Here is a 144179-nt window from a genome sequence, read left to right on the forward strand (position 1 = left end):
TTATCTTTATAAAAAGTAATGGAGTCCCATATGAAATATGACCAGGGATCTTATTATTAATTTTAATATCATCACTTAACCAACAAATTAGGAATTTCCAGTTACGTCGCATTCGTTATCTTATTTAGAAATCAGAAGTCAGCACCATGGAAACAAACAAACAAACCCGACCAGCTCTTGAGTAGAGTGAAAAAATGGAGAACTTAATAAAAGAAATTTTAAAAAAAAACCAAAAAAATTCTTCCCAAAACCAAACCCCGTTACGATTAACTAAACGACACCGTAGTTCAGCAGTTCTCGCTTAAATAACCAGAAAACGACACGCCGTTTCTGTCTTCACCTTCACTTTCACTCTCCGCAACTGAACATTGATAAAACCGTTTGTTCCTCCCATTCCCACTCCCAAGCCAAACGAACTAAAATCACCGGCGATGTTGCCGGGGATTCCACCGGCTCCACCACCGCAACAGTAACCGATCCTTCGCCGGAACCATCACATTAACCACAATGTCGTCGACACCGCAGAGCTTAAAGCAGAGAGTCTTCAGATGCCTAACCAAACTCTCCGACCGCGACACGCAGTCTCTCGCCGCTGCGGAGCTCGAGTCAATCGCTCGAAACCTCGACGGAGCCACCTTGCCGATGTTCCTCTCGTGCATGTACTCCACCGACGACTCCGACAAGCCACCGGTGCGCAAGCAATGCGTTCAGCTCCTAGGGTTCCTCGCGGAGACGCACGGCAACATGCTCGCGCCGTACCTGCCAAAGATCCTCGGCAGCGTCGTGCGAAGGCTCCGCGATGCGGACTCGTCGGTCCGATCGGCGTGCGTGAATTCCATTGCGGCATTGTCACGCCACGTCAGCAAGCCGCCGCTGAATGCGTTTCTGAAGCCGTTGGCGGAGGCGCTTTTCACAGAGCAGGACCAGAACGCGCAGGCCAGCGCGGCGATGTGCCTCGCCGCCGCGATCGACGGAGCTCCGGATCCGGACCCGGCTAGGCTGGCGAAGCTCCTGCCGAGGTTCGAGAAGCTTCTAAAGCGCGACGGTTTCAAGGCGAAGCCCGCGCTGTTGACGCTTGTCGGAAGCGTCGTCGCCGCCGGCGGCGCTTCCGGCCACGTGCCGCTGAATAGTTTGGTTCCGTGCTTGGTGGAAGCGTTGAGCAGCGATGACTGGGCGACGCGTAAGGCCGCGGCGGAGACGCTCGTGGTGGTTGCCGACGTGGAGAGGGATTTCTTATCGGAGTTCAAGGCTGAGTGTGTTAGAGTTTTCGAGAATCGACGGTTTGATAAGGTTTGTGTAAATTCTTAAGATATTTGTTTTTTTTAATTTTTTGCGGTGATGTTTATTTATGGTAATTCAAAAGTGAATTGAGAGTGCGTGATGTTTTGTTTAGGTGAAATTAGTTCGGGACGTTATGAATCAGATGTTGGAAGCGTGGAAGCAGATTCCTGATGTTTCGGATGAAGTTTCGCCACCTCCTAAATCGCAATCTTCTTCCAAAGGTATTTATTTGATTTTGCCAGTTTTTGTGGTTTAGTTTTTTATCAGAGAATGTGGGTAAGTGTCAGATTTCTTTACAGTAATGGAATACTGATCGTGTTATCTTCACTGTCGTGGCTTAAAATAGAAAGCATGATTAAGTAAAGCAAGGGTAAGGGAAAATAGGTGATGTTCAATCTGCTGTTGATCGAATATCGATTTTAGATGAATTCAGAATTTTTGTCAGCTATAATTTAGTGCGTATTTTACTAGTTGTTGATAAATAAGAAATCACATCTCAGATGTGAAAGCTGCTATGACTATTGGCTTCTCGACAGTGAAAAATCACATTTGGGATGTGGAACCAAACATGCAATTATTTGGGTAGTCATTTGGCAATTTGCCAATGTCACATTTGGGATGTGGAACCAAACATGATTAATTTGTTATGTTGAATTGTCTTTGATTGTTTTTCATAACTGTTTTCTTTCTGGATTTGTGTTTTTGGCTTCAGAGAATGCAAGTGATGGGCGCTATCCCCAAGTCTCTCACAATTCATGTAGTCCTCGTTCAATGATGGCCAATTTGCGGAGGAAATCTACTCCTTTCAGCAGATTCAGTCCAGCAGATAGTTCTTCTGCTAGCAATGCTAAGAATTCGAGTGCTTCAAGTAGTAACAAGAGAAGATTGTTTGTTTCACGGAAATTAAACCATATGAATTGGGATGCTCCAATTGCTATGGCTGATCAGGGAGATCTTCAGGAGAGGGATGGAATTGTTTTGGATAGGAGCAAAATGGATAAAAGCAGAGTTTCAAAGTCAGAAATGAAACGGGTACTGCTAACTAAAAGTTCTGAGGATAAAATGCAAAAGTATGGTGGGTCCAAAGCTGGATCTCGTGTGGTTCCATATCATGAAGATGAGAGTCAAGACTCAGTTCCTGTCAGTATTGTCTCTAAAGATCTCCAAAGGAATGACAAAGAGAGTGAAGATTTATCGCTGATCCGTGATCAGTTACATCAGATTGAGAAGCAGCAGTCAAGTCTACTCGATCTTCTACAGGTTTGTTCCTAATGCTTAACTTAACACTAAGTTCCCTCAATCGATTCTTTTATCTGTGCCGCTTAATTCTGCTAGTTGCTGGAAGGAAGGTTGGTTAATACTGTTAGTGTTCAAACTTAATCATTTTCCTCTCTTTTTATGTCAAAGTAGCATTTGTGCCAATTCTTTAATGACAAACATCTCCAACATGCTTCTCCATATTATGACAGAAATTCATGGGAAGCTCACAAAATGGAATGCGTTCTTTAGAGACTCGTGTGCATGGCCTTGAGTTGGCATTGGATGAGATCTCTTATGATTTGGCTATATCAAGTGGAAGGATGACTAAATCTGATGCTCAGGGTAACGCATGTTGCATGCTACCTGGAGCAGAATTTTTGAGCTCCAAATTCCGGAGGAAAACACATGGCCGGGATTCAATCGTGCGATTCTCTAGATCAGGTGGCACCCCATCACTTGCTGCCATGAACTACCCACCCAATAGGAATGCTGAAACTAAGTTGACAAACCACAGATTTAGGCCTGACGGAGGCTTCATCACTAATCCGCTTGCAGAGATTCATACGAATTCGAGGAATTTTGCGACATTGGAGATAGCTTAAATCTTAAAAGCAGGTTAACTTTCTAAATGCCTCTAGATAAGGCATGCAATTTTAGATTAATGATACCAATTGATGCCACTCTAACTTTCTAATTCCCGTATTTCTTAATTTTTAGCAGATGTGCTGCACAATCTAGAATGCAAATTTGATCTTTTGATTCTCAATCAGCTTTGGTGGAAGGACCCCCCTTGATGGGGATTACGATTCAATCAGAATATATAAATTTGTTGTGCCACTCGAAAACATTTCTATTTAGTCATGTTCCAAGTGAAAAAGGCATGAAGCGAGCTAGACCATACATTTCTACGTCGCAGTGCAGAACTTCATTGGAATATTCATTGATAAATCTTGGGCAAGAACAGCACATTGGAGTGAGTTCGCGACTAAATACCACACTATTTTAAAATAAGGGTGAATTTGTATATGAACAGTGGAGTGACAGGCTGCTTATTTTTTTATTTTATGATTAAGTATTGCGTTGTATAATGTATTCGAGTTATGGTTAAAGGTTCTACAGTGGCATGATGCACTATCGGCATTTCATCATTGGATAACAATGCTTTTGGTCTATTATTCTTCCCGTGCTCTCTGTTGTGCATTTTGTTTAGCTTCTTTTCCGCTAAGTCAAGATTAGGCCTCTAAAATATTTCGAAGGGAAAGGATCCAATAGCTTCTGGTCATGTGCGAACCCCCATACGGCGCTTTCTAGGTTGTCGCTTCCATTGTTGGACTACTACATTATTCTACTTATTTAAAGATTAAACTTTGGCAAAAAGAATACTTTCACTTTACTAATTAATAATTTGACACTTTTAAGTATTTTTAAAATATTACTATCTTTTAAAATAATAGAAATATTACTAATTGGCAAATATTTCTACATGTTATGCTAAAAATGCTGTAAAGGTGTATAGTCTCGTGAACTTTTTAAAACAAAATTAGCATGGATTTAAACTTTAAGTTGAATAAGACTTAACTTGAAAAGGTAATTTCATAAATGTATTTGCTATTTATCTCAAAAATATTTAAATAGAAAACACATATATTAACTTTTATAAATAGGAAAAGTAATTTTTCCCCCTTTTCATTCATGAGTCATGAAACAACCATACTAAGGGGCGTTGGGCTAGGAGATAACAACCAATCCATACCCTATCATGATTAAACAAACGTGCTTACAAATTTCAAGCTTCTGCGAGAAAAATAAAAAATAAAAAAGAAAGAGAAATCAATCTGAATCCAAACTCCAAGCAAATGTGCGTGTGTATCGTCTTATACAACGAGATGAACATCAACTCTTCTATTAGAAGATGATGAGGATGGTGCTTCCATGATGGATTCAATGGAATTGAATATCAAGGCAGGAACAAGTGATACGATGCAAATGTTGAAGGTTGTTTCTTCTACTCTACCTGATGAAGATGATCCTTGCTCCAGCGGCAGGAACAAGATAATATTTCTAACCATCCCGACGACATGACCCTTTCCACACTTCTTACATAGTTTTAGTTACTCCCTGGTTGCGCCTCTTAGCTTGAATATTTCCAATTGTTCTACAGCTAAAAAATATTTGGGCTAGAAAGAAACAACTACTTTTCAAAAGATGATGGGGTGATTATGCAGAAACTTAGTAAAGTCTCAATCTTGTAATCCCAGTCTTAACTGCTCTAATATTTTAGTAAACTGTTATAATTTCACACTTTATCCTATGATGTGCTCCCAGAAACATAATTGACTATATATTGCATTTTTTATGATTTTGACATTTAAATAGGTGACACATATTGCTTAAATTTTTAAACTTAAAAAGAAAAATAGAATAAATATGCTTAAATATCAAAATGAAAAGAAAAAAAGAAAAAAAAAATCGAGAGTTCACGCCATACAAATTTTGTTTAAGTAATTCTGGTATAAAATAATTTAATTATTATATTTTTGGAGATTTTAAAAAAGCCAAAAGTTATGTTGTTTACAATAAGAAATAATCATTTTATTTTAAAGTAATTAAATTTATGAGAAGCTATAACAAGCACATAAAAAATGATTATTTTTAAAAAGAAGTGATTATTTAATTAAAAAAACTTATATAAGTCATAACAGATTTTTACAACCCGTATGTTTGACAAAATGCATAAACAAATATTTGAAATTTAAATGCTGCCACGAAAAACTATTACAGCCCGAATAGATAAACGGTGATTATAGTCAATCCCAGAAACGGCTCATAATACAAATTAAACTTACAAGGAGAAAAAAGTTTGGACAAAACTTAAATCAAGTTCCTTGTATCCATACTATCAAATCCTCCATTCAAATAATGACATATAGATTTTTTTTCAATAATAAATAACTTACACTCAATATACGTAACAATTTTGAACAAAAAATGTGTCTTCATACAATCATTAAAGTTGATGGTAAAAATGTAAAAAACTTGACGTAAATTTTGTCCAAAAAATTTAACTCAACAAGTCCATGAGAGAAAAATCACAAGAGCTTAACAAGAAAGACAACTTTTTTTTTTCATCTCCAATAAACTAGACTGCAAAATAGCCGTTCAACATTCTTAATACTAGTGTGTTGAGTTTTAATTAAGCTTTGTTAAATAAGCTTTATCGTATAAATATCTATGGATAAAGTTGTTTCTATAATTGAAAAAGAATTTACGTTAAACTAGTTTTATATAAGCTGTAAATTTTATTTACCCTTATCTTGGATAACTTGTTAAAATAAGCTAAAAACAGCTTACGGATATATCATAAGCTATTTTGTTAAACTCTCCTAAACACTTTCACAAGTGTTAGTCATAACCTCTTCAAAACACACCCTTAATAAATCAAGCGAGACACTTATTCAAGCTTGACTGGTAAAAGAAATACTCAAATTCGACTCAATTATTTAACTGAACCAAATTAAAGTTTAAATAATTTAGCTAAAAATTTCAAAACTTGAAAAATTGAATTTGACTCAAACTTCAAGTTAGCTCTCTACTGATTTTTTCAGTAAATAAAATTTTGTTTATTGATTTAGTATTTGACAAATATCTTCATGCTAAAATGTAAAGTAAAATTGCAATAAAACATAATTTTGTATTCATTAAAATAGCTTAAGATTTGAAATGAAATCTTTCATAGTGAAAATAGAAAATTTCTTAGAAGAAAATTTGAAATTATCCATTTAGAATACAACTCTTAGAAACTAAGATATACCTTAGATGATTATAAAAACTAAATATAATTTTTAAGTAAATACAATGAATAAAAATACAACTTCAAAAACCCAATTAAAAGCTGCAGTTTATTTGTTCATAATGAGGTATTAATGAGCTAAACTCAAATAATTCACCAATAACTAAGGTGATTGACACCCCCTACTCAATATAACTCCATTGTCTACCATCGTATGCTATATGACCAGAAGTAGATTCCATGAAGTACAAATTATAACACGTAAACAAATAATAATGTATAAGTACAATGTATCAAAAACCACTATCTACTTATGTTAATTAAGTAAGTTATTACTCATGATTTGCCATTCAATTATTGGCCAATCAAGTGAAAAATTGTAGGAAAGAAACTCACATTATATTTCTACACAACATGATTTGTTTAAGATGGTGGGCTTACGAGATCAAGTCATGGTGCTTGCTCATCAGTATCCTGTTTGTCGAATTTCTGCACAAAAGCACCAAAGTGACCAAACATTAGGTGAAGTCGTAAAGATATCTCTGCTCAAGTACATTTAACAGTAAGATCAAGGCATCATAACAAAATCCATAATATGATAATATAAATACAACACAATGCATTATGCTACACTTAGCCAATGCCAACAAAAAGACATCATAACAAAATCAATAATATCAATCCAACACAGACATTATTCTGCAGTTTGCCAATGCCAATATTTGAAAATAACACATCCAAACCAAGCAAAATAGCGCAGACTTCACACGATATTCAAGGTTTCTACCAAAACAATCATTACACAATGCATTGCAGAGACAAATGTAAAAAATATGGATTAACGATTAATTTGAATATATAACAACATTGTACAATACGAAGCAACAGATAATTTATGCGCCACCATATTCTCAAAAGGCTACAAAATGCGTTTTAGAAGTTGAATAAACAGGAATTGCATAAAACAGCGAACACAACGCGATGCTAGTTCGAGAATTGACTTTGAGTTCAAAATTGACTTTACATAAATTTTTAGTCTACAATTGATTCCGAGCTGAAACAAACAACTTTAGGTAACTATTGCGTTGGATAAAAAAATATACCGAGGGTGGCGATGAATGCCTTGAAAGCATAATCCCCAACCCTACCTGCTATTCCCATACTCACCCAACTCCACTACCACTAGGGTTTCCGCACTTCCCCCTCTATTCTATTTTCTGCTTATTTCTATACCCTAAAATATTTTTTGAAAAAATATAATAATACAAATTCATCTCAGACAGATCACGACGTTTAACAATACTCAAATATAATTTGATTCTTCTATTTTTCTTAATTTACAATTTTAATTAGTTTTTTATTTTAAAATAAATATATTTAATTATCATATTTTTAAAAATTCATAATTTTTCGTTTAATTCTTAATATTACTTACGTTTTATTTATTTTTTAGTCCAATTAAAGAATATATCTAACATATCATAAAAAAATTAATTAACTAAAATATATGACAAGAGAAATAAATATAGGAAAATGGATGATTAAACTAAAATTTGTTAATTTTTTAAAATAAGAAAATTAAATATCTTTATGTGAAATAGAGACACTAAAGTTATATTCAAACCTTAATAAAAATAGGTAAATGTTAATGAGTGATTTAGAGATATTGATTAAGAAATTAAAATAATATATTTTTTATATTGAAATGTATCAAAATGCATCTTTTTGTGATTTTAAATATGTTTTAATATGATTATCAATAAAATATTTCCTCTTTTGATTCCTTAATATTGTGTTTAGATTATATTCAATAAGTTATTTTAGTTAATTTTTAATTTTTTTATTAGTTGAAAACTTGTTTAACTATTCAGTAAATAAATTTTTTTAAATAGATTTGAGCGTTTTAAAAATATTACTTTCCTAGCTTTTAACTTTTAGTTTTTAATATTTTTCTTTTTTTCATTAAAATATTTATTTAATTTCTTTTTTATCTTTTTAAATTTTTATTTTTTATTTTTCAACTACTTTAATAATTAATTTTATCAAATACTTTTGATTTTAATAAGTTAAATTAAAAATTTTTAATTTTTAATTAATTTTGTCGAATATAACTTGGTATACATAAATGAGAAGGAATAAAAGTATGATGAATGAAAAAAACATAAGAGAGTAGAAAATGAAGTTCTTTGATATAGATGAAAAAGAAAAAATAAAATATTTGAATTAAAATGATTAGATTGGTAATAAAAGAAGAAAAAAACAAAAGTTAAGCATTTATATAGTTGAAAATTAAAACAGAAAAGAAAAACTGCAGACAAAACCGCTCCACCACAAACAACTGCACAAGTGATCAAGTGTTTAACAGCATTTTCTTTTTATGTTTAGTTTACTAACGAATCTTCTATCCATAAACTGATAAAAGTCATCCCAAATCGTTGCAAGAGATTAGCAGCTAACTTAAAAACGAAGTAAGCCGAAAGGGAGTACAACTACAATGATCAAAGTCCCACAGAGATTTTAGATTTGCTAGTCATGGGTTCCATGGGCTTATTTTAATGAGGCCCCTTTTTCTTTACACTTCGGACACTTTGTTTAAATAGAATTAAGATGAAAAGAAATAGTATAAAAATAACAGGTTATGCACTGGTATAAAAAGTTTTTAAAAAATGTTATACTATCAATATAAAAGTTTTACAAAATTTTTCAATCACAACTCACAATATATAATAAATTGATTATTAATTTTTAAAATAATTATCTTAAAAAAATTCAAACCATAATTTATGATTAAATGACGGTATAAAATTGATTTACACCATCAATTTTATATTATCAATGCATAAACATTAAACTCTAACTTTTTTATTTGTTTACGTCTCAGAGGAAAAGAAAATGGGAAATTTACCATAAGACCTAGAAGGAAATAGGTTCCTTCCTTTTTTTTATTTACGGGAAAATAGTTTCCTTTCTAAATGTTAAGTAGTAAAAACACCTATAATACCTGTTATTATTCTTTATATTCTCTTCTTGTCACGTTAAATCACTTACATTTCTTTTCTTCCTATCTCTTACTATGTTTGGTTAGCAATCTTTTTCTTATTTCACTGAAATTCAAATGTTTTTATTTTTGTTTGAAGTTAAATGTTTTTATATCATAATAATAATAATAAATAAATGGATAATTTTATATTAAGAAAAAGAATGTAGTGAAAAAATATTTTGTATAGTTTTTTTCACTCATTCAAATATTTTTTTTTCATTTCTTTTCTTACTTTATCCATCCAAGTCATAAATCCTATCTGTACCCCCTTAAACACGGTTGTCTGAGTTTTTTTGGATAAAGTATTCTACAGAAAGTTACATTTGTGTGTTTTTTTTTACCTCTATTCCTTTACACTTAACTATTTTCTATTCCTTTTCTGTTTTTTCTTATGGAATTCCCAATTCACATTTTCCTGTTTTTTTATACAATTGTTATGTTCTTCTTTTTATTAATTTTGCCATCATTTTTCATTTTGACTTCATATCATGTTGTTATTGTTCCTAGATTGGTGTTGATTGTGTGTGTAAACTTATGATGTTAATATTTAAAACAATAGTCATCCCACTATAGAATTTCCAGAGTTAGTAGTTACATTTCGCTATCCAAGATGCAACTATGATTCAAATAACACATTTTTTCTATTCTATTTCTCTTATTTCTACTTTTTTTTTTCCTATTTCTTTCTTTCATATTTCACTCCTAATCCATACAAAGCATTATAAAATAAAATGAATAAATTGGAATCAAGGGAAAGTAGTATAAATTGTTCAAATAATACACTAGGTTGGTCTTTATGACTATGAGTACTGATTAATTTAATTTTCTAATTACAAATGTATTATTTAAAATTAACATCATCGTAGCTATTGATGTTTCATACCTAAATTACAAAAATAAAGATTAAAATGATCAACATTTAATAACTTTAGAAAATAAAATGACTTTTTTTTGTGGTAATTTTAAAGATTAAATTGTCTGGTAATCACAAGATCAAAAGCTAACTCGATGTATTTCAAAAGCTTGAACTTTACGTGCAAGAGTCTACAATTTTACAGGAGATACTGGATTCTTTTCTATTTTTACTCACGGGTGTCATTATCACAATCCTTTCATAAAAAATAAAAACAGAAAATGAACAGGATTCAAACCTGCTGAAACCTCACCCTACTCGAGTAAATATTTCAGACCCCGTTCTCTGCCTTGTTATTGATTCGCTGGTTATAAGCAACGGTCAGCAAAACACAGCCTCATTGTACAGTACTACTTATAAAGCAAAATAGCCAAACAAAGAAAAAAGGAAAATGAAAGGGCACCTACTCTTGTAAGGCAAAATAATTAGAAAGCAAGCAATAATATAAAATACTATCATCAGCAAAATTTGTATTGCAAACAAGACCCCCAGAAAAAGGGTAGCAATAGTATATATAATATAATGCTGGAAATTTATAAGCTAAGGATGAAAGAAAAGTTGATATATATTATAGTTATAGTGATAATTTACTATTAACACATTCCTTCCACAGTTCTATCAACGTAAAGCATCCTTGAAAAACTCCACCTCCGGAAACAATAGCGCATTGGGCTGTGCTTTGAGTCTCTTACCAACTCATCACAGTAATAGATGGATCTACTGCCACCATTTCTTCTCAGACAAAGATATGAGCTGCCAATCAAATTGAAGAAATGTGTTAGCTTCATCCCTATAGTTTTTTAGATGGCAAACATCTTTCTAGTACTAGCAAGCAAAGCTTGTTTTGTGATACCATTTAGTGCATGTTTGGATGGGCATTAATAAAATTAATTTTGGTTGAAATTGATTTTAAAGTGATGTTTGGGTGTTTTATTATAAACTCAAGTTAAGAGTAAAACTTAGTATAATTTTTTTTACCCAACGCAAAAACTACTCAAAGTTGTTTCAACTCAAAATCAATTTTGGGTCCAAAATCAATTATGAAATCTAGTCAAATGTGAAACCAAACATGTAGTGTGTGTTTGGTTTTCATTTGAAGACTCATGTATATCCACGTCCAACCTGAAGCTACATAGAGAAGCTTCTGAATTTCACATAATTAATGCAAGTTTAAAGTGAAAACACGGAACCAACCATGCAGGTAAAAATTTATCTAAAGTCAATTATGGACTTGAAAACAATTCTCTAATGTGAAACCAAACACACACTATAGCTCAAAACAAGTGCATTTCCAATATATAAAAATACACAGTTCAAATATGTTTATGTTTGTTATTCCGTTTATTTACCAATTCACACTTTAGTAGTTAGATGAACTTAATTCAAAGTCAATAAGAAGCTTGCTTCCACAAAATACGGGACCCATCATAAAAATCACAACAATCAGATGTCAGAACCAGAGGAAAGTATTTGATATTTGATATGGAAGTTTGCTACCAGAATGATTAACACAAACAATAACAATCTCCAGCCTGATAGCAGGGTTTCTATTTTAATTGCAATTATATGGGAATATAATGTAGAACCAAGTGCCAAAGGTCATTTTGGGGAAGAAAATGCAAAAATACGTAAAGTGGAAATTTCACTGCTACTATGGAGAATCTACGACTACTTTAACTATAAAGGTTAGTGCATTTGGAGGTCCATACTTCACACAAAAGTAATAATAAAAAATGAAGAGATTGCTAGAAACATAGAATGAACCCAAATCATTGCTAGCATTAAACAATTCTAGGAATTTAAAGCAAAATGGTGTACAGATTATTTTTGTAATATACAAAAAGGAGAGATACAAATGCTAGAGGATAAGAAGTCCTTAAAAACTAAACAAAGAATGAAACGGGGGAAACACAAAGTGATTAAGAACACGATATACATGTAAGTATGAAACACAGCATGCCTATCTCTGTAAATCTACCAAAGATACCTCCTGAAAAGTTCACTAGCAGAACAACACAAAGAGGCTAAGTGAACTACTCGGTTCAAAAATGAACTTGAGCGGCAATACCATAGAGAACTACTCTAGAATTTCTTTCCAACCATATACACAAAACAACTGTAAATAGAGAATAAAGCTAAAGCCATTTAGTGTCTCTATTGGTATCAAAACCTATAAAATTAACACAAGAACTAGAAACCCATGGGGAAAACCTGATCTTCACTAACAAATAATGAAGAGCAAGATACCAAGGTCAGCTTAAGAACATAATACATTATAGAGTAAATTGTACGGGCCTCCCTTGAGGTTTACACTTATTACACCTGATACCCTTCCATTTTTGAACCATAAAGAAAACCCCTTAATTTTTTAGCATTCGTTACACCGACCTCCCCTTAAACATAAATGGCATTAGGAACATTAGTAGAGATGTGTCACCTGAGTTGCACATGATTTTTAATGAAAATTTTTGTCCAAAATGCCATCATCTTCCTCAACTAAACCCCTTGTATCCCCACCCCATTCTCTTCAAGTTACTACTGAAACCAAGCACCAGATTCTCCTAAACCAGAATTCATGTCAAAAGAAAACATTCTGAACCAAAAAATCTACCAAATCAGAAGAAATGAACAACAAAATCATACCGAATCAAAATAATTGAAGCACAAAATCATACCAACACTTTCAACAACAACAACAAAGACTAAAACTTCAGAACCACAAAATCATACCAACACTTTCAACAACAACAAAGACTACAACTTCATCAAAATCAATCTCAAAACAGCAGCAGCAACAACATGGGTCTCACTCTGCGTGATGAAATTGATCAATTACTCCAAGCCCATGTACTAAATTTTCCTCCGTTCAGATTTCAGTTTAATAAAATAAAGAAAGAGTGAAACAAAAAAGGGGGTTTTATTTTAATTTTTTCATTAGAAGTTTTAGTTATTTTAGGAGTGAAAGGAATGATGACAATTGTGTGAGAATATCAGGGAGAGCAACTGGGAAAGGACTTGAGGAATAACTGGAGAGAATTCAACAGTAGTTCAAAAAGAACTTGAATAAAGTTACAATCATCAATCATCAGTTCAAGAATTTTCTTCACCAAACATAGGAGTATGATAAGAGTCTTACAAAATTACCACTTATAGAAACTATGTGTACATTTCTAATTAGGTATTCCAAAAATTTACTAAACATCAGTCAAGACTCAAGGTAGTCAATCACCCTTGTCAGCAACTAACAACATAAACTTCTACAAAGCTATGCCCACATTTGAAAAAGAGAAGTAGTTTATTTAACACTGAGACACAATCACAGTTTGTACATGCATGGATAGGCAAAGAGAAACATGCATAATTGCATACTCAAAACAGTGAAAGATCGAAACAATCATTTGCAAATCACCAACCTGACGAGCAACTTGTGCTAGCCGCCGGCTGTCCCTAGATGATTCAGTCATTGTGCAAGATTTCTGAGGCTCCACATGACCATCTTGCTTCTCCCCACACTTTTTCTTTGAACTGGTATTATCTTGAGAGCAATCTACATCATCACAGCTAACAGCCTCCTTCTTACGCTTTCTACAGAATGTGTACTTAAACTTATCACCTGTAGATCGATTAGAAACCTTCTCATCTAAATTGGATACTTTTGGATCCATTTTATCCAGTGACCCATTAGATGCCTCAACATCTTTACAAGCCGGAACCTCCACACTTTCAGCAGACAAACTCTCTTGTCTTGTTAAATCTGATTTATCCAACGGTTCGTTGTCATCTTTAGTTATGTTCCAAATACTGCAAGCTTTAAGAAAGACTTCCCCATTTTCAGTATTGCTATGAGGTCCTGATTGCTCATTCGTTGCAGTTGTGTCCGTCGGTACATCAGCAAAAGGAGACATTAGATCCTTCTGAGCTTCATTTTCACATGTCATAGAAGAACTTACCCTTGAGGGGTCATCATTATCCAATACAAGTGAAGAATCTTTGGCACCAGACAGATGTGATTCTTTATTTGTTTCCTTAACCTGGTTAGAATGTAATCTAGATTTAATAGCGTTCCTTTTCCCAAATTTTATCTTTTTTCTTTGAACTGGAACTTTGACAAGGTCAGCATCTGCTTTCACCACTTTAAGTTCATCTGGTTTCTCCTTTTCAGAAATAGTATCAGCTTTGGCATTAGTTGATACAGTCATTGCTTTACCTTCTTCATGTACACTGACTACCATTTCATTCTGTACATTATCTAAGTTTCCTGAAACAGACATATTTCCATCAAAAAGGCTCCTTTCAAATGCATGTATTCTCTGAGTGCATCCATTTCTGTAGAGCTTGGGCTCTTTCCTCCTAATGACTATGGATGCAAAATCTGGATTATGAATGTAGCAGTTGTTTGTATGATCATGTGACCCACAGAACTTACTGCTATCATTTGATCCATTTACAACTGGATTCCTATTGTCAGAAATAGAGACAGATTCAAACTGTAAACCAGGTGCAGTATATACAGATCCATCATAAGGATCAAGTCTGTTCTCTTGCAGAAAAATTTCCTGAGCTTCAATTTCAGCCCCTGTGTTTTGTTCAACTGGGGGATGCATTTGGTGTTTTGTGACATTCTCCAGCTCAGCCTGGGTTTCTCTCAACTCTGCCCTTAGATCTCTAACTATTTCCTCAGCTTCCTGGAGCTGAGCTTCAAGCTCCTCAATCTTCTTCTGCTGATTCAATGACGTCAGCTCTGCTTCACTGACCTGTAAGATTGCCATTAATCAGACATAGTAGGAGATAAGAGACAAGACAAATGATTTAACTTAGAGCACTCCATTGCTTGGGTGGCATATTAATAACTGTCATGTGAGCATGTGACATGTGCCATAACGGTAGTAATCTCCCAAGGTGCTGATCAAAAAATAAATAAATAAATCTCCCAAGGTTGAAAAGCAATTGCAATATTGCATTTGCTATAAAAGAGTTGAATTTTGGCTAAAAAACTGAAACAATAATACAATGTATATCTCTTTACATGATTCTGCAGCTATGAAACAAGTTTAGCATGCAAAAATATGCAAACATGAAAAGTATCCAGCAATAACTTTTGCCTACAGTCACAAACAACTCAGCTTCATTCTCAAACCAGATGTACGTGTAAATTGGAGAGTTAGGAAATTGCAGAAGTGCCAGTTGATCCCTCTGACACCAAGTCACAAATATATCACATACTTTCTCAAATGTATATTGATTGCATTCCTTTAATGGTCACAACAAATGTCACATAAAAAATATAGTCAATCCTTTTAATTTTTAGCAAGAATTAAACAACCCTTTGTTTCGAAGATGAAAAACACAGTAAGAATCAACAATTGAAAACTTTAAAAGACAACAACGTGACAATTCTGAAGAACTCTTTGGCCAGCGATGTTTAAAATGCCTAACACTGACGATATCAATGGAATCACAGGCTAAACATGAATAATACTTTCATTCAAGCATAACCATTACAAAGGCAACCCACATTTAAGCAATTGTAAGGCATTTCAAGTACTCCACAAAGAAATAAATCCATCTCCATTATCTGAAAAATTCTTTTTTTTCCCTCACACCCATTTGCAAAGAATTTTACATTGAACTCCACATAATGATGCAAGCAATTAGCCAGCAATCTGAACCAACCCAGTGAAACGGGAATCTCAAAACATTCTTAATTGGGTAAGAAAGAACACACACGAAACCAACGTCACAAAGCACAAGTAGGGTAATAAACTATGAATCAAACACACAACAACTCCAAGAAAAAGCAAAAACGAAGCGAAAAGGGGCAAAAAGATATAAGTTTTTTTAAAAAAAAAAACCTCTTTTGGAGACAGTGATTGTCAAACCTTAGAATCGAACTTTTGTTTGAGTCTGAGAAGCATCCGAAGCGCCTCTTCCTTAGTGGAAACAAGTTCCTGCTGAAAGCGCGTGGCTTTCCGCTCCGACACCATGATACGCGCCGCCGCCTCCTTCGCCGTGTTCAGGATGATATCGGCGTAGGCCTTCTTCAACGCCGTCAATTTCTGATCAAAACCGCAAAAGCACAGAATGAAAACCCAAAACACCAAACGCGCCACAAATCAGAAACAGCCCATCTCCATTCCCCCAGAGAAAAAGAAACCGGACCGATGATGTACCCCGTACAAAACAAAAACAACAACAACAGAAAAAGAAAAAGAAAAAGAAAAAGAAAAAACCGCGGTTGGCGGCGGGAGAAGCAGTTGAAAAGGAACGGAACAGAAGAGTTAACCTCGGAGTCCTCCATTGTTGTCTAACGCATCCGATAGTGGGTGTTGTATGGTTCGGTTTTAAGACAAAAAAGAAGAACACGGAAAGAAGTGAAAGAAATGATGGGGTGGGAGTTTGAGTTTGTTTCTGTTTTTTTTTTCTTTCTTTCTTCCTTGTCTGCTAACAGTGGGAGGGAGCTGTGTGTGTCTGTTAGGAAGTGAGGGCTGGAATGACCAGATTGCCCTCCGCGTAATAACATTAGAATTTAACCACGTCGCAATCAGAAACCGTAACACGGGAGAGGGGCCCGCTGTTCGCTTCGCTTCTCTTCTCCCGTTTTATTATTTTCCACAGTGGGCCCCTGTCCTCTGCTCTGCTCCACCACCTCCATCTCAGATTGCTAAGGTAGACCCATCCATCAAACTAGGGGACTTAAACGCCCACGTTTTTGGTTTTAGGCACCCGCTTCAATGCAAAATCCATGTTTTCTTCTTATCGAATACGTTTTTAATTTCAACTATAAAATAGTAATTATTTTACCAACTTACTATTTATTGGAATTTGGTGAAGCTAACCATTCAATTAAATGGAAGAATTTTAGGTATAATAAGATAAAATTATTTAAAATTTTCTTATACTTAAACAACAAGAAAATATTTTTTTCTTATATTTGAGAATAAAAAAATAAGTCTAAACACTACATTTCATGTGGTTATCTGACTAACTCAACTTAAATTTCACCTCTAGTCTCAAAGCTGCTCACTTATTATTATTTGTTTTCATATTTATATTAGACGGTTATAAAAAAGAAAAAAAAAGGTATATTTTAGTTTTAAGAAAGTCACATTTCCTTATTCAACAAACTTTTTTTATTCTCGTGAAGAAAGAATAAGAAAGTTAGATTCTCATGTAATGGGATAAGTTTTATTGTAAAAACTGTAATATATCCTCACCATGTAGTATCTAGTATCATTGTCATGTATAATTCTTAGAAAATATTTAAAAATTCCCAATGATTTTTAGTTATTAATCATAAATGTTTTCTTAAAATATTTCAAAACATCATTCCCATCATTATATTTTTAGCATGTAATATGAAATCATGCAACAAATGCCTCTTTAGATTATCAATGTAGTTAATTTGATTGGAATTCGACTCTATTTTTTTCAAGTAATATTAGTTTGAGCCTTAAGCAAAACTAATAAATACATTGTATTCTATTAATCTCATAGTGACAAAAATTGTTCCCTTATACTGCAATGAGCGAATTATTCCATTATGAAAGTTATTAATTAGCGTATATTTTAAATATTGTGTGGGTTAATTAATAAATATTTTTAAAAAATAATATAAAAAGAAAATTATGTATTGATTTGCACCTTGACATAGGAAAATATTTAATCATTACATGCAACAAATGAAAATTATTGAAAATAAAAAAAAATATAAGTTTCACTTATTATTTAATGAGTCTCACACATAATTTTATATTTTAATAAATTTTGATTAACAATGAAAATCTATTGTTAACCCTCTTTATCTTAAAATTAGGAAAGTGAATATTCTCTTATAGTATTACCAAAACATGATATTATACCCTTTAATAAATCTTATTAATGTCATATGTTTCTATTATAAACTAAAAGTTTAAAAGAATAAAAAGTGTACCCTAAAAAAAATAAGTAAAATTATTACACTTGATCATTTTTTTTCACCGGAGATGATCTTTTCCTTTTTATTGTTGGATAAAAAACACCTTTTATTTTTAAATCAAGTTGGACCAACTTTCAAATTTCTCCTTTACATGATTTCTCTCACTTAAGATGGTGACTTCCTATTTAGGTTAAGTTTTTCATCCTAACATCTATATATAAACCTAATATCATAATCTTAACAGAAAAAATTAAGGGTAAATGAATGTGTAATTCATTCACTGACAAATGCATCCCTCAAAATGAAAATACAAAATTTAGTCACCGAAAATGTAAAACATACGACTAATATATATGGCATTAATAAAATACTCTACCTGACATAGAGAGACGAATTTCTCACTAAAATGATGTTTAATGTGGTCGTCTCTAATTGACAGCATAAGGACATATTTGTCATATAATATTTTTTTACTTTTCATCTTACACTTCATCGACAAATACGTCCCTAAAAGATAAAAATACAAAATTTAATCTCCGAAAGTGTAAAAAATGCGACAAATATTAATAGTAAATTTTAACTCATTATTATAATTTTGAAAAATTTATAATGATTGTGACAAAATATTATCAATGGAAGTGAACTTTTATTACTTTGGCAAATTCTTCTTACTCTTCTTCAATTACAAAAAAAAAAATCAATCATTTAGTTGTTAACTCTCAAATAAATGCTATCAAAACAAAAAAAATACTTTAAAATGATAGGAAAATCTCTGTTTTTGTTTAATCAAACACTATTTATTTATTTGTTTGTTATAATTTTTTCATAATAAAATATGAATGTCTACTAGTATATGCAATGACATCAAATTACAAATTATAATAAAAATTTGTTGATTTTTAAATTATTATTTTTATATCATACACAATTATTTTTTATTAACTGATCATTTTAAAAATCATAACCTAAAAAAATCATTTCAAGGAGGAGAATATTTTTTACAAATTAAAAGTGTCATTCTAATTGTAATTTTTCCTAAAAATTATCCATGGATCTAATTTAACTATAATGCTTTTACAATAAACATTTTTTTTTATACTTAAACCTTTCATCAAGCATGAGAGTATAAAAAAGTTATTTACGAGTTTATAAAACTAATATTCTTTTTTCTTTTAGACTCAATTTAATTTATGAGTTTGTTAAAAAAAATTGTCGCAATATAAAATTTTTTCAAATTATAATAATTAGTCACAATCTATTATTAATGTCCAAATATATTTGTCACACTTTTTACACTTTCGGGAACTAAATTTTATATTTTCATATTTCAGAGATGCATTTGTCAGGGGAATGGGAAAATGAAAAGTAAAAAAAAAATAGTATATAATAAATATGCCCCTATGCTGACAATTCGATATGATAACGTTGATAATAATTTCAGTGACAAATTCGTCCTTCTGTGTCACGTAGACTATTTTATTAACGATGACTGAAACAACCAAATATATTTATCGTATTTTTTACACTTTTGGAGACTAAATTTTATATTTTCATCATCAAAGACACACTTATAAGAGAATTACACATCCAATACAAAAATGACTATTTATTGTAAAACTTATCATTACAACGATATTATATTATTCTTAAACTTATTATTACAACGATAATCTATTATTTTTAAAAACAATTTAATATTCATTGGGAAAGTTAAGTGGTGCCTTGGGAAATGTAATTGATAGTTGGACAGTGGTATTTCGGAGGCCACGGTGGGTGACCTCTCTTTGTGTTTGAAAAATTATTTTCATTTCAACCTAGAAAAGTGTGGTCCATTGCTACAAACAACGTCTTAGCATGAAGAAGCAAAGTGAATGTTCTTCCGTGGACCACTATTTATAGCCTTCAAATGAATCTATATGCATAATTTTATTATACACTTTCCCTCATCGAAACTTTCCCTTCCTTTCTTCCTTCTTCTATATCATCTTCCTCCCCATAGTCTTCGACAACACCTCCGTCACTTTCCTACATACGCTATCGTCATCGGTTATTTCTCCGACAACGATGACCCAATTATTCCACAACATAACACAAATAAACAACATCATAATTAGACTCATCGATCAACACAAAATGCATACAAGTTTTTCTAATTAATCTCACTCTTCAAATTCTAAGCGTGATAAAAATCAAGAAGCTATAACAATGAAGGTTGTGTTCGTAAGACCCAAACTACGAGATTAGATCAAATCAAAAGCAGTTGAGATACAAGTCTTAATTGTAGATCACAGATCGAGAAAATAGAATTTAAAAAAAAAAACAAATCTTAAACACGGATCTGAAAATTGTTGGCAACGAACGACTGAGAGAAAGTGTGTGGAAGGTTGGGAAAGGTATGTGATGTGTGAGGTGTAGAATAAAATTTTACATCTTAAATCAATCTAAACGTTGTAAATAATGGTCCAGACTAGATCACTTAATTGGCTTCTCCACTCTAAATGTCCTCATTGCTACAAGCCTACAATGCAATACCATCTTCATTCTTTAGTTCACTATTTCAACCTCTTTTATCATTTCGGGTATTTTTTGAAAAAATTATTAAATGAAAATACTTTTTGAATTAATTTTTATTTAAAGATAAATAGTAAAAGTAGTTGTGATTTTGTAAATAGAAATGATCAATCTTTATAATTTCGTGTAGAAGTGATATAATATTTACCATTTACAAAGTCTTAATTACTTTTATGACTTATTCTTAAATAATAATTAATTAAAAAAAAGCGTTCTCATTTGATAATTTTTAAAAAATACCCCGAGGTAAAAAATTTCTATTCAACTCATATAAAAAATATTTACATGACCAAGAGGTGTGTTTAGATTAAAATTAAAACTATGTGAATGAAAAAATTAGGCGTTTCTAAAATTTTTAAAGTAATTATGTTATAATTTTCATCTAAAAGTTAGTTGGTGTTGGATTCAATTGTTTTTTCAAAACACACATTAAATCAGAAACAACATGATTAGACTAACATTCCAAATCACAGTGCCTAATAAATTGCTATATATGTGCATTTAGCATTTATTTATCCTAAATGAATTGAGAAGTGTTAATGACATTCTCTTTGACATTTTTGTTTATTTTTTTTTATTTGTAGGAGATGAATACATGGAAATTTATAATACTCACTTTATTCAATCAACTCATATCTTATTGGTCTTTTTTATCTTTTCTTTATAATTAACTAAAATTTATTTAAAAATATTAATTTTAACAGGTCTTCTCATCTAATAATCTTCTGTGAAATATGTTAAAATTAGTGATCTTCAATAAATTTTAGTCAATTATATAAATAATGTTATTATCACAAGAGTATAATTTTACACTAAAATGTATGTGAAGATAATATTATTCATAGATAAATTAAGTAAAACTTTCATAACTACTACTCTAAAAACACAAGTGATTTTTAATATACAATTAAATAAACTTTTTCGTTTCAATTAATTATACAATTAAATAAACTCGACAATAGCTTCAATTATTTTAAGTAATGTTTTTTTAAGTATAATAATATATATAAAATCGCCATTCAAATAATGCATGCAAAGCACAAAAGTCTTGTGACGTTGTTGTGTGCTTATGTGATAATAGTGTGATTTGTTCATGACAGGTTTAGAAACCTATTAAAAGGGTTTTTTTTTTTCATTTATAATTATTTAAATGTTTATTTTTTAATAAGTAATGGTTTTTTAAGAAATATTTACAATTTCTATACACAAAATTGAAATTAAATTTTATTTTAAATGATAATAATCTTAATCATTATCATAAAAACAACAAAAACAATTAGTTTACACAATTTTATTTCAATTATCACCTTAATAATCACCATAACAACAACCAACGCAACTAATTTTTCAGTAACTAAGCTTAATCATTATAACAATGACAGAGATAATTAATTTGACATTAATTAACATAAAAGTGTTTATCTATGTACATGAGAATTGCCAAGGGAGCAAGACCGACCTAAAGGTAAAGAAACTAAAACACAAACTTTAGGTTCACCAACAAAAATATATTTTCTCTTAATTTTATAAAGAAAAAAATATCACATTTATTAAAAAAAAATTATATATTAAAGACAGAAATACCTAATATATAATTTTCTCATTTATGTTATGTTTAACAAGATATTTTTTTTCTTGCTAGGTAAAAAACTTATTTAACTATTCTTTAAACAAGTTTTTTTTAAGTAGATTTTAGCCTTTTTTTTTAAGTAGTATTTTTTTATACTAATTTCTATCTTCTATTTTTTAAAATATATTTTATTTAATTTTTATCTTTAATATATTCATCAAATTTTCTGATTATCTTTTTTTAAATAATTTTTTTGTTATTTTATAGTTTTCAATTACTTCAAGAGATAGTTTTGTTAAACACTTGTATATTAATAAATTAATTTTTTAGCTTTTAACTAACTTTTAAATTTTTAGTTAATTTTATCAATCATAACCTTAAAGTAAAAAAATACTTCTCTTCAAATTTAGTTTAGGTATCACTCATCAGTAGGTTGACCCCGCAAGGGGAGGGGCTCAAGCCCTTGCCTAACCCCATCTTCATCCGTCCATGTAAGGATTTGTTCTAATTATTGGACAAAATTCACACTTTCTATTACAGGATAATGTTTCCATTCCCAATGCCTAACATGCTGAGAAAGCTGTTTGCATCCTATATTTTTGGTAAATATTCAATCTAGTGTTTTTAAATTTACTCAAGTCCTCGCTTACAAATATCTTGTTGAATCTTTTGAAAAATTTATTTAAGCATGCTATTATGCTGTTTTCACTAATGTGTGCATTTTAAATACACTTATGTTTGACTCGAAAGATATATGGTTCATATTCTATAAATTTACTTTCAAGCTTATTCTCGAAATTTTGAATTATAATAATCCATTTGAAAGATGAAAATAGTGTTAAAATTTCCACATGAATATATGAACCAAAAAAATGGAATTGTGTGATTCAAGTTGTGAATATTAAAAATATATAATGTCCAATCACTGATGTTTAGTTTGACTTATAACTATTTTTATTTAATGATCAATCCAACCCAACAATGAATTTGACATTTGATGTCTTTCTTTAATAATTTTACATTATGTATTGTAATATTTAAGTTATGCTACAATTATCCCATGTGTATTTTTCATGAGGATATCAAATTTTTTTAAAGTTGTTTTTTTAGTACACATTTGTAAATAGATAAATCAAACACACATGAGAATAAATTGATAAAAATATTAAGAAATCATTGGTTCAAGTGGTACTGAATTTTATCATTTTAAATAAGATCTCAAATTTAAATTTTATAGATAAAAAAATTTGATTAAAAAAGGAGAACTCCATTAAAGAAAAACAAAAAATCAAAGCTTCAGTACATTTCTCCCGCTTGAAGGTCGTTTAAAAATCCGTTACCGCCAAATGCTCCGGATAACCAAACCCGGTTCAAAACGGGCCCTACTTCAACCCGAACCCGTTTTCAGTGGGCTCCACCGGCAAATTAGAATTGGGCTTGTTCAGGTGAAATAACCCGATTACATTACTTCCCCATGACCGTTATCCACAAAGAACACCACGTGTCCTTTCCTCCATTCTGTTACAGACTCCATCTTCTTCCACCACCTCCATTTCCCATTCATTCCACCACACTCTGCGTTCAACAACACCATGCCACTGCGTAACCATTTTTCTAACTAACTTCTCAAAACGACAGCGTCGCAGAAAATGACAATTACGCTTTCACCCTCTCTCTCTGTACCCCACCCTTCCCCTTTCTCCCTCACCCCAACCACCACCCTCCGCCAACTCTTCTTCACTAACTTCACACCGTCCCCGAGACGCAGGCTCCAACTCCAAGCACGTGCGGGAAAGCCCAATGTCCTCATCCCCATAAACCCCTCGGTGGCAGTTGAGAAAGGAAAGTACAGCTACGACGTCGAAACCCTAATCAACCGCATCACCGCGCTGCCGCCACGTGGCAGCATCGCTCGGTGCCTCGACCCCTTCAAGAACAAGCTCTCCCTTAACGACTTCGCCCTCGTCTTCAAGGAGTTCGCTCAGCGTGGCGATTGGCAGCGCTCCCTCCGCCTCTTCAAGTACATGCAGCGCCAGATATGGTGCAAGCCCAATGAGCACATATACACCATCATGATCACGCTATTGGGCCGAGAGGGCCTCCTCGACAAGTGCCGCGAGGTGTTCGACGAAATGCCATCGAACGGCGTCGCTCGCACTGTCTACGTCTACACCGCCGTCATCAACGCCTACGGCCGCAACGGCCAGTTCCACGCCTCGCTCGAACTCCTCAACGGAATGAAGCAGGAGAGGGTCTCGCCGAGTATTTTGACTTACAACACTGTGATTAATGCTTGTGCTAGGGGTGGGTTGGATTGGGAAGGCTTGTTAGGGTTGTTCGCTGAAATGAGGCATGAAGGGATTCAGCCTGATGTTATTACTTACAATACTTTGCTTGGTGCTTGTGCTCATAGGGGGTTAGGTGATGAGGCTGAAATGGTGTTTAGGACTATGAATGAGAGTGGGATTGTTCCTGATATTAATACTTATAGTTATCTTGTTCAGACGTTTGGGAAGTTGAATAGGCTTGAGAAGGTTTCGGAGCTTCTTAGGGAGATGGAGTCCGGGGGTAATTTGCCGGATATTACTTCTTATAATGTTTTGTTAGAGGCTTATGCTGAGTTGGGGTCTATCAAAGAGGCGATGGACGTGTTTAGGCAGATGCAGGCTGCGGGGTGTGTGGCGAACGCGGCCACGTATAGTGTTTTGTTGAATTTGTATGGGAAGCATGGGAGGTATGATGATGTTCGCGATATTTTTCTTGAGATGAAAGTGAGCAACACGGACCCTGATGCGGGGACTTATAACATTCTCATACAGGTATTTGGGGAGGGTGGCTACTTTAAGGAGGTGGTTACTTTGTTTCATGACATGGTGGAGGAGAATGTTGAGCCGAACATGGAGACTTATGAGGGCTTGATATTTGCTTGTGGGAAGGGAGGGCTCTATGAAGATGCCAAGAAAATTTTACTGCATATGAACGAGAAAGGAATAGTGCCGAGTTCCAAGGCTTATACTGGGGTGATTGAAGCGTTTGGGCAGGCTGCACTGTATGAAGAGGCTCTTGTTGTGTTTAACACTATGAATGAAGTTGGAAGCAACCCAACTGTTGAGACCTACAATTCATTCATTCATGCATTTGCAAGGGGGGGACTGTACAAAGAAGCAGAAGCAATTTTATCCAGGATGAATGAGTCTGGTTTAAAACGGGATGTGCATTCATTCAATGGTGTGATCAAAGCTTTTAGGCAAGGAGGTCAGTATGAAGAGGCTGTAAAATCTTATGTTGAAATGGAAAAAGCAAATTGTGAACCTAATGAGCTGACACTTGAAGTGGTGTTAAGCGTATACTGCTCCGCTGGTCTTGTTGATGAGAGTGAGGAGCAGTTCCAAGAAATCAAAGCTTCAGGAATACTGCCCAGTGTCATGTGCTACTGCCTGATGCTAGCTCTTTACGCCAAGAATGACAGGTCAGTGTTATTTTATTATATTGCAAATTTGCAATGCTTTCTCTGTTATTTTAAAATTATTGGTGTGCTACTTTCTGATCTGAGTGTAAAGTTATAATGATCTCATGCATTTTAAACTAATAGAATCGTGAAAATAACTGAATTCAATATTGGACCAAGTAACAGCTGAGTAATAATGACACCAACTCCAGTACATTATTCAGCAAAAAAGAAAACAAAAAACCCAACTCCAGTACATTGTGTTATTTGTTTGTGTGAGTCTGAGACTGAGATTGGACTAAAAAGAAACAAATTATCAGTGCAAGTGCAAGGATTTTTTTTGGCTCATTATTTGAAGCATGACTCTTTTCCCCTGTTTTTGATCATAGGAATATTGAATAAACTCATGTGACCAATACCAGATGCAATTAATATGAAATCACACGATTGGATCTATTAGCCTTTTTTATATTATGAATTTCAGATCTTGAAGTTCCATACAATTTTCTAGTATGGTTCATTTATACCACAATCTTTATAGATTTTTATTTAGCTACAATTTGCATCTCTTCTGATAGAAACTGCCAAACTGGAACAGAATTATAGGAAGAAAAGTTTCCATAATGATTCCTATAATCTGATTACAAGTGATTCCCTGGACTTTCGAGAGACCTGGACTCTCCCACAGTAATCTGAATTTTCTCTCAATTCACAAGATAAAATCTCCCTCTCAAGTCTCAACCCCTTTACTTATTTATAGACAACATTCCTTATTTCTCAAATTATCCCTGTCCCAATTACTATCTCCCTAACTAATTATTCTACTAACTCTGGGGATTACCTATGAATACTCTCCCCTAAAGTTTCACCTTGTCCTCAAGGTGAATAGACTTTGGAAGCTGAAACCATATGCCATTGGGGTCCCAACTGTTGGAAGCAAGCCAACCCCACCATTGCAGTCCCAAAATAGCTTTGATTCCTACTGGATCAAACACAATATGTAAGTGTGCTTACTCTACCACTGTAATCCCAAAATACCGAAAATAGCTCTGATTCCTCCTGGGTCAAACATAAATATGTAAATGCCCTTTTGACCTTGTAACAGTGCTTATGCCTCCCCCATTGCAAATTGTACGATTGTTAGTGTTGCCCTCCCCTTCCTTATGTTGGGTTAGAATTGTTAGATAAGAAAAATAATTTAGCCTTTACCAATTTCTCTTCTCATTGGGCCTATCTCATTAGTGGTGGGAGAGAACTTGCTACGGCCCAATAGCGAGTGGGATGATAGGTCCAACAACAATCGCTAGAATAGGCTCTGATGTCATATCAGAATTCAGGATTTGGGCCTAACTCAACTCTACAAAACCGGTTTGTAAGGTGAGGGTTGTCCTCCACTTATGTATGTTAATTTGGCAATATCACTAATCGAGGCAGGATCTCAAACAACTTTAATGGTCTTGGACTGATCAATTTTGTCAAAATATTGACAAGCCTTTTGTAATTCCTGCCCTTTCCCTTTCCTCACCCACAATGTTTCTAATTTGAAGATGCGGATCTTGGCCACCCTTTCCTTTCGCAGCTAGCCTGATCTACCTTTGTGTTGGGCCCAGTAGTTCTACCTCATCTCCACATCTTGATTTTTCTCTATGCTTGTTGCAGTTCTGGAATTAAGGTGCAATACCGATTTTCATTCTTGTCTCTAACTCCAACATAGCATCAGCCACTGTCCAAGCACCAAGGTATGGTGGTTTGGTCAGGGGAAGCTTAGATGCACAAGTTCCAGAATTTAGCCTTTGTTGATGACCCATCTCTCTCCATGGCAGAACCTGAATGTTGTGGCTCTATCAGTGATGATGGGTTGATCATTAAACCCCTAACCTCCGCTGCTTTCACTTGTTCTTCCCACCTCTGCTTGTTCATGCAGCCACCTGCTTGGATTGTTTTCCCTTGCATTCTTGTCTCCATCGATTAGCCCATTTGCCTCTTCCATTTCTTTTCTCTAGTTTGGTTCCTCCCCCTTCCTTCAAGATTTCATCTTCCCTTTGGTCTTCTTGCATCAAAGATCCTTCATCTATGAGTTGCACCAAGTCCATCACTGCTGATAGTGATCCATTAGAGGGCAGCTTCGGCCTTGTCCTCACCTCTTCCTTGGTCAAATCCAACAAGATTTCATCAAGGTTCTGGATCATGGATGGTTGAAACATCCTAATTTTAACAATCTTGAATGCTGCCCCATGTGGCCTTGGGGGTGTTGGAGTTCCACTGTTAAAACCAATTCAGAGTTTGCCCCTCTCTGTAGCTGCTTCCCCCCTTTTTGGTCTACTTCAATCTGAAAATATCTTTTCGTTCTGGTGGCCCACCCATAGGTATACTCACCTGAGAACAGAGGGATCTTCATTCTTGCTTTCATTATTGACCACACCATACTTCTCCCTCTGGATCAAGTGAGCTTTGATACTACCAGTTGATATAAACTGGATCAGAATCATAGAAAGAAAAGTTTCTATTAATAGAGAAGAGTACAAATGATTCCCAGGACTTTCAAGAGGCCTGGACTCTCCCACAACAACTTGAATTTCTTCTCAAATCACTAGATAAAATCTCCCTCTCAACCCCTTTTCTTATTTATAGGCAACATGCCTTATTTCTTCAATTGCCCTTGCAGCTAACTAACTAATTATTCTATTAACTATGGGGGTTACCTATCATCATAGTAACTTCCTCCTCCACATCCCAATACATTCTACCTCTACAATTAACTTTTTTGCTTTGTTATGTATAGCAAACTCAATAATGTTTCTGCAGTGATTTGTACATTATTATTCAGCATCTTTACATGGTAGGGGATTTTCATGCATTGTTCTATTAGTGTGGTGTTAATTGTATATGAATTTTACTTTGCTTAGTATAGATGGTGTGATTTACCAATTCGCAATTTTGAAATTAAATTGTGGCAGCTGGTCCCTGAAAATGACGGTACTGGAGAACTTCATGGAAAAATATGGTTTTGCATTCAAACATTCAATTGATACATGCTATGACATCATTTTCTAGTGTGCTTGTATCACTGAACTCATGTTAGGGCACATTTAGTTAAAAAAACTCAATTTAGCACTTATTTAATTAGCTTATTTTGATAGATTTCATGGTGATGCTTATTGAAATAAGCTAAAAAAAGCTTATAGGAGTGTTGTAAGTCATTTTTATAAGCTTAATAAAAAACCAATAAAGTGCTTATATGATAAGATAAGCTCCATAGGAACACTTCCAGTGTGCTCTTAGTTAGTAATGCTGTCCTAGTAATGTGAGTGTGCTAGAATTTGTTTTGACAGTCTAAAATTTAAAATTTCCTAACAGCCTTAGCTTAGTGGCATCAAGTCCATTTTGGGGACTACATGATCATGGGATGAATCCTAGCCAAGCCATTTACTTCACAATAACAGTTAGCCTATCATCTCTCTCTCCATACTAGGTCATACCTTAGTAACCAAAATAAATAAATAAGTAAATAAAATTAAGGTTTAATTATCCTTTTGGTCCCTAAAGTTGCAAACATGCAACAACTTTTCCTTTCAATCCCTATAATTTAAAACATTCCATTTCGGGGGGAAATCTTTTTTATTTATTTATTTTTTCTAATTGCTATCTCATTCTTGTGTCAAGTAAAGGCCAAACTCTGAACCTTTGATTTGACTTTATCACCTATTAATTGCATTTTACTTCTATTTGAGCTTACCTCCCTAATTTGCTGGTTTCAGGTTAAATGATGCCTATAATTTGATTGATGAGATGATCACGATGAGGGTGTCGGATATTCATCAAGGAATTGGACAAATGATCAAGGGAGATTTTGATGATGAGTCTAATTGGCAGATTGTGGAGTATGTCTTTGACAAACTCAATTCTGAAGGGTGTGGATTGGGAATGAGGTTCTACAATGCACTGTTAGAAGCTCTTTGGTGGATGTTCCAGAGAGAAAGGGCTGCTAGAGTGCTCAATGAAGCATCAAAGCGAGGGCTGTTCCCTGAACTTTTTCGTAAAAGTAAACTTGTGTGGTCTGTGGATGTACACAGGTATAGTGGCAATCAATTTTGTTTTAAACATTTATTATTTAATGAAGGAAAACATATACTAACCTCCCTCGGTGTTGAGGCAATTGACAAATAGAATCCTCAGCTTTCAATTCAGGGGATTCTGGAATTAGCCTTTTTAATTTCTCAGGAAACATATTCTGTTACAAATATTATTATGGGCCAATAGAGTTGTGCACTCTTAGGTCCATTATCCTTTATTTGTCTTTTAACAATAATAGATAAATATGGATAATAGTTTAGGGAGATTCTAGAATGAGTTTGTTATAATTCTGTTAGAGGAAATTATGAGTATCTTCCTATATATACTATGTAATCACCATGAAAGGATATCAATGAACAATCAGAAATATTATCTTTATCCCCTTTACCTATCAATTGGTCTGACCTGCCTCCAACCTGCTCTGCCCACAGTCACCATGCCGGAGCATACTACCCGCCACACCATTGATCGCCTAGAGGAAGTGGTGAACCGCCTCACCCAGGGCTTTACCACCTTATCCCAGAACTACACCATATTTTCCCAGGCCCAAAGCATTTTGAATAGCAAGCTTGACTCCATCCTCGATTGCCTTGTTGTGCTCACTCCTGCACCCACTTCTCCTAAGTCACCACCACCAGACACACCCATGCCGACCCCGCTTCCCATGGCTGCTTCCCACCTCCTTCCATCGCAGTGGCAGCCACTTAGACCAGCATGCCGGCTCCGCCTCCCATGGCTGCTTCCCACCTCCCTCCCTTGCCGACAACCCTGTTTTTCCTCTCTCCGTCTCTCTCCCTCTTGCTCCTGTGATGGCTAGAGGAACGTTTGTGGTCACGGTCTCTCTCTCTGTCTTTGTCGCGATCCTTCTTGGACCTGCCATTCTCGTCATCGCCCCTCGACCTCTTGCTCTATCTGTCATTGGTGTCGACGTTCGCCGCCACACCCACCACCATATCCACCGCTACCGTGATTGTATCCACCGAAACCACCACCTCCACCACCACCATGGCTGGCGTGGGTCTGAGCTTCAATCACAGCTCTCATTGCCTGCTCTGTGGCGCAGGTCGCAAACCCAACCCTCTTGACTTTCACATTTGTTGATAACCCTTGAGGGTTATCATTGGCAGGGCCCAAACAAGCCCACCAACAAAGCAAATTCACTCACGTGTTTTTTTTCTAAACCCACCCCTATTTCATTTTTTTTCCTTTTAAACTCACCATTCACTCCATTTTGTTGTTTTGAACTCGTCACTGAGGCCAACAACCTTTTCCTTTTCGGCCACTTGAAGTCAAGATCTATGCCCATGCCCAACCTTGAGGACAAGGTTGATTTTCGATGGGGATAGTATTGTTACGAATATTATTATGGGCCAATAGAGTTGTGCACTCTTAGGTCCATTATCCTTTATTTGTCTTTTAACAATAATAGATAAATATGGATAATAGTTTAGGAAGATTCTAGAATGAGTTTGTTATAATTCTGTTAGAGGAGATTGTGAGTATCTCCCTATAGCTCTAGAATTTGGAGTAATGGTAGAATAGATATTTCCTTTACCTATCATATTCAAACCCCCCTCAGTGTTGAGAACTCTATTTTTCTTAGCCTCCAAAATTGAGGTTATATGCATTTTTTATCTTCAATGAATTATGTAAAATCTAAGACTTAATTGTCTTCCAGGATGTCGGAAGGTGGTGCATTAACAGCACTATCAGTTTGGCTGAACAATATGCATGAAATGTCCAGGACCGGCAATGATCTTCCTGAGCTTGCAACAGTTGTTGTGGTGTAAGTTGCTTTTGCCTCTAAAAACTTGATCTTATTTATTTTCTGCACCACACACACCTGAGTTTTTTAACCATTGGAGTTAGAAATAAGGTGGTAAAAATTGTGCATAATAGGTTCGCATCTGATCCATCTTAGTTATGAATATGGGTGGAAGGTGCATTGATCTGCATTTCTTTTTATCAGAAAAAAAGGGGGGGCTATATCCTGTACCTGAATTTAGATCACCTGCTAGTGCTTTCTTCTAACATTGATATGTTTTCCCATTTAAGCAGCCGGGGTCACATGGAGAAAAGCACAGAAGCCCAAGATTTCCCTATCGCAAAGGCTGCCATTTCATTCTTGCAGGATAATGTCCCATCATCCTTTACTTTTCCTGGATGGAACAAAGGTCGCATTGTTTGTCAGCAGTCACAGCTGAGACGAATTCTCTCGGGCACTGAATCATCTTCTAGTAGGAAAAAAATGGATAAATTAGTATCTTTAAGTAATACCCCATTGACTACTGCAGGAGTTATAACATCCAAATCTGATGTGCAAAGTGGTAAAGCTAATGATGTTGATTCTAGAACCGATAGTACAAGAACAGAGCTTCTAACGAGTGCAATTTAGATCAGATTAGAAAGTATAGAATTTACATTCATCACTTTCCCATGCCCTGTTTTGGTCTTTTTGAAATTAAGATTGGGGCTTATTTGTTACACTTCCACGAAATATTCCCAAGTGGGCGCTGGCTTTCAGATCGCCAAAATTTTGGTATATATATATATTATCAAGGTATCTGAACAGTTGTCTGTCGTCACCAATATTTTTCACCTGTGTATTTGATTTCCTGATTCTGGATAGCATAGTGGTCACTACGAAAAATACTATTTTTTTTTCCTTTTGGAGATGTTCATTTGCTCCTATAGATATCTTACAAACTTGCAACAAATTACTATTTTAACATTAAGAACGCATAAAAATACTTTACAAATTTCTTCACGACAAATTCTGATGAAATGAATTTTCACATTTTCGATATAGGAGGGGAGGGATCACTCCTGTTATGACTTTCTATTCAAACCAGCCCGAGTATTGCCAGAGATGTGAATTGCATGTACCAAAAAAAAAAATCACTCTTCACGATCAACAACTTGAGCTTGAAATTTTGTGGAGTTACTTTTGGCCACCATGATCAACGACGGTAATTAATTAAATAATCAATCTCTTTCACTGGGTGATTTTCGACTGAAGTAAGCTCTGGTTATGTATGCGATTTATCATTGTACTTTTTTTGGTAATAGATTTATCATTGTATATTTTTTTAAGAAAGATTTATCATTGTATATAAAAGGTTTCCGAGAACATGGACAAAACCCTCAGGAGAAATAAATTTATATCATACGTCGGATTGTAGGCAAATGTTAGGACAAATGTATTACTTTTTTCAATCTTCATTTGAACAACACGATATTTTTTTTTATGAAAATAGCAATGGATGGCCCACGGTAGACTTTTAACTTCGTCCATTGCTTGATTTCAAAGTAGATAATGTTCTTTTTAAACAAGTGTTTCACAATAGTCTTTGAGTGAAAGAAAGAAATCAAATAAAAAAGTAATATATATGATAAATAATATAACAAAATGAGAAAAAATAAAAAATAAAGTGTAACTATGATATATATATATATATATATATATATATATATATATATATAGAGGTAGATATTGTTACATTGTCTTAGATCACTTGTGTTTTGTGGTGGAGGCCAGGGTGTCAAAGGGTGACAACCATCAACCATGTGAACTAGCTATATAAGTTGTTCTTCGTTCATTGAAAAATGGGATTCGTTGAGCCGATAAAGGGCATTTCCACTTCCTTTGATTAAGAGTAAAATAAGAATAAAAAAACAAGAAAAATAAAAAAAAGAGGAATAATAGAAAAATATATTATTTGCATGGACAAAAATAAGTAGGAAAGAAATAGCGATTTTTCTATATTTATTTAGATGAATAGACAATATAGTAAAAAAAAATAAGAGTACTAATTAAAAAGTTTAACTTATAGATTTTGAAACCTTATATTATATCATTCTTACTTAATATAAAATTATTTATTATTTTTTTTATAAAAACTATTTTTTTCAAAAGACTTCCGTCCTACACTTTCTTTCCCTATTGACGGGAAGCTTCTCTTTTCGCTTTTGTGAGTCTTAAAAAAAATCTTATTTCTTATAATTTATTTTTGAGATAAATAAGTAAATAAAAATTAATAAGAAATAGAATAAAAATAACTAATGAGTATCACATCTTTTTATTTTTCTCCTCTATTATTTCTATTTAGCCAAACACAATTATCTTTTTCCAAATTAAGGTTTGTTTGATTTAGTAGAGTAAAACAAAGAAAAATAAAATAAAATTGAAATTGAAACAAAAGTAAAAAAATAAAGGAAAATTTTGAATTTTTATCTTTATAAAATATTTTTTTCCCTCCATTTATCTTCTACTTTTTTTGGGTAACTAAAAAGTATCTAGGACTTCTATAATCTTCCTACCTGATCAACCTATTATGAGATAAAATAGTATTTTGATTTCGACTTTTAGTTAAATAACTCAAGAACCGAATCACATTTACTTTCTTTCTAACCAAATAAATAAAACAGTAGTATATATTTTTCTTCCTTTTATTTTCTTGTTACCCAACCAAAAGTAACATTATTTGTTTGGCCGATAAGTTACTGCTGCAAAGTAAATTTGCCGTCATGATCGTGTAAGACGCTTTAAAAATAGTTGTTTAGAGAGTGAGGAACTGAGATCGTAGCTGCCATTGACCCGCTTTAGGCTTTATCTTTTCTTTTTAACTAGTTTCATTCAGGCAACTAAAAAGGGAAACAAAGTGATTAAGGCTACGTGATACCAACCATAGTACATTTTCTCTTTACTTTTTTGTTTAAACGTTAAACAAAAAGAATAATCTTTCTGCTCCTGGTGGACGAGTTCAGTGTTCACCACCAGCTGGTAGAATTACAAAATTTTCGTACAAAAAATGGCAAATCTCAAAGTAGTACTATTTTATTGGTTAACTTATACGTTAAACAAAATGAAAAAAATGACAGAATTCATGATATAATGAAAATGTTTTCATGAATAATGAAAATAGATAATAGTAAAAAGTTGTTCCTTTTAATTTTGGAGTTTGTTTTTAAGATACACATATACATAACAGATAATATAGATGGTCATCTATTAATTGTTATTCATTTACTTTCTTTATGACAGAAACATGTTATTTTATATATGGAGAAAATCGATAGTCACAAAATATAATTTAAAATATTTTTTAATATTAATTTCTCTTTGTATATATATTTAAGTTATGTATACATATGTAAGTATATATATTCAATCACCCAAAAAAATAACTAAGTATATATATTTAAAAAACTCATTTTTATAAGACACGTTTATGTAAATTTAAATGATATAAAACATTTGTAAATATATAATATTTAAATATACACTAATATTCATGATTGTTTATACACACTCAAATACATATATACTAACATATTTTTTTATAAAATTAAAAAAATAATGAAAAAATATATTAAAAATCCTAACTATAAGAAATTATGAATGATCATAAACTTAATTAATACCATCCCAAGAATAGACAAGTATTATAAAGGTTTGTACGTGTAGTTTTAATGTTCAAATAGTTGCCTAGAAAACTATAATGAAAATATTCTCAAGGTAATTATCATAAGAAGCTACTAATTAGGTATCGAACAAAAGTTAAATGTGATTTCTTATTAAGCACGTTGCAAGTTACAATGTTTTTGCTGTGCCTGTGCCCACAGACCCGCGTTCAATATGTAAAGGAGGTGATATATTATTAATTTGAAGTAGCTAGCTTTGAAAGTGCATACTACTATGGTCAAAATGTGGACGCAATAACTCATTTTCTTTGCAATTAAGAAACCACTTTTTGATTGACGTATACTACCGTGTAGATTCATCATTCATTTATAATCCATAGTATAAAAAAGAAGAACACATTTCATCCTAAAGTATGCGAAGCTGAAAAGGGTGGCAGCGCATGCTTTTGGTCCTAGGGTTGAATGGGACTTTGTGTGATTCAAAGTTAGATAAAATTATTATAAACAATAAAATTTTCTATCAAAATATATTTAGTGTTGCATGTCTAAAACTCTAACTTGAGACCATTAATTAATTAAGTTAAAATAATCCCATGCATCCACATATGAATGACAACAAAATTATAAAAATTACTATAGGAAAATATCTCCTAATTATTTGTTTTTTTTTTTACTTTTAAAAGACTTGTTTTGAAATTTATTTTCAAATCCTAATATAATTTGGATAAAAATTATTGGGTAATATAAAATTATTTTGAAAATTTTTTTTATAACAAAACATGAAAGGAATTCAAACATATTTACTATATGAGAAAGTTTTCTTAATTAAATTAACAATATCGACAATACGATAGAGTTAACATTTTCACTTTTTTTTTTCTTTCGACCACATTTTTTATATCAATTTGTCTAAACTATATCATTGTACAAAATTTTAGTCACATATATAAACTTCAACAATTTTTTTGTATCAAATCTGTACATTAAAGCAATGTACAAAATTTTATAGTCACATGACTAGCTTCAGTATAACTTACGATAAGTACTAACTAACTAGTGTTTTAAAGATGCTGATTAAAGAATTGAAAATGAAATAAATTATTTATTAAAAAATATTAATATGTTTTTCTTGTATTTTAATATTTAATAATTTTCCATGGCGATAAGAAATGGCTGAATTCGGCATGCGACGATTTTTTCAAGGTAAAATGTTGAAACACGGGAGAAATGTCAGATAGACGGTGGGAAATGCAAGACGTGGACTATTAATTTATAGAATGAGAAGATTATATTACTTTCTTACAAGTTGTAAAGAGAAATAAGAAGAAAAAAAAAGGTTTAATAAAACCTACGTAAAACTTTTTTCAATTTAAATGGAGAGGAAAGGAGAATTTATTAAGTTGCAAAGAGAATAAAGTTAAGAGCAAAAATAATACTAAACCTGGTGATTTTAATTCGCTTAAGTGAAGAAAAATCTAGAAAAGAAAAAAACATTTATCAAATGTTAAATTTAAGATTGAATGGTTGTAATAAATAAGTATTTTAACCATTAGATCGATCTCAAAAAAATGAATAATAAAAATAAGAAATAATTCTAAAATAGTTACTCTTTGAATAAATGAATATTTTTTCTAAGTTTAATTATTTATTCATCACCAAATAAAAATGTAAAAAAATATAAAATTATTTTTTTTATCACTTTTTTAATTATGAGTTTAATAATTATATACTGATAATATAAACTAATTTTATATGGTCATCCAATCATATTATTATTTGAATTATTTTAAAATTATTATTTTAACAAACTCTTTTATATATAATAAATTATGATTGAATGTTTGTATAAAATTTTTAAATTATAACTCTTTTTCTCTTCCATTATAACTTAAAAAAAAAGTATCATCTTAAAATTCGTCTTATGTCTAAAAATATGTTGGGTTGGTCCTAAGTTAGTAAAATATATTTTTTGGATCTTTAAGAAATTAATTTAATAATTTAAATTTTTAATACGAATAAATTTAGAGAATGAATTCGATAATTTACTAAAAATAATTATACACCACAGCTTGACAGCATGAGATGAGACTTGTTGGCTCGATCTAGTTCTTTTAAAAATAATTCGCATTGGTGAATGAAATATGAAACATATACTAATGCAAACATGATTTTATTTTATTTTAAAATGAAAATCATGTAATGAAGAATAACTTCAACGTCATGGTCGACAATTAACCTCACACTCATACTTTTCGGCCGAAAGAAAAACTAGCAATTAAAAAAAAAGTTTAAATCTTATAATTTTCTATTATTAATAGTCTTATTTTTTATATGATAAATATTAAATATAATTTATATTTTTAAAATATTAAATATATATTTTTATTATTTAATAAACCGTTTGTCATTATGACTTATCAGTCTTGAGATGAGGCACTTGGCTCTACCTCTTCTTTAATAATTACATATATAAATTGGTTTTGTCCAACCATAATAACAGAAAGAAAAGAAATAGTGTATTGCATATATTACCTGCATGTATTAATTTATATGTATGATATAAGTAAAAAAATTTAAATGTAAATTATCACAAAATTATATATGTTTCTTATCTCGGAGTTTTAAAATTAGAGTCTATTAATTCTCTGTTTTTTTTAAGATCATTGGTGTTCTTCATTCACATAGTTAAAAATTAATTTCACTAAAAAATGTGTAATTATCATTGTTTCAAAAAAATTGTATATAAAAAGAATGAAATATAAATTCTGATATCAAATAAATCATTCTACACACGAAACTTTATACTAATAAGAGAATCTTATGGATTCTATTAGTGCGCCGCTGCTTAAGTTTAATTTGCAACATATATCATGGATTCTATATATTTTTCTAAGCAACAGTACTATAGGGCCTTGATGGAGAAGCATGAAATTTAGAAGAATGGAATGCCCTGTAGAGAAGGGAATTGGATGTAACAGTAAATTATATAGAGAGAGTCAAGAATTGTGGCTGAATTTGTTAGATAGAGACTGGTGCCATGGACAAAATGCCATAGTGGAACCCCACAAACCCTTATCCTCCATTTCCAGTTGCACCCCACCACCAAAGCTGAACTACCATTGATTCAATCACCATATCATAATAATATCTTATATATAGGGAAAGAAAGAAAAAAATCAAAGGTGTAACCAAAAAAATCTTCCTTGATCCCCTTTATTTTACGCCAATAATATTGACGAATGTGTCAAAAAGCCACCGGTGCACGCAGCATCTTCCATCCCCTTTTCGCATAATTAAATAATGAATATAATTTTCATTATCATTATCATTACCATCACAACTATAAAAAAAATGCCCCCTCTTCCCCCAAATTCTATGATTAAACACCCAACATTGTGAAATATAAAACTAATTAGGGCAACTGTTATTGTATTATTAAGTGTAACTGCCAGTAGTACTAATCTAAAAAGAAATTATGGCGGTGATCAGGTGGGTTTAGTTTAATAATATCAAGTTAATGGGTATATACAGTGTTAAAATAATATATTTTAACGCCAAGTTGCGGGAGAATAGTGTAAGGTTGACCATTGATCTGATAGAAGAAGATTTGAGATTTAATTTGTTTGCATATATACATGCATGTGGCCCTGATCCTTTGTGCTTCAGTTTTTGATTAAAAGATAAGGGAGGAGCCCAGGTGTCGGAGTTGCATTAGTGGGGATTAGAAAAATCGTTGCTACTGTGTGGATTTGTTTGGTAGCTGCAGCTCAATTTGGATAATATATATATCCTAGTTCGTTCTTCACTCTTAGGATTCCTATATGGGGTTTTGGCCATCTTGGTCGTTGCATTGCATCTGGTTTCGTTATTAATGCAGTCTGAAATATAGTTTGATAGGAATTCTGTAAGGTATAGACACGTCGACTGGTAATTTAATAGGAATGTACGTAAATGTCGTTTTCTACGTCAAAAATATCTAGTGCTTACGTCCATTAATGTAAATGTGTATATACCTATATGGATATGTATATGGTGATATTGTTAGCTAGATTTTTTGAGTTTAGACATTTTATTCAATTGATGTACTTAGTTTTATAAAATAGGTTAAATAAATAATTTCATAGTTTCTTTTGAAAGTTTATATTATTGTGTGATTTATTGGGAACTTATGAATTATTGTGCATGTATGCTTGGATTTAAGTATAACTATAGTAAGCATGTTAGTTTATTGTGTAAGATTAAATAAACTAAAATTTATAATATTTTATAATTAAGAATGAGGATATATTAATTATAGTGTTTATAAATTTATAATGGTATAAAATCTATAAGATTAATTCCGATTAAGATCAATTTAATTAGTTTGATTTAGGTCATTGAGTTATGATACAAATAAATAAATGGTTGTTTTTTTCTCTACAGTATAAGTTTTTATCTCCTCTTAATTATCTATTTCATATAAATTTTGAAATTTCATATTAATGCAAGATAAAAATATTTCCTTTTAATGGTTAATTATTTAATATTTAGTTTTTTTATAGTTATCACTTTACTTATATATCTCATTAATTTCTTTACCCAAACAATGATAAAAAAATATAAACATAACCAAATTAAGATGCTCGATAAAATTAAGTAAGATTATAAGAATATCAAAATAAAAAATTACAAAGATAAAAGAAAAACATTAAGTACTTATATTAATATAAAAGTTATAAAAAAAATAATTGACCATGTTAACAAATTTTGGGGTGAAAAAAAATATAAATTCAAAAATTTAATCAATTATAATTGGTTTGATTCCCATTAAAAGTCAAAATAACCTATTTAAATTAATTTTATTGGTTAAATTGATAAACTTAATCCGAGCCGATAATATGAATATTTATCGTCAAGGATCCCATGAAAATAAGTTATCATGTAAGATAGTACGTATACAATCAGAAAGTATAGTTCAGTTTGTAAATTTAACTATATATCCCATGTGGACGTGTTTTACATATGGACATTAAAATATTATGAATGGAAATACATTGTGATTAAAATTATATCATCAATATCTAGATAAAAGTCACTTACACGGGTTTTCTAAAAGCACGTTTAGGGGGAGGGGAAAAGAGTATAGATGTTTTTAAATGTTTGTGACATTAACTATGTAAATATTGTTTAACTTCGGTTCTTTTAAACGGGAAAGTAAAGAGAAAAAGAAATGCTAACAACATTGATATAAGAATTCAATTCAACTTCATATCGTTCCTTTTGTTGCTAACCTTCACCCGTTTTGTTAATAAACTACGATTCACACCGACTCACACTTAAAGGTTTGATTTAGATTGACACAATTGTTTGTGCTTCAAGGACTTAGTTACTTCATATCGTTCAACGACTTAGTTGACGAATGGTTTTTTTATGGGGTCATGTTACGACCTTGTAATTTGTTTTACTATCTTCATATCCAATGATTTTACGACAAATGTACTTGAGAATCGAACCAACTATTTGCATTGTCCTCTCTTTTCATAGAATCGATGCCTAATAACAGGCCAGGATTGGCTGTAAAGTGTACTGTCACCTTTTATTTCTATCTTATTTGTACGACATCTTAGTTTTATATTTCATTATCAACACATAACACATAGTAGACCAAGTAATAACAATAATAATAATTTTTTCGATATATATTTAAATTTTAATATGACATATAATATTAGAATTAATTTTATTAACATTTAAAATAAATTAACAATAATAAAATAACAAAGGGCTACTTTATTTATCTTCGTCATATTTGATCAATTGTATAGTTGTATTATGTTTTTAGACATAATTAAATGATTATAAAATCTTATATTTTAATTTTACATTATACAATTCCTCGAGAAAATATTTCATGTACTGAAATTGTAAAAATATTTTGTATTATTATCCAATTATAAATTAGCATATATATAATTTTTTACAATGATTACTATAAAAGTTATATTGCACAAAAAAATTTAAAAGTTACATTTATCATAATTTTTAAGAATTGAATATGTAAATTTTTATACCGACAATATATAAAAATTAAATTCTAATTATTTTATTATTAAAAATAAATACTGCCAGCTTTTAATTAATTTTTGGATATTATTTAATTTGTTGTTTTTTCAATGCCGGATCCAAAAAAAATTGGTACATATATAGCTCAAAAAATTGAATTATTGTACTTTGCATGTATTAAAAAATTACAATTGTACTTATGGAGCTAAAAAAAATTATATCGTGAGTTTTAAAATTTAAATATTGTTCGTTATTTTGCAGCGCGGTAGTTGGTCCTTTATCTGGTTGTTAATTAAAATTAAATTTTTTGAAACTAATTCTAGATAAAATGAAACCATTTGATTCATGATCTCCATTCTCATCCATTTATATATATCGAGTTATATTATTGGCAAAATGTTAAATGTTATTTTTGATTCTTTATATTTTAGTGTTTTTTTGTTTTAATACATTAAACTTTAAAAGATTTATTTTAATATTTTCTTCTGTTTTTCGTCAAAATGTTAATATTTCATTAAGTTTTAAATTTTAAAATAATTGATTTATACTAATTAAAACTAAAAATCATTATTGTGTATCTTTTAAAACAAATTATGTAATTATTCAACACAATCAAGCATACATAATCACTCAATCTTAAGTGTAATATTATAAAAATACTAAATTGAAAATGCATTTGATATACAACTAAGAGAATATACCATCCTTAAGTCTCAAATGCAATAATATGAAGAGACTAAGTTAAGGATTTGATTAATATAAGACTGGGAGGATAAAATAACCAAACAATCCAAAATATAATTCAATTTTTTTCCCGTTTTTTTTCATTGGTCTTTTTTTTTTCCCACTTCCTTCTCTAGATTAAACATACCATTAAAGTCAATTATGTTAGTCTTGGAAAGGTAAATTGGATGACGACATCTTTGTACATTAACAAATAGAGTATATTTTTAAGAGTTAAATTTAAATATGTTATTACACAATAATTTATAAATCTAATTTAAATATACTTGGTAATACTTTATACTATTATTTGATTATATATCTTAATGTAATATAAGGTGATTAATTTTTATAATAATTATTTTAAAATTTACAAATAAAATAATTCTAATTAATTAGTATTTATACTAATGATGTATGATAATTAAATCCCTAATTTATAGATGAATAGTAGTGTAAAAAAAATAATTTATTTTAAAAATGTTACATGAACACCCATTATATTATTTAATATCTAAAGAAAAAAATAAAAAACTAATAAAGTTTATGATATAATAATAAAAAAAATACAGATGTTAAAAGAAAGTTTAAAATATAAGATGTTTGTGTATTATTATTTATTTAATTATATATTGTAATTAATTCTTATTTAGTATTATTATTTTTAGTTAAAAAATATGCTCCACATGGTTGCCACCTCATTGCCGTTCGAGGCTCTGTTATATTAAGCACCACGCACTCCTCTTCTACACTTCCTTGTCTCTCTGTCTCAACTTTCCTTCATTTTCTCTCTTCCTCTCACCGAGTCACGCACTCGGCTTGACTCGTACGAACTCCGATCCCCCCCCGAGTCACACTCAACCAGCACCACCGCCCGATCCGACGATGTCTCGCGCCTCCTCCGCCGCAGATTCCGCCGCCTCCGGTGAGATCATACTGTTCGGAGTCAGAGTCGTCGTCGATTCCATGAGGAAGAGCGTCAGCATGAGCAACCTCTCACAGTACGAGCATCCTCAAGACGGCAGCAACAACAAAGACGCTCTCGCCGCCGGTTACGCCTCCGCCGACGACGCCGCTCCTCAGAACTCCGGCCGCCTCCGGGAGCGCGAGCGAAAGCGAGGTTCGATCCGTCTCTCCGATCGATTATAATTTTTTTTTTATCTATTTTTAATAGTAAAGTAATTTCTATTGTTTAATCTCATAATTGTTGAATTAATCGAAACTGTGAAACGCGATTATTGATTTTGCATTGACTGAGTGATGGTTTTGGTGGATGATTAGGAGTTCCGTGGACGGAGGAAGAGCACAAGCTGTTTTTGGTTGGATTGCAGAAGGTAGGGAAAGGTGATTGGAGAGGAATCTCCAAAAACTACGTCAAAACGCGAACGCCAACGCAGGTTGCGAGCCATGCTCAGAAGTACTTTCTCCGACGAAGCAACCTCAATCGCCGTCGCCGTAGATCCAGCCTCTTTGACATCACCACCGACACGGTAATTCCACCTTCCTCTCACGCGCCTCCTTTGTTACTTTTTTAAAATATTCGCTTTACGTTAATTTTCTCAAACAGTTTCTATTATAGAAAATATTGAGATGCTTTTAGTGTTAATTCGTGTTCGATTAGTTATATTCCTAATCAATAGAGCGTTACGGTCTTATGAAATGACATGGATTTTCTCAGCTCTAGTCAATAGTCAAGCCTTGAATATCATTACTCTGTCTCTTACCATTTTAGAGATTTGAAAAATAAAAATAAAAGAAAAGGACATGAAGCTTCTGCTATCTTGTTATGAAATTCCTTTGGTTGTTGAAGTGTGTGTTTGAGTCAGCGATTGCAAAAAAATAGATATAAGGATTTTGTTCCCTTCAATTGGAAAAGTTGACTTGACAAGAGTTGTTAAAGCTTTTTAAAATTTGGATTGGAATTTGGAGTAACAGAGTTTTCATGATTTTATCAATTTTTGTGCCAGGTCTCTGCAATTCCAATGGAGGGAGAACAGGTCCAGAATCAAGACACGCTGTCTCATTCACAACAACAATCACCCTTGTTTCCTGCTGAAACTAGCAAAATCAATGGGTTTCCAATGATGCCAGTGTATCAGTTTGGGTTTGGTTCTTCTGGAGTGATTTCAGTCCAAGGTGGCAATGGAAACCCAATGGAAGAACTCACTCTGGGACAAGGAAACGTGGAAAAACATAATGTGCCAAACAAGGTCTCTACAGTGTCTGATATCATCACCCCGAGTTCTTCTAGTTCTGCCGTTGACCCACCGACACTGTCCCTGGGGCTATCCTTTTCATCTGACCAAAGACAGACATCATCAAGACATTCAGCTTTACATGCCATACAATGTTTCAGCAATGGAGAAAGCATCATTAGTGTTGCTTGAGATTATGGTCCTTGGATTCACATATTAATTACATATACTAATCTTTCTCTAGTTTCCTGTCTTTTTGGTGGGAGAAAGAGAAAGAGGTTGAAGGAAAGGGTGATGGATTAGAGAAGGCAAGAAGAAGTTTTAAGTGACTGAATTTGATCCTTCTGTTCCTTGTACAGACCCCGGAAAAGGTCCTGTCCTGTTTCTTCTTGTTTGCTTATGTTAATTAATGTCATGACTTTAGATTCTTGTTTATTTGGCCGTTTATGTTTGTAGTAGTTGATGTAACTGAAAATAACAAAGTACTCTCTGTTTTTATCTGCTGATAATGTATTGACGTTCGATATGGACTTCACAGATGAGTGGTCTTTGTGGCTCCTTTGGGGGGATATTATCAAGTTGGTAGTCTGTTTCATTCATGTTAGGTGTTAGTAGTTGGCCACGTTTTTCTTTTCTCATAAATACTGGTAGCTGCAGTAGTATCATAATTGTTTTCGAGCAAATGTAAATGTTGGTCGATTTACATGTGAAGTTATAAATTTGTTTAAACTTTATGTTTAAAAAAATATTTTTAATAAGCAGATAAGATTTGTTTATTAAATAAGCAAAAATGTTCTTTTAGCAGAAATGATTTTAAAAAACTTATTAAAAAATTAGAAAATTATTTATTTTATCAAAATAAACGCTTAGTTTAAATAAATTGGTGTATATTACTGTTTATTATTGGAAAATTAACCAAATTATCGATGAAGCTTACTTTTTTATAGTAAGATTTATTAAATAAGAATACATGCATGATACATCTAAAGAATTTATTGCACATAGACAAGCGAGTTTATGTTTTTTAAACAAATTAAAAATATACGATCTTAAAATATTTTATAAATTGAATACAGTGTAATAGTAATTATGTTATTATTATTATTATATTATTTGTATTTATTTAAATTGTTCAGTATATTGAATTTTAAAAACTTTTTAAATCGTTAAAAAAACTTTTTAAATAATTTGAAGTTTGACTATTTTAGCTAAATTAATTTTTAAAGTCTTGACCCTACTTAGTACTTATTTAACAAATAGGTCTAATTTGATTTGTGCATAATGTAGATTTGGTTATAGGTTCCGACGAGCGGCCAAATTTATTTCTTAATAATATATTCCTTAGCATATTCTTTTATGAATTTAATTAGAATTAGAATTTGTTGACAACGGTATTATTTTATCATAGATTTAGTATAGACTATGTTCTCTTGTAAAAAAAACCCAGCTATATTCGAACATAAAATTATTGATGAAGCAAGATAATCTCATACTAGACGATTTATGTCTTCTGTGATATTATTTAACCATAAATTATTATATACAATAAAAATAGTATCATTACATTAGTACAAGTAAAACTAAAATTTAATATTTTAAATAAGATTTTGAGTTTCAACTTTATGAATAGAAAAAATACAATTAAAAATGAATACCTTATTAAAAATGATTAATCGAATTATTTTGGTAGAAATCAGTTAATAATAAGATTAATAGAATTTTTGTACTTATTAACATATTAGTAGTAACTAAAAAATGATAAAAAATACTAATTTTTTTTGTAATAATTATATTAAAAGTGATATTTAGAATATTTTTGATTAGTTAACAATAAAAGTATTTTTTATATGTATAAAAGCAAATTCTTTTTTAATAATTTTATTATTAGGTGAGGTTAGTCCTAATTTTATTGAATAAAATATGTTTTACTAGTATTTAGTGAACAACACTATTTTTTATAGTGAGTTTTATTCGTCCTTGCTAGTGTTTCTCCATTAGTGAATAGTGATTGGTAGCTAATGCTGCCTTGCCGAATACGTCTTAAAGCCAAAAGTTCTGAAATTCCCGTGCTTATTTACTGCAGGGGATAGCATTGATCAACGAGAACCACGTTTTTAGAATAATATCCTTTCATATAATATACATATTTTATTACAAAGGGACCACCCTGATTAGCAACGGGATCTATTACTATTAGTTACATTAACAGTGTGAATTTTCTTTTCTCCAACACAATGTTCTAAAGGGGAGGGAGATTCGGATTAGATATTTCTGTGAACCACTCCAAACCAGTAATTTCAGGCCTATGGCTTGAGATAATTTCTATTTTACTCCATTAATTATTGCCTCCTCTTAGCAAAATTTTTGAGTGATTGAGAATCAGATAATTTACTATAATTACTCTTGTGACGTGTTTGGCAGGGGTACCGGAGGATAGAATTAGTTTTATGGAGAAAAAAAATCCATTTGATTCTAATTTTAAATTTAATCTGATTAATAAAAAATGAAATTCCAAATAAATTTATAAAATGTTGTCCAAAAAATTGTTGTAAGTGCATTTCTATTTTTAAAATTGTATTTCTTTATTATATAGTAATTGGAGATGAACGAACAGTTTTAAATAAGATTAGGTTCCTATCAATGATTAGTTTGAAGTTCGTAAAATATATTAAGTATCACTAAAAATATTAAGATGATACTAAATAAAAAAATAATTGAATAGTATATCGTCGTGTCTCATTAACGGATTGTGTATCTTTCTTATCTTGGTATCAAATTCATGAAGTCCACTCTTATATAACTTCTTCGTTCCTTAAAACTTGAGGTTGGAGAGTTTTATACCCTCCTATCTTAGTGGCCGACTAGGTCATTGACCAAAACCAACGTGGGGATTAGTTATTGAGGTTTAGTTCTTTGTCAACCTGCAAGGGCACGTTGTAGTTCTTTGTCAACAGTAACAACTTTGAAATATCAACCATCATGCCAATAGCCTTATCCACAACCATGAGAAAAAAAATCAGAGGATAACCTAACCCATTGTAGTGGAAAACCACTCTCAATTTTTTTGAACAGAATCATGGTTTCATACATATTCCTAAAGGCCATAAAGAACACATTACTCAATCGGAATGTTTTGGATATACAACCTCCGGTGCTAAGTGAGGAAACCTGTATTGGAACAAATTTAAAATGTTTTTTTAATTCCTTAAGTTAATTATTAAAATTTTCAAATTATCATAATTTTGTTTTAAATTTAAACAATAGATAGAGACCTTATACAACATGACAACCAACGTTTTCAAGTGAAAAATTATTTTTTGTTTTTATTGTGTTTTATTTTGTGACTTTGGTAAATATTTTTTTATCGATTACATTTTTTTCCATTGACAAAAATTGAGCTTGAGACCTAACTTAAGAAGATTAAATTCAACACCATTCAAAACAATAATGTTGATTAAAATCCTAATTCATTATGAAAGGGTTAGTTGAGTCAAATATAAACTCTAAATATTTCCTGATTATATGAAGAAAAAAATTATATGTTTTAGTTTTTAATTTTTCTGTTAAAGTTTTGTAATCACATTAAGTTAGAGTGATTCACGAACACCTTTAGTTTTTGAGATAATGAATAAAAAAATAAAGAAATACATTAAAATTAGGAACAAACAATAATTGATAAATACCACTCACCTTATTTTGTAGTATTATCTAAGTAAATTTCTTTATTTATTTGTTTTGATTATTTTATCATCTATGTATTTTGTTGGGCTATTTACGCTGACATTGATATCCTGACTCTGACTCGAACACCTCTCATTATGTTTTGAAAAACTCATTTGCAAAAATGTAAATTTATATTCTGAAAGGAACTTTTCAAAATAACCAGGAATGCAGATACAATAGCCATTTACGCTTCTGTTACCCTTTCCCAGCCCATTTTATCAAACTTTATTTCGTACCTGGGCACTTCTTCTAGGTTATCTAGAAGGACAATGTCCGATATTATCGGGTGAAAAGCTGCAGAAAAAAAAAGGAAGAAAAAATCGACTAAGTGAAGGGAAGTTGAGTAATTATTTATGGAGGCAGGGCGAATCTTTTGACTTCTTGTGCGGACCCGTAAAAGTGAGATTATGTTTTGTTCCCTGCCCGCAGTTTTCTGTTTCATTTTGGTTCCATTCTGTTGTCGGTGTAATTCAAATCACTAGACTAGTATTAATGGCTAAATTATTTGTACGGTCTTTTATCTTTATTTTATGATATAATTTAGTTATTTATTTTCTGAAAGTTATAAATGATCCTTTATTTATTAAAAATTATAAAATGATCTCTTAAATAAATTTTCTTATAACATTTTCATCCAAAAAATATACTGAAAAATACATTACTTCATGAATAAACATGCTATAAAAAAAATGACTCAAGGTTCTATTTTATAACTCTTAATAAATAAGAGACTATTTTATAACTTTTAAAAAATAAAGAATCAAATTACAACATATAATAAAGATTAGCATACACTGGAGCAATTTAACCTTCAATAATTGTCAATGAATTTTCTTCAAATTAACAATTTCATTTCGAAGAGTATAACTATTCGTGAAAAGAAAATTTAAAACATATTTTAATAACCCAACCTCTTTTTTCTTTAGGGTAATAACCTAACCTCTTGATTTATTATACCCGTTGATAAAGTTAAATGTTTAGTTAAACTCGCATGCGACTTAGTTGGGTTTGAACGAAGACATTACTCTTACTTCCTGAGCTTAGAACTATGTTTTGGATAAAAACTGGGCTTTAGCCTCTAAAGCCTCTAAAGCCCACTTTGAACATAGATAATTAATAAGATAATCTTTTTTCTTTTTAAGACAAACAAGAGAATCTTACTCTCACGCATCCTATTTGGATCTCTAATGATCTTCGCAGCGTGCTAATGGCATCTTGTTCAGTAGAATTAAGGGTGTTATGTTCTTCCTAACTTTTAATTTTCTATAGAAAGACAAAAACTAAGTTCATGGCGTGCAAACAATCTCAAATTAAGTATATTTGTTTTGTATTTATATTTGATATCCTTTTTATACATATTTTTGTGAACTTAATAGAAAAATTAAAAGGGTTTAATATTTAGTGAATGCAATGGTATATATAATTCTCAAACGAGGAGAAAAACACGTCACATGTGATTTTGTTTTAGATCTGGCTCTTTGAGAAATGAAGAATTTTTCTTCACCAAAATCAGGGAAGCTGATTTAGAGTGAGATTCACGTGGATCTGGCATAGACTTGTGAGCATGCTATCATATGTACTGTACTACAGAAGAATTAGCATTGCTCATAAAAATTCCAATTCTTTGCTAGGGTTTGAAATTCATATTAGTATTGTTAAATGAAGTAGGTCTGTAATGTGTTCCACTTTCTATATAATGAGTTCTTCATCTCATTTAGTAGGTGTTAGAAAGGGTTTTTGTTAGTATTTCTTTTGAAATGAGTAAACTTCTACTTTATTTATAAATTTGTAAGCATTTGTCACTAAATCTCAATTTTATAAATATTCTCATCTTAGTCCTTTAGTAAAATGTTACTCCCTCTATTCCTTTGATACTATATTTTCCACTAATGATTAAAGTGAATACCAATCTTAAACAAAAAGACTAAATCAAAGTTAGAAATTAAAGTGAGAATTTTATAAAATTAAAAAACTAAAAGAAAATGCTTAAAATTTCAAGACTAAAGTGGGAATTTACCCTTTTAAAACATACATCCTTTGAAATGAATGAAGCAGAAAATTGTTATTCCCTGATGGTGTGAATAAGTGAATTACCATGTGTCGTTGGATTTGAAATGTGCATGGAATATAAACAGTTGTCCTATGGATTCTTGTAAAAATGGGTGTGAAGAGTTGACACAATGGTTGACTTGTTTCCACCAATTTTCTCCAAAGAACAAAGAGAAAGAGTATATTAGCTTTCCTTTGCTTGCTAACAGAACAAAAAGAAGGTAGGATTAACACGCATTATGAAAGAAGAAAATCAATAAACGTGTAAATTGAAATGGAAGAATCAAACACTACCGATTGAGTCACATGTATATACTACAATTGTCGAGGCAATGACATAATCATCAACAATCATCACACGCTGATGTAATGTTTTGTTCACACTGGTGGTGAGGGATTGTGGAAGATTTGGTTCACTAGTGTAGAGCACCTGATAAATTAAATTTGGATTCCCATTTAGCTATAGCCATTCCCTTCAAAGGCATAAGTTCCTTGTGTTGTGCACAAGCTCCATGCCAAATGTTTAATTATTCAATGCTTTGAACTGAAGCTTGTCGCTTGCATCAACACAGAATTTGAATTCAAGACTTGTGCATGCTATGTGTTGCTCACAGTGTATTGCTTTTTATGGTTAAGGGAGAAGGAAAGGAGGAAAAGGTTGCAGATTCGATCTCTTCTGCTAACAAAACTAACATTTGCCGAAAAAAAAAGTGTATTGCTTGTCACAAGTCACAAGAAATGAAGAAAATATATATAGCTTGAGGTGAGATAATAATTCTAAACAAATTGAGGCATTGTGGGAGCATGACTCACGGGATTCTTAATGGGCAAGGTAAAGTAAAATTATTTTTAAAATATAATCAGAAAGTCAAAAGAAAAAAAAAAGATGCTGAAACCTATCGTGAGTGAAAAGCAATATGGTTGGCCGGTGAAGTATAAGGCAGATAAAGTTGACATCTCTTTGCTGGTATTTGAGTTATGCTCAGCAAGCTTTTATTGATGCATGTCGCCTTTGTTAACTTGAAAGCATTAAACCAGCTTATCGCATAAAGCATATTCATAAACTTGACTACGAGAATTGTTGAAGCAAGTTTAGTTAAGCTAAAGAATTTATGTGAAGGTATTTTTATACGCACAATAGAAGCTATTATAATCGCCTCCTAAACATATAATTTGTTGTTATATGAGTCCATGAAGCCCGCGCATGAATTACCAGTGACTTTTGCACCGCATAACAGTCTTAAGTTCTCTGTTTCACTATATATCTACATGGCCTATTTCAAGCTCGTAAATCTAGTTAATTATAAAAAGTCAGAAGCTTAACTGTGGGGGAACCTTCCATCAGGATGTTTAGCAACAATATTCTTGAATCACTTGTTCACGGTTTCTTGTACTTTATCTTTTTACCCGCACATGTATGTTGGACCACCACTATGACTGCAGCACTCAAATACTCGATATTATAAATTTGTTATTATATACTATCGACAGTTTATTCAATTTCACAATGAATAATATCTTTTGTCATGAGCCTAAACAGCAATTGAATAAAGATAAGATTTGGATAGAGCAAATTATCTAAATACAGAATGAAATAATTAATATAATTCATGCAAACTCATGCTGAAAAACATCACCTATGTAAACTAGTCTACATGTAATACTTGTCCATCCAGCAAGGAATATTAAAGAAAGCATCAGGGAAAAGTTGAGTTGGGTCTCATCAGAAACAGCCACATCATTTCTTTTAGCTAGAGATCCCAACAACTACTAAGTTTATTACAGCTGGTTAATGCAAACCAAAATGGCTGCTTATGTAAGTAGTACTATAATACATGGAACACATAAATCTATGAAGACAATAGTTTTACTAGGAGCACATAAGCCAAGACTTTTAATTTCAAGTCTCTTCTTATACACAAGAAATTATTATATGGTCCAAGACTATGTTGGTCTCAGTCAATCTCCATGTGACATATTATTTTCGTGAATTAAAATATGTAGTTACATGTCACGCAGAGAATGTCCAGGACCACATGGTCCTGAAACATGTAATGATTTCTCCTTATACACCACGCCCGAGCTTGTTACGTATCTTACTGATATAGTCAGAAGCCAATCCATCAACACACTGCTCTTTCTTTGGATTAACATCACCAGGGACTCTCTCTTGATAAATCAAATGTTCGGTTGATCCGATGCTACCAGCTGACTTGATCACATATGTGGGGTTGGCGCGGCTCTGTGGCTGTTGTGACCTTTTGCTTGCTGCTGGGAACTGATCAGGAACAGCAACCAGTGGTTCCTCATCAGGGTCCATATCAGACCCTGGACCAGCCTTTGTTGTACTGGTAGCTCCAAGAGTCTTCTGAGCAATAGAGAAAGAGGAAAACCTAATGACATTTACTACAACCTGCATCGATTTCTCGCAAAGAGACATCTCACTCTTGGACTTAATTCTATCCATGATTTTTGGCTTAACAAGTCCTTGGTGTCTCAAAATAGATGGTTAATACAACATAAAAGGCAAGCATGGTCTATTTATAAGAGCATAGGATGTAGATGGGTGAATTGGTCTTTTTGGCCTTTTTTCTGGTTTCGTGTAAACCCTCATCCAAATATATCCTAATCTAGCTAGCTTCTTTAGTGGGTGGATCCCTTGCTCGTTCAGTTAAATGAAGGTTCTTTTGGCAAAGAGTAGAGCCCACGTAAGACAGAATCTTGTTGCGTTTCTTGTCTGTATGATGAGTGAAAGCATGTAGTAGCACATACAACATCAATAATTGGTTTGGTGAGTTTGGTCCCTGGTTGCACCATTTGTAAAACCATTAAGATTCTGTGTTTTATAAAATTATCAACAGGCAAAAAGTAGATTTTAGTGATAGTGCATATGTGGCCAGAGATTGGGGAGATGTAATTAAGAATTTACCCTGTTCTTAAATCATTCACGTAGTTCACATGTTGCGGAGGCTTTATATTTTATTAATTAATATATTTGTGTTACTCATAGTCTAAAGTCGTGGAGGTATAAGATTCTTTGAGACTGCTTCTCTCATAGTTTGTTTCTTAATGTTTTGTCTTTACATTTTAAATAACGATTGCTCTCACCTTACTAGTGACGCTTTTGTGGAATCATTTCATCATGTTTATCTGACTCTACTTGTCAAACATGCAGTGATGGAAGAAGGAGACCCATCTTAAACAACCACAATAAGGCATGACCTTTTTTTATTAGACAGAAGTTTTTATAGATACTGTTATTTAGTGTGTTCCTACTTCTTACTTCCTACCCCCCAAAAAAAGTGCGCTTTTGCAGGGAAGTAAACACAACCGAAGACATTGCTGCCAACAACTATCTATTTTTCTAAATCTTATAAATAGAACATTTGATAGCTACGTGTTCAATAGCTCACACAATTACAAATACATAAGTAGGAACAATGATAAAATGCATCAACCTGTCAGTTGTGTTGCTGCAAAAAATAGGACACAATACAATTTGATGCGTGCAACTCTTCTAGATAAATAGTAGTAAGTCAAATATGCTATACCCCTTCAGCCTCTTTTGGGCCCTGGCTAGTCAAATATATTAATGTTGACCTGAATGGAAGGCAAAGAAATTCAAATCTTTTACCTTTTAAGACAAGAACTAAACCAAACTGCACAAACATGAAAGGCCACATCAGAGCCACTAAACATTCTCTATTCTGTGCAATGAGCATTACAATTTACATTTAAGAGTTAACTCTGAAAACGGATTGGAAGGCACCTTTGTGCGAGAAGATTTGGGTTACTTGTCTTATTCAGGTCATATCTTGATTCATTCATCCATGTACAAATTTCCTTCTTCAATCTAGTGATCTAGATGAAAGCCAAGGGTTAGGTGCTACATAAGTATAGCCCTGGAAATGGTCACCTGCTGTAGGTGTGGGTGCTGGCGAGTCATCAGCAGGCATTGCTGTCCAACATTGGTCAAAATTAGATGTACAATCTTTCGCAGACACATCTGGTTTGAACTTCGGTTCCAGTTCTCTTGCCTCCAATTTTTTCCAATTGATTGACCTAAACCATTTATGACTTTTGATATGGCCATCTCCATTTGGCCCATTGCCTAACCTTGTCGATGGATCCTTTTGTAGCAACTGTAACAAGTAAACAGAAATGTGCAGTTTTTAGCATTGGGCCCCTCTGTCTCTCTCCTTACGAAGGCTTTCTTTTTTCATTTTTAATCTCAAACACAAAAATATTTAGAGAACATCATGTCCCAGAGCAGGAACTTTGCCTGTATCCCTGCATTCTCCTATGTTCTTTTTCATATCCTTTGAATGTTCACGCTTTGTAGCAAAATAACATCTACAAGAATGTGGTCATCAATGTTTTTCTTTTTCTAGAACTTGAAATTATATAAGGAAAAGTGGTTAAACTCATTGTGCAAATGCTTTTACTACATTTAATTTTGTACTTAAAGAATTACTTTTCTAAGCAAGATGATCCCATCTTTGCAGGCTAACCTGGAAAAACATTAGAAAATTACCGATTCACAAACAGTTGCAGGGAAATCATGGTACATTTTTCCTACTAATTTTTATTAGAATATTAATATCATTTAAAATTTATGATTTATTTAAATAAATAAAAAAACAAATGCAAGTGAAATCCAAGTAGATTAACAATAGACATCAGGGTCCATTAACATACGCATGAAATAAAACAGATCTGCGTTTGAGTTTAAAAATGTTTTGATAAATACAATGTGTTTACAAATTATAGGATTTGTAATTTTGAAAAGGAGAATTTTGAATTAACATAGAATGGTTTTCAGAAAGATACAAATCGCAATATGCCTTTGAATATGGTATTTGGTTGACATATATTTAGTTTCATTTTGCAAAGCCACAATTCAATAAGTCAATATAGTATAAATGTTAAATTTAAAATTTTAATAAATATAACTATCCAAATAGAATGTAGATAGGATCACTTTTGGAGTAAAGTAAACCCTGACATGATTTCAGCAAAAAATCATGAAAAAATAGAACATTGGCATACAGAAAGGATACCAAAGAAATATTAAGGCAGTGAATTCAGAAATCTAAACTATAAAACCTTTATGCCATGTTTAGGAAACAAGCATTTTATACTTGTAAGTTGTAAGTATACTATAACAGGATAGGAGAGTGTAGAGAAACAAAAAGGACGAAAACCAGTAACTGTTGTCTACTTACTCCTTTGAGCAAAGAGTGAGCTTCACTGGTAAGGAATGGTGGAAGTTTTACTTTCTCTTTAATAATTTTCTCCTGAAGTTTCTTTCTGTTATTGTGTGTAAATGGTGCCTGCCAAATAAAACTCACAATCAAGAAAAACTGAAAGTACACACTTTGTAACATAGCAAAATCCCTTGGTATTGGTTAAGAGAGATTCTGCAAAGTGGTGCTAGGTTTCCTAAAGTAGGGAGCCTTCAAATGCTGATAGCTTCAACTTGTGCTCTTATATAGAAAAGAAATGAAATAGAAAAGGTTCCTAAACAGCAAATAAACAGATTCATTCACATACCAATTTTGGAAATAAAAAAAAGAAGATTGATTCCCAATAAGGTCCATGTTGATAAAATGCAGTTCACAACTGTTCATTACCCTATAATTTGAACTTAAATCAACAAGGTAAAATTTAGAGTTACATGCACCTGCTGACTCTACAATCTTTTCACCTTTTCCCTCATTGCATGGGCAACTAAGCCTGCCCAAGACTTACCTATCTTGACTCCTAATGTTCTCTATTCAAGACTTGATTGCCAGAGACATAATGGATTCTAATCATGCATATTGTTATTGTATACCCACATATAATTCCAAATATTCAACTTCGGTTACCTACAAACATGCACACTCACACGCACAACCAATTACAGATAAATGATGAAAGATATGGCATTACCTTCCCTGTTAGCATTTCATACAACAGAATACCAACACTCCACCAATCTGCATCCTTATTATGGCCTTTAGCCAGTAGGATTTCTGGAGCCATGTATTCTACAGTCCCACAAAAAGAGTTGGATCTCCCCAATTCATTAATCTCTTTTGACAGTCCAAAATCAGTTAGCATGACCTATACAGGCAGAGCAAATATTAAAGTTGAATAATACAACTCAGTCTTTCAAGATATTCTAACAGTGAACTTGACATATCAGGAAGAGAGGAGTGCTAACAATACATTTTCTAAGTCGCTCCTCCTAACACACTTTCTATTATTAGTTAAAATTTATTGAAAAATCACAAAATCATAGGTGAAACTTATTAAATAAGATGCAGGACCCACAAAAAATCGTGATTTCTAATAAATTTCAGCAACGGTAAAAAGTGTGTTGCTAACATTTCTTATCAAGAAGATAACCACACAGGTTCAAATACATATATAGAAAATTCAAAATGTTCCTGCAAGAAAACAAAGCATTTGGGGTACTGGCATTATTACATGCCCATCAGCATCCATAAGAATGTTTTCGGGCTTAAGATCTCGATGCACGATGCCGTTTTTGTGAAGGTGTGAAACAGCAGACACTATCTCAGCAGTGTAAAGCCTTGCCTGATCCTCACTACTCAACACATACACAAAACCAAAACCAAAGCCATAATTAAAATTAAAATTCTTTTAAATACGTAGGTTGCAATACTTAACAGTTAACATGATGAAGAAAAAGATACCTGAAGATACCCTGACGATACAATTGAAAGAAGAGATGCCCTCCATTTATGAAGTCCAACACCAAATACAACTTAGATTTGGTCTGCACATAAACACATAATAATAACAAATTCATTAAGTGTGTTTATTAGTGGTTGAAGCGAGAAGGGATGAGGGAGTGGGTTGTACTAACAAAAACTAACAATTAAAATTATTTGCGGATAAAAAAAAAATTATTTATTGTATGAATGGAATTGAATTGAATTAGGTTAGAGACCTGGAAAGAGTAACGGAGCTGAACGATGAAAGGGTGAAGGACTTTGGTGAGAATATCCCTCTCGGCTTTCATGTAATCGACGTGGTTTTTTTTAATGATGGTGTCTTTCCTCATCACCTTCATGGCGAACACGCCATCAGCGTCGTCGAAGCAATCACCTTTTTTTCTGACGAGAAAGACCTTCCCAAAGGCACCCTGTCCTACAACACGAAGAATATGGAAATCGGAAGGTCCAATTTTTGGGGGGTCGGGACCAAATGGTAATTCTTCTTCTTCTTCTTCTTCTTCTTCTTCTTCGAGGAAGAAGAGAGGGGTGGAGGAAGGGACAAAGCGAGGAGAGGGGCCCACGAAGGAGTGGGACCTACTGAAAATGACGTGTGGGCTTGATGGGGATGGATTTGGGGAAGAAGAAGATGAAGGGATGATGAGCTTGCTCAGGTTCTTCTTCTTCTCGAACGTCGACACCATTTTGTTTATTTTCAGTTAGTCGGTTTGGTTGGTTATGTGAGGGAGAGAAGAGAAGAGGACGATGCAGATTGGTTACATTGCACTTTGCAATGGCAGTGGAACTTGGAGTTGTTGGAAGGATGGGTCCACTCCTGAGATGATCGCATCAATAATTGATGTTTACTTCTGGTTCTCAGCCAATAGATGATTTTATAAACAAATCGAAATTAAAGTTAGCTTTTTCTTATCATAATTTTCTACACCAACCCATCCATAGTTACCCTAGCCATTTGCCCATCTCGACCTAACAACAGTTCTCTTTCTCTTTGTATCTAAAGACTAAAATCATAGCAATTATAAATCTAAACATGCCAAAGTTGGGGATTAAGACACACATGGAAAGGCAACCTTTGTATCCCAAGTAACAATTATTGGATGCTGCAAATTAACACAAAAATTAGAAAATTGTTGTTGTTTTTATCTTTTATTTATTTTTCTTAACAATGGTGGCAAAATTAAAACCTAAGACATTATACAATTAAACATTTTTTTCCCATAATTAGGTCAATCCTAACTGTTTCTTTATTCTTTTTTTTAGTGCTAGTGTATAGGAATGTTAAAATGAACTTTAGCATTTGTCCTTATAGTCTTACTACATTTTGGTTTTGGTGCTCTTCATCTTTTTCATGAGTGTTATTCGAGACAAAAGGCATTGTTATCGACAACACAATTATGATGACTCTAGAAGGAAAGATGATAATCTTGTATACCCTTGATTGAATATTTATGTAGTCCATTGTTCTCTATTGCCCATGCATGATGAACGCTTATACACTAATGTTGAGTTTGACAAGATGAAATGGAGTGAATGGACCCGAACAGATAAAAGACAATGTGTTTGGTAGAATAGATTAACAATAAATTTTTTAATGGATCCTACATAAATAGTTTCTTGTCACCTATGACGTGAGAGAATCCAGACTATTGATGCAATGACTTTTGTATCATTTTATCTTCAACAACCAAATAATCTAACATTCCATTTTATTTTTACTCTATTTTTCTTTTTTCAAATTATTTCTTTCATTTTTATTTATTTTATTTGGCTTCTCTCTACCAAACACAAGACATAAGGATCCATCTATCAAAAATACTCACAAGACCGTTATTCAAAATAGGGACATGTGAAAGGAGTTTAGGAATAAAACCAAAGATCAAGTGTATGGATTAGGATTTAGGAACCAAAATTGAACCTTTATTTTTTTTTTCATTTGCCTTATTTTAAGTAAAACATTTACTCATCCAGCCAAAAAAAAGTAAAACAATTACTTAGTCCTTGAAATTCATATCATCAGTGAATTCATTACTCAATATAATTAGACTTCATATATAACAAAAATCCTAAGCCTGTAGTAATCCAAGTTCACCCTTTTACTAGATCCCGTATAGCCAATTTTAAGGATCTGTTCAAACTCTTTTTCATGTGAAAAAAATAAAAATACTCAGATGGCTTCTCCATTCTAAAGTTAAAAGGCTAGAGAGCCCCCCACAAGAGATTAACATTGTACTTTCATGGATTGTTGCTACTCGCACCCAGCATATTTGCCCTTCCATAAGCCTCATAAACATGTGATTTTTGTGTTATTAACACGATATTTTAACCAATTGAACTAATAAATTAATTACGTTATAAAATAAATAATATCACTATATATAATATTAAAATTTCTAATATATATTTAATGTACATATAAATTTAGATAATAAATTTTGTAATAATTAATTTCGATCTAATAATTAATTTGTTTACACATAAATTTTAAATAAAAATCATAAAAATTCATATATGTAAACATATTAATTATTATATTAAAATTAATTATTATAAAATTTATTATTTAAATTTATATACTCATTAAGTATATATTATAAATTTTAGTGTTATATATAACAACATTAATTATTTTATAACATATTTAATCTTTTAGCTTAATTGGTTAAAGTGTCTTACAAAAGAACAAAATGAGAATTATACAAATTATGCTAAGTGTACCAACAATTATTATGCTAAGTACACCAACAATTTGCATGATGCCCGTAGAACAGTCACTTCCATGGCATCAATAACAAAAGTAAAAAATCAGATCCAAAATGAGTCCAATGTACCGCATATTTACATCTCAACATCCGCCTTCATTCATTTTAACAGATTAGTACGGCGAACTGAACACAATTGAGTCACAGATTCTAAAATCGATATTCATTCCCAACTTGAAAAATTGCAGCAACTTATCAATGTACTATATTTTCCCCCACTTTTCCTGTTCCATTAAATTACAATTGTATACCATGTAACCTCCGCCCCCCAAGAATGAAAACCGGGACAAACATCACTCACCAATCCCACATCTCAAGAATAAAAAGATACAACACCCCATTTAATTTCTTCCGGCCAACACAACAGAGCATGCAGGGGCAAACTCTCCTAAAAAATTGGAGAATGATAATGGATAAAAAAAATGAATATAAAAGATAGATAATACACAACCAACTAGCCTAACCAACAGACAGGACCTAAACAAAATGGTCCTCTCTATCACAGGCATTTACCAATCCTCTATGATACATTCACCATATTCAACTCAAGCGGTCTCAAAGCTTCTTGAACTATTTCCTGAACTGCCCGGTTACGTCGACAAACATCAGACAGCTCTTCAACAGGAACAGTAAGTCCATTAGTATCCCCTCTGGATGCTGCATCAGAAAGAGCTTTTAAGAATCTTGATCGCTCTACATCTGTAACAGCTGTTGATGGAATTAACAAAACACTTTTTTTTGCCCATTCCAGTGCTTGCATCCCATATGATCGAGTTAATGCCAAGAGTGTATAAGATACCTGTGGGAGGTGCAGATGCACACAAATTAAAGAGATAGTTGGACTTCATCCTGTCAAAAATGTGAATGAAAGAAAATCAACGTTGACTTGAGAAATTACCACATCCACTCGAGATTTAGGAAGTGCTCCCGTTAATGAAGCAACCAAAATTCTGGTGATGCTGGCACCTCGAGGAATAATTACACTATCTCTTATTGGTATAAATTGCTCCCCCACAGAGGAATTCGCAAGATCAAAAATGTCAGCCAAGAAATGCAATATGGAATTGGAAGCCTCCCTGCAGAGGAGGAAAATAGCAAAAAGGGTAAACAGCCACACTACATAGAGGAAGCCATGGAGCAGCATGAAAATTTGTTAAAAGATTTTTTGCCTCTACAATAAATAGTAAACAAAAGGATCAAGAATGCACGTAACACCCTGTCAAAAGAATGGATGATGCTTTCAAGTTTTTTCTTTTTGTTGAGTGTGAAAGAGAGATAGAGAGAGATTGTACCTATGCTGTACTGTGATCCCAATCATAGAGCAATCAACTAATGAAGGAAAAACAGACGAGGGAATAAACAGTTGAGGACAGTAGCGAATACACCTTGAGGCCAACAAAAAACAATCATCTGCTATATCAGGCCGGGCTGTGAATTCCTGCAGCAAGAAATAAAATCAAACATCCAAACACAATCATTAGATCTGAAAGGAAGGGCTACAGCAAAGTCACTTAAATCACACCTGAATATTTGTGAGAAGGCGTGTTGTGTGCTGGAAGAGCGCCTCAATCAAATTTTTCAGGTAGTCAGCACAAGATGGATCAGAACCAAATATCTGAAATGCAAGACACCAACCATAAAAGTAATGGGAACTAGTTCATTGATCACACCACAAAGGGGAAGGGGAAGGAATTTGTAGAACCTATAGCTGATGATAATTTTTTATACAGCAAGAAATTTTATTAGGAAAAATATTAGGGGAGTAAATTAGTTGAGGAAACAAAGTCCACAAAGAAGCAAGAATATACAAGGGGAAAGATGGAAATAGGTAAAGCTCGTTTTTATTGATATCTCAATCATAGAGAAAAAGCATACAAGTAGAATAAGAAACTGGGGGTAATGAGAAGTACATCTATCAAAACTCCTTTTTAATTTAAAATAAGAAATTTTATTAGGAAAAGAAACTGCAGGAGTAAATTAGTCAAGAATATGAAATCTTAAAAGAAGTAAGAACATACATGTAATAAAGAAAGGGAGAGAGAGAGATAAAATAAGTAAAGAACATTTCTCCTGATATCTATCTATCAAAGGGCTCTTCTCTCTTTACTGATAGAAATATAAAAGAAGTTCAAAGATTGCAGCACAAATCTACAATTCTCTGGATACTAACTAATAGAGTTTGGGAAACTCTAATTTCTCATTGATCAGAAAATGAAAAGGCTAGTTACAAAGAATATAGTCATCTCTATATATATAGAGAGAGAGAGAGACTTGAAGTCTAGCCATAGACTAGCCCTATTTGTTACAAACTAACTCTGGTTAGAGCTATAACAAACTATGAGTTAACTGACAGCTCACAGATAATAGAAAACAAAATATACAAAGTAAAAACACTTGACGGAATAAGTATACTCCAATACTCCCCCGCAAGCTCATGGTGGGTGATTCTGAGCAGAAGCAGAAGAATCACACACTGTGAGCTTGGTTCTGTACAAATCAAAGTGAGTAGGAGACAGAGCCTTGGTGAGAATATCAGCATATTAATCAAGGGCAGGAACATAGACCACTTTCAGCAACTTGCTAAGGACCAATTGACAAAAAACAGATCAAGTTCCATGTGTTTGGTTCTAGCATGCAGAACAGGCTTATGAGCAAGAGACACACTGCTCATGTTGTCACAATGAATCACAGGAACAATATGTTTGACAGCAAGCTCAGAAAGAAGAGATTGGAGCCAGGAAACTACAACAGTGACCAAAGCAAGACTTCTATATTCAACTTCAGTACTTGAGCACGCAACAACAGATTGCTTCTTAGACCACCAGGAGATGAGATTTGGGCCAAAGAAGACACAAGCGCCAGAGGTGGACCGTCTGTCATCTGGGTCAGAGGCCCAGTCAGCACCACAGAAGGCCGTGACAGAAAAAGGTGCAGAAGCAGGCTTTAGTCAGCATCTGAAGGTTCACAATGAAGTGATGAAGACAGTGTCCACGAATCACAGGCTACTTACAAAGAATATAGTCAACTCTATATATAGAGAGAGAGAGAGAGATTTGAAGTCTAACCGCCAACTAGCCCTATATGTTACAAACTAACTCTGGTTAGAGCTAAAACAAAATAGACAAAGTAAAAACAATTGACAGAGTAAGTATACTCTAATACTAACTAACCCATATTAAAATTTAAAATACATAAGAGCCAAGTGTAGGGATACATGGCTACTAGTGAGAACACATAAGAGCCAAAAACTTTCCTCTCCATGACATCATCTAGAAAGCTCGACTGCACATGACCAAAGGCCTTCTTAAAATCAACTCAGAATTTCTTTTTCCTCTTCTAAATACCACCTACCACTTAATTAGCACCGACAATAAGGGCCAAATCCAAAGTCTTCCCTGGAACAAAGTTCTGTGTGCTTCAGAAACAAATTTCCTACACATCTCGCTCAAACAGGCAAGATTTCACTCACAAACTTTTAAACACTACAAAATAAAAGCTGGTGGTCATTACCTCAGTCCCTAACCAAGATAAGCTGAACCTAGGCAATGAAAGTGATAAAGGAACCCCGTCCTTACCACTATAGTAAAACTCCTTAACATTTTCGAAAAATTATTACAAAACTATGCTTGTAAATGTAAGTGTATGAAATCATACACATCTTCAGTCCTTGTTTTTCCTATTTTTAAACTGAAATTTTGTATTGGATAAGAGATTTTGTTAAAGAGAAATGTGTATACAAAACAGAGACAACAGGTAGCTCATAAGTTCAACAACCGTATAACTCTCCAATTCTTTAGTGTATATAGCATGAACACAGATCCAACCACTTACCATGTGGTAGCACACTATGCTTGAGAGCACAATCACTGACCAAATCAAACAAGGCATAGAATTCCTTCCTTACCCATAAACTAAACAACATGATAAGTGCACGCTCAAGCATAGTTACCCTGTTGCTTTATGTGTTACTAAACCAGTTTTATAGATATTCTCAGTTTTCTCCCCCATTTTACATCAGAAATGCATAGGGTTTCAGATTTGAATCAACAATTAAAATCTTCCCCTTGTTGAGACAAAAAAGCACAAGGCACTTGTGTTTTTTTCTCTGACCAACTAGCAGATCTCCAGAGTCATTTTTGACCAACCCAGAAGATCTCCAGCACTGTTTCTGACCACCCCTTTGTTCATGCATCATAGCACAGCTGTTAGGACTTTGTTCTGTTCTTGTACAGTTGTCTGTTTTTATTGTGTTGTTATGCTCTTTCTGCACACTTCAGTCTATATTTCCTTAATTGGTCTGCATTTTTTCCCAACTCCTGTGGTCTTTGTTTACACATGTGATTGCGTTTATTTTTTCTTACATAATTCCATCTTTCTTTTACTTCATTGCTGCATTTTCATTTTTTCTTCACAGCATGGCATCATCCACTCAACTGTGACCACATTGCTTTTGTTGTAACCTTAGATTAGGGATGATAGTGTGTATGTGTGCTTAGAATTAAATTATGACTTTGGATTATTAATTATTAATGTCGTTAACTGTGGTATTTTTGGGTTTGGCCGTGTCATGCCACGGTCAGGGATTAATAACCATGAACTCATGTTCAACTAGGGTAAAAAAGATCTTCATTTAAAGTTGAAAGGTAGTTCTAAGACCACCTTTACATCCAGACTCATTCCTATAATAAAAGATATTTACTAACATGCACAATAAATTGAGCTAAAACCATATATAACTTTGGCAACAATTGGTCATTAGGAATGGCCAGTGGCGTAGCAAGATATTAATACCTTTATAACTTCACTGGAGAGATAAAGAAAGCATGGTTGGTGGTGCTGCCTATAAAGACTCTGAATCTCTTCCAGCATGGCACCAATTGTGAGCCCCATGAACCTTCCAGAAGTTCTCACCTAGAAACATGTGATAATATATTGCCACATAGCATTCAATAATACAAACTAATCTTTTCAACGTTGATAATGCATAGAACCAGAGTTGAGCTTGTACAGACTCTTTAAGAGGATGAAACCACCAGGGAACTGACATTAAATTTTAAATTTGTATCACAGACATGGCTGACAAACAGCCAACTGAAAAATGGCTTATATTACATGATGGAAAAAAACATATCATAAACATAGTGTGTTGCGACCTCATGAAAATTATGCGTAGCCATATGATAGGTTGAGACATAAATAATAAGCCTGGGTTGAAAGTTGAAACCACAAACAAAAATTGCAGTAATATGGAAATTTAAGATAAATGCCTAATCCAAATTGGATGACTCAATGCCAACTCATGTCTTGTCATTATTAATTATTTTCTTTACATTGTAAATGTGCAGATGGAGCAGAGTTAATGGTTTAGCTTACTGCATATTTACATGCTCGGCAGAGAGATTCCATTGTTCTCATGTCCCAAGCACGACTGGCATCAATATCATCATAAACATGTCTTAGACAAGCAAGCTTCAAAAAATAGAAGAAAACAAAAGAAGAAATGATAGACATTACATAAGCAATTAGAGACCACTTACATATCAAAAATAGCCTTAAAAATTGGCCATAGCCGTTGAATAGCATCTGCCACAACTTGAGGATGATTTACAAATCTAGAAGAAGATTCAGTCATGCGTTCAGGATTGTGAAAAAATTGAGTTAAAAGGAAAAAAAGGTAGTAGGGTGCATAGACATGACAATATTAATTATGGAACACACCTAAAGATGTAGGCAAATCGATCAATATGAACTGTTAACTGACGAGAAGGTCTTTTACTCAAGCTTTCTGGACCTTGATTGATAGCTTCCTGATGAAGCAAATTATAGAAAGCAAAAACATCAAAAGAAAATGTATAACTAAAAATATCTCTGCAGATTGGACACTAACCTGTAAAGGAGTTATGACTGGTATGCATAATGCCTCAAGAGCTCTCTTAGCATCATCTGGAGGAAGTTCAGTAACAACCATACTGCACAGAAATTAAAGATGTTTAAATCAATACCTACAATTCAAGATATAAACAATAGCAAACAATCCTAGATGCAAATATTTAAAGGAACCAAACTACCTCAAAGCTTCAACCAGATGCAAAGAGTCTTCAGCAGGAACTTTGAAACTATCTTCTCCATTAACGGTCTTGTTGTAGATGTGGAATAGACCTTCTAAGCATCCACAAAGCTTTTTCCGGCAGTCTGAAATCAGAACAAAATCATAGAGAAATGACTCACATATCAAATACTAAAAACTGCCCATCTCCAACTTGGCTACACAGCAATGATTGAATTCTTGACCGCATGGTCAAGAACCGACTATCTGCCAAAAGTTTAAGCTGTAGGGTGAAGGCTTACTAACGGCTTTATATCTAACAAAAATCATAAAATTTAAAGCAAAATTTAATAATTTGATCCATCAAATATTCTGTCTGAGTTAACAGGCCATAGCAAAAATAATGGAAATAAATTAAAACAACATATTCTCTGTTCTCCCCATCCAATATTCTCTTTTTTATTCATCTTCTGAAAAATTCCAATCATTACTGATTTTATTTGGTAAAAGCAGATATAAAAGTAAAATGAGAATGCTAGCAACACTCTCTACCGCACTCTTTTAAACACAACCTCTACCATTGGCAGAAATTTATTTGGTAATAGCAAATATAAAAAATTAGATTCCTGCAATACTTTCTTGAAAAACAATAAAAGCTTACTTAAAGAAGTTCATCTCATAAAACCACAAGTGTTTTTATCACTGTATGAAAATGACGAAAACAAATGCTCTATGTAACACTTCATAATCAAAACCACAAAGTTCAGAAATCAGAAGTTTATTTGTTATCATTTAAACTGGAGTCACTCATCTTCGCCATGTTTGCACTGAATACTGTTGTAACTCACCAAGCTTATTCATCAACATTCCAAGGGATAAAAAGAAAGTGCAAAAATGTACTCAAATAGAAGTTGACTATACCATCACAGATGTGTCTAAATGCCAAAGCAGCAGCAGCTGCACATTCTTCAGATGTACCCATGCCATTCATTAGGATATCTAAAACTGAGGGCAGTACAGACAGTCCACAAGATGCAGAATCTAGCCATTTTGAATAAGCTCCAATAGTTAAACACACTGAAAATACAGCAACAAGACATAAAAAGCATTTTATTAGTCAGGTACCATATAAATTGAAGTAGAAAATCTACAATTTGCGTTAGATATAAAATTACAAGATGGCAAGCGGGAACTAAAGAAGTTGATTGCGAAGAGAATAACATTATTTATTTATTTATTTTAAAAAAGGCAGTATAAACATTACCTGTTTGAAGTAATTGGGGTTGATGAGGAAGTTTCGGAAGCAAAGCCATGATCTGTATGAAGGCAAAAAAAAAAGAATGCAAATATAAAACAACTTATGAGCTTGCAAAAAGAATGTACTTGGATAGTGTCACTATACTAGCCACTGAAACAAGGGACACTTAATTATGCCATTTCAGATTGTACTAGACCCTGAACTAGGGGGCACTAAATTATGCAAAACAAACAACCGTATTGGTGGTAGCCACTAAAAAAGAGTACCAACCATATTGACATATTGAAGAGGTAAAAAAATTAGTATTGCAGCCACCTTCATAGTTATTTTCAAACACATAATTTCCTAATATTAACAGCCTCCAATCCATCAATGGATCCTTCCTATCCCATCAATGGATAAGTCATTTCAATCCATCAATGCATCCTTCCTAACCCACGAAGAATTCTCTACCTCTCATCAGTAGCTCCTTCTAAAAAATCGGCCTCGTCCCCAAGGCTGAAAGTGGGAAGAAGCTTCTTCCTTATTCTCTTCATCCACTCCCATAGCAATTACCTCTCCTTCATTTAGAGGTTCATTATCTCCCAAAAGGCCAAAATCACCAACCTTAACTATTTTTCCTTGCATTGAAACAAAGGATGGAATTTCTCAACACACAAAAACATAACCCTTTACTTTTTGCCTACATAAATTCTTGATAAGTTAAATGCCGCAGCCCTTACCTTTTCTCAACAGAATTCCATTGATCCCCTTCATTCTTCCTCCTTGTTGACGTTGAAAAGGAAAGAAGGTCTCTGTTTTTGAGGGAAAAAACTCTAAGCCACTAAACCAGAATTCATGTCATTTCTCATTCTAACTGCAACTTTGATGAAGATCAAGGAAAGCCTTTGGGAAAAAGCAAGAGCTTGGGAGAGAAAGAATCTAATTGGGCTAGGAGGCCCAACAATAAGGGAAAGAACTAAGAAAGAAAAGGAGATGTTGCTTAAAAAGGAGATCAACACCTACAAGTTCAAGCCAAAAGTGAGAAAGAAGAGCCCAAGATGCATTTAATCTAAGTGGAATAACAATGTGCCAACTATGTGCTTGCAATCTGATTTGTTTTTACATTTTATTTAAGTATTTTGAGTTGTTCTAATTGTAGTAAATGGGCTGCTCTGACACCACATGGTATCATCCCCGATAGGAATCATAATGTTTTTACGGATCGTCCTTAAGTGGATTCGCATTTAATGGAATTAAAGAGGAAAGAAAGATAAGAATTTGAAACAACTTCCTTAATCCTTATAACAATGGCATTCAATCAAAGAAAGCTTGAAGCTTTATGGAAATGACGCACATATAAACAAAGGAATAGAGGAAAGTTGTGCAAGAATGAAAACTACAAAATATTAAGCACGTGAAACTAAAAATAAACAATTAAAAACGAAAATGAAAAGATGGAAAAGAACAAAAGTGTAGGGGAAGATGCCACACCCTATAGAGAGTGATAAGTCCAAAGAAGGTTTGTCACAAAGGTATGGAAACCTTTGATAAGAACCAAGATAGGTTCAATCTAAGAACCCACAAGAGACACAACTCTTAAACTCACAAAAGGAGTGAAATTCTAATCTTATTCAATTCTACCCCAAAAGCAAGAGAGTACAAGGCTATTTATATGAAACAACTAGTGCCTCCCTCTTAATAAGGCTGATGGCTAAACCTAATTTTAATGTTGGAAATTGAGCTTTTTATTAGTATCAGAACAACCCATTTATTACAATTAGAACAACTCAAAATACTTAAATAAAATCTAAAAATAAATCAGATTGCAAGCACATAGTTATTCCACTTAGATCAAATGCATCTTGGGCTCTTCTTTCTCACTTTAGGCTTGAGCTTGCAGGTCTTGATCTCCTTTTCAAGCAACATCTCCCTTTCTTTCGTAGCTCTTTCACTTATTGTTGGGCCTCCTAAGCCAATTAGATTCTTCTTCTCCCAAGCTCTTGATTTTTCCCTAGAAGGATGTTCCGTAAAAACATTATGACTCCTATCGAGGATCATATCATGTGGTATCTAGAGCCCGGATCCTAGAGTTGATAGTGTTCTTCTGTTTTTCCTTATTTCACCATTCTGAATTGTCTTGATCATGTCATCAACTAATCATAATGGTGTCATTTATTGCCATTAATTATCATTTCATGCTGTTTTTTTTCTTCTGAATCTGTGCAATTATTTTGGCAATCATGCATTTATTGTCATTATAGCATCTCAATATGAAATCTAATAACTCCTATTTGTTGGCCATATTAATAATTTGTTACAAGGGCAAAACAAATAGGGGTAAAAGAAAAAAGACTGCCCCTAGCACTTAAAGAAGTTGTTGAATATCTTTTGGGTTTCTAAATTAGATTTGTATGTATCATTACTAAATATTTTTTCCTTGTTTTAGAAGTCAGCAGACATAGGCTAGGCTAAGCTGTCACATAGACTAGGCTGGGCTATCCTTTCCCCCTTTCTCTCTCTTATGCTTTGTACTCTATAAATTGTAAGCTGAAACATGCCCTGTGAGTGAAATTTCCTCACATATTTAAATTCAAGTTGGCATCAGAGCGGGTTCCGGCCACCATCGTCGCCGCTGTCACCGTCCGCCACCTCTAATCACCATTCGCCGCCTCTGGCCGTCGTCTGCCGCTGCCGCACTCCGACTGTCGGAATCCCGCCGGAATTGTCTCAAACGGCGCATTTTTGCTTTTGGGTCAAAAATGACTTCTTTCAGTCCTGTTTTTTCATTTTCTGAAACCCCAACCATTACAACTGCCAAGCTCAACTGGAAAAATTATTTGTCGTGGTCTGCTTCAGTTGAGTTGTGGTTTCTTGGTCAAGGGTAGCATGACCACCTAGAGAAAAGCGTCAATGCTGTTCCAAACGACAAGAAACCTGAACGGGAGAAGCTAGATTATCAACTATGTGTTGTTCTATGGCAATCAGTCGAGCCAGATGTTTTGGAGATTCTCAGATCTTTCAAAACATGTCACCTTTTCTAGAAGAAGGCCCAAGAGATCTTCGCCAACGATATTCAAAGCCTATTTGATGCGACTGTGAAAGTTACAGCTCTCAAGCAATCTAACCATGACATGATTGCACATATGGGTAAAGCTCGGGCAACAGTAGAAGAGCTGAGAAGGTTTCTTGTGCCTGATTCGTTGGAAGAGGTGAATAGGAAACTGGACAAGTTCTACATGGTCCTTATCTTGAGGAGTCTACACTCAGATTTTGATCATGTACGTGATCAGGTCCTGGCTAAAGATCAAGTCCCATCAATGGATTCTCTCATTACTAGGCTTCTCTGTGTAGCTCATGCGTTGAAGGATGAAAATCTCACTGAAGTTGTGGAAACATCAGCCATGGTGGCACCTCGTGGGAGAGGGGGAGGCCGTAACAGTAGAGGAGGCCGCAATGGAAGGAGTGGACGTCCTCAATGCACATATTGCAAGAGGATGGGCCATACTCAAGAAAATTGGTCTTACCAGTTCTGGAAAAAAAAATGAGTTGAGGAAGTACACCCCCGTCCCCTAGGACAGCTAATTTAATACACTTCTTCACAAGGGAGTTAGAGAAGATTAGGGTGGAGATTGACACAGTTTGAGGATGGAAGGAGAAGGATTCCCAACATGAGATCTCGCATAAGGATGGGGATTCCTATTATTTGGGTAGAGAAATCAGAGTTTGAGAGAGAAAAGAAGAAACCAAAGTTAGTTACTGCTCTAACAGAAATAACAGCTTCTAACAAACTAACAGAAATAACAAAACACAACTGTCCTAACTGAATCATAACAACTCTATTTTGCAGAAAATTGGGAGTGCTAACCCAAGGAAGAAGTGCAATAAAGATTCATTGAGCCTCATTCCTAAAGCCCCTTTACCTAGAAGGCCAACTTGGGAGAGGATAGGGCTTGAGCCCGGATATAAATCCTATAAGGATGACATGCAAGGTAAGTATGAGCTTCATGAAAAATCTAAAGAGACTAACCAAATTTCCTTTAATGTGGGTATTGGAGGATTAAATCCGAGGATGAATTTTCTCAAAGAAAGAGGGAATAATGGAGATCAAGGAAAGCCTTCAAGGGAAAAACGAAGAGCTTGGGAGAGGAAGAATCTAATTGGGCTAGGAAGCCCAACAATAAGGGAAAGAGCTAAGAAAGAAAAGGAGATGTTGCTTGAAAAGGAGATCAACACCACCAAGCTCAAGCCTAAAGTGAGAAAGAAGAGCCCAAGATGCATTTGATCTAAGTGGAATAACAATGTGTCAACTATGTGCTTGCAATCTTATTTATTTTTAGATTTTATTTAAGTATTTTGAATTGTTCTAAATGGGTTGTTCTGATACTAAAAAAAACCCCAATTTCCAACATTAAAATTAGGTTTAGCCATCAGCCTCATTAGGAGGGAGGCACTAGTTGTTTTCTATAAATAGCCTTGTACTCTCTTGCTTTTGGGGCAGAATTGATAAGATTAGAATTTCACTCCTTTTGTGAATTTAAGAGTTGTGCCTCTTGTTGGTTCTTAGATTGAACCTTTCTTGGTTCTTATCAAAGGTTTTCATACCTTTGTGGCGAATCTTTGCTGAACTTATCACTCTCTATAGAGTATGGCGTCTTCCCCTAAATTTCTATTATTTTTCATCTTTTCATTTTTGTTTTTAATTGTTTATTTTTAGTTTCATGTGCTTAATATTTTAGAGTTTTCATTCTTGCACAACTTTCCTCTATTCCTTTGTTTATATGCGCGTCATTACCATAAAGCTTCAAGCTTTCTTTGATTGAATGTGTCATTGTTATAAGGATTAATGAAGTTGTTTCAAATTCTTATCTTTCTCTTCTCCTTAATTCCATTAAACATGAATCCACTCAAGGACGATCCTTAAAAACATTATGACTCCTATCGAGGATCATATCAAACTTGGCTGGGTTGCAGCAGTTTAGAAATTTGCTCACAATTTTGCATTCCTGCTCCAAACAGCGTAACCAGTTGTGCTGCTTGAAGGTGGGAGATGCAGATGGTTGAAATTATGTGTTTGATATGCCTGTTAAACCTAAAGCACTAACTCTTATTTATGCTAATCATAATCCTAACTAATTACCTATTCTAACATTCTATAAGGGCCACTCTCAACTGACTAGGCCTAACCAACAAATCCCATCCTAACGCACATATGCTCGTAATATTAATTGCTTCCAATCCATCAACGATTCCTTCCCAACCCACTTGGATCTTGGTTCTCATCACATCTTAAAAAAAATATTTGTTGCTAGAGTATTATTTTACTGTAAAACAATTACTTTGTCACTTCTACGATCTCCTTCAAGGTGAGGTTGAAATGACAGGAATGTTTTCTCATATTTTTTGTTTAGTATTTTGATATAGATAAAATTTAATGAGAGAAAATAAACAATCAAAAAACATTTTTCTTTTTCTATAAAAAAATTCATTTACTTTTGGAGTTTCTTTAATATAAATAAAGCATAAAATAGAAAAGGGCTTAAATACAGATAGAAAAATCATCTGTGTAGACAAAAGTGTATAAAGGAAGGATTTTATAATGTTGTATTAAAAGCAAAAAACAAATTGTAATATTTCAAAGTCAGCAGGAGATTCTACTCATTTGGCTACACTGTAGAGAAGAACTATATAATTATTATTCTTACAAATTTAAAGGTGTAACCATACCTGAGGCATTACTTCTGCTTCAACAACCGACACATAATTTGATATAGCCCGAATACAAAATAAAGCAGCCTCCGCTGGACACCATTCCTTGTGTTCATTATTACCATGGCCAGATACAGCCTAAACAGGGAAGTCAGAAACAGTGAGAGGTTTAGGAAATAACATTCACATTATTTAAGAAAAAGCACATATAAGCAGCAAAAACATAGCCAACACCTACAATCTACTTTCTGATATTACGGTTAATGCAGAAGAATAAACTCTAGAGACCCACAAGTTCAGAATGAAACTTATGCACTACAATTTGAATAAACAGATAAGCAATATCCCACCATTAAAATAACCTTATATTAATAATAGGCGAAGCATATTTAATTTAAATGACTTCAAGATGTAATCCGCACCTCAAGCAGTTTCATGTATAGAATTTTAAGTGTGGCATCACCGCCAAGTACTGATGATGCATCTGTTAATACATCCGCAACAGCTGAAACAACAATTTGCAGTTAGCCTATTAGAAATATCATCTAATTCTGGTTGAAATAAAAACAGTCGATATATGGTTTGAGTAGTATTATATATAGTTTTGTTGATAAGTAAAAACAATCCTTATACGGATTGGATATCCATCCACACAAAAATAATAATGGATGAGCTGGGTTACTTTTTTTCTAAAATGAATCAGAATGCACTAATGTCTATGACTTATCCATTTCAATACTAATCAAAATGTATCCAAACTATCTATTTTACACCCATATATAACATTGAAGGACCAAATTGAAATCCATTTTACTATTTGTTTATATTGCATAAAAAAAATTACTTCAACATAATAAATTACAAAAAAAGAATATGGCATTATTTGTTATATTAATCATAGTAATGATTTTTAACATTTAAACCTTTTTGAAATATAGTTTAGGGTTAATGGTTTATGCAGAAGAATATGCAAGGGAGAAAAGAAAAAATGCAAGAGAAGTAGAAGAGAAGAGATTTTGGGATCAGCATATGAGAAGTGAGGTCACAGGTAAAAAAGATAAATGAGGTTGCTGCTTTGCAATAAATGCAACAGTCAGGGTAAATGAGTGAAAATGGAAATTTGACATTTGAGAGAGAATATAATATAAAAAATTGAATCAAATGATCAAGCTGAGAGATGGAGACCCAACAGCATTTTTAACCATGAACCGCTTTTTTGAGTTTTCATCTCAACTGTCAAACATACTAGCTTCTCTCCAAAACAGATCAAATGCGAAATCAATTATCAATCTAATGTACCCCTGAATAGAATCAATCTAATGCACAACAATACATGGAAAACAAGGAAATGAATCACCACACCACAAACCCATTACCATATTTAGTCTGCTTAAATTCCTTAAGATCCTCGTATGAAAGGTCTTGATAATCTTCAGGATACTGTACCCGAAAGATAACCTACAAAACATCCATGAAAAAAATAGCATAAAAATAATGACAGGTACAGAATCCAGTCGTGACTAAAAATAAGAAGTGTTATGAATGAGTAACACAGGCAATAAATCATATTTCATAATGCAACAAGAATGTTGAGAACAATCGTGTAAATAAGTAGAAAGCCATGCACATTTTTATGGGACAGAGATAATTACAAAACTGATTTTAAGGTAGCACACATGAGAGCTGGAAACCATGCACTGCAAGGGTGTTTGACAGTTTCAGAGGAAACGTTAGTTCCAACTTCAAGTTTCCAACCAGGAAGACTCACCAGCGATACAAGTGACTCATATGCAGGTCGAAAAACCTGCAGCCTTCTATTTCTCTCAGCTTCAATGCATGCTTCGTTGCCATATGAAATATAGGACTCCCTGTCAGATTATGTAATAATCATATTTCTGGTTAAAGCAATGCAAAGTAAAAACAGTACTTTCTAAAGTGAAGAAAATTCACCTTTTAGTCAAGTTTAACTGGAGACTATGCCAAAAGTTAAAAGTCATAGAAGCAATATCATATTCAGGATGTGAAGCAACTTCCAACAATGCATGCACTATTAACATTGATTCATCTGAACCTGGAAAATTGAGTCATGACGCACGCAGACCCAATAAGTTCAACACAACCAAGAACCATGAGAAACTAGCCATGGCAACAAAGTTTTTCACACATGAGAAAGCATCAATTCTTCTCAAATAGAAACCAACAAAGTGTATATCTAAGTACAAGTACCAGTTGCAATCAGTTCCACATATGAATCACCCATGTCTGCAAATAACCTAGCAATTGCCTTCACATCTTCCTCGTCCTAAAGGCAGATAAGAGGATCGTAAAAAGAAGACTTGTAAGTATAGCAGGCAACTGTCTGCAAACTAAGAATGCCAATATCATATTATAATGAACAAAACATTGCTATGATTGGAAGATAAACTAATCGTTTTCTATATCCATGGGCATTCACACAGTCATACAGTTTACAAACTGAAATCCTTAAAAAGAATTTTTAATTAAAAATCATTAACTTAATACAGATATGATATATTTTTTTCAGAAAATCTCGCAGATTATTCAATTTTTTGGTGACTGAAACACCTCAACAAATTATATAGACCAAGTATCGCACACAACAGCAGTAACAGGTACACATGCAAAGAAACAAACAATAATTTAGCAAAGTAATTTATATACCTATTTATCCATTAGCCAGAAAAACGGAGAAAAAAATGCATGTAAAAAAACAAGAAAAAAAAAACTCAATTGACCATTGATTTTGAAACCCTTACAGCCTAAATTAAAAAAAAAAAAAAGAATTTTAGGGTAAACTTCCAAAATATTACAACAGGAACTTGTGAACTTTAGTAATATCAGAATGTGAGTTTGCTTTGTAATATCATCATACATAATAAAAATTATACAGTTTATGGTAGTTAACCTTGCTCTTGTATCACTGTCACCTCACCTCTCACAGCCTGGCTGCGATGGTATGTTCACCAAGTCATGCTTTTGGGAAGCAGAAATAACAGCTGTCTTTACAGTCAAATCAAAGCCGTCAAGATACTATGATTGATGGGACAAAAATTCCTGTTTTTCCCTGCTTATGTTTGACTACCACACTGGTCTTTTAAAAAGGCAATTTTTGAAATTCCATTCCTTTTCTCCTATGAGATATGAAAGTAGGATTGAAAATCCCTTATGTTTCAAAGAGCAATGCCCTAGATTGTTTGGCTACTGCTCCGTTCCTTCAAACTTCAGCATGACACCAACAGACATACACACTTTTATCATACTCACGAGCCTGTCCTCATTAACTTTATTTCACTGTGAACACAACGTCTGGCAAACAAGGGGGCTGGGACAAAGAATCACTGGGTTACTGGAAAAACAAATGGCCTAGGCTGCTGGAAGAACGAAGGTGTTAGGCCCCCAGTTAACAAGGTCTATAGAAGGAATAAGAGGTCCATATTAGAAGAGCCCATCCTGTTAATGATAGGATTGTTAGTTATGATAATGAGATGAAACATAAAGTTAGTTATGATAGTAAGAGGGAAGTAAATAGCAATGGGGAGGAGGGGGGAGGAGTTTTGGGGAGTAGTTCAGATGTCTCTCGAATTCCCTGATTGTATCTTTTCCATCTTCTGAATGAAGCTTCGTCCTGGGAGATTGGGTATCCAAATAGAAGACTCTTTCTCTGTGTTCTCTTTTCAGTTTTCTTTCTTTCTTAAACCAGTATCTTACAAAAGGATATCTGCAAGTGCAACCCAGTGGTTTTCCAACCAAGTAATTCAGTTTTGATTTTCAAATGTCCCACCTATTGGAAGACTTCTCACATGATGCATTTCCTAGTAGAATCCCAGTAGGCAGCAGCCAACCAATTTTCCAGCAAAGCCCACCTAGGTTTCAGCATGAAGTAATATTTACAGTCCCCCTACCAGCCTCACCCACCACTGTACTTTTTATTTTTTCCATGCTTCCTGTAACTAATTTGTTAGTTAGATTAATTATTATCGGCTTTTTATATGATTTATGATTATTAATGCTGAAGTATTTTATATTTTTGAGCATTTATACATGTGTAGTATAAATTATTTGCATTCTATGTACTTTCTTTGGTATTGTGGCTGCTATAGGTTTCTTAGGGTCAGCTGTTCAGCACTGGTTTCAAGATTGAGTGCTATGATATAGAGTGAACACATTATATTCCTACCTTAAATTCTTAGTGAAATTGTCAACCAGAAGTGAACATAACATTTAAGTAGCTAGCTATTAGCTGCCCACTAAATACAATAGAGAAATGATCAAAGGCTGGATGATTCACTAAATATTTGGTATTCACAGCATGCCCCTAAAACCATAGGTGCTACTCCCAATCAACCATTTGATACATCGCAAACAAAAAAAAGAGCAGATTAAATTTTACATTACTGTAGACTATAACCATCAAGTAAATGCCAGCAGAGAGAACATAATCAGCAATATCAAAAACAAAAATTGTTCCGGATTCTTCAGAATAATCAAGTACGCAATCTCTCAAGCCCCAGAGCATGCAGATTGAGTACTAAAAAGTCTTTACCTTCGTAGAATCACCAAGCTGGACTTTAAGATTCATAACTTGAGGTACAATGACTTGAATTAAGGGCATATTTGCAGAAACACCATCAATGTTTCCTGCTGTTGTGTAGTGTATTAACTCGGAAATCACTGCAAAGAGAGCACACACATACACACAAAAAAACAATAAGAAGATTATGTTGCCAACAGGAACACCAACAGCAATAATCAAATGGTGGTAATAATAACAGATGCTGAAAGTGAAAGCAACATCGATCATTAAAAATATCCAATTTCTAAGCAATCAAGCAAAGACAGCAAGCACAACTACTGCTGCTAAAGGAAGGAAGTCGGACACATGGAACTTTATTTGGATGTCATGCCAACACAAAATTTTATCACACAAACAAGTTTACAATACACATTGTACAGATTCATTTTGCACACAAGCAGTTCTTTTCCTTGTCTAATAATATTCCAATTTCCAAGGGGTAACAACATCATATTTTTTATTTATTCAACATTTTTTAGAAGCATATCTCATTACAGCAAGACTGCAACAATAAGCAGGTCAACGGTAACAGTTCCTGGTTAAAATTGTAAGACTGTAGAGTGTAGGATATGAAGTGTTAATTAACCTAAATCTTATATAATTTCTAGACCAAATCATGGTGGGAACCCAATCCAACATCTAAAACTAATGGGTTTTAAGATTTAAGGCATCAATCAACACTTATGTTTTTTTTTTATCAGCAAAATAAATGTATTATATATAAATAAATCAACACTTATATGGACTAGAGAAAATGCCTAGTTTATTTATTTTAGGAAGCTTGATTATTTCTCATGAGCCAATCACCAAGTGACTAACTTCTTTTATTCTATAACACCAAATTGCTTACTCTTTTAAGTTTTAAGCGGTCTCTTTGATAACAAATTATCCATTTTTTCTTTAAATATGAAAGATTAAGAGAGGCATAAAACAATACAAGTCAAAAGTTGATGAGAAATAACCCTAAGCATAAAAAAGACAATTATGTCAAAAAAAGATAACTGCAGAAATAATGTTTGAGGAGTGCTAACAAACTCCTTGTAACCCACTATTTTTATTTATTCGAAATTATTGAAAACTACAAAATCATGAGAGAAACCCATTAAATAAGAGATGCAAGACCCACAAAATTATGATTTCCAATAACAAATTAGAGTGTGTTCAAAAAAGTGTGTTAGAATGTGTTCTTAGCATTTCTCGTGTTTTTTTCATCTCAAGACAAAACTTTAACCTTGAAATATTATTGCAAGCTTTCCTTAATGAAGATTTTCTGGCTTAGCAACGTGAATATTACTTATATGGACTTAAGTAAGCGAGTAAATAGCTAAAAATAAAATAAACAGAATGCAACATTAATGTTTTCCCAGTTGTCAACTTGTCATACCATTTACAGATGCCTCTGAAAGTAACTCAGAATTCAAGCTTGACAACGCAGTGAGAACTAGCGGATGAGAACTAAGAACTGATCCAGGAATCCTGGGGAACAAAAAAAAAATCACTGGCCAATAGAATCAAATACTTTTTCCCCCACTAGAAGATTGAGAGAAAAACAGACCTGAATAAGTTTATAAGGAACATATATATCTTATAGTCCATCTAAGTTTCAGCAAGTTGTAATAAACAGTCCCCCAAGCCTCTTCATTCAACTTTATGAATGCTAAACTAAAACACATTACCCAGCATTTTTAGATATGCTTCCCACACCTTCGATCACTTTCACTTAACAAAAGCAGTCTATATATGTAGAACTCAGATAAATTATCCACTCCTAACATTCTTTCACATGAAAGCCAAATTTTAATGTTCATTAAAACACACGCACACAACAAAAAAGAAAGATTTTCAAATCTTAAATTGGGGACAACAGAGCATTTATGTGATTTTAACAAAAGCTTACAATCATTCATTATATGGGTTAAATGAGTCTTTGATGCCCCTATAAGTTCTTAAAAAAATAACATTGAGGAAGAATAGCATATTACATTATCAGTAATGCACCATGTGATGAACAAAATTTAGGTACAGGCCTAAACAAAGAGAAATTCCATACCCATGCTTTAGCCGAAGCCATGAAGCAAATGCCTCAAGAACCTGACCATTTAACATGAAAACATCACCATAAGACCACTTAATAAACCTAAGTTGAAAATACCTCACAAGAACCACATAATGGACAGTGAGTAAATAGACAATATCCACTGCTCACCTGCTCCTTAAGTTCAGAAATACTCAAACATGCTGTCAAGATATTAAGAGCAATTTCCATTTGAGATGTAAGCTCTTTTTCAAATTGACGTCGCCTTTCTGGGCGAGCTGCAATCTTATAATTTAATACTTCCTGTGTATAAATATAAAATATATAAAAGACATACTATGCAGCACAAGCATACCAATTGTTAATAAACTTAATTTAATTAAAATACTTTTTCTCAACCATTTATATAAGAATTTATGAGTTGTCTGATGTTAAGCTAAGCACTAAATAAACAACAATGTGCGAGTCCAACAAGGAAGCAACTTTGCAAATTATAACAACTTGGCGTTTAGTCATTCAAAGGTCAGAATTAGCCTAATTAATAAGATGAAAAGATGATGCATGTTCCTCGCACGCTACTGATGTCAGCTTATATACCTCCGGTAGAACTGTAAGTAACTCCAAGAATCCCGGTATATATTCCGGATGGGAATCCATCTCATCCCTAAGCCATTTAACTATACCACCATCCCCCCAGTCTTCTGCAGGCACGTGCACAGCCAAGGCAGCCACTGCAATGCTAATCTACAAGTGCAGAAAATTTTGAACAATACATTTGGTTACATTAAATTTCCATATAAAAAACACAAAACTAACCGATAAGACAAACTAAAAAGAAGACAGAAGTTGCAAGGGACTTCTATATGACACCTGTGTTCTGACTTTTGGAGGACCTTTGTGGAACTTTTTCAGTAAGGTCTGCATTCAAAAACAACTAAGAAAGTAAAGCATATAAAGTATTATTTCTACTTAAACATCTGCATGGTCATGGATGGGAGTCCATAAACCAAACAATTTTACACAGAGCAGGTTTGAAAACAGGAGTATATATGCAATCCTTTTAAGACGGAATAAAATTACACATCCCAAGCTTAAATAAACACCCTATGAATAACACTAAAAATACATAAACCCTCACTCACATTCAATGAGTCACGCAACGGCCGAAAAGCTGTGGAAGGGAGCTCCTCAAAGTCCCTTTGTACCTAAATCATACCAAAAACAAGTACTCAAAACCCAAGAAGAAGAAGAAGAAGCATCCCTGAGCGCAAGTATTTTGCATTCAGAAACTAACATCCAACATTCTTAAACACGCATAAGCATTAACTACACATCAACAGGGAGTAGAAGAACAGCAGAGTTACCTTGCTTCTCAAGGTCTGAGAACAAAATATCAAAGTTTCTAGATTGCTACTGGGATCATGAAGTAAATTATCAGCCACCTGCAGAAAACAAAGTAATAAACACATGTACAGTACGCAAGCACGTTTGAAATTTTGTTTCTGCACCGAATTACAGAGCTCACACAATTCAAAAGAAAAAACAAAAAGCCCTAAGTCTCCTTGAAATCCAGAAGACACGGAAATAGAAACATTCACAAAAAAAACACAGCTAGATAACTCTCTCAGCGAAGTACACAGCTCCAGAACCAACGGCAATCGTCAAATCAAGCACCGGAGAAAAAAGATAGCATCGACAAACAACATAATTATGTAGTCATTCAGTGAAAATCAAATCGGCGAGCGGGAGGAGAGAGAGAGAAATCGGAAACGAAACGAATCGAGTGGAGCAGAGAACGGATTGAAGGAAGAACCTGCCACGCATCCAAAGTTCGCTGGAAATCCTGGAGATAGCGATCGGCTTGCATGCGCACCGCATCATCGGGGTGATGGTACAGTGCATTTAGGGCTTCCTTCACAGTGTTCTGAAGGTCCATGCTCCTCAAATCGAAAGGAAACGGAACGAATCGAATCGCAGCACCGATAGAAGAAGACGAAAGCGAAGCTCAATCTGGCTATTTCGGATTTATTTATATCTGCAGCTTTTTCAATTTCGGTGTTGTGATTTGGGCACTGCGTTTGAAATTGAGAGAGTGAAGTTTGTTGTCCTGTTGATAAAGCCACGAAAGGGGTTTTTGGCGCCCGGTGAGAAAGGGTTGGAAGCCTTGCACTTGCTTGGAGGGGTTTGATGGACGTTGATAAGCGATTGTGGACGGCGACACTTTCTCAGCCGTTTGATTCATTGACTCTAGGTCAACTTTTGTGTCTTGCGCTTTTGGCGAAAGGGTTAAAAATGCGTCTGATCTAGACACGTGGCTGTGATCATTCAGGTTGGAGTGTTGGGGCCCATTTTTAAAGCCTTCAACGTGTGAATCCTTGTGGGATGAGGTTGATTTTTTTTTTTTTTACCTTTCGGTTCTTTTTGGTAATTGGCATCACATTTTGTTTGAACTTTAAAAAAAAAAAATTATACAATAACAAAAATGTTTGAAGGTCACAAAGGCTTCCTTAAATTATACTTGTAAAGTAAATTATATTTGTTTTTATTTACTGTTTTGTTGGATAGTCATCTGTTAATTAAAGCAAATTGTTGGATCAAAATTTATGAATTGAACTTAATTTTTCTTTATTATTAGCTAATTGGAAATTTATTATCTCTTCAGTTTTCTGTTATTGGGTTGGGTCCCTCTTTCAGAAGAAAAAAATTGTTAAAATATTATATTTATTTTGTGCATTTTTAATATATTGGCATTCTCATAATTGATAGGCCTTCTTTGAATAGGATAAGCTTGTGGATAACTTTGAAGAGGAACTCAATAGTTGCCCACATAGTAATTTTGCTAGCATTACCCCCTTGATCCATAACTATGACCCATCAAAACAACATGTTAGCATGAGATATGAGAGTTTATTAAGAAATTAAATATTGTTTCTAGACAAAAGCTATAGTATTGAATGATACCAAGAAATACAAAGTCTCACACATTATTTTTTATAAAACAAATTTAACACTCAATGCGACATTCAAAATCAATTAGTTAACATGATAATTCACATGCACACATTCACATGCTATCACAAAAGTACGGTTAAATGGTACGAAATAGTCCATGCATGAAACAGTACGAAATATAAGTGTCTTATTTTTATTTGTTAGAGATTTAATGAAAAAAAAAATTAAAAAAATCATGGAACATTGATTGATTTAAACTTTTGTACATTTCATGTGAGATAACGTTCGTACTATTCAACAATTTCCTACCACAAAATACAAATACATGTTATGTAAAACATTTTTAACATCAAACCTAAGAAATTACCAATACTAATATTGTAATTGTAAGCCTCACATTTTCTGCGATGACCGCACCCAAATATGATGTAATTACCATTAGGCTAATGACTCTCCTCAATATCCGAATGAGGGACTTTAAAGATTGTGAGAATATCCTGATAAACTTTAACTCTATAAGCCCACACTATCCACTATGTCATTGAAGTTATTTAGTTGATATAAAGTTTAATTTTTTGGTATTGTAAATTCATTTTTCAATTATTCTTGTAGATTAATAAATTTATTTGTATTTATTTTAATTTTTATCTATAATTATTAACTAAAATAAAATATTGTAAAACATTTTATATTCAACTAAATTTTTTATAAAATTGTTATTTTTAATTATTATTGTTCATAAAATATATTTCAAAATAACCAATTTAATAAGTAAATAAATTTAAATATAATTATCAATATAACATTTATTTTAATAATAAAATTAAAAAATATACTTTTATATATACTAAAAGTACCCCTTAAATATATAGGTTTCTTTTTCCTAAATTATACCTTCTCTCTTCCCATTTATTTTTTTATTTAAAAAAATTATTAAAATTTTAAAGTTAAGAAGTCGGGGTTGGAGAACCCCAACTTCGGTTTGGTTTTGTTTTTTGTAATTTATTTTTTTGTATTAAATTTTGATTTTTTTAAAAAATAATTTATTTTTGTTAATATTATTATTTTGTTTTTTAAATAATGAGAATTTTTTGTTTAATAATTTATTAACAATTCCTATATATAATTTCACAATTTCGCAACACATCACACAAAACAACATCCTCACAAAAGTAACTTTTGTTCCTATTTCTTATAGTCTTCCCATTCACATCCCCCAAACACACCCATGACTCCACCTAGAAAAATATCAACTGTCGTCCATAGTGATGAACCTAATATTTATATACATGAGTTTATTACGTTAACACAATTTATTCCAAAAATTAACAGTTGTATCCCTAATCGTGCAATAGAGATAATTGTTATATCGTGTCTCTATTTTATTTAATCATGGCCAAACACATTTTATTTAAGCACATTTACATGATAATGACGATCTTAAGGGCATGCTAAAAACAATTGTCCAAAATCCATAATTGAATTATGCCAAAATTTTATGTTGTTACTGAGTTTATTCCTCAACCACAATCACCGTTTTCACAACCACAACTATCGTCTCCACAACCACAATTATCGTCTCCACAACCTGAACTCAACTAGTGTCTTCATACAACAACAACCGTGAAACACATGACGCTCTTGACATTTATACTTCATACATACAACTATTATCCTAACATGATTCTTTTTCTTGTGCCCAACAAACATCTTTTAACCAACAAAATTATCATCCATCACAATATTTTACAACCTCACCCTTGTCATAACAAGCACAAACACAAACATCAAACTCAAATGAACATCTCATCACTAATCCCATTATACGATTTCACAAATAAAATATGGATGATTTTAGTGAGCATGGGGATCAAAAGTTGTTTCATCACAACAATGACCAAAACAATGATGAGGGTATTGTCGTACTAACGTCACCTCCGTTGCAATATCACCAACTTAGGTGTTGAACCTGTACCACCTATCACAATACATTGATCAACATCATTTCATTTAACAACAAAGATCGAGTACAACCACTAACTGATGCACTTGAGGTTGGCATGATTTTCAATGAAAAAGCACAATGTATTTAAGCAATCAAAGAATATAATATTAGAAATCATTTTGATTGCAAAACAATATATTCTGACCAGAAAAAACCAAACTTCATGTCTAAATCACATGAAAATAGTTGTGCATAGAGCTTAGGCGCATGCAATTCAAAGACGCCCAAGAAATGAATTATCAAGAGTATTGTAGAAGGGGAGACAAATTCAGCGTGAGGGTTTTTCCTGAAGAATCTTAGAAGTTACTCCGCAGAGTAACATTTCTCTCATTTATTTTTCCTACGCCACATTACACAAATTCTTTTCGCGGTAACCCAAATTACAAACATTTGAAGAAACCACTCATGCAGGCCCGGTGATAATCTATAATATTTTTTTCGTTAAACTATTTTAATTCAAACTTCATAATGTATTAAATTGATTGAATATTTATAGGGTACGCATACACAAAGAAGATGCACTAGCAGCATATTGGGGACATATCCGTGCGAATAAGTCAAGTGCACCTGAATAACTTGATCAGTTACCCAAACAATATATATTTGGTACAGTACTTCGATGAGGGGAAACATTGGGGACATATAACTACAAATTTGTTTGAGTTGGTCAATTTCATGTTCAAATTGTCAATGTCATCAGAGGAGACGTACTTCAAGACCACAATTTTTTTTGCTATTAGAGGCCAACAAACCCACCCAGGCAATGATCAACTCCAACTCGCAGTATTTCGAAGTTGTCTCGGAGGCCATGAATAGTTATCAACAATAATCAAATACACACATTGTTAACGAATTCGACAAACATAACCACACATTCTTTATAACAGAGACCCAAGTCCCACTTCAAACACTCAAACCACCTGAAAGGTTTAGGGTCATGTTACAATCCCAAAATTATGATTGTAGTGAATATCAGACTAAACACTTACCGTGTTCTCATGCAATGACTGCATGCAAATCTATTAATATTGATCCAATGAATTATGTGCAGACACTATTTGTACAAAACAACATTTTGGAAGTCTATGACAACTCCTTTGGTTTACAAACACATGAATTAACGTGGCAAAAATATGAAGGAGATAAGTGGGGTCCGATTTCAATTCGCATTCCTTGTTGAGATGGAAGATGTGGAATCTGTCGACAACCCATAACAGAAAAAACTATCCCAACATACCTTCATCTTCAACCTTTCCTTAAACAAATATTATTGTTTATTTTATTTATGATGTAATATATTTTTGTACAAATAAATTGTTAAACAAAAAATATTATCATTTTTAAAAATAAATAAATAATATAAACAAAAAAATTATATTTAATAAAATAATAATATTAAAAAATTTAATTATTTTTTAATGAAAATGATATTTAAAAAACAAGTGAATTAATTTAAAAAATAATAATTTTTTAAAATTAAAAAAAAATATTTTAAAAAAATAAATAAATAAAAAAGGAAACGAAACCAAGGAGGAGTTGGGTTCATCAACCCGACTTCTCTCCACACTTTAAAGAAAGGTTTAGTTTAGGAATTATTTTTGTTGGAGGTGTATTTTGGAAAAAATAAGAAGAAAGAAAGTGTAGTGTAGGGAAAAAGAAAAAACCCAAATATATACCATTAAATCGGAAGTGTAGAGAGATGGGGAAAATAGGCAAATGTTGGATGCATCTCCAACAAAAGTCACCTATCTCGCAAACTTTCACCTCAACTTGCTAGTGACATAGTTAGCTATTTTGTACCAATTGAAAATGATTACTACCACTCTGTAAGTGTCATATAAGCTATCATAGCCGAACCAAACCTAGTCGTAGTCAAATGTGATTCATAGACGAAGAGAGATAGCAAATATTTTGATCTTAACCTAGTAACTGGGTTCCACAAATAAAACGGGTATTTTTTATATGAAGGTAATGCTAATGCATGATTAAATGGCAGCATATGTGCATTAGAAGGGCTATCACCAGCAACATAACAGATCAACCCATTACAGGAACCAATAATGTGATGCTCCTTGGATGGCTGAACAATGGTACCGGTGGATCTTAAATAAGGTGCTGGCATTTTTCTGTTACCTCTGAAGATGCAATTTCACGAAGCTTGCATGGGAGGTCAAGGATTTTAAGGACTTGGACACACACCTGAATCGAACTAGAGATTCACAGGAAGCCATGTCACGATTTCAACAATGAGGTCCATACAAAGGATTGACAGCGGCAATGGCGGCTGCTGCGTCATATTGTGACAATTCTGGTTTTTGGTTATATTTGCCATGCAATTTGAACTGCTTGTTCCTTTGAGGCGAGCATGTTCTTATATTAATGAGTATTAGATTCTTGCTTCCATCTCTGTGTCAGTTATTGAATATTGATTGTGGGAACCCATGTGTGCGATTTCGTGGCAAAAAGATTGGATTGGTGCGAAGGAGGGAATTATACAATTGAGTAAATTTTCAATTGGTTTTAGTTAAAATTCCAAAATGATAGGTTTTTTTTATTCATTTTTTATTATTATTCAGAAATGATAGGTTATTCAAATAGATATAGATAATTCATCCTCAAAAATAGATATAGATAATTCTCAAACATTTGACATTAACATATTACTTGTTTAGTCGCAATCAAACATTTGAACTTCAGACAAGGACTCAATTACGACCTTGGGGCAATTTTCATACTGTCCCTAACGCGAATAATATCTTGCTAATCATATATGAATTGTGATAGAACAAATCAGGAGAGAAGAATCCTACCACACCAGAGTTTTGAAACGAAAACTAAACCACAATAAGATTATTTCAATTGCTAACATGGTGAAACACTACGTTCCCAGTCAGATGATGCGCAAGGAAATTAGATGCATTTCTTACTATTGATATCATACTATGACAAAGAACATACAGACCTTACAACATTTTGCATCAATTGACTAGGTTGTTAATAGAGCAGCGCATGCTAACCAACCAGCCAAGTGACTTTTTCCTTTTCAATGGAAAACCAACCACACTGATTGGTCTGTCATTCCCAATGAACCTCCCTCAAATTATGTTGCTTTCTCAAAACCACCAGCTATCTGCATATGCAGCCATCCCGGCTGTGATCCTTGAGCATATCCCCTGGCCGGTTGTGATCCAAATATTATTCCGGCAAGGTCAAATGGCTGAGTGCCAACCTGAACCAACAAAATAGCTGATCAAAATCACAGTATTATGAAAATAAACAGTCCCAAAAAACAATGATGTGTTAAAGATATGTTCTAGGTCTAGCTAACAATACTTAGACGAACATATTGCCCCAAGAACATCACACTCTATGATTCAATGAAATCCATGCGAGTCTTAGCCCCGATTTAGTTCATCCTACATAACATAGATTTGACTCGATCATAAAGAATGTGTTGAGAAGAGTGAGTCAAAGAGAGCATAACTAGCTCTTTTCTTGTCCCAATTGAGATTACTTTCAATGAATAAAAAAAGCCATGCTGCATTTGCACCTAGAGGTATATTTGTACAAGTATAAACGAAAAAGTGTAAGTAAAAAAAAAAAATGATCGTAGAATAAATTTGAAGCCAAAAGTAGTAAATTCATTATTGGCTCACATTACTTGCATAGAAAAGTTAATTTTGCTGTCACTTGGAAAAGCTCATTAGGCATCTTCACTGATTGACTTTTTTTGGCATAATTCATTTTGTAGTTAATTCATTAGAAAAAAACTAATTTTATTTTTCTCTTAATCTTTCAAATAACACATGCCAAAAGACCATAGATAAGTAACCAGTTTGCAAGAATCTCTAAATTCTTTGGGAAGGAAAATCAATATTAATAACGAGAATAGAAAATTTCATGAATGATGCAGAAAACTGTGCAGAAATCATACACAAAAAATGGACAGTAAAAGCCAAAGATATAATTCATGAGCAGCAACACCAGATAAACATGAATCCCAAGGAAGTTAGCAATTAGTAAACCAAGATGCAGATCTGCTGTGCAGGATAGTGAGAGCTTGCAGAACATTTTCTAGAATCAAGTAAATATACTTAGATACTTGACAACAGGATTCACTTGAGCTGAGGATTCATGCATCTCTGTACAATGATACATGTAGATCACTGTATAGTGATAATGATAATTTACATTTACATGAAACCAATCTGGATGACAATCAACAAGGTCAAAGGACTATGGGTTCACAGAATTCACAAAAAGATTCAACTCATTTTCTTAAGTCTCTTCTACTCGGGAGGCTTTTAGACACCCAAAAAAGTTTGCAATGTTTGGATAACTTACAATAACTGCCACCCGTGCTGGAATCAGACATTCAAAATCACAATTTCAAATTGATCCGGTGCTGTTGCATCATTATATTCTTTTGGTTGGAAAATGAATTTTACCATATCATTGCAATTTCTATCAATCTTAATAATTTATGTTTTGTTTTCCCACTACCTTTATTCTTTCCTTATCCATGTACGATACACATCATAGCTTGCATCGATGTACACCAAACCAGCACTGGGCATTTCCTGGGTATTCTAAAACGCCAATAATACCCCACCATGTAACATTTTGCTTAAGATTTTCTAAATGGAATGAATTATGAACGGCTTTGGCGTTAGATTAGCATACTTATGTCAATGCACTTACTTCTTTTGAAGGAAAACATTCAATAGTAGGGCTCATGCTCAATCTCGAATTAACTGCCTCAAGCTTCATAGAAAGGAACTGCAAAAAAACAAAAAACAAAAAAAAGTTATTTTGCACAGAATTAGTGTATCAAATCATTCAAAATCATGTCAAAATATTTAGATAGACGTTCACATGTTTGGTCTCATATTTAGAAATTAATTTTGAGTCGAAAATCGATTATGAATTAAAGCAATTTAAAGTATTTTTTGTGTTGGATTAAAAGTTTTATATCGATTTTCATTTCTAATTTTTGAAATAAAAACATAAATCATTTCACTTTTAAAATTTATTTTAATCAACATCAATTTCATTAAAAAAAAATCAGTTAATTTTGTAAAAGTTGTTCAGCTAAGCACACAATTAGATTCATTTCAGTGGCGGAGGATAAAAGCAGGAAAGAGCATTGAGAGACAGAACAGAAGGATGGATGAAGAAGATACCCACCTCAACCTGATGCTGCAGTGACTGGATATAATTAATTATCTCATCCAGCACAAGTGCTTTACCAATTACCTAAACGGAAAAATTACACAATAACACGAAACGAAACAAATAATTAAATAAAAATGGAATAAAATTTAGCACCGAAGAAACTGAAATATCATGTTTAGTTATACCTTGTTGCAGCCGGGAACTATATCTTGAAGAATTTTCATCCTCTCACTGATCTTTTCTCTCCTAGCCTGCCAAAACAAGTGTAAACAACACTCTTTCAAAGGTCATTGAAGATATGAAGAGAAAGAGAGAGAGAGAGAGAGGTGAATTGTGAATTACTCTCTCAGCGAGACTGTGGCTATCGGTGGCTTGGCCTCTTCTAGCTCGCACGTGTATATAGTCTTGCTTAGGTGGCTGCTCGGAAGAACTAGGTTTCGCCGTTTGTTCGGGTAACTTGTTACCGGCTACTGAAGTCGCGTCCACTTCACCCGCCTTCAAGGCACCGTTTTGATCCTGGGATCCTGATCCTGATGATTTGATATGTTTATTGCTGCCACAATCAGTCTGTTCGAATCCCAAACAGAAGAGGGTGTGAGAAATGGATTAGAAATAATTGAAATGGTGGAAATGAAGAGAGAAAGAGGAAAGAACCGAGGGGGAGAGGTGTCTCTTGTTACTGGGAGTGTGGTCTGTGGGAAAATGAGAGGGCCAAATCTCGGACAAGGAAGGGTTAGCGGAAGAGAATGTGGAGTCGTTGATGAGAGGAGGTTCCATTGAGATTCATTCAATTAGGCAATTAGCTAAGCTACTACCATTGTTTTGTTGGGTTTCTTCGTTTTCGTAATTGATTTAATAATGAGTTGCCAATTCAGATATGACGATGGATGTGTGAGTGTGAAAGGTTAGTTTCCGATATTTTCTGCCTCGGCCCGGACTGGGAGTGGGAGCACTGAACAGCAAAGGCAAAGGCAAAGGCTGTGTGTGACTGTGGCCTACTGCGCCTACCGTGCTACTTAACTATTTCTTCCCACTTTTATCTCATCCCATCCTCCTATCTTTTTTAAAACAAATATTTTACGTGTCATATTCTACCCCTTTCCTTTCATGCACGAATTAATTTAATTCAAATTAAATAACTCTTTTTTATTTTATTTTATGAAAGGTATTATATGATTTAATTTGTTGGCTCTCTTCCTTGTATTCCCAATTATTAAGATATATATATATATATATATATATATATATATATATGATGGGTTAGATTATGATCAATGTTTCTTATAAGATTTAAATTAATTTGTTTGAGTAGGTTTGATTTAGTGTATATTTGATTTGTAGTTGAAATTATTGTGACAAATATTTTAATATAAATCTAACGTGTAAAAATAATTAACACAAAATAAATAAGATTGTTGGTGGGTTGGTTTCAATCGATTTTTATTAAATTTAGGATTCAATTCAATCAAATTTGATCGGTTTAGTTTTCATAATTTTTTTTTGGAATTTAACCAAACTCATTCATGATCGATTTGATTTGGTTCAGGTCAACGAGTTACTCATTTAAATTTGATTTTTTTTCTTAGAATTATTGTTTTATATCATGATTTATCTAAATATTCAATATAATTAACACAATATTATCAAATGTCTGAAAATAATAAAATTGATTCATTTAATATCATAAAAAATAATATTCTAAAATAGACTAATACAAATTAAAATAAAAAATTCTTTAACGAGATTTGCTATAATAATTTGAATCACAACTATTTCCTATAAATTAATTTCTTACAATAAATTTTATTCTAACCAGATTTGTTGCAACCAGATTTAATAAAACAAATAAATAAAATATAATCCATTAATATTATAAACATAATAAAAAAAATAAATATAAAAAAGTTAAACAAATAACAATGTACTTGAGAGTAATATCTTAAAAAGTTTCACGGTTGTCGTTCCAACACTTGCAATCCCAATGTTAATCTAAAAATTTTGATTGGTTTGATTCAGTTTTGATCGGATCTATAAATCTAAATATGTGATCCAACCCGTACATGAACAGTTTTAATCGATTCGGTTTGATTTGGACTCAAATACATAAATAATCTAACCCAAAGTGTTCAAATCGATCTAAGTTAATTCAGATTCGTAGGTAACTCATAACAGTGAAAATTCCTAAAAATAAAGATGATAATCCGTCTAATAAAATTACTTTTACTTTAAACATAACCTTACAATCGTAAGACAACACATGCTCTTAGTTTGTGCCTACCTAACACATTATTAAAAATTATCCGATTGAAAAAGTCTCTAAAATTGTTGTCACCCTAGATAGAATGAGTGTACTCACATGGCGGGGTAATCCTGAGCAAAAGGAAAAATGTTGAAGTTCCACATGAAGTAAAATTACTGTCAAGATAAACTATATAAATGGAAGTGTAGGCATGAGTGTCGAATAGCTTTGACTTATTTTTTGCATTCATGACTTTCTTCCTGGCTTCTTCTCTTTGAATCGTAGAGCAGACAAACAATAATGACAGGAGTTCCGGGGACATAAGAATATGACTATGAAGATCTTCATATTCAGGACCAGGACTTGCTAGCAATTGGAAAATTTTGTCTTCTTCAACACATTTACAAAGTATAGCAGCATCAACAGTGTGTGGACGGTGCACCTCAAGTTCATTCCACCTTCTTTTTAGATTGCCAAGTAATTGAACAAAGGGTTTACCTGATTGTTGCAAGTTGACAATGTCTTGTTGGAGTTCAAAGATGCGAGCAGAGTTATATTGTTGACCATACATATCACGAACTGTGGTCCATAGTTGCGTAGCAGAATCTGAATAGCTGAAAATCTCAGCAAGATGTGGGCTCATGGAATTAAGAATCCATGATCGCACTTTTTGGTCTTTGGACAACCATGATTCATGATAAGGAGATGCTTCATCTGGAGGAGAACTATTCTCATCAATGAAACTCAATTTAGATCTTCCACCAAGAGCAAGAGTTATGGCTTTTGACCAAGGAAGGTAATTGAACTCATTTAGTACAACAGAGCTCAATCATTGATTAGGATTAGACTCAAATTCTATTCCAACAGCCACACTAGTGGAACCTGTAGCTACTGCAAAAGGCACACCAGGAAAACTTGTAGCTCCTGAAGGCAATATATGCGAAGAAGAATGATCTTCTGCCATAGTTTGGCAAGAAGAAAAAAAATCAAACAAAAGGAACAACCCCTCTTGATACATGAGAATTTAAATACTGTGTCATGCTTTTAGACATGTATTCTGTGCCATTACCAGAACGAAGGATTTGGATTTTGCTGGAAAATTGTTTTAAGACAAGCATGTGAAAAACCTTAAAAACATCCATAACCTCTTCTTAATATTTGATCACTCGCACGTGTCCATTGTTGCAAACAATGGGAAATGTATGTTAAGATGTTTCTTATTGTCCAAATAATTTACATAGTTTATAACTTTTTACCTATCATTTATGTTAATGTACAGAGTGAATTATTGCCCTCCCATGCTCGGGTCAATAAAAAAATATTGATTCAATTGTTGATGAGATAAATTGCACTTAATCGAAAGTTTATGACAACATATAATATATTAAATGTTATGATGAATGTCTTGATTGTTACCTTACCTAAGATATCTCCAAAATTAGCCTTATGTATTTATGTTATTATGTATATATATATATATATATATATATATATATATATATATATATATATATGAAACTCGTGTATGTAAATAAGCAAATTAAGAAAAAGAGACTGAAGCGTGTCAAGTAACTAGAAGAGGGCAGGACACGAAAGGGGATAACAAACAGCCAAAGAATAAAATATAACCATTCTTTTTCTTGTTTGAGAAAATTTCAAAGGCAAATGGAATGACCATGCTATCTTCTTTTCCTTTTGGACTTGATTATCCTTCATTCAGTTCGAACCATACCAGTTGTCAAAGGACTCAAGGCCTAGTCCAAGGTTCCAAATTTTGCTTGGTCAATTGGTGGCACAAGTTTTCAAAATATTAGTCGCTTACATTACATATCAATCAGTTGGATAGAAATGAATAGACCCTTGACTTGATTCTTCTTGTTATATTCATATTCCTACTTTGTATGGTTAGCATTTAGCAGAGTGATATCTTTGATGGGGTATGACAAAAATTAGCATGCAATAATCTACCTGTAAATATGCAGTTTCATATACATAATGAAATGAAGAGAAAATAAATAAGTTAAAAAAGTTATATTTTCCTTATAACACAGTATGATATTCTTAAAAATGGAATAACTTCTAGTAGATCGAATAGCAGTTTCCTTATAACACAGTATGATATTCTTAAAAATGGAATAACTTCTAGTAGATCGAATAGCAGTTTTCTAGTAGTGTCTGTATGTAATTTTTTTTTCCTTCAAATAGACAAGTGTTTTTTTTTATCAATGATATATTCTAGCCAAAATAATACTGAATTTTCATATTTACCAAGATTATGATATAAACAACTTACATTTATTATCGTGAAGTTCTTAAAAGATACTACTTTTATATAGTGGTTTCCCCCACCGAAAAAATATATATAAAACCAATTAAATACGTTATTAGTAGATTTGGGTAATTGACTTTGGGCGACATTGTACTCATAGGAGCACCAACCCAGGATTAACGTGTGCATGAAATCATTGTTATCCTAATTGCAATGATGTTGGGTCATTTCCTTCATTGCAATTTGAAAGAACCATAATATCCTGCTTCTAACTTTTACCTAACATTGCTTAATTGAGGTCTTATGTTGAATATGATTCCAAAAATCGGACCCTATAAAAAATTCTCCTCTCTACCAACATTCATGAGAACCGCAACAAAATGAGGACCCCTTTTAGTTTGCAAAAAGCTCGAAATGAATCATTAACAAAAGTTAAAAATAAGATAAATTAACAAGAAAATATAGGATTTGCATCCTCTTACAATTAATTAATTGTACTGCATAAAAAGGTACGTAGCTGTGGAAAGCAAAAATTAATTTAATGGTTGAGGGACTTCTTCAATATAAAAACGATGGGGTAAAGTCTAATTAATTATTGAAAAGAAATTCAAAACACCAGAATGATGTGTACCCCCTTTATGCTGCACAAATCATCAGCCACCAGAGGATTAGATTAGATTCTACCACAATTTTTCTTTGTCGTTTATCTTAGATCTCATTCTTTGTATTTTGTTTTGCACATAATTCGAAACAAAGCTAATCGAAATCCAACATTAGATTGCCTCTGCTTTAACCATCAAATTCATCTTTGCCGGTGTTTGAAATCCCATTTCATATTACTTGGTAAATACTTAAATATCAGAGTTTAATTTGTTATATATACTTTGCCGTGCACTGCTTAAGGGAAATCTAATTTCATATTGTTGTTAGAATAATTTATTATTTATGTACTCTAATTTAGATTTTTAGTTAGAAAAATAAAAGAGCAGATAAGTTATTTATACTATCAGTTAATAATTAATAACCTGACCGATAAAAATGATGATATTTAAAAGTCATTATAAACATTAATTAAGTTCAGTTGATAATGCCAAAAAAAAGGAAGTTCAGTTGATAAGGAGAATTCATTTAAGGAAGAAAAAAACTCTCATAATATCTACAATTTATTAACAAAAATTCATCCTATTGTCTTGCTTAAAGAATATTAAATTCATTAATTACAATTGAGACTAATAGGCATTAATTGATTACATCCCTACTGCAATAATATTAATAATAATTGACCATACAGTGAGTGTTATTTTTTTCAATGTATTTTTAGTATTTTTTTAGAGAATATTTTTAGTATCTTAAAATATGCCAAAAATTTATTTTAGTTTCTTTAAGAAAATAATATGATTTTAGTTTATATATTTTAACAGAAATATATGTTTCTTGTCTCTAATAAAGTAATAATTAACTAAAACTACATCACTTTTAACAAATATGAAAAAATAAAATACCATTTAAATTTGTATATATTTTATCCGTTCTTTTTCTTATCATTTGTGTGACGCGGAAGGTGTTCAGTGTAAGGAAAGATTTGATCCTAAATTTGAACCTAGAACAAAATGCCCAAGTGTCTCTGCCAGTTTGGTTGATTCGATGTTATACGACAATAGTTGACCATAACAAAATGTTATGCGTCGATGCACTTTACGCAACCACTTAATTAAAATTATTGTCCATTGAGTACTCCATCTTAGAGATCTAAAGTTGAAATTCTATTGGGACCAACTCCAACTGAAATAGAACTTGTTAGAAGAGAATATTATCTCAATTTGCAATTTTCAACCCCAAGTTATTAAGATGTAACTAAAATACTCTTTTCAAAATGTTAGTATAAACTAGTAAATTATTGTGAGTTTACTACCATAATGTCCACACATCTACTTTTTTTTTTAAAGGAGTATTTTAGTGATTTAACTATGATTTTCTTAAAATATATTTTATTAAAATGCTTCTGCACACATTAATAATATGAAATTAGAGTTATTTTTTGAAAGGAAAACAATATTCCCATTAATAATTACTAAAATTTAATTTAATATATAAATACTCTTTTTAAAATAAACCGGTGATTTATTATTTTTTTATAAATTCACAATATATTTATTTAAATTTAATTAGAATGCACTAATGATTTATGAATAAAAAATTAATATACTAATCATTTATATAATGTTTACACTATTAATTAATCATAAATCGTTATGTATCATAAAAATAATTACTTCAAAAGTCATTTTTAGGATAATTTCTAATTGGTAAACAGGTTGACATTTTTTATATTGACAGTATAAAAAGCTTAAACTATTTTAGTAACATTCATAAAAATAGTTTATTCAATTTTTTATGGTACCTGGTTATTATAAAATATATAGTTACTCGTAGCCAAGTTATCAGGTTCAAAATTACCTCTATTTTTTTCTTTCTATTTCCTTTATTACTAAGATTTTGATAAAATAAATAAAACGGAAATGGTATATATCAAATGGAGAGTAACAACTATTTTTTTCAAAGCTTAATAACCAAAGAAAGGAAGTAAAAAAGAAATAAAATAATATTTTCTCAATGATCAGTTTCAAATATTTGTTCCTAGGATTTTTATCCATGGTAATTATTGCTCTATATTTGTATGGGTTGAGTGTGAACATCCTTTTCTTGAGTTGATGTGTCAATGAAATTGATAATTTATTTGTTCATTATTAACAAATATTAACCGTAAGTTTATTTTAAAAAATTGTTAATGAAAATAATTTAAATCCATAATCTTATTTTTCTCCCTCTAGTTATTAAGTCAATTTTAATTTTTTTTTCTCTAATTATTTGGTAAATTTTATAACTTTTTTTCTCTTTATTAAATCAATTTTATAAGTTGACGACCACAATCCATGCTATGGACACCGAGTTGGTGGCAATGATAAATGCTACCCCAGATTGTGAAATGTGGAGCACTTGAGAGAGGTTGAGAAGTTTCCAGGCTCAGTATAGCATTATTGCCTATCTGGTCAATTATGAAATCTTTTGCCTACATAACCATCACTCGCCATTACCCAAAAGTGATAATTAGCCAAGCAAAATTAAATAACCCCGCGAAAGACTCTGTTTGCCATGCCCAATTAAAGTTTTCCAATTTCAATATTTCATGTGCCCCGCGGAATACCGGAATAATTAAACTAGCTAGCTATTGGTTTTTCCGTGTTCATTGAGCTTTAGGTTATATTTAACTAAATTAACTTATCTGAAAAGATAATTGGTACTTGAAAATATATTTTATTAAATTAAAATATTTGTTAAAATCAACCGTTAAAATAACTGAAAAATATAAAACAATAAAAAATAATAAATTATTTATTTATTTAAAAAAGTAACAAGAAAAATTAATAAATATATTAAAAATAAAAGTAAAATAAAAAATAAAAAAAATCAAAAGCTCACATTTTAAAAAATATTACTTCAAGTAACATTTTAAAAAATATTAAAAATTATTAAAAAGTTACTTAAAAAAAGTTTATTTACCAAACAATTAAAATTATATTTAATAAAATATTTAAGTTTCTAACTTTTTTATTAGCTGAAAATCTTAGTTATTCAGTAAATAAATTGTTTTTAGTATTTTCTCATTAGCATATATTATTTTTTTAAATATTATTTGAAGTAGTGTTTTTTAAAACGTTAGTTTGTAACTTATAATTTTTTTATATTTTTTTTCAGATTTATCCTAAATATTTGTATTCATTTTTCTTGTTATCTTTTTTAGATAAATCATTATTTATTATTTTTTGTCATTTTATACTTTTCAACTACTTTAATAATTAACTTTATCGAATATTTATATTTTAACTACCAATTAATTTTTTAATTTTCAACTACCGATTAATTTTTTAGCTTTCAATTAGTTTTTCAACTTTCAACTATAATTTTATAAACATAATTAAAATAAATTTTTTTCGACTAATAAAAAAAAACTAAAAATGAACTCAAATGTATTGTGAAACATAATCTTAATTTTACACACTTGATTGAATTTTGAATAAGCTGTTTGGATTGGAACAAGCTTCCTAAGTCACAAGTCAATACTTTTCCAGCACATTCTAAAAGCACATGCCTTAGCATCAAAAGTGATGTACTACTACTACCCATGCTTAATGGCATTTTCCACGGTTCCATCGGATTTTAGGGTATGTTTGAGTAAACTTTTCTATAGGAGAACTAGAAAATAAGAAGAAAAAATAAAATAAAATTTTCTACAAATTAAAATTAACTCTCGTTTAGTTAAGTATTAAGTAATTTGTAGACGTTTTCATTTTTTAAGAAGATATATAAAATAATTTTTACAAATTAACTAATGAAAATTTAATTTTAATTCATAGAAAAGTTTATTTTTTTATTCTTATTTTTTTCTCATAGAAATGCTTCTAAAAAACTCGCCAAACAGGACTTTAGTTCTTTTAAATTATTTATAAAAAAAAAAAGTAGATAAGACACAACATTCGGTCATTAGTCTTATATTTTACTTGTTATCATTAAAATTTGAGGGCTTAACCATCTTGGTCTCAGCAGTATCATTAATCGATTTCCTATTAGAATTGATATATATTTAGGAGCGTTAAAAACAAATTTATGACGCCACAAATTTTTATTTGAAAATTTAGCCCAAGTTAAAATTCACCCCTGCGTTGTATCTGAGCATTAATGTGGCTTTTAAAATTATATGAACGACTTATGCAGCGATGTGAGTTAATTCATACGAATTGGTTTAATCAACAGAGAATCAGATATCATTCAATAATGTTCTACAAATGTTTTAGATCCATTCTCTCTATTTTTAAGGGAAGGCCTATTACTATCTTGCTTTGGCTTTTGGCACGTACTTCCCCTCAAAGTTTTTTTGTAAAAAAAAAATAAAAATTGTAACTTGGGTGGAAGAATCATAACCTTATGCTTAATCAATTTTTATTAAATCAGTTGAATGTCCTTATCACTATAACCGACCCAGAAAAGAGGATTTGATCAATTTGATTGTGACGTTACTCAATCAATGGAGAGGAGATAGCGAAATTGTAAGAAGAAAATCAGTTGTCCCTGATACGTGGCAATTAACAGGGAATGATGCTTGCAAAATGTTGGTATCAATTTCTAGACTATATTATAAACTATAAAGTATATGTGAATGTCCCAGACCACGATGAGGAATGTGACTCTGTGAGTAACCTGAGTCCAAGTTTCTGGCCCTAAATTCTATAGTGTCTTTCTAAAGAAGGACATCCTCAAAGATAAGATTGCCAAATATGGATTGAGATTTAATTCTATCATGCCAAATGCCAAGCATGGTGTCGAGCAAACGAGAAAGTTCAAAAGAAGTAGCTCACTAATAAATTTAGAGAGTATTATCAGGACAATAATTAAAATAAAATTATAGATAAATATTCATTTTTATTTTTCAATGTGTAATTTATTGATAATTATGTTTCTAAAATATGAAAATACAAAATTTAGTTTTTGAAATAGTAAAAAATGCGATAAATATATCTCGTTTGTCACCATTAATAAAATAGCCTACATGACATATAAAGACAAATTTGTTATTGGTCATCTTTAATTGTCAGTATAGGAAAATATTTGTTATATAATATTTCTTTGACTTTATATAACGGAAATAGACATTGGTGTAATATAATTCTCCCAAAATTTTGTTACAAATATTATAATTTTTTTAAAATTATAATAATTAATCACAATCTATTATTAACGACCGAATATATTTGTCGTACATTTTATACTTTTAAAGACTAAATTTTACATTTTTATTTTTCAGACATGCATTTATTAGCAAAGTGGGAAGATAAAAAGTAAAAAGATATTATTGACAAATATTTCATTATGCTGACAATTAGAAGTGGTCACATCGGCCATCAGATATGGTCACAATTAGAGATGGTCACATTGACAATCATTTCAGCAACAAATTCATCTCTCTCTGATAACGTAAACTATTTTATTAACGGTGACGAACGAAAGTTAACGGGCTGAATACATTTGTCGCACTTTTTACATTTTTTCAATGACTAAATTTTATATTTTCATTTTTTAGGGACACATTTATTAGTCAATTACTATTTATCCTAAAATTATTTATTAATTTCTCAACGATATACTCCAAGAATTCTTTTAATCTTATTATCTGCATAAAAAGTTTCGATGCGTTTTAAAAAATGGCTAGTTAACTATCTGATGATTGTCTGCCTCTTAGTCTTAGGTACACTTGAAGTGGTAGACTGCGCCGCATATTCATTATTCAATGGCAGCAGCAGCTACAAAACCTACCGGCAAAAAAATATATATATATATATATATTTAAAATCACCGTTCGAGTATTTTTTAAAATCTTTAAATCTTTAACAAACTATTCTTTATTGATCACTGTTTTACTTTATTTGTTATTCTGCAAAAAAAAATGTCCTCATTTTGCTTTCAATCCATACCAATTTCTCTCTGATAAACCTACTAAATGGACCTCATGGTAAGAATTTTGAATAATTTACACAGTCTTTTAAATTCTAATTTCATTGTCACTACTGTAATAAAAATAAGCTGATTAAAAAAACTGTAATAAACATATAGTTCCCGATGATAATTACCACAACTGATTGGTAAATTGCACTCAACTTTGCAAGTAAGGCTTGAATTCGACATTTTATTTAAAAGATTCGAGCTCAACAAAATTTATGAATAGTTAATTTTTTTTACCTTATTAAACTTAATTTTGTAATGTTGTGACATAGTATAATAATAGTTTAAATTGGGACTTTTCCTGGATAGTGAAATATTGCAAGAATCCGTCCATTCGAACCACTGACTATCCTAAAGCCCAATCAACATACAAATTAAATGGGTTGAACATGGCTACGCATACTTAGAGCCCATGGCTGCGAACATGACAATAGAAATGAAAATTGGTCAGGCTTGATGAAGAAATGTTCTATTTCTGTTTGTGTATTAATTATGGAAGGACAAAATTAATTTGATTAAAAATTATATTTACAGTTAAGGATGTATCAGAATATATGCTAAATATTGTTTTCACTGACTCAAGGTCTCGATCTATCTTGAACAAAAAGCTATTATAGATAGTCAGTCATATTTTTCTCTAGATATTAATCATAAAAAGTTTGTGAATATTTCACGTTATGGTGAAAAAAATGGTAGTTTAATTAATAAATACCCATATTTTTTTATGAATAATATGAAGAAAAATTAAAACTCTATAAAGAAATACAAGTTAAATAATCTCTAAGCGCATAACAATAAAATCTAGAACAAACTAAAAAAAAAGGGATTTTTTTTTTAAAGGAAGGAAACGGTGCCAAAGGAAATCTAACTCGGGTCAAGCACATTCTGAAAAACTGAAACCTATTCCGCAGCATACATTACCCATTACTGTAAGCAGAAATGCTATTAACATACTTTTTATTATGGGTTTATCTAATTGAACCCAGATGAAAAATGGGATTAAAGAACTTCATCTTTTATAATCAATAAAATTTAAATAATTATCTTATTTTATTATTATAGTTAATGCATTGTCTTTTGTTTCTCATGTCATATAACTCATTTATCACACATTTTATTTTATTGATACAATTTATAAGAATAACACATTAATACTTTATTTTCTTTCCAATATTTTCATTATATACCTTCTTTTATTTTTTATTTTTACCGAATATACCTTCATTTATCACACACATTTGTTATTTTTATTTTATTCATTTCGAAACTTATAGCTAGGTATAATACTTCTATTTTTTTTTCTAATGTTGTCATTGTAATTCTAAATAAAAAATAAAGATAAAGAGTAACATTGTTAATTAAAAATTATAAAAATTAAAATAACTCTTTATAATTTGATAAAAAATATAAAAAATGTTACTCTTTAATGATACAGAGTATATGACATGAGAGAGAAAAGGATTCTCAACATATAGAGTTAGTTATGCACTAACGATTTTCTATTAGTTAGAAGCAGTTATAGTTAATTGTATTTTTTGCTAGTTAGATTGACATCGAGAACTGATTGTATATAAGTTAAAACACATGCATTCATCATTCATTCTTTCAATAAGATTCATTCAATTCATTTGATCTACTATTGTTTTCTCTACAACCTTTTGCTTCTTTCTATGTTTGTTTATGTTCATCATGAACTTTATGATGGTATCAGAGCTCTTCACTTGAAGACCTTTGTTGCACATCCTCTGATTTCGTTTTCTTTTTCATCTTTGATCATCATGAATCAGAGTCAAGATACTCTGCAAGATTCATCCCAAAATGTTCATAGCCCTTACTACTTACTCCTTAGTGAGAATTGAGCTACGCCATTGGTTTCACCTGTCTTTGATCCCATGAATTAAAATTCATGGAGTAGGTCAATGCCCACTACATTGAGTGCAGAGAATAAAGTAGAGTTCAATGATGGAACAATTCACAGGCCTACGTCGAACCATGTGTTGTTTCTAGCGTAGAAGAAATGCAATAATATGGTGGTTTCATGGTTAGTGCATTCTGTGTCAACTTCGATTAGGCAAAGCATTTTGTGGCTTGATGATGCAGTAGACATTTGGAAAAACTTAAAGTCGCGATACTTCCAAGGAGATTTGCCAAGGATCTTTGATTTGCAACGGGAATTAGTAACAATCAAACAAGGTGATTCTTCCATTACATAATACTTTACAAAATTGCGTGTAATATGGGACGAATTAGAAAGCTATAAACCATATTCTTTTTGTGTTTGTGCAACTAAATGTACCTGCAATTCAGTTATTGATATAATGCAAAGAAAAATCTAATACCAGGAGTGTCTTCCTCAAGTGCACCCGTTGTTCATATTTCCAACGACTCTCTTTCAAGTTATTCACTTATTCATGAGTCTTAAAGTACTTCCTTAGATTTGGTTCCATTTTATCATCCTCTTCGAAAGTCTGAAAGACAAATACTAAGGCCACAAAAGTTTCATGACTTTCACATCAAGTATACATCAACTGTTATCACTTATTAACCAGACATTAGATATCCTTTATCCTTAGTTTTATCTTATGACAAATTGTCACCATCTTATCATAATATTATCCTGCCTATTACTGCTTAAACTAAGCCTAAGAGTTATACTAAGGCAGTCGAGTCTGATCAATGGGTCAAGGCTATGCAAGATGAAATTGCAGCATTGGAAAGAAATCATACTTAGGTTGTCACTGGCTTGCCTCTCAACAAATCTACTATTGGATGTCGTTGAATTTATAAAATCAAGCATCATGTTGATGGTTCTATAGAAAGGTACAAAGCTCACCTTGTTGCTAAAGGCTACACTCAAGTCAAGGGCCAAGATTATCTGGATACATTTTCTCCTGTTGCTAAAATAACCACAATACTATTGCTTGTTGCACTTGCCTCAATCAATAATTGGCATCTTAAACAACTAGATGTCAATAATGATTTTTTGCATGAAGATTTAAGTGAATAAGTCTATATGATCATGCCTCTTAGATTACCAATATCTAAAGCAGGCCAGGTCTGCAAATTGCATATACCTTTTTATGGCATGAACAATGCAGGACTATTAACTTTTCTCATATCTCATGGATATCAACAATCCATCTCTGATTATTCCTTGTTCACTAAGAAACAAGATGGCTCTTTCACTGCTCTCTTTGTACATGTTGACGATATAGTCCTTTTTGGAAACAATTTGCCAAAAATATCCCATATTACACAACTGCTAAATGACAAATTTAAAATCAAAGATCTTGGCAATATGAAATTCTTTCTAAGCTTTGAAGTGGCTTGTAGCAACACAAGTAACAACTTTTGTCAAAGGAAATATGCACTAGAGATCCTCTTTGATGCCAGAATGCTTGGTTGCAAACCTATTTCAACCTCCATTAATGCTAGAATGCTTGGTACACGACTTCATCAAAATTCAAACATTGTTTTGTTTGAAGCAAAAACTTCTTCATTTAGAAGACTCATTAGTCGCCTTATCTACCTCACAAACACTCGTCCAAATATCACTTTTGTTGTTCAAATTCTCAGCCAATATGTTTTACACCTTACATCAGCTCACTAGTAAGCTAGTTTTCGCATCCTACGATATATCAAAGATGCTTTCGATCTTCCCTTATTTCCTGCTACCAGTGAAATTCAATTGAAGGCATTCAGTGACTTTGATTGGGTGGGTTACGTTGACACCGCAGGTCCATAACTATTTTCTTTGTCTATTTAGGCTCTTCTCTTATAGCTTGAAATCCAAAAAGCAAGCCACCGTTTCCAAAAGCTCTTATGAAGCCAAGTATCAGGCACTTACTAGTGTTGCTTGTGAGTTGCAATGGCTCACATACTTACTGATCTATGTATATCTTCCAAGCAAGTCTTACTTTTTTTGTGATAATCATTCAACCCTTCATATTGTTGCCAACCCTGTGTTTCATGAGCGCACAAAGCACATGAAAATTGACTGCCACATTGTATGCGAGAGATTACTTTCAGGCTCGATCAAGCTTCTTCCTATTTTTCCAACCAATCAACTTGCTGACATATTCACCAAAGCTTTATCTCCTCATGCTTTTCATCTTTTACAGCTCAAGCTAGAAATGTCTAACATACATTCCTCAGCTTAAGGAGGGCTTTCAGCATATAGAATTAGTTATGCACTAATTGTTTTCTATTATGACAATTAAAAGCAATTATAGTTAGTTGTATTTTTTGTTAGTTAGATTGACGCCCAAAGCTGATTGTATATAAGTTGAAACACATGTATTAATCATTTCATTCTTTCAATGAGATTCATTCAGTCCATTTGATCAATTGTTGCTTTCTCTACAACCTTTTGATTCTTTTTGGGTTCGTTCATGTTCATCATGAATTTTGTGAAACATAATGCATTAAATATGATAATGATTGCATTAATGATAAAATATTCTTGATTATAAAAAATGAGGTTGTTGAATTCCATTTTTTACTTGGTGTCAATTAGATCAACCCTTTTGTTATTTGCTGAAATTTTTCAGTAAAAAAAACAAAAATAAAGCCCAACCCGGGACTCACTCTCTTTCATTCAGCGCTTAAGCCTGAAGAAAATCACTGCGTAATGTGTTGTGTGAAGAATGAAAATATAGCTCAATTTTTATGCTAATGCATTTTAAAATCATAAACGAGTTTGTTTAGTTCCACATTTTTTTATAAGATTTCCCTAAATTCAGTTTATTCTTAATTTCCGACTTCCTACAAGAAGCCAATCAAAATTGAACTACAAAATTTACAGTATAAGTTTTTAAACTATAAGAATCTATTTAATTTTTTTAATGATGCATGAACATGTAGATTAACTTACCTTTTTTTTTTGGCGTATTCTACATTGAAGCAATGTTATAATGATATATATGACCATGGGGTTTGTAGGCCATAGGGTATCCTCGAGGAAGTGCCAAGGGTACCTTTGTATAATATATTAATGAGTAGTGAACAAAACTTGATATCAAAAGTGCATCAAGGAACACAAACATTTAGGAGATCTGAGAGACCCTTTTTAGATTGTCGTGGTTCTCAATAAACTTTTTCATAGAAAAATAAGGGAGGGTTTCCACTGTCCACTGAGCTGCAAAGTACAAATACAACCGCCCTATGCTTTTTAATCCAATTTCTTGCGGAAACCACGTCAACTATGTTGTAATACTAGTACAATTGTTGTTTGGTTTTAAAAGTGCTTATCTGCAAGTTTGAGATGATACTTGATCTTGAAACTATTAATCAAATTAATGACATGTGGAGATGAATTAATTTCCAATACGAGAGAAAAGGAAACAAAACTATCACGGCTCTTTATTTAGAAAAATCCCTCTAAGCTCCTTGTCATTAAATTAAATATTTAATGCGATTAACGTAATTAATAGAACCCACCAAAACTATAAAATTCAGGTCATAGAACCATATTTGTGAAAGTTGGAAGACATGACATCAATTATATACCAAATCCCGCTGTCCACTGCTACCAACAATTTCCTGGTTATTCGGGTCAATGCAAAAATTTGAATTAATTTTAGTTAATCTATGCAAACAAGGACGGGATTCAAATTCTCTATCAAAGGATTAAGTGTGTATTTAAATGAATATTCACATAATTAATTTTAAATAAAATAAATTTTAATTAGAATTGATTTAAAAACCAACATGTGAAAAATTATTTAAAATTAATTTTAAACTCAAATTTAATTCCATAACGTTAAATCAAGCATACACCAATATCTTATATAACTTATAGCTCCTCACACGAGAAATAAGAAATGGACAAAAATGAGAATGGGGACTAATGCCTAAAATTTAATGCCATGGACCCCAAATATACGTGAAAGTTGAATGATTGGACATTTTTGCAGGCAAGAAGTAGTGAGCGAGAGCGACGTGAGAATACAAACAGTCCCTTCTGTGCCGTTTCATGACTACGAACAAAATGCTTGATCAAATCAGAAATCCCAGCTATTTCCATTTTCTTCTTTACTTTAGCACATTGTCATAGATGCACTACTAAGTTATTTGATAAACAACAAACACATAACAGTGATTGTTAGGGTCACTCTATTTTTCGTAGTCACAATATTGCTAATATTGAGATAGCAACTAAGATGAAAATTATCCCTACCAAAATTTGTAACTAACACAATATGGCAACATTACATGTTAAGCTGCAGTTCATTAAAACAATTTGGAAGAGCATACTTTTTTTAAATCGCCAAAATGTTAATTGGTAATTTTTTTGTTAGAGGAGAAGTCGAATATGTGACATTTCAACACTAAACATAAACAAAACTTCTTGTTAGGCAGAAATTTGTCTTTAAAAATATAGAATGTCCCCATACTTTGATGCAATCGGAAAGTATGAAATAATTTAAAAATTTAAATTCTAATAATTGTACAATCAAATTTGATTTCAGTCAAAAAGATAGATAAATGTAGATACACAACAACAATCGGTGCACGTGGCTTGTAAAGTTGGTTTCTTCCATTAACTCTATTTGTTACACACCGCATTAATTAACATCTTCAGACCCACTTAGGTAGTAGAATTAAACCGAAACAAAGTGGGTGATCCCTTTTTGAAGCAGAGGTAATGTACAGAGGAATGCTGCTACTCTAAGGCTTTTTTTTTTTTTTTTTTTTCTTTCTAAGACAAAAATGTATTCCAAAAATCTTCTTTTCTGAGTTCTGACCAATGCAGAATTCATTCACCTCCTTCAAGCTGCTTTTTGTACAGCGGTCTTAAATAAGAGGATGTATAATTTTTGATCCATGGAGAAATATAGAAACCCTCCAACAGAATGGGTCACAAAAGACCCAAAACTAGTCCCCACAATACAGTGCCATGCCGGTCCATACACCCCATCAAATTCCTGCAAAATCACAACCACCCAACCGAATTCCATTGACCAACCAATCAAACCACAGAGACAAAATTTTGAATCACCAAATGGGTTGATATCAATTTAGTCCCCAAATTTTTAAGAACTGACTAAATCAATAATTATGCCTCACCCAAACTTACTAGTAAGTCCCAACACAAGAACAAATTAATTAATTAATCTAGCAAATTTTTTAAAAAATCAATTCAATAATAATAATAATACAATACAATGATTATTACAAAATTGTACCTTCTTGAGGGAGAGTGCAAGGGTTTTGGATGTGAACTTCTCCATGCTATCTATGGCCTTTCTAGCACAATCCACAGCATGGATCTGCATAAAGGGTGGCATATCAACCGAAACCATTTTGGCACCATTGATTGCAAAGACATCTCTTAAATTAGCCTGTGTTCCACAGAAGGATCTCCTTCTACCCCCACCCGGAGCCAAAGACGACACGGACATTCTCTCAGCAGCAGCAACAACAACAACATCATGTTTCTCCAAATGAGGATTCCTAGGTTTTCCTTTTACAACCTTAGCATCCTCGACCATGCCCTTATCATTATGATCACCAAGTTCCCTCCTTTCCAATTTCAAACAGTGCCTTTGGGGCTTCTCTTTGTGGGTTCTCTTCACAGGCACAGTAACAGAACTCTCTTTCTCTTGTATGGCTTTGGCCTGCAAATGGGTGTCAATAAGAGGAGAGTGTTTTTGGGGTGGACGGGTTTTGTGGGGTTGACTCAAGTTTAGGTTTGTCAAGTGTTTTACTAAGAAAGAGGGTTTATAGGTTTGGATGAGATCTGGGTTTGGGGTTGTAGGGTTAGATTCTGGAGCTGCTAGATTCCGACGCTGTAAGGGGTAGTGTGCCATGATAGAACGGTATTGGAAAATGGAGAAGGTGGAAACTGGAAAAATGGACAGTGACTTTTTTTTTTCTCCTGCGGTTTGGTTTTGTTTTGTTTGTCGGAGAAAAGATAATCAGATACAGATAGTGAGATAGATAGATGGGATTTGTAATGTAGAGTTGTGTTGTATTGTTATATGTATTGTAGTAGTTCGAGGGAAAGTAATAACTTGTGTTTGAGTAGAAGATTGTAAATAAATTATTATTTTTGTCTTTAATTTTAATTTATTTTTATTTGTTGGATTTACTTGTATGCAGGATTGCATTTTCAATTTAAATTCAAATCCACGCTTAAACCGAAGATAACAAAGGTGGAGGTGGTGGTCAACTTATGTCTTCATTACAACTTATACTGTGCACTAGATGGGGACTTGTGTGGTGAGATAAAACAATAGTGGTAATGAATTCACTAAAATCTGAGTCATATTTTTCAACATAGTTTCTTGTAAAGAAAAATTATTTGACAAACTCCATAAATCTTTTATATCATATGATTAAAAAAAATGATGTTTAATTCCCTCACGCACCATGGGGACAGTGGGACCGGGGATGGGGAGTTGTTGACCGTTGACCGGATACTCTTACGTTACGTATGAGAATGGGTATTGGGCACAGGTTTGTAATAGTAGGGTAGGGTAGGTAAGGGCCATGGGTACAGAATAGATTATTATTGGGATTACTGTTGATTGGTATTTTGAAGTTTTTCAGAAAATGGTTTTATTGCTGTTGTTGCATTGTTAAATATGATGTTTAAAATTTTGTAGGGTTGTGTAAAGGAAGGCTAAGGCTTGTGTATTCAAATGTTTCATTGTAATCGTGTTTCTAGATTCCTAGTCATATCATAGCACACATGTGGGCGATGATGGAGTCGTAATTGTTGTTCGGTCTTTGTTAGTTAAAGGCCAATGGGGAAGGAAAATGCTGCCATGATGGACGCTTTACATGTCATTAATTGGAAGGACAATTTGCTTTCCCCTTTTAATCTAACAACGTTCATGTACACATTAATTACTAAAATTTATTATTCTTTGAACATTTATATCATTGGCTCATCTAAAATTTAAAAGCAAAGAGTTATTTAAAATGCTATCTAAGCTTAAAGTACTTTCCAAGCTTAATTTATTTTAAATTAACAATAAATAAATTGATAATTTTTTATTTTACAAGAGTTGAATTTTATTAGAAGTATTTTAATTGAAAGATTGAAAAGTTAACTTACTGAGTTATACTGTTCAGTAATGTGCAATGCTATAAGAATATATATATATATATATATATATATATATATATATATATATATATATATATATATATATATATATGATTCTCTATACATTTTTTTAATTTGTGAATAAAATATCTTTATTAAAAAAATTTATAAATATTGTAATATTAAATAAAAAATGTTGAAATAATAGTATAATGTTTATTGGGAAAATATATAAAATTTTATTATTAGTAATAAGTTCAAATGAAATTTTAAATATAACAAGAACAAAAATCTTATCTTATCTTTTTTTTTTTTTTATAAAAAAAGAACAAAAGTCTTATGGTAGTAGGTGACGTTAATAACTATATTAATCATACAATGCTATTAGACTCGCTTAAAGATTAAAATTTAAAGATATTATTTATCATAAAAATTATTTCTTTCAAATAATAATTTTAAATTTTTTAAAATGTATTAAAATATATAAATAAGTTAGTCAAACATATCATCAATCACGATGACATCAATATTTTTTTTTGTCTAATTTTGGTTGACAGGCTAAACACAGATTAAAATTGCTTAATTTTTAAAACGTTGTAAACAAAAAGGTTTAATTCACATTGATGTGATGATTAACATCGAGTGCTTTGAAAATAAAAGATGTTATAAAATAATATTGAAATAACGTTTACTGTTCAGTATAGTGTGGACAAATAGAGCAGAACCTTTTATACTAATTCAATTCCCCATCACATTTCTCCTTTTCAAATTTCTCAAACTACATCTATGAATGTTCTGACAATGGAAGAACGGAAATGCATAACAATTTATTCTTTAAGTTGAAATTTTAGTTCGATATCAAATAATAAGAGAGAAGCATCATGGAAGATCTTTATGATTGTATCCTTGACATTAGCAAAGGACTTGTTTCTTTGAGTTAAAACTCTTAATAAATGCATAACGTACACTCATCATATTTCACGTCTTAAATTAATTGCTTTAAATTTTGAATTATTAATAGGATACTAGTAGTATACTCATAAAGGATCAGAATTCGTTCAATTATATCAGGAAAAAATAGTTCAAAAGTATAGATGTAATATTTTCGTAAATACACTAGCCCGTGATCATATAAAGTAATAAACCTGAATCAGTGACATTTGGTAAGAAACTAAAAAAGAAGACAAACCATATTTGACTTTTCCTTCGCTCGATCTTGATGATAGAAGATTTCAGCAGTCATATAATATCAAACATTGTATTGCACGTTGAAATTTAGAGACTGATGGACACTTTAGTATCAAATACATTTTTTTAGCTTCATAAGTCAATATGTTATTATTAAGTGATTCTTATGGATTGGTCGAAGTGAATAACCTAACTTAGGCTAAAATTTATTACAGTCCCGCTATTATTTCCTGTTGTCACGTCCCATTACATCTTGGAAACTCAATACCCCAAGTTAAGATGAACTAGAGCCCAACTTTAAACACGTGTTTAGAAAATTTTTGGTCCCATTTCATTTCTTCTGCAAAATAATGGAATTGCTATTCTTACTCATAAATTTGAGATTCACACTTCTCACGTGGCTTTAGATTTTGTTTTGAGAATATACTATTTTCACTTAAATAAAATTTCAGTGAGAAATACAAAAAAGGAAATATGTTTTCGTTAGATAAGAAATAATAAAAACTCACTACCGATAAATACAATATGTCTTTTGTTAAGAATAAAAAATATTTAATATCCTTTTTGGGATAAATTTAACGTCTCAAATTAAAAAGAAGTGTGGAAATTTGTATCCCAAGACAGAATAGGAATTAAATCAAACTTCTTAAAACCAAATTAAATAGTAATAACATGGTATAATGGTGGTATCGCACGGTTTCAAGCTGGATGGAATTGGAAAGTGGAAAGTTATGTACCGAAAAAAAGCTGAATGGAAAGTGACCTGAAAATGTTGCAGGAAAATAGTGCACTTGAGATTCATCAACATCAACATCACCACGCCAACGAGCCCTTCTTGCTTAGCTAATCCATCAACGACTACGCCACGTTTAATGCTACCATCAATTTCAAATTTTCAAATTCATCATCACATACATCACTCCCCATTGCAACAAAATGCCATCAACAACAAACACGACGTCGTCACGGTCACCACCGCCAACCTGAAACCAATTTCTGAAGCCAAAACTAGAGATGAAAAGAGGGAACAATTTGGTCGCATTGAGCAGACAACGATCCATTCAGATTCTCATCGCCATTGCGTTCTTGTACGTCCTCTTCTTCACCCTCGAAATCCCCCTCGTCTTCAGAATCGCCCAAAAACAACGACCCACTCACACCCGCCGTCAACTCGTTCGCCGCCAAAACGGCGTCGTCTCCGCCTTGATCCTAAACGACGCCGCGTTCGATTCGGAGCTCTACCAATCCTCCTGCCGCGCCGGAAAAGCCATCTGGGAAGAACTAAAACTAAAATCACGGAGCCCGCGAGGCCTCATTTCTAAGCCCGAGAACCGATCTGGGCCGTGCCCGGGATCCGTCTCCGTGTCCGGGCCCGAGTTTCTGGGCCGCGGGAGTTTGATGATGATTCCGTGTGGGCTTACGTTGGGTTCCCACGTAACGGTGGTTGGGAAGCCGTCAAGGGTGCAACGGAAGACGTGTCAGTTCGTGATGGAGTTGCTGGGGCTGAAGACGGTGGAGGGTGAGGAACCGCCCAGGGTGCTACATTTCAACCCTAGGTTGAAAGGGGATTGGAGTTGGAAGCCCGTGATTGAACTCAACACGTGTTACCGCATGCATTGGGGTACTGCCTTGCGATGTGATGGTTGGAAATCCAGAGCTGGTGAAGATACTGGTAAGAAAAATTATGTTTATATTCACTATGGTTGTGATGTATGAAGCAAATTCGATACCGATACCTTTTGGATACTTCAGCTATTTGTGAAGTATCCAAGCCTTAAAAAAGTTATGGAAATCCAATACGAATATAATATAGAACCATAGAAGCACTAAAGATGGAAATTGTTGATTACAAGAAAGGAGTGAGATTGATACTACTCCTACTTATAGACAATAGGAACTGATTTATAATCACAATAATAGTAGATATAAGGTGGGTTACATGATTAAGGGAGAAGGGGGGAGAGAAAAGGTCACGGGTTCAATCTTCTCGGCTAACAAACTAACATTTATCAATAAAAAAAATCACAATGATTTATAATTTTTATTTGTTTTTCACAATGTCCAAGAAGTATGATCTTAATTTGAATTTGCAAAATTGCAATTATATATTTTTTTATACATATTCAGATATATCTTGTATGTGTCATGTGCTATATGTTTTTTTGAGAATAATTGTATCGTTGTTGTATTGTATCTGATACACTTATAGCATCCATGCATCATAAGTTATGATCGGGATGAATTAAGTTGTTGCTTGTGTTTGATACAGTTGATGGGTTGTTGAAGTGTGAGAAGTGGATTAGGGGTGATGAAGATAATAGGGATGCAGTGGAGACCAAGGCAGCGTGGTGGTTGAAGAGATTGATAGGGCGAACAAAACGAGTAAATGTTGACTGGCCATTTCCATTTTCTGAGAACAAGCTATTTATTCTTACTCTTAGTGCTGGATTTGAGGGTTTCCATATTAATGTTGATGGGAGGCATGTGACCTCTTTTCCTTATCGCACTGTGGGTAATCAATGTTCTTCAACTTATCAGCTTGAAGAGGGTTCTGCTATATAATAATGTTAATGTTTCAATTTGAACAGGGATTTACTCTTGAGGATGCCACTGGTCTTACTTTGAGTGGGGACATTGATGTCCATTCTGTATTTGCTGCTTCTTTGCCTTCGGTGCATCCTAATGTTTCTTCGCAGCAGCATCTTGAATTTTCAACCAGATGGCGTGCGCCAAATCTTCCTCGCTATGGTGTGGAATTGTTTGTAGGGATCCTTTCAGCTGGAAACCATTTTGCTGAGCGGATGGCTGTGAGGAAGTCATGGATGCAGCATAGCTTTATCAAATCTTCTAAAGTGGTCACTCGTTTCTTTGTAGCACTGGTAACGCGAACAAGTTTCTCAATTTTATTGTTACTTTGTTTGTTGTGTAGGTTTCTTAATAGTTGAAAGGTTTTAACAGCACCCGAGGAAAGAAATTAATGTGGAGTTAAAGAAGGAAGCAGAATATTTTGGTGATATTGTTATAGTTCCTTACATTGATAACTATGACCTTGTTGTGTTGAAAACGATGGCCATATGTGAATATGGGGTAAGTTGTTGATTGCTCAAAGATCTTTCAGTTTGATAAAGGAAATAGTTTTAAGTTAATATATGAGATGTGTTGTGCTGTTCACAGGTTCACACAGTTTCTGCGGAGTATATCATGAAAGGTGATGATGACACTTTTGTAAAAATTGATGCTGTTATGAATCAAGCAAGGAATGTTCCACGTTCTATGAGCTTTTATATTGGGAACATTAATTACCGACACAAACCCTTGCGCTGGGGTAAATGGGCTGTGACATATAAGGTAATCAGAACCTGTTGGCTGCTGCAATGCTTTTATCATAGTTAATTAAGCAGTGAGCATTGTCTGGGAAAAATATTTGTGTTGTAATGTCACTAACAAAGTGTCTATATTTGATCCAAAGAATGTATGATCTGTGCATGAGCACAGTTTCTTTAGGCACAACTAAGCAAAAGCTCAATTCAATATTATGATATTAAAATAACTTCAGTACCGACTTGACCTTAACACATACTTCATTGTTATTTTAATACTTTGCTAGCTTTTGATTGGTTGTGGTTATAAGCATTGCGCGTATACCATAATTATTCTGTGCAAGAATTGCTATTCTTCCCTCTCTGCAACCAGCCATCAGGTCCCCATTGTTTATGGTTAGCACCTAACCTAGTTGCAGGCTTGCAGCACCATAGTCAGTTGTCCGAATTTTATGGGCTGGAGACCACGATCCCTAACTGAATTTAACATTCAGTGAAATGCTTTATTAAGTATTCAGAGCACTTACTTTAATAGAATGGGCTGTGATTGATTTAACAAAGGCTCTTGCTTCCTTACTGTTGTCACATCTAACTTCTTGCTGGTGATAATTTATTGTTCTCTTCTGCTTTCAGGAGTGGCCAGAAGAGGAATACCCACCCTATGCAAATGGACCGGGTTATATTTTGTCTTCTGATATTGCACACTACATTATATCTGAATTTGAGATGCATAAATTAAGGGTTAGTGTACTACTATTTCATTGCTCATTCTCTCTGTTGTCCTGTAATGTCTCCCAGTATCTTGATGCTGGTGCATCTGGTGTCCATAGTGGTTGAAGTTGTCGGCGTTTTCATCTTTATGCAGTTGTTTAAGATGGAAGATGTGAGTATGGGAATGTGGGTAAAGCAATTTAACAGATCGAAACCGGTAAACTATTTGCATAGCTTCAAGTTCTGCCAATATGGTTGTGTAGAAGGCTATTACACAGCCCATTACCAATCGCCTAGGCAGATGATATGCCTGTGGGATAAATTGCAGATGAAGACAACGCCTGAGTGCTGCAACATGAGATAACATTGAGGTATAGGTTGCCATTGAAGTAAACAAGTTTTGCAGTCATAGCTTAGCTTAAATATTGTAAATATAGTGGAGCTTGGATAGTTAAATGTAGCCCTGTATAAATGTGGCCCTTTAAATTTCATTGTTTATTTATTTATTCATTTGGAAGGACAATTCCATTATTTAGATTACTCGATTTTGTTTCAGCATGGGAGTGGGATTGGAAGATCAACGTGAGGGTGGGCGGGAACTATGGGTAGGCGTAGGACCATAGGTATCGGGAACATTTTCTTTTTTTGAGGGAGAGCAGGAACATGTTAAATATAGAAGTTCTGTATTTTTTTTATATTTTATATCTTAACTCTTTTTGAAATTTTATGCTTTATCTCATTTTCTAAAATATTAGTTTAATCTGCAGTAAAAATAAAAAATATTACTTTAATCCTTATTATATCTATAAAACTGGGTTTTTCAAGTTTAGTGTTACTCGCAATACCGAGTCCTGCCCCGGGGGTATTTATGTAAAACAATGAAGTCTTGTTATCTTCATTATTTTTAAAAATAAGCTGTCAAATAAAATTAGCAACTATGTATTATAACACATTAAAAAAAATTAGAGCCCAATTATGCATGCAATGATACAAGTTAAATGTTTTTTTTTTTGTTTTAATCAAGACATTTGATTCAAGATAATTTAGTAAACTAAAGTAGGAAGAATTATGTCTGGGTTCACCAAAAACATCATAAACACCAGAATAAAGAGATTGCTCGTCGATACAATTCAGGTCATTAACTTGTACTGCATCATCCACCTGTCCAAAATTTGAACACAAAAATATTAAAAAATGAATAAGAACACAATAGGATTATACTCCAACTGTATCTTTCATCTCCTTCCAACTGAGTAAAATTGATACTCCAAACATCTCAAATTAAACAGCAACGTTTAGGGAGTAAGCCAACGAAGTTGAAGAAGATTCCATATACCAACCAAATAAACTCACGAGAGGAACAAGTTGATATACATATTTTATATGAAGAAGTAGGTAACAAAAACGCGAGAGCAACAAATCAACAAAGCAGATCCATTGGCTGAAGTAATACATATGTAAGGAGAACGAAGTCTCAGATAATATAATATAGAAGATAATGTAATTTGATAAGATGGATCAAAACCAATTACAAGACTAGGAAAATGCATCAAAGCTCATCTTCCATCCTCAAGTACTCTCCCACATCGGCCTGGTGCAGAACAACAATCCCGTTGGGATCCAGCTTCCTACAATCCAGCGTGGACTTGGCGGCGACACCGAAACCCAACGGCACGTCGGCCATGGAGAAGACGACAACCCCGTCACCGGCAGCGATGTTTTCGGAGAGTTTCCCGAGAGCGCCCTTCAAGACATGGTTGCCGTACAAGAAGGACATCTCGGACTGGGGCTTGAGCCAGACCTTGTGCTTGGCGTTGGCGGCGAGCAAGTTGAGGGCCTGGACGGTGAGGTGGAAGCTGCCGCCGTGGGTGTATTTCCCGATGCAGGTGCCGAGGGAGACCAGGTTGGGGCGGGCGACGTTGGTGGCGCGCTTCACGAGGGACTCGCTGGCGTAGAAGATCTTGTTCTTGTGGAGCCGGAAGCAGTAGCGCCCGGGGTTCGAATCGGGACCTTCGTGCGAGGGGTTCTCCACGATGTTCTTCAGGTTGTTTCCGACGAACTTGAACAGCTTCTCGAACACTGCGCTCGTCTCCTTCTCGTCCAAGGGTCTCATCCTTCCTCCTCCTCCTTCTAGGGTTTTACACCGCAATTAGGGTTTTACAACAGAAAAGGGTGAGTTGAAAACTTTAGATGAAAAGAGTCGAAATAATAGTACTAAGGCCCAAGTCTAAGAAATACGGGCCTCGTGAGCACAAGCCCACTATAAAACAATTCGGCAGGAGCTGGGCACTTGCTATTTACATTTCCCCGTTTATCTAAGTACACCCCCATGCCTCCTTTCTGCCTCTTAAATATCCATTATACCCTTTTTCTTATTTTCTCTTCTTTCACGCATATTCTTTTTGGAAACGTTGTCCCGTAGTTCCGGTGACGACGTTCCTTGGATCTTCTCACTCGCAGGGACATGTATGTGAGCAAATATAATTTTCCACGTGCTAGAAACTTGAAACAGGATTCTGAATTGAATTGGAAACTTGAAAGTGTGGCGGCAGGTATGAGGCATCACATGGGCATTACTGTGGAGTGTGAAGAGATTCTGCTGAACTGTAAAATTGACATTGTTAGGGACATATCACACATAGAACAGCAATTAATGTTCAATTTGATTTTTTTTCTTTCCGCCAAATAAATATTCTCTTCAGTCTTTTTTCATTTAATTTAAAATATTTTTTCTACACAGTTAATGAAAGCAGCAGATTTCTTCACCCTCAAGAAAATTACCGTTACTGAGTTACATTATCTAATTTTCTTTCTTAAATTACAAGTTAAGGCTTATATTGGATTCACTATTAGATGTCCTGGAATGTTGTCGATAATATTCAACAGAATCCTACTCTCTTTAAATCCAACTTTAATATTTGTATTTTCTCTGGGCTAATTAATTACCACCCTGTTTTGTTTTGTTTTGTATTATTATTATTATTATTATTATTATTATTATTACAGTATATGCCGCTAAATCTAAAATGTAAGGCATCTTTGTATTGCCGTTGGATTTGCGACTCTGTGAATCCAATGCTTCTTCACCGCAAAAGTAATAAAGGGAATGCTTTTAGAGGGTTAATTACAGAAATAGGTCCTTTTCTAAATTTTTTTTATCATCATGGGAATTTTTTAAAAAAAATTACAAAAATAGATAATTTTTTTTAATAAAATTACGGAAATGGGTAAATGATATACGATTTCATAAAATATGATTTCACTTTTTAATCGTTTAAAATATCTTTTTCTCTAAGAAACTAGAATTGTATGTTAAACTACAATTTCAATTTTTTTTTACTGAAATCGTATGTTGAAAGACGATCTCAACTTTTTTATTTTTTTATTTTTTCTAAAAAATTAAAAAAAAGGATTTCAAAATTTTTCTACGGAAATTATATCTTGAAATATGATTTCAATTTTATTTTATTTTTTCTAAAATAATTAAAGAAAACAAAAACATGTTGAAATCATGCCTTAATACATAATTTCAACTTTTAATAATAAAAAAACTGAAATCATATGAAAATATACGATTTTATTGTAAATGTTTTCTGTAAAGTAAAATCGTGTTTTGAAGCATGTTTTTGTCAAAGCTTAGTTTACTCATTTTGGTATTTTTTTTAAAAAATTATTCGTTTTTGTAATTTTTTAAAAAAGATACACCATAATGCTGCAAGAGCCGCTTTTAGAAATATATGTTAGTGTTGCCTATTCAACAATTCAAACATGTGCATAATAGAAGCTATTTAAGTTAAACCCTCCACTATTACGTGCATATTTGAATAATTATTTAAGAAGTACATATACGTGTTATTTTTTTAGGAAAGATACTCTATATTTTTGTGCTGAAAATATTTTTAAAAGGGGCAGAAATCCATACTATACTTGAGTGGATTAACTCGTTTTGTTTTTGAAGTGAAAACTTATTCGACCGGGGAAATAGAATACGATTCTGACTTGTGATTTTTTTTTTCTTTTTGTTTTATTAATAGAGATTGAAGAGAGAAAAAATAAGTTTATAATACTCACACATTATACTTAATTAACTAAACTAAATTTTCTTAGTAAATTCTTTTCTTTTTAATAAGGAGTGTTTCTAATATTTTATTTAGGAGTATTTATGGGTGGATTTATCCATAACCCAACCTAATTATACTATGATTTGAATTTTAAAAATACTTAAAATACATCTAATTCAACTTAATATAAATCTAATTATATTGGATTGGATAATTAATCCGGAGTTCAACTTTGACCAGATCATATAATAATAAAAAATTTAAAAATATTAATGTTATTAATAAGAATATAATAAAGTAAAAAATAAAAAGATTTCTTTATGCAATAAATTTATATATTCTATGTAATTATATTGTATAATTTAAAGAAAATTATTTTTAAAAAATCCTTCTTTGTGAAATTTTTAGTTTTTAAATTTTATGTTCCAATTGATCCTACGGATCATAATCGGATTGGGTTAAATTGAGTTAAACAACAAAATTACTAGAATGTGACTCAATCCAATCTGAGATTTTTTAATTGAATTGGATGATAGATTTTTTCAAATCTAATTTGACCCACCTAACTTATCAGACCGGATGTACATATGTGGCGAGAAAGAGGAAACGTAAGTACGAAAAGAATTACTCCAGAGTCACTAATTTGATGACCTCAAGGTTCTTTGCATCATTATAATAATAAGTGAATACTCCGTCACACATTTTAGACCCAGGTTAAACAATGAATGTAATTTTATAATAATCGCAGTGGAAAATAGTAAAACTGGATAAGAAACAAACATCTAACATGGATCTAATTTGGAAAAACATTAGTGAGGTAACTTTATTAACTTGAAATATGCTTGTAATTGTGTTATGTTTCAACAACTTGAGGAAAATGACAAGAAACTGCATCAAACAATGAGAAAGAGACACAACACACAAGTACTTGGAAATTTTAAGTATAGTGAGCATGAGAAGGACCCCATTATGCGTATGTTGAGAAGCCCGTCATCTCCATTGACAGGCAAGTAGCAACTTCAATAGAGCGTTTAATTTTCACTAGTCATGCGCAAAAACACCCTTTCATAGATAGGGGGCCACATTTTTTTTTGTTATGTATTTGCTAAGTGAGTAATGATATATAAACGATCTTTTACTTTTTGGTTTAGATTATATATATTTTTCATTGGATATAATATTGTTTGAGTCAAGTAATACTATTATGCATAATAAAAAAATTTCTTCAAATATTTAAAACAACTATACACAATTGTACAAGATTCAAATTACCTTTTATTTTAAATGTCCTACTAACACTTCTTATTTATTTATATCTCTATCATTCTATTACATCTAAATCATATTATACCTATCATTTTTTTCTCTTTTTTTACTTTCTCTTTTTAAGTGTTAGATAACACATTGAATTTGATGTGTATCAAACGTTTTCTTTTGCTCAGTTCCAGTCTTTCGGAGCCTTTTCTTTGCCTTGCAGTGTCCAATGAGACACAACATACCGTGAATCAGCTAATAATTTTTAGGCTCTTGGACCACCTTCCACATAGTCCCACCAAATCAAAAAACACTTAGTGGAACCAAATATTCTATCTCACTTGTCCTTTTCCCATTTTAATAATACTCCACACCGCCTTCGGTAGTGTCATTTGACTCATTTTGGTTATAAACACTGTCCATTCTCCTCTTTCTCAATTCTCAAATATCAATTCTCATCCCTACCCACTCACTATCTCACACTGCTTTTTTAGTGTTTTTTTTTCTTCTTTTCCCTTGGTTTTTGATAACACACTCACCCCACAAAAGAGTTGATCAAAATATACCACCATGAAGATGAGTGAGATGTGGGCAACAATGGGGTCAACCTTAGCCAGCTTCATGTTCTTGTGGACGATCATGAGGCAGTACTGTCCCTACGGTGTTCAACGTTTCTTCGAGAAGTACACACACAGGATCATGAGTTACTTCTACCCCTACATTAGAATCTCCTTTCATGAGTACATGGGAGACAGGTTGAAGCGAAGTGAGGCCTATGCAGCTGTGGAGGCATACCTCAGTGCCAACACATCAAAGAGTGCCAAAAGGCTCAAAGCTGAAATGGGAAAAGATAGCAGCAACTTGGTTTTGACCATGGATGAATACGAAAGAGTAACAGATGATTATGATGGTGTGAAAGTTTGGTGGGTCTCTAACAAAGTTATGTCACCAACAAGGTCCCCAATGTCTTATTATCCAGAACAGGAGAAAAGGTTCTACAAGCTCACTTTTCACAGCAAGAATAGGGACACAATAACAGAGTCCTATTTGAAGCATGTGATGAGGGAAGGGAAGGAGATTCGTTTGAGGAACAGGCAGAGGAAGTTGTATACTAATAGTCCCGGCTACAAGTGGCCAAGTTACAAGCAAACGATGTGGAGCCACATTGTGTTTGAGCACCCTGCAACTTTTGACACAATGGCCATGGAGCCTGAGAAGAAAAAAGAGATCATTGAGGATTTGGTCACTTTCAGCAAGAGCAAGGATTTCTATGCAAGAATTGGGAAGGCTTGGAAGAGGGGTTACCTTCTCTACGGCCCTCCAGGGACCGGAAAGTCCACGATGATCGCGGCTATGGCGAATTTGCTGGCCTATGATGTCTATGACTTGGAGCTGACAGCAGTGAAGGACAACACCGAGCTGAGGAAGCTTCTGATTGAGACAACAAGTAAGTCCATAATTGTAATTGAGGACATTGATTGCTCTCTTGATCTTACAGGGCAGAGGAAGAAGAAGGGCGATAAGTCCTCGTGGGACGAGGACGAGGCCGAGAAGGATGTTATTGGAAGGAAAGAGGCCAAGGAGGAAGGAGGGAGTAGTGGCTGCAGCAAAGTCACACTCTCAGGGCTTTTGAATTTCATTGATGGGATTTGGTCTGCTTGTGGAGGGGAGAGGTTGATTGTGTTCACAACCAATTATGTGGAGAAGCTTGATCCTGCTCTCATTAGAAGGGGGAGAATGGACAAGCATATTCAGCTCTCTTATTGCACCTTTGATGGCTTTAAAGTTCTCGCGAATAACTACTTGAAGCTTGAGACTCATCCATTGTTTGACACCATTGAGAGCCTTATTGGGGAGGTTAAGATCACCCCAGCTGATGTTGCTGAAAACCTTATGCCTAAGTCTCCACTGGATGATCCTCACAAGTGTCTCTCAAACTTGATTGAAGCACTTGAGGAAGCTGCAAAAGCAGAGGAGATGAAGCAGAGGAGTAGTCACATTAAGGAGGAGCTTCTTCAACAAAATGGGTCCATTAAGGAAAATGGTGAGCTTCATGGTGACAAAGCAATGAATCAGTGCCAGATCTGGCTCGTTAATGATACATAATGTTTGTGTACACTATTATGAATCTATGTTAGTCAACTCCATGAGATGATTAAAAAAGGGAGGGGTTATCTACTTCAAAACGCTCTCTGGTTTTTGGTTCAGATTGTAATTTAGCGTCTGAAATCTTTGGTACCCAACTAAATCCTCCTACTTTTGGAATTAATTTTGAACTTGTATTAGAGAGTTGATGAAATTTATTGTTATTGGGATAGGTCCCTCCCTAATTGTTCTTTTTTCCCTTGAAACAATTTGCTGTTGTGGCTCCAAAATTGCGACATAAATATAATATTAATGTTTCTGTTGCACGCCGTATAAACAAAACTTAGTTTCATCATGTTTTGTATGAACATAACGGAACCTTATGTTATGTGGGTTATTGCTGAATTTTGTTTCTGTTAGGCTCGGATGTAAACCTTAGGAACCATGATTGAGAGAAAAACAGAGAGAAGAGAGCTCAAGTTAACGTGGAAGAAGGAATATTAGTGTCGCTTGTAAACGGAAAAGCACCTTTTTCTTCTTCTTCTTCTATGCTTAAAGTGAAAAATAAGGAAAATGTAATTTATAAAAATTAAAGTTTAATGTAAAAATTAAAAATAATTAATAATTCAAATTTTCAAAGTAAATTATATCAAATAAGGTGAAACAAAAATAAAGAGTACAATATAAAAATATTCCCACTCTGAAAAATAAAGATCTAGGAATATATTCAAAAGACAAGTATAAGAATCCTAAAAATAACTTGTATGGTCATTTCACAGTTCTCATTTCGATTTTGTTTTTATCTAGTATTAGATTCCCTCGTGAATTGAAGTGTGTAAAGCGATTGTTAACCAACAAATTTCTAATACATGTAATATTTATATAACCATTCCAACAGTGTCCTAGAAAAATAGTATCTTAGGTAAAAACAACACACGCATTGCCATTTAAAAGAAAGAATTTATATTAGACTTGGGTACTTACAATAATCTGTTAAGAAAATATAGCATCACGTTGTTGTTGATTGTGTATTAAAATTGAAAGCGACCTATAAGAACATTTGAATCTAATAAAAATTTATCATTAGAATAATCAATTTAAAACATTGAGTTTAATTTTGATATATTGTTGTTGTGATGATTTTTATATTTTTAATAAATTAGAAATTAATTTAAATATAACTTTTAACATAATTAGTATAAAAGTTAATAATATTACCACTATCATAATTTATGCTTTGATGATGTTATGTTTCATGTATAGTTAATTTTGACTGAACTCTGCAAATATTTTGTTGATCGAGATTTAAAATACATCGATGGTGACATTTCACTTTGATGTGATTGGGATGTGGTGAATACCATAAATCCCTGCAAGACACTCTCGAGTACCAGAGTAATGATATCGAGTAATAGTTAATCAAATACTATTGACATTATCTATATTTATAGGAGTATAAAATGGATTAGATTCCTTGACATGAGGCAAAGGGCCTCTAAATGAGTTATTCTATCTAAGTGTAGCAACGTGCTAACTTACTCTAAGACAAGGTGTGCATAGATGTATTCGTACCTTTAAATAAACTGATTTCTTTCTTTTTCTTCATTTCTGCAATCTTCGCGTAGCTTCCAAGTTTCTTGACACCCTTAACATTTTCTTTACATTTTTTGGTAACAGGTATCCTCCACTTTCTTTATCTCTTTATTTTCTCACTATGATTAACCTAATATTATTATGTTCTTTATGAAATTGACCAGAATTTGAAAAAAATAATCTAAATTTTCTACTGTAATGCTAATCAGCAATCAGTATCAAATTCAAGAAGAAAAAAAAAAAGAGAAACGGGGGCATGATAGTCTGAAAGCCACATACATCTTTTTTAAAGTTACAGTTATTGTACACGGATCGGATGGGGTAAATAACGCCGATCAATTTTCTCATTTTTGGGGGACCCTTTGAATGTAAAAATACTAAAAAAATGACTACCTAATCTACATAACTGAGTATCACGCTGCTTCTGGTTGCAAATCATGCACCAAGGGCTGCTTAGATTGTGCCATAGGAAGAGACCTGATCGTAACTTCCTCTGGGGGCTTATAACAAAATTTATAGTTCTATTATCATACATACCCATTGGCTTCCCTGATAGGAAACTACAATCCCTGCTCTCAACCATAATGGGAAGCTTCAGTAATCATTGTCTTCATCTTTCATTATTGTGTTTGGACCATCATCGAAACCCGTGCTAGGGGCAAGCTCATTCAAATCAAGGAAGCGTCTCTTTCCTGTGCTGCTCTCAACTTCCTCCTGACCAGGACTGCTTAATTTTTCAGGAGGCTGGTTTTGTTCATTCTCTTCTACTGCTGGATATGGAACAGGCTCATCTACTTTCTTTTCTTGTTCTTCATTATCACTGCCATCTGAATCTTCACTTTCCATCATGTATTCACCATTCTCACTGGGATCTGAGTGATCAGCTGATGAATTAGACTTCTCAGATTTGATCAACTCTGTTTCTGATTCTGATGCCTCACATTGTCGGTAATTTATACGATTTTTAGTTGCCCTCTTACTGCGTCTTAGACCGGATTGTATCTCACCCACAGACCTGAGTTTGGTTTCTCTCCTTGTGCGGCCACGCAACTGTTTGACCTTGAGGGGTTTGTCACTATCCTCACTTATGCTTAAGGAATCATCGTCATCGTCATCTTCTTCTTCATCATCTTCAACATTGTATTCATCCCACTGATACTCTTCATCATCTCCTTCGGAGCCACTAGAAGACATCCTTTTCTGCTTGCGTTTCTTGAGATATTCTTCATCATATACGGCTTCTCCAACAATATCATCATCACTGTCGAAGTCTGTCTCATTATCTGATACTGCCTCAACAAACTCTCTTTCTGTATACCGTTTAGGTCTCCGTCTTTGACGATTGCTAATGTTAAAATGAAGTTATTAGTGATATTTGGAAGAAAGCATCTTAACATATTTGAAAGAAACAAAAACTACACACCTTCGATCCAAGTTGTCAGTTTCATTATCTTCTTTGTCATCATCAGAATCAGATGATTCTGGAGATGATATACCAAAATTCCGATCTAGTGTAGCATATGGAGGACCATATTTACCATTAGTCAAAGCTTCCGCTTTTGCTACCGATTCTCTCCTGGGCATATGTTCTGGAGATGACTGTTTCTGCCTGAAAATGAAGAAACAGATACATATGCCCTGAGTAGATGGAACAAGTGAACGAATATGACCAACTCATCTCCCTCCCCACATTGCATAACACATATACACAACAAAGAGAGAAAGGATATAAGCACATACTTGGTTACTTTAATTGCTTCCTTGATTGACTGATCATAATCATCTGCAATAACAGTAATTTCAAAAGTTAGGTTAGGGTAAAACAAGCACATAGTAGTTTTCTGAGGGTGTAAGTTGATTTGAGTCCAACATAAAAGAAAACCAGGAAGTTCAGGCATAACAATTTGAACAAAACCACTAGGAGTGGGTTAGATGTGAGTGTTTTGGATAATATGCAAATCATAGGTTCAGACCATCATGCTCAATATAAAAAAAAATGGACACAATTTTAGCTTTAACAGAATGCCAACATATGAAGTTGCATCTTGCATAAAATGTGACAATGAAAAATCTACAAGGGAAAACACATCCAAAACTAGTTTTTTGGATCTTGAACCACCATGGATTGAAAAAGAAAAATCTACAACCGTTGCGATAATGGGAAAGGTTACATATGCTTTTACCCTTGTGAGGGGAGTTGTTTCCATATGCCTAAAACCAAGGACCGCGAAACCACAAGGTCAAAATCTTACCATCCCAAAGGGCCTACCCTCATAAATTACCCAAGAACTAAGTATGAAATAAAGAATCCAAGAATTTTATTAAAAAAAATTACCATGTTGAAACAGGCTGACTGGCAGAGATGAAAAATCCAATGTGACATTATTTATCAAATCGAGATAGTACCAAGATAGAGAATATAAGTGGAGGGAACAACACTCACCTTACAAGTTAGTTCTGTAGGGTTGAGTTAGATCCAAAACCCAAATTGTAAGATGATAACAAAGCCTATCCTAGATCCACTAACGAGCCACCGACCATATTTTTCATGCACCAAGTCCAAAAGTGTTGAGCATGTAATTGGAAAAAATCCAAGTCCCACATCAGCTAGAGTTAATGCCAAGATAGAGTATATAAGTGGGGGGCAACCCTCACCTTACAAACCGGTTTTGTAATGTAGAGTTAGGTCCAAAACCCAAATTTTAAGAGATTGGGTGACTCATTGGATGATCCAAAAACAGAGCTACAATCAGGTAGTTCCAGATCCAGTGCAGTATTGCTATAGTAGTAGCCAGTGGCATACCCCAGGCCTTTGGGTAACCAGACATTTCCCAAGAAACATAACAGAGATGATGGGTAAATGGATCCATCCTAAGTGCCTCAAACACTAGGAGGTGCACTAGGAGGTGCCTGGGGCCCAAGCACAATCACAGAAATTCAATTTTTTGTTGAAATTATAATATTTAGGTAGGAAAAGGAGGATATAATACTATTCAATTACATCAATATGTGTTGTAATTGTGAAAGAAAATACTGATTCAAAAGTCCCACTTATCCTAATAATTAGGTCAAGTACTAGTATAGAATTTACTAGAACAAGCCCCAAGCTCACTAATACAATAAAATTATTAATCTTAATTAAATAAGAAAACAAATCAGGAAATATTGGGAAACAACTCCCCATATTGCTTCCCCAATATATAGGATCATGTAAGATGCTCTAAAACATTCAACGATATAATCAAGATATTTATGAGATGCTTTTTTAGATATTCAAACATTTATACAAAAGGAGTGCAGACTAATCAACCTGCAATGTAGGCATTAATACCATGAAAAAATTGGCTCCAGTTATCATTAAACTTTCAAGTTCTTACCAAAAGTGTAGGTAACAGGTTTCCTGTCACGAAGAGAACGCCCAGGACCAAGCCCGTCAACAACCAAGTAATTATCAAGCAGAAGAGCTTGTCTGTGTTGCTTTTTCAGCAACTTCTCCTTTTTCTGTGCCAAACAAATCAATTTGGTATCATTTCAAAATGCAATTAAGATGCTTCAAGGATCGCAAATCAAGATTTTTAAAATAATAGACAGAAATTTGGGAATTTAATTTTGCAAACACCAGTTCTTCTCAAATTTCTCGACCCTCGAGTACCTTATGAACTTTCTCAATTTCAGGAAGCATGTCTATCTTCAGCCTTTTCCCCACAGAAGTCTCTGTTCTGTTTTTACTTGAGAAAAGCTTCTCCTGTGTGAGCAGATGAAAGAATTGATTAAATTCACATGTGACACAGCTTAATGTAAAGAAAATAAGAGCAAGGAAAGGGGTACATGATTCTTTGTTTTTTGTTCTTACAGAAAACGAAAAAGAAAAATAAGGGTGAATCCAATCATCTGGATAAAGTTTTATCTGCTAAATAACATTGACCGCAGTGAGTATAATTATAATTCAATAAAGGTTTAGCTACAAACAAGTTATAATGTTTGCTTGTGAGATCAATAAAGGTTTAGCTCAAACATTTTGAATCAGGTATTATGAAACCTACATAACAAAGCTACAAAGATGTCTTGGAATTTTGAGAACCACCCACAACATGATTGAGGAGGATTTTGCCTGCCTTTGTGTAAGAACTGCTAAATCCAATAAGTACCAAGCAGAAAAGAAAAAAGAAAAAAAAGAACAGCATTTGTTTAGCAATTTATTATATTAAAGAAAATCCTTGCAGAATTTTCAGATATCTAACAGTATATTTTTTTTCATTTTCTTATTTATGCATGTGTATCCTAAAGTGGATTGTGATAACCTACTAACAGCACAATGTTCTTTTTTCTTTGTAAGATTAAATAATGAAATACACAAAATCAAGAAAATACGTAAGAAATAAGAAGCTTGGGTAACTTCAATCATGCAAGTTTTCATTTGAAATATAATTTGATTATGATAAATAAGTTGTTAACCTAACATGTTCGCAATTCAGGGATAAAACATAATTTGGATTTCCAACAAAAATAATGTTTTGTACCTTAACATAGTTTGCTTAGAATATTGATTGGGCTTTCTAATCATAATTAAAGTAGAATTGTTTTGTGTTTTCCAACATAACAACACTATTATGTAATTTACTTTTAAATTTATTAAGTGATTCATTATCTAAATCACAAATCTATAACACCAATGTCCCAACTTCAATCAAGCCATCCATCCAACAATTACAACAAACATGTTAATTGTTCTGTGTTTAAGTGATAAGTAACTCATTAAGATGAACGTAGATCAACCAGCTTTAGTAACTTACAGAAACATCTTCAAATTCATCAAAATTGGTAGCAATTACTTCCCACAGGTATGATGTGTTAGAAAGAACCAGGGAACCTCTTGGTTTCCCTTTCTTCATTTGTACCACTTCGGTTTTCCTTATTTCTCGATACATCCTATGACCAATAATGGGGTCATCTTCATACCTGCACCAGTCAAATTTCAAATGAATAAAAACCAGACCTAAATGTACAATAATTTGTAATATAACATTTCAAAATTTTACCATGACATCACAAAAACAAAAGTTTATTACCAATAAGAAATTCCATTTGAATCACCTCCAATACGCTCTTTACGGAATGTTGAAAGTTGAACACCGTGTTTCATTGAGTTGTCAATATAACTTCGGATATCTTCTTGCTGCAAAACATTACTTAAATTTGATCATTACATCACTCAGAAAATACAAAAAGGGAAAACAGAGTAAGAAGAACATTTGGGGAATTGTGGGTGCAGTCAGTGTGGGTTTTGATCTTGGGGTTCTGGCTTCCCTGACCCCTTAAAGACTTCTAAGGAGGCCTAATAAGAGGCAAAATTCATTGGCCCTAGAAAAAAGAAAAAAGAACATAGCCACACATATGTGTGGATTGTAATATGGAAAATGCTGTTTGGTATGAACAATTTTTCGTAAAAACAGTACAATGAATATCATTGGTTGAGAGCATAAAAAGAAGGATACAGAGTAACGGAAAATTAGCAATTTACAAGGACCCCACCAAGTATGGTCATTTGTCAGTTATTTTCCACTATTCGTGCTCCCTTTCATAACAATTGGTTTGTACTAAACAGGACTACTCTTGTAATACATGACATGACAGTATGTTGATGCTGACTATAACAAATTGTTAGATACGCAAGCATAACAGACTCTTTTATGTGAAAGATAGAAGGAGCAAGGCAAAATAAGCAAAATAAAGAGACAATGCCATGCATAGAACATAAACAGCATCTAACTCAGTGCACAACATGAATGGACTTTGTATATAATCATTCGTTAAGATTCAAGCTAATATCATAGAGGGACCTCATCATACCATACCAAAGTTCACCCATTTAAGATGAAAACATATAGATAGATGAATATTAAAAAAAACATAACATACCTCAACACGAATATCACATAATACTTTTAAGATAACAACACGGACCCCTGGATCAAGTAATTTATATATTTCAATCTCCGCCCTGTCACATTAGCATAATCTGAGACTTGAGATATATGAAGATTAAGATTCTAGGGTTACAAAAATTGCATGAACACTTACCCATGTGAAGCAACAATTGGAAGATCCCCATCAGCAACCTACATTTGAATTCCATCATCTTATTAGCTCTAGAAATTGTAAAATATACATTATTATAAAATATCAGCTTGCTGATTAAATTAATTTATTACCCAATGCCACCAATCTCTCAATTTCCTGCATAATACGGTTATCCAAGTATCGCGTGTGAGTGCCATTCGTGTAATAGGAGGGATTGCCTATTAAAATGTTTAATATATGTTAATATCAGACCAGTAGAAGCTCTGCAAACATGTGGAGAAGAAAGTACTGATTTTCTAAAGGAATAAACCTTGAGAAAGATCATTGCAGAAGAATTACATCTAAATCCACAACTTCAAAGTTCAAACACCTCTTATAAGATTTGAAACTGTGCGATTACTTACAATTAACAGCCTTGACTTCCCCCCACTTGATTTAATAGAGACTAGTGCAAGGTTGATGTTTTTACAATACTCAAGTTAAAATCATAATTCATATAGTTATAAACATAAGTTCAAGTACCACGACTGTTTTCATTCAGTCCGTGACTCATTAGATCAGGGACTGGTTAAGTATGCTGCCTTTAACATCATTTATAAGCACAGGAACATCACAATAAAATGTTAAATCATCAAACTTTTCAGAGTATACTAGTCTCACAAGTCACAGTATTTGAATCTTGTAGAAAACTACAGTTCAAGTCAGAAAACTTTCAGTAATAATTAGGTATGAAAAAGACTTTTGTACCCCCAAAGTTTAGAGAATTCTTCTGAGTTGGCCTTTCCTTTTGGTATCCAGGGTATATATAACCCCTTGCAAAAGCAACTTTTAGATTGATTTGCATCCAGAACATTAAGTGAGGGGCCAAAAGTCAACACATGGATATTAAAATTTATGCAGATTGTTTTGGAGCTTGTAACCATTTCATAAAGAAAGCACTATCATTTTTGTTCTTAAAAGTGACAACTACATGGAATAAACAAACATCATGGTTGCATCCCATGCTTCAGCAGGGAAATGGGACTTTAGATCAGCTTATCACAACTCCCCAATTTAACACTCATGCATGGAGAAGAAAGAAAAATGCAAATTCATATTAATCTTTTAGCTATTGAATAAAGGGCTTCTCATAATTGTAATAAAAACCTCCCAATCAAGTACCTGCTTTCTACTCACAAATCTCAGTCAACCTCAAGCACGCAATCAGTCACAACTCACAAACAATTATATCCATCTCAGACTATTATATTTGTGAAATTCATTGCAAGGTCATCAATCCATTAATGTAATTTGAAAACTAAAAAATTTAGGATTCCTTCCATCAAATCCAGTATTACAGAAGTCAACTACCCCATTGGACAAAGATTCAGCCCAACTGCTGGGAATGCCCTGAGTTTATGATCTGGGTCCAACTCATTCACTTAGAAAACTTACACAAGTTCTCACCTTTGTCATAAAAACATTCTGAACACATATAGCTACATTTATGCTTGCACTAAGACTAAACAACACCAATGCAAATGTCTGTCACTCTACTCTCTTCCAACCACATAGCTACATTTATGCTTCCATGCCATAATTAGAAACACCCCACTTCATAACTCTAAAATTTCTTTACAGTTAGGCATCCAACTCAACCAGGTTACAAAACTAAATTCTGCAATCTAAGTTGGAGTATAAACATTCCAAATAAGTAAATTCAGCACAGAACAGAAAGAAACACAATCATAGAATACTAATTAAACATGTGCAGAGTAAACACCACACCACAACAACAAGCTCTAGACAAACTCAATCCGCAAAAGATTAATACCTACATCACGGAATAGTGATGAAATGCCCTAAACATGAACAAAGCACCAAACCACAAGCTCAAGGGAGGGGGGGTGGGGGGGAACCGACCTTTAGCAAAGGCATATGTATATGAAACAAAGTATCGTTGGGAGCAAGAAGAGCTGTCTCGAACTCTTCCGCAGAGAATTCCAACGAGATATTCAAAAGAGGCCTAAACAGCTGCAAAAAGGCACAACATTTCAACTTACAGAAAACACAAAAAACGCAATCCAAAGAAAAAAATTACACTTTGCAGCTCACGTGCAAGAAATTCAGCACGGAAGCGAACTCCCACATCGACCGCAGGTTCCACCGCGGCAACTGCGACGGCGACGGCGGCTCCACCAGCGGAGTCACGATCTTGCTGCATTGCGACGGTGGCCGCGGCGAACCCTCCTTCCTCGCACGCGCCACCTTCTTCGACGGCGCCGGCGAGGAAAGGAGGCGAGAGGAGGCGCGCATGGTGCACGCGCGGGAGGGGCGGGTGCTCCTGGTGGTGAGCGGAGGAGGAGCGGCGGCGGTGGTTTCCTCCTTCAAATCGGAGACATGGTTCGGAGGATTGGGTTCCGGCGAGGATCGTTCGCCGGGAACTGAAGGAGGGGATCCGTAGGGCATGGCGACGAAGATGAAATTAGGGTTTAGGGAAGTTACTGTGAGATTACATGTAGAGCATCATGATTCATGGGTTACCATTAGATGGTAGAAAAAGAAAAAGAAAAAAAAAAGAGAGAGAGAGAAGGAGATAGGAAGGACCAAAGGGTCCAATCCAAACCCTCAAATTCAAAGGTGAGTGTTACTCTATGAGCTGCTCATGTGAATCAAAGTCACTGCAAAATAGGAAAAACACTTTGAAGCAAAGTGATGAGAGAGAGAGAGGGAGAAGTAGTGGTCACTCAGTGGTAGATTTGGTTTGGTTTGAGGTTAGATTTGCTTTCACCTTGGATCAATTGGTAAAACCGTAAAAGTAAAATAAAATCTACTTTTTTTTTCCTCTCCTAGGTTGGACTGTTGACTAGGTTTACTTTAGATTTTCTTGACTACACACTTCTTCAGTTCTTCTGTTTTTATAGTTAGACTAAGTATGTTAGAATTAGCTTTATAAGACATATTGACACACTAGTCAGATTAAGTGCGTATTTGCTTACATGACAGATTGACATATATTAATTTGAAGTAATTTTTTTTATTTATCTATTTTGCATTATTTGTGAGATTTTGATGTGATTTTGAACATGATTATAGACGTGTTGTGCTATGCATGTTGCATACCGAGTCTTTTGAGCTTGATAGATGATGGGTCGTGTATTTTCTTAGCCAATGGAGGTACAATGTTATATTTTCCTGGCTAGCTAACATGGATGTGATAGCATATTAGGAAGTAATATGCACTAAATATCTATGGACCGGATAGGTGTTTTAGGCAGAAAAATTTACTCGAGTTCTTAACAATTTACTCAATTAAGCCCAAGCTATATATTAAGAAAAAATTAAATGATGAAAGCATGAATTTTAATTCTTAGCCACTTTTTGGTTAATAATCTCATATTAGCTACCTACAATGGTAACTAGAAGGCATATGTTCTTTCTTTGGAATATTTTGAAAGGTGTACGTGGGAGATGTTACAAGAATATATGAAAGGAGAAATTACCATTGGCAAAAACAGGAAAAGAAATACTCATTAAAGCTATTGCCAAATTAAGGTACTAACCTACTCAATGAGTTGGGTCAAGTCAATTATTCGATCCACTCTCGATATGTAATGGAACTTGACTGAACTTGACAGGATTCTGATAGGGTCACAATACAAATTAAGTTCAAAAGTGTTAACTGGCATAAATTAAGAAATTCTCATTCTTATGTACTTTTTGTAATAATAAGGTATTAAAAAATGCTAATTAAATGCATTTTTTAAGTGTAGTATTTTATATATTTTTAATATTGTTTTTAATCAAAATTTTATCTCAATAAAATGTTTGTCACATATAATAAATCATCGATGTTTTTTTTAACTTCAATCATTGATGTTATATATTCATATATAATTCTTATCACATCATTACATAAAATTATATAAATATAACTCTTTCTAAAACAAACATTAAACATGACTATATATAAACAAGTAGCGTTCATGGTTTTTCCCATTCACAATCGTAAAACTAAATTTTGTTAACACTCAACAGGCTGGAAAATCATTCAACAATACCTTCTCTACACAGAAACGCCTCATCTCTTTTGACAACTATATATCTAGCTAAATATTTAATTTCCTTCCCATAAAATGCATCTCGTGGAAAGTTGGTCCAGCATTTAGAATGTGAGGGGCAAGAGGAGGTTTTAAGAGTATGTATGTAAATGCATTTTGGAAAAAACTGTGATGGCTAGCTAGCCTAAAGGTCTGGCATATATAGTGGACAAAACATATGGTGAAACGTGGTGCCGTAATTTTCTTATATCACCTCTAAATTAAATTAACTAAACACATTATAAAACGTGGTGCAATAATCAAAATTTGGCAACATATATTCATGATTCCCCTCCACGTGAAACTTCAGCCCACCATCTACTTCTTTGTGTCCAGGTGCAACCTCAAATATGTCATTTCGTGAAGACAATTATAAATATTATATACCATGCAATCAAAACCAAATAATATTGACGGTTGTATTTTTTTATCTGTAAAAATCAAAGATAAATTTTAAAAAATTTATAACAACTTACATGCATTGTCAAGTTAGATCCTAAATAGTATGTGGTCTCATAACATTATCTCCAATTAATTAATAATTAATGATGGATGATGATTTCAGTTTTGTATCGACCCAGGCACTTTGATATAAAAGATGATTTGCATATTATCTTGAAAGGGAGTTTCAGCTTTGCATGCATGCAATGATATCACGTAGCGTACGTTGATATTGTTAAGGAGGGCAAGTAAGTATATGCGACCAAAACTGCCTATAGAATATCCGATCATACACAATCATTTTCACACTTGTAACAATATTTAATAATTAAATTTAGTTAATTAGTATATATTAATTAAGAGTGCAAAGATGTTTTAATACTTTAAAATTCATTTGATGATAAATTTTAATTATTATCTTAATAATTATACATTGTTAGTGGAAAAGATTTTACATTATCAACTAAACTTATTATATATAGAATAATTATTATATATCAAAGTAAACAAATTTATTATATATATTAATTAATTTATTATTTATGATTTATAACAATGTAAGATAAGTTTATATCATCTATATATATATATATAGTTTTTTTTTCTTTAATTGATTAATAATATATTGATCGTGCCCCGTAAATTAAAATTTTAAAATAAACTTAACCGGAGAAGGTTAATTCATTATTTTTGGACAGTTTTAATAATCAGACATTTTTGGACTCAGTTAACCCATTCGGCCTTGTTTCTATAGACCCAGTAGGTCTGGCAAAATGTCAGCACTAGCCCCGGACTGAAACTAGTTTTGGTTTCGGCTTAAACTCTTATAACAATAATGATGTAATAATTAACATGAGGATCTTTTGTTCTGCATAATATCTATCATTCTGTTACATTGTTATATTTTACTTTAATTCAATTTTTTTTAATTTGAATTTACTTTTTTTTTTTACAATACCAAAAGGATCCTTAGAGATACAATTAACAATTTAACATTAGTGGCTAATTAGATTGTTATTATATATATATATATGCTGTTTAAATGGCCTTTCTACTCACAATTGGTATGTGAATGCATTGAGGTCTTGATAGTGATTCTCGTGTCCCCAATTTGCTCTGCTTAAAAGGACATTAATTGATGAAAGGAATTCAGTGTCAGGTTGAGCAGTGTTCTTTTGCAGTGGATTGTCAATTCTTGAGACTCCAAGCTGATTTTATCTCTACAATTGCTAATACAGCTGTACCAAACCTTCCCAAAACTATAATGCCACGCCAAACTGACACTTGTATGGATGAGATCACACCAACTGGCAAATAATTTACCTTACTCTTCCTTGGTGGTGCAAACAGTAATTAATTTCTCAGTCTCACGAGTTCAATGATATCTTTTCAACAATAGTAATAATAAGTTGGGCTGTAGCGAATACAACTAAGATGCATAAATAAAAAAAACTCTCAAGGCTTGCAGTCCACGAAGCTCATAATTATTGAATATTGATGACGCTACAACAATAAGGAAATTGTGTGCCGCATTTAACCAACTACTCGTACTAACATAATTATATCCGGCATGTTTAGATTATATTATTTTAGGGATGGCTCTAGTTGAATTGATTGCATAACATGTTAACTTTTGGTATATATTTTTAATTTTTACGGATAAAAAATAATAATAATATTTTGCATGCTTTAAATCTTAATTAAGCGGAATTTCATCCACAAATAATAAATTTGACAAAATTATAAATATTTTTTTTCAACATGGTTTTGAGTTTCAAATCATAGTAAGATTTTGAATTGTGGATAGAATCACTTATTCTATCCACAATTATCAGGTGCGAAAAATTAAAAACTAAGTCTAACTTGTGTATAAACTAATTATAACTTATTGTAGAAGTTTCATTATTTTTTCCTCTTATTTTCTTAGAAATTTATCTATAGTGTGATTACAATTAGAGATGTCAGCATATCAAATGCTCACATGACAGCAACACGATATAGTCACTCTAGATGACAAGGAAATTCCTCCTACCCTACTCAATGTACCGATATAGCTTCAAGAAAGTTATAGCCATAAGTTTCCATTTTTCGCACCTGAAAAGTTTATTCCACAAGAAAATTATTAGCATAAACCAATGCTTTATCTATCTACGTTGTGAAATGAAATTGAGCATGCTTTTGAGCCTCCAATGTGAACATGTTGTGACTGAAGGACATTATTAGCAGTTAGTCAACCATGCTGACATATGCTGTTGACTGTTGTTTCAACTTTCTCGATCTCATTATAATTGTCATGTATGAACAAAAAAAATTTAAAATAATTTCATTTTAATTTTTTAAGATAACATTAATTATTTTTTTTACTTATATCTCTTATAATTATAATATTAATAGTGGATAATAAAAGTTATAAATAAATTAATAATAATATAAGATTAATTTTATAAATTTTTTTTTTTTATAATTTACCACAATAATTATTTTAAAATGAGAGAGTATCAATAACTACATGATGTCTTATCAAAACTATGAATAAGTCGCTAACTTGCCCCTAAGGGAGGGAGACAAGAAAAAAAACGCTATTTCCTTTTTTTTTTAGTCCTCTGCATACTACATGGTTTGGAAAAACGAGAACCTTACCCCACAAAGTATTGATTTCACAATCGAGGCACAGCCATGATCAGATACATTCATCAGTTGGAATTGCTTCTGTAGAATTGCAACACGTGCTTCCATTGTAAGGGCAAAATCCAAGTTTGGTATTGAGGTTAAATGGTCTCCCTACACCAAAAAGAAAAAGGGTCACACATATACATCTATAATGAAACTGGGTTTGCAAAACTCAAAAAGTAATGGCAAACGAAGAAAATATACACAGACTTGAATCAAGGCATAGAGGAAGTGAAATAGAAGAATCCAAAAGCAGCAGGAAGCAACAAAACAAGAAGGTGATGGAAAGAACAGCCTTCATGGCACCATCCAGTTGTCTGTACTCCAGTTCACATAAACAGTAACGCCATCCTTATTTTAGAAGCATTAGTGGTTGGTAGATTGAAATTATGAACAAAGAGAATAGTTTTTAGAGGAAAACATCTTCATGGAGTGTTCAACTTTCTTCCTCTCTCTCGTGCATATTCCATTTTTTCAAATTTCAATCTGTCTCTTTCTTTTACTCAAATGTAAAGTCCAATTTAAGTCAGCTCACAAAGTTTCATTTCATTCAACCCGCTTAGTAATGTTAAAAAATTAATTAAATAATAATAAGAATCGCAGTGTGAAAGTTGCTTTAATTTCCGGTGTGTAGGGATCATTGTTTGAGTATTTATGTAATTATAACTAATAAATAATTAAATTATTAGTGAATATTATAACTATAATCATAATTAGTTTTATATAATTAATTATAATCGGTTATTGTTTTTAAAATATGATATATAACCAGTTATAAATAAAAATAAGGTATTTAAAATAATCACAAATATAAAATTTATTATAATTTTATAACTATTTTTATTAACTAATTATGATTATAGTTATTTTTCTAAAACTAATTTTGTTGACCAATGACTACTTAAAATATGAGGGAGTCAGCATCTAGAAGACCAAGCGGTTCATTAAGGTCACATTATAGTATCTCATTAAATGTATGTATTTGTGCAGTACGGTGTCTGAGGCCAGCATAGATTGCACTGGTTTAGTAAGGTCTAAATTCTAGCCCACCACCACTTGAAGGTGAAAGGCATCTACACTAGTCAGAGGAAATAAAAGGTGAATTAAATTATTAAGACAAAAGAAAAAAAAATCATAGATTCAATCTCTCTGTTAATAAGATTTCAACAGATTTTTTTTATGGAAAATTATTAATTTTGTTAAAAAAAATAAAACTTATGAGATATTTTTCTTGTTTTCTTTTTTCTTAACCATGCTAGTCATCTAATTATCCTCCGACAGACTGTGAAACTATACTGCATTATTTTCCATCAATAAACTAATTGGAATTGTTTTACGTTATTCACGAAACAATAAATGGCCTGATAGGATAGGCCAGCAAACGGAGTTTGGTTGTCTATTCACACTTTCCCAGATAACTTATAAGTTAAATTTTCACCATGATCAAATCTCAGAAAAATTGACTTTCTCAAATACAAATTTTAACATAAACCCCCACACTTGTATAAGTTTTCAGATGATAAATAGACAATTTTCACATGTTAAAATTCAACATAAAGAATCCATAACCATTATAATAAATTTTAAAAACAATAAAATTTTATTAATTTTATTTACCAAAAAATAATTAATTTTATTTGTTTAATCCACTCTTATACAATAAATTAGATATACTTTTTAAAAAAACACTTAAACTAGTTTGCCTTTCTTTAAAAAAAGTGTTGCAATATCAATCTCCACTTCATTTTTCTCAATTTTATTTTATTTTTTAAACGTAGGTATAGAATGTAACTTTTTTTTATTGAAGTATCAACACACCATTGGTTAATAATGTATATTATTATTAACTAAAAGTTCACTACTTTAAACTAGAGTGATAAAGGAGATGAATGAGGAGTCACAAAAGAGAGTATACATGGTCTTGACTAGACTTGATTATCAAGAATAAAAAATTGAGTGAGGTCACGAGAGAGGATATTTGAACTAAGCAAATTTCATTGTGCACACCCTCACCAGTCACCATCATCCGGCACCCCCACTCACAGTGATCTCAACCATCAAGTGCACCAAGGGCTTTCATGTCTTCTAAGAAAGCCGTATATGAGTCATCAATGCTCTGTGCTTTTGGAGCTGATGACGAGCTCACCGACTCTGATTTTACAATAGTTGGTCCTGATGTACCAGAGACTGTCCTGGAGGTAGGTCCTGGCACTGCCGGTTTTGGCTTTGTTTTAGACACCGCCGCTTCTCTTCTCACTCGCACAGATGCAGGAACCTAGTCATAAACCAGATATAGACTCCATTAGAGAATATATACAAAGAGATTGAAATAATAACAAGTTTTGAGTTCTCAATCATAAACAGCTCAGGATATATGTTAAATTAATTTATTTAACAGCTATCTTTCCTCATGATTCAAACTCACAGATAGCACTTCTTCCGTTAAGAAAATTGTTCCTTACAAGTAAATGCACACAATAAATCATTTAGTTGTTACCTTTTTGGTTTAAATAATCAAAACATAAAGTAGCAACAAGCAATTCCCATCAGCTAAATAATCAAAACATATGATAACATGAGCTTCTTTAGAGTTCAGGAAAGCTTATAATCAAAACACTATTGAAAGAATTTTTTACTTGAAAAACTCGATAGTTATAAAATTAAGCTAAAAACAAACAAACAAATAGTATAGATCACCTAAATAAAGAAAATAAAATAAAATCAAGAGACAATATAAAAAACACAAGAAAAATCCTCAACTTACCATAGCTGTGAGTTCTGGAGTGTGTTGAGCTAATGGCCTTTTAACAACAGTAGAAGCAGCAGATTTAACATATGATGGTTTCGGAGGAGGAGGAGGTGGCCTAGTTGCCATATGATCCTCTTCCTGGAAGTTTGGAGGAGGACCAGGCGGAAGTGGAGGTCTCATCATTGGAGGAGGACCAGGTGGAGGACCATATGGTGGCCTTGGCATTAGGGGGACCATCATTCCAGGAGGTGGTGGTGCCTGAGCAGGTAGTCCTGCAACCGGCAAAGGAGGTTTCATATCAGGTGGTGGTGGGGGTGGAGGGAAACGAGATATTCCAGGGGGTAACAATACATCAGGCTGTAAACTTGGGATTAACATGGGTCCTGGAACAGGGGGTTGTTGTCTTGGAGGAGGATGCCCGGCAACCATTTTTGGGATCTCCTGGCTTGAAAGTGAATTCTTATTCTCAGTAGAAAGCACAGCACCATCAGACTGAATGACACCAGCCATGGGTGGCACCTGACTATGTGGAGGAGGTGGAGGAAGCTGCACCTGCATTTTACAAATTATGTTACTGTGTAAGAAGCTTTTGTTTAGGAGAATCATACCAGGTCCTGGGTTTTAAACTTATAATCAAATGTAATGCATTCCCATTTGGCAACCATGATAAATGTATATTACCTTCCTATCTATTAAGCATGAATATGCAAAAAGCTACCAAAAAACCAGAGGTATACCTGAATCAAAGACCAAAACACATACAAGAAAAAACAACAAATTTCCTGTCCTCTTTCAACTTGAGTCTTGACCATTTCAAAATGTCTCTAATGTGTCCAAAATCCAAAAAATGCTTTACAATGTTTCAAAACTCAAAATAGGTTCTGAAGAAAGTCAAAGCATGATGAAATAGATTAAAAGATTTACACAACCCTATAAAACCTTTAACATCTCTGTCTTTGGTGCTTTTAAAATGAAAATATATATGTTATTTTTTTGCAAACATACTTTTAGTATTTATTCAATCAATATTCCCTGCCATACCCACATCCTAGATTTTGAAATACAGCCGTATCCAGGTACTAAATCATTTCAGATATCTAAAACACCACCAATGAATGCTTTCAATATCATCACTAATTTCATGTCCTTTAATACCTTTACCATCAGATCATGCCTTTAAAGAGAAAATATACGTCATTTAGTTAGACAAGAGCATACCTGGCCAGGCTCCTTGGAAGGTGAATCATCTGTCAATGCAGACTGATTTCTCCGTTCACCTCCATTGGTACCAGGTGGAGGAGGTTGAGACTGTTGTAGGGGCGGAGGTGGAGGGGGAAGAGTACGATTTGCAACTTGTTCTTTAGGTGGGGGACCAGGAGGTGGAGGAGGCAAAGGAGGTGGTGGTAATGATGTAGGCACAGTAGTAGCAGGCTTTGGAGGCATGGGAGGGGGAGGAGGCAATGGCAAAGATTCAGGTAAAACAGCATCATCTGCTGAACTCGCACTGCTACCATCAGGCAGTGGTGGCGGCGGGGGAGGTGGAGGTACAGTTAATACATCATCCTCCAACTCTGTTCCTGAGGATGATGCACCAGCACTTGATGAAGCACCAGACAAAGGAATTCTGGGTCCTGCATTCCAGCACAAAACTTGACTAAATAAGGGAGATGTCAAGCCAACATCGTTTATAGATTCATGATTTTACAACACAAAATATGAACAAGAAGCTCAGCATACCTATAGATGATTTAAACATAGGAGGTTTCCCTGGTGGTGGAGCCCCTGTAGGGTTTAATGTAGGATGGTAATAAACAGAGTCCTGTAGTAAAAATCATTAACTCAACCATTACTGACAGCTACACCAGTTTAGTTCGGAAGAAAAAACAAAACATAAGCGCACGCACACACACAAACAACCTAAAGCCTACCTCAGGCTTTGGGTGCTTAACCCTTTCTTCTTCTTCTGCAGTTGTTCTCCTTCGAGGAAGCCCCAAATGACTGCCAAAAAGACACCCTAGAATGTGTGAACTACACAAACACAAATTGGGAATAAATTCATATTTTTAAATGACATGAGAATTCTTCACCTGAACATAACTGGGGTCTCACCCTTCTCCCGCATTTTGTCTTCATATTCCTATACAAGAGTGATTAGATCTAGATCATCAATAATTAACAATTGGTAGAAATCATTTAACTAAATAAAGCAGATGTTGTGTTCAAATTCTGAACACTGAATTTTCAGTCCTCTACTAACTATATAGTATATACATATAACCAGACAGCTTCTGCTACGAATACAATATCAAGCTCACTTCATGAATGTTCCATTTACATTAAGTTCTGTTTGTACCACTCAAGAAATTGTAGTAAAAAAGCACACGTCTCAAAAGTCTAGTTTAACAATGACCCATTACAGGTGTAAGCAGGATCGCACAACCTTTTATATGGGTTTAAGAAAATATCGACTAAAACTACCACTTACAGAGTGTGATAAACCCAAGAGGGGGCCCTTCAGCTACTCTTAATGGGACTTGCCCATGATAAGAATGATACATCAACCAATGTGCTTGTTACAACTGGTTTTCAGAGGCACAAAATTAGCAATCACACTATTCACGATAATACATGGTTTTTAATCATGACAAAGAAAAAGAGACTAAAGACTATAAAGAACCAAGAGATATTTAGCATTATAACTGACACATTGGTCAATGCTGATCTGGATTACGATGTAATGATTATTTACATTCATTGACAGTATACATTTCTATGATACTCCATAACGAACTACCACTTGCAGAATGAGATAAACCGAGGGGACCTTAAGGTACTTTAACGACACATGCCTGTGGACAAAAATGGTACATAACCAAGGTGTTTGCCGTAAGCCTGGTCCTTAGTGGTCAGAAAATCGCAATTACCCTATGTTATAGCACATTTTTGCATCATAACACATTTGTCAGTGCTGTTCTGGATTATGATATAATGGATTAATGAGTATTTTTCATCCCTCAAAAGTATCCTGTTTCTACCATACACTGTAACATGAAAAATCACTATCTAAAATTCACCAAGTTTTCCTTTACTTCACGTATGAGAAAGAAGTTTGATAGGAAATTTTCTCCAAAGTAGTCAGGGTATTATAATATGTCACAGGATCATTAAGAGAAATAGCTTGCATATTGGCTTTAAAAACCCAGAGATCAGTCCTCACCATTTTATCTTCTTTATTTACATTCAAGATAGCACATAATTGTGCACAGCACACAAGTAAAGGACAATCTACAAAGAAATATCAAATAATAGAGAAAAGTGGTCCAACACAAAGAACACATAATATATTCTTACCCTCCTCTTCTTTATGACAAGATTAAGTGTATCTTGTAGCTGTCTCTTCTTGTGCTTTCTTGCTTTATCCAAAGCACCATCAGCCTCTGCCACAATCAACAATGCACAGCGAATTTGAATAAGTAAAAGCATCCCAAAAAGACATCATACTTAATTTACCATTATAAAATTACATCCCAGAAAACAACTATAGTCAAGTAATAGATCAATATATCCAGCCAGACAGTTTATAAACAAAAGTGGAAATTAGAGAGTATGAACAAAAAAAAAAGAATAAACAAGACAACCTAGAACATCCCCCCCCCCCCCCCCCCAAGGAAAAGAAAACAAAAAGAAGCTATACTGCAGATAAAAACTCCATGTGTCTGGGCATAACACCAAAAAACCATATAAAGCAGTAAGTAGCACACCACATGAGTCCATGTATATGTAGTAACATTATTTCCCATTGCAACTATCTGGTAGAAGCAAATATATAAATGTTTATATTTCATACCACAGCATCTATATAAATAATTGCATATGACATAATTTCTTATTTATCCAATCCACATGGAGACATAGTCCTTTGTCCATGTTCCATGGAGACAAAAAGGTATCCTTCAAGGACAAAAAATAACTGGACAGAATTCAAAGGGAACTTCCCTAAACACTGTAATGCCATGGTTTGATTTTCCATGTTCATTTGAGAGTTCACCAACTTTAAATTGATTTTTTTACTAGTATGCTGATGAAAAAATTTGTACAAATCAACTGGCTCTCTTTCATCATCACAATATATTTATGACTAACAAAAATTTCAAAATTTGATACTGCTCTCTGCAAATTGATTCTCACAATTACACAGAATAAGATATTCATTCAAACCACAACAACTACCAGATGCTCGATCAAATAGTCTATAAACAGTTCATCACTCAATAAACATTTTGCCATAATAATAATAATGATAAGCGAAATAGATGATATCGGACTTCACTGCCTTCCAGTACAAAGTAAAGCACGACTTACTCATCATTTCCAAGTTGTCAATCTGCTTCTTCAATTGATCAGGATCTTTCTTCAAAATCCCCACCTCCCTCACCTTCTTTCTTTCCTTCTTATTCTGTTCACCAAAAAAAAAAAAAAGTGGAAGTGTACAGAATCAGACCATCAGTTGAATTATCCCAAAACACAAGCAATACACAACAAAACATATACTT

General features: G+C 33.1%; 13 protein-coding genes and 2 long non-coding RNA genes across 20 annotated transcripts in view; 5 read left to right on the forward strand and 10 right to left on the reverse strand.

The window, feature by feature from the left end:
• The first annotated feature begins 292 nt into the window (after positions 1-292).
• LOC114393898 (TORTIFOLIA1-like protein 3) lies at positions 293-3716 on the forward strand. Of its 2 annotated transcripts, none has more exons than XM_028355384.1 (5): positions 293-1290; positions 1394-1502; positions 1994-2541; positions 2751-3156; positions 3259-3716. In XM_028355384.1, the coding sequence occupies exons 1-4, from the start codon at positions 508-510 to the stop codon at positions 3141-3143; spliced, it is 1833 nt and encodes a 610-aa protein (XP_028211185.1). In that variant the 5' UTR covers positions 293-507; the 3' UTR covers positions 3144-3156; positions 3259-3716. The 2 variants fall into 2 exon arrangements, with proteins under 2 accessions (XP_028211185.1, XP_028211184.1); XM_028355383.1 differs by having other exon boundaries at positions 298-1290; positions 3262-3716.
• A 2851-nt stretch (positions 3717-6567) lies between these two features.
• On the reverse strand, positions 6568-7553 carry LOC114392185. The gene is made up of 2 exons (XR_003662257.1): positions 7435-7553; positions 6568-6820 (listed from the first exon to the last, which is right to left on the reverse strand). It is a non-coding gene; the product is annotated as an uncharacterized LOC114392185 (long non-coding RNA).
• A 3156-nt stretch (positions 7554-10709) lies between these two features.
• On the reverse strand, positions 10710-16839 carry LOC114391838. Of its 2 annotated transcripts, none has more exons than XM_028352823.1 (4): positions 16515-16839; positions 16164-16340; positions 13698-15038; positions 10710-11037 (listed from the first exon to the last, which is right to left on the reverse strand). In XM_028352823.1, exons 2-4 carry the CDS (start codon positions 16266-16268, stop codon positions 11002-11004), a joined length of 1482 nt encoding a protein of 493 aa, XP_028208624.1. In that variant the 5' UTR covers positions 16269-16340; positions 16515-16839; the 3' UTR covers positions 10710-11001. The 2 variants fall into 2 exon arrangements, with proteins under 2 accessions (XP_028208624.1, XP_028208623.1); XM_028352822.1 differs by having other exon boundaries at positions 16568-16836.
• Positions 16840-23812: 6973 nt separating this feature from the next.
• On the forward strand, positions 23813-32490 carry LOC114393326 (pentatricopeptide repeat-containing protein At1g74850, chloroplastic-like). Of its 2 annotated transcripts, none has more exons than XM_028354618.1 (4): positions 23813-25809; positions 29547-29861; positions 31541-31648; positions 31918-32490. In XM_028354618.1, exons 1-4 carry the CDS (start codon positions 23990-23992, stop codon positions 32255-32257), a joined length of 2583 nt encoding a protein of 860 aa, XP_028210419.1. In that variant the 5' UTR covers positions 23813-23989; the 3' UTR covers positions 32258-32490. The 2 variants fall into 2 exon arrangements, with proteins under 2 accessions (XP_028210419.1, XP_028210420.1); XM_028354619.1 differs by having other exon boundaries at positions 31921-32490.
• A 10295-nt stretch (positions 32491-42785) lies between these two features.
• On the forward strand, positions 42786-44845 carry LOC114393514 (transcription factor MYB1R1-like). Its single transcript, XM_028354868.1, has 3 exons — positions 42786-43171; positions 43333-43541; positions 44019-44845. Exons 1-3 carry the CDS (start codon positions 42937-42939, stop codon positions 44436-44438), a joined length of 864 nt encoding a protein of 287 aa, XP_028210669.1. The 5' UTR covers positions 42786-42936; the 3' UTR covers positions 44439-44845.
• Positions 44846-49904: 5059 nt separating this feature from the next.
• On the reverse strand, positions 49905-50728 carry LOC114392025. Its single transcript, XR_003662227.1, has 2 exons — positions 50313-50728; positions 49905-50220 (listed from the first exon to the last, which is right to left on the reverse strand). It is a non-coding gene; the product is annotated as an uncharacterized LOC114392025 (long non-coding RNA).
• Positions 50729-53361: 2633 nt separating this feature from the next.
• Positions 53362-57610, reverse strand: LOC114393348 (serine/threonine-protein kinase AtPK2/AtPK19-like). The gene is made up of 6 exons (XM_028354651.1): positions 56980-57610; positions 56723-56805; positions 56493-56613; positions 55953-56126; positions 55244-55351; positions 53362-54160 (listed from the first exon to the last, which is right to left on the reverse strand). The coding sequence occupies exons 1-6, from the start codon at positions 57445-57447 to the stop codon at positions 53867-53869; spliced, it is 1248 nt and encodes a 415-aa protein (XP_028210452.1). The 5' UTR covers positions 57448-57610; the 3' UTR covers positions 53362-53866.
• A 2054-nt stretch (positions 57611-59664) lies between these two features.
• LOC114392345 (transportin MOS14-like) lies at positions 59665-81299 on the reverse strand. Its single transcript, XM_028353441.1, has 27 exons — positions 80958-81299; positions 80509-80586; positions 80287-80349; positions 80015-80062; positions 79742-79888; positions 79316-79447; positions 79160-79200; positions 78494-78585; positions 77080-77207; positions 74742-74817; positions 74466-74586; positions 74284-74383; positions 73892-73973; positions 72938-73020; positions 72534-72653; positions 66834-66885; positions 66491-66646; positions 65592-65715; positions 65411-65492; positions 65242-65330; positions 65061-65135; positions 64897-64951; positions 64315-64434; positions 61046-61138; positions 60816-60961; positions 60422-60599; positions 59665-60322 (listed from the first exon to the last, which is right to left on the reverse strand). Exons 1-27 carry the CDS (start codon positions 81078-81080, stop codon positions 60044-60046), a joined length of 2883 nt encoding a protein of 960 aa, XP_028209242.1. The 5' UTR covers positions 81081-81299; the 3' UTR covers positions 59665-60043.
• Positions 81300-86842: 5543 nt separating this feature from the next.
• Positions 86843-90293, reverse strand: LOC114394229 (transcription factor bHLH79-like). The gene is made up of 6 exons (XM_028355894.1): positions 89931-90293; positions 89619-89843; positions 89462-89527; positions 89289-89357; positions 88803-88880; positions 86843-87330 (listed from the first exon to the last, which is right to left on the reverse strand). Exons 1-6 carry the CDS (start codon positions 90051-90053, stop codon positions 87202-87204), a joined length of 690 nt encoding a protein of 229 aa, XP_028211695.1. The 5' UTR covers positions 90054-90293; the 3' UTR covers positions 86843-87201.
• A 15852-nt stretch (positions 90294-106145) lies between these two features.
• On the reverse strand, positions 106146-108322 carry LOC114392455. Of its 2 annotated transcripts, none has more exons than XM_028353602.1 (2): positions 107527-108322; positions 106146-106402 (listed from the first exon to the last, which is right to left on the reverse strand). In XM_028353602.1, the coding sequence occupies exons 1-2, from the start codon at positions 108148-108150 to the stop codon at positions 106400-106402; spliced, it is 627 nt and encodes a 208-aa protein (XP_028209403.1). In that variant the 5' UTR covers positions 108151-108322; the 3' UTR covers positions 106146-106399. The 2 variants fall into 2 exon arrangements, with proteins under 2 accessions (XP_028209403.1, XP_028209402.1); XM_028353601.1 differs by lacking the exon at positions 106146-106402 and adding an exon at positions 106741-107265 and having other exon boundaries at positions 107527-108321.
• A 2937-nt stretch (positions 108323-111259) lies between these two features.
• Positions 111260-115168, forward strand: LOC114392685 (hydroxyproline O-galactosyltransferase GALT6-like). Of its 2 annotated transcripts, none has more exons than XM_028353899.1 (7): positions 111260-112254; positions 112852-112964; positions 113171-113461; positions 113541-113669; positions 113757-113930; positions 114536-114643; positions 114768-115168. In XM_028353899.1, exons 1-7 carry the CDS (start codon positions 111597-111599, stop codon positions 114975-114977), a joined length of 1683 nt encoding a protein of 560 aa, XP_028209700.1. In that variant the 5' UTR covers positions 111260-111596; the 3' UTR covers positions 114978-115168. The 2 variants fall into 2 exon arrangements, with proteins under 2 accessions (XP_028209700.1, XP_028209699.1); XM_028353898.1 differs by having other exon boundaries at positions 111261-112254; positions 112852-113090.
• A 761-nt stretch (positions 115169-115929) lies between these two features.
• Positions 115930-116794, reverse strand: LOC114392371 (60S ribosome subunit biogenesis protein NIP7 homolog). The gene has a single exon (XM_028353490.1). It carries the CDS (start codon positions 116724-116726, stop codon positions 116163-116165), a length of 564 nt encoding a protein of 187 aa, XP_028209291.1. The 5' UTR covers positions 116727-116794; the 3' UTR covers positions 115930-116162.
• Positions 116795-120355: 3561 nt separating this feature from the next.
• Positions 120356-122343, forward strand: LOC114392169 (AAA-ATPase At3g28580-like). The gene has a single exon (XM_028353212.1). The coding sequence runs from the start codon at positions 120499-120501 to the stop codon at positions 122032-122034; it is 1536 nt and encodes a 511-aa protein (XP_028209013.1). The 5' UTR covers positions 120356-120498; the 3' UTR covers positions 122035-122343.
• A 1520-nt stretch (positions 122344-123863) lies between these two features.
• Positions 123864-132497, reverse strand: LOC114392168 (DDT domain-containing protein DDR4-like). Its single transcript, XM_028353211.1, has 12 exons — positions 131782-132497; positions 131590-131700; positions 129819-129905; positions 129688-129725; positions 129526-129607; positions 128676-128782; positions 128400-128565; positions 127259-127351; positions 126984-127107; positions 125347-125389; positions 125030-125215; positions 123864-124951 (listed from the first exon to the last, which is right to left on the reverse strand). The coding sequence occupies exons 1-12, from the start codon at positions 132133-132135 to the stop codon at positions 124201-124203; spliced, it is 2142 nt and encodes a 713-aa protein (XP_028209012.1). The 5' UTR covers positions 132136-132497; the 3' UTR covers positions 123864-124200.
• Positions 132498-138697: 6200 nt separating this feature from the next.
• The window catches only part of LOC114393646 (protein EARLY FLOWERING 5-like), a 5908-nt gene continuing 426 nt past the window's right edge, over positions 138698-144179 (reverse strand). The window contains exons 2-9 of the mRNA XM_028355019.1: positions 143989-144082; positions 142978-143063; positions 141714-141763; positions 141555-141624; positions 141364-141445; positions 140845-141257; positions 139642-140178; positions 138698-139152 (exon numbers count right to left, since the gene is read on the reverse strand). Coding sequence (XP_028210820.1) covers positions 138928-139152; positions 139642-140178; positions 140845-141257; positions 141364-141445; positions 141555-141624; positions 141714-141763; positions 142978-143063; positions 143989-144082 — 1557 coding nt within the window. The 3' untranslated portion in view covers positions 138698-138927. The remainder of the gene's footprint in view (positions 139153-139641; positions 140179-140844; positions 141258-141363; positions 141446-141554; positions 141625-141713; positions 141764-142977; positions 143064-143988; positions 144083-144179) is intronic.

Source organism: Glycine soja, chromosome 17, assembly GCF_004193775.1.
Source record: "Glycine soja cultivar W05 chromosome 17, ASM419377v2, whole genome shotgun sequence".
Taxonomy (NCBI): domain Eukaryota; kingdom Viridiplantae; phylum Streptophyta; class Magnoliopsida; order Fabales; family Fabaceae; genus Glycine; species Glycine soja.

Excerpts from the sequence above, each read along its gene's own strand:
- LOC114393326 (XM_028354618.1), top strand. The coding sequence starts at position 23,990 with ATGACAATTACGCTTTCACCCTCTCTCTCTGTACCCCACCCTTCCCCT. Across the intron at positions 25,810-29,546 it reads CTTTACGCCAAGAATGACAG|GTTAAATGATGCCTATAATT; the intron begins GTCAGTGTTATT and ends TGCTGGTTTCAG. Across the intron at positions 31,649-31,917 it reads CTTGCAACAGTTGTTGTGGT|CAGCCGGGGTCACATGGAGA; the intron begins GTAAGTTGCTTT and ends TTCCCATTTAAG.
- LOC114393898 (XM_028355384.1), top strand. The coding sequence starts at position 508 with ATGTCGTCGACACCGCAGAGCTTAAAGCAGAGAGTCTTCAGATGCCTA. Across the intron at positions 1,291-1,393 it reads AGAATCGACGGTTTGATAAG|GTGAAATTAGTTCGGGACGT; the intron begins GTTTGTGTAAAT and ends TGTTTTGTTTAG. Across the intron at positions 1,503-1,993 it reads ATCGCAATCTTCTTCCAAAG|AGAATGCAAGTGATGGGCGC; the intron begins GTATTTATTTGA and ends TTTTGGCTTCAG.
- LOC114392371 (XM_028353490.1), bottom strand. The coding sequence starts at position 116,726 with ATGAGACCCTTGGACGAGAAGGAGACGAGCGCAGTGTTCGAGAAGCTG.
- LOC114393348 (XM_028354651.1), bottom strand. The coding sequence starts at position 57,447 with ATGGTGTCGACGTTCGAGAAGAAGAAGAACCTGAGCAAGCTCATCATC. Across the intron at positions 56,614-56,722 it reads TATCGTCAGGGTATCTTCAG|TGAGGATCAGGCAAGGCTTT; the intron begins GTATCTTTTTCT and ends TGTGTTGAGTAG. Across the intron at positions 55,352-55,952 it reads ATGAAATGCTAACAGGGAAG|GCACCATTTACACACAATAA; the intron begins GTAATGCCATAT and ends TTTATTTGGCAG.
- LOC114392685 (XM_028353898.1), top strand. The coding sequence starts at position 111,597 with ATGAAAAGAGGGAACAATTTGGTCGCATTGAGCAGACAACGATCCATT. Across the intron at positions 112,255-112,851 it reads CAGAGCTGGTGAAGATACTG|TTGATGGGTTGTTGAAGTGT; the intron begins GTAAGAAAAATT and ends TGTTTGATACAG. Across the intron at positions 114,644-114,767 it reads TTGAGATGCATAAATTAAGG|TTGTTTAAGATGGAAGATGT; the intron begins GTTAGTGTACTA and ends ATCTTTATGCAG.
- LOC114392168 (XM_028353211.1), bottom strand. The coding sequence starts at position 132,135 with ATGCCCTACGGATCCCCTCCTTCAGTTCCCGGCGAACGATCCTCGCCG. Across the intron at positions 129,906-131,589 it reads TACATATGCCTTTGCTAAAG|GCAATCCCTCCTATTACACG; the intron begins GTCGGTTCCCCC and ends ACATTTTAATAG. Across the intron at positions 125,216-125,346 it reads GAAGCAATTAAAGTAACCAA|GCAGAAACAGTCATCTCCAG; the intron begins GTATGTGCTTAT and ends CTTCATTTTCAG.
- LOC114394229 (XM_028355894.1), bottom strand. The coding sequence starts at position 90,053 with ATGGAACCTCCTCTCATCAACGACTCCACATTCTCTTCCGCTAACCCT. Across the intron at positions 89,844-89,930 it reads AGAGACACCTCTCCCCCTCG|ACTGATTGTGGCAGCAATAA; the intron begins GTTCTTTCCTCT and ends GGATTCGAACAG. Across the intron at positions 87,331-88,802 it reads AATGTTTTCCTTCAAAAGAA|GTTGGCACTCAGCCATTTGA; the intron begins GTAAGTGCATTG and ends TTGTTGGTTCAG.
- LOC114392169 (XM_028353212.1), top strand. The coding sequence starts at position 120,499 with ATGAAGATGAGTGAGATGTGGGCAACAATGGGGTCAACCTTAGCCAGC.
- LOC114391838 (XM_028352822.1), bottom strand. Across the intron at positions 15,039-16,163 it reads AACAAAAGTTCGATTCTAAG|GTCAGTGAAGCAGAGCTGAC; the intron begins GTTTGACAATCA and ends GCAATCTTACAG. Across the intron at positions 11,038-13,697 it reads TAGCACAAGTTGCTCGTCAG|CTCATATCTTTGTCTGAGAA; the intron begins GTTGGTGATTTG and ends TTTGATTGGCAG.
- LOC114393514 (XM_028354868.1), top strand. The coding sequence starts at position 42,937 with ATGTCTCGCGCCTCCTCCGCCGCAGATTCCGCCGCCTCCGGTGAGATC. Across the intron at positions 43,172-43,332 it reads GGAGCGCGAGCGAAAGCGAG|GAGTTCCGTGGACGGAGGAA; the intron begins GTTCGATCCGTC and ends GTGGATGATTAG. Across the intron at positions 43,542-44,018 it reads TTGACATCACCACCGACACG|GTCTCTGCAATTCCAATGGA; the intron begins GTAATTCCACCT and ends TTTTTGTGCCAG.
- LOC114392345 (XM_028353441.1), bottom strand. The coding sequence starts at position 81,080 with ATGGACCTTCAGAACACTGTGAAGGAAGCCCTAAATGCACTGTACCAT. Across the intron at positions 65,493-65,591 it reads CATCTGGTTGAAGCTTTGAG|TATGGTTGTTACTGAACTTC; the intron begins GTAGTTTGGTTC and ends ATTTCTGTGCAG. Across the intron at positions 64,435-64,896 it reads GCCGAGCATGTAAATATGCA|GTGAGAACTTCTGGAAGGTT; the intron begins GTAAGCTAAACC and ends ACATGTTTCTAG.
- LOC114392455 (XM_028353601.1), bottom strand. The coding sequence starts at position 108,150 with ATGGCACACTACCCCTTACAGCGTCGGAATCTAGCAGCTCCAGAATCT. Across the intron at positions 107,266-107,526 it reads TTGCACTCTCCCTCAAGAAG|GAATTTGATGGGGTGTATGG; the intron begins GTACAATTTTGT and ends GTGATTTTGCAG.